The following is a 144,179-nucleotide window of genomic DNA, read 5'->3' on the forward strand; positions in this document are numbered from 1 at the left end:
ACCATGAGGTGTCGTCGGACTCGTGAGGTATCGGACTAGGGAGCAGTCCCCCAAAACACACGCTGCCCTGACTGTCCAAACAAGTCATAATCAGAGAAAAGCTTGTGGAGGCCTGTATTATTTAGAGATATATACATCTATCATGATATCCTGGAGTATCACTAATAGTCTAAAATGAACACTAGCTTGAAAGATCAAACATGCCCACACAAATTCACTTTTGCAGTCACCAATAAACATAACTTTACCTTTTACAGACAAGCTATAGATGCCCGATGTTGATGTGTTCCCAGTAACATCATTCATAGCTTGACAGGTGTAACTTCCACTGTCTGAAAACTCAGTCACTGGTTTAGTGAACACAGCAGAGTTTCCTTCTATCTCTGTCTCGTTCAACATCCAGGTGTAACTAGCAGTCGGTATGGAGTCAGCAGAGCAGGTTAACTCTAAGGTCTGTCCCACTTCTATTTGATTTTCATTTGGACGCGTGATTTTAACACTCTCTGGTCCATCTGAAACACACATATTTGTAATATTGTAATCAAAGCAATATAATTAATGAGAGACACTGTTAAATAACTAATAAGAAAAGTACAACATATACCGGTAGGTTATTTACCAATACAAAAATATAAAAATGTTGTGTTACATGATGTGTTAGATCATTTAAAAAACCCTGTGTCCACACAGAGGCATATACAAAGTATAGATAGGCTGGGATAAGGCCCGGTGTTCCTTAGCAACGGTCTAAAGGTAGACTGAGTAGTATCAGTACCTTCCAGGTCATTGTGCATGAGCTGATCAATGGGATCTGATCATACTGGATCAATATATGGCATGCAGCTTGGCTCAATAACTTGATATTCTAGTTTAGTTAAAACCCCCAAACTTAGGCTGACAGTGATCCATCAACGTTTTAACATGGACCGTGCAAAAATAGGTAATCTGTTAATTTGGGAAGTATTTTGGAATCATATTGATTTTCACTCAAATAGAATTACTTTGATGAATAGCATACTTGGAAGTTTTTTATTTGACAAGTCGTGCATTCCTTTATAACTGGGAACTGGTAATCTTACGGTTCAAAGATCATGAGCTGGGACGGTGACGTCACTAGAGCTGGTATTTCCCATTCCAAACTCGTAGGAGTCTCACGGCCCGGCCACATCTACGTGTCTTTTGACGCGGGCTGACGCTGCTGCCCATCCACTTTGTATTGGAACATGCTGCTCGCGTCGCTTGGTCTCCCAGCATGCTTTGCGAGGCGTCGAGCAGCATGTTCCAATACAAAGTGGATGGGCAGCAGCGTCAGCCCGCGTCAAATGACGCGTAGATGTGGCCGGGCCGTCAGCAGCCCTGACCTAAAAAATCCAAGATGGCTGCTCCGCGCAACAACAGTAGTTATAATGGTATAAATGCTATTTAGCATTTCTGTCTTGTTTGTGTCTCATTAAATCAGCTGTACACACAGCATGGCCTACTGTACTTCTATCTGTGTGGACATGAGGCTGCAGTGTTTGTATGCACAAAATGCCACGAAATGCCTTGTTATCAAATGTTATTGCTAACAATGGCTAGCCTGGCTAGCGAGTGGATCTGACCAGTGAACAGTGAACTTCCCACCTCAACTTTTCTGCAAATGGAATGCTAACAAAACGGATGTGACGTCATTTAGCCTCCACATCCCAGTTATTTTGCGATAAAGGAACGCACGAAAGTTACCTACAGTTCACGACCATGTTGTATTTCACTTCCTCAGAGCTGACAGGGTTGGTGACTTTACAGGAGTATTCTCCACTGTCTGTTCTCTTCAGAGTGATAATGGACAACACTCTGCCCTCTTCATGAACAGTGATGTCATTGTCCAGAGGAGAGCCATCCTTCCTCCACTCTCTGGTAGAGACAGAGCCAGCAGCCACGTCACAGGTTAGAGTCACTGAGTTCCCCTCAACTGGTAGGTTTGGTGATGCTGTGATTGAAGCACCTGATATTCCCTCTGTTGGTGAAAGATGAATAATGTGTGAATGATATGAAAAAGAGGAAAGTAAACAGTGAAGGTTCATGCTCACACTGCAAACCTGTTCTCAAGGGACACAAATGTTAGAGCTGCTTATCACGCCATTACTTCTTCCATGATTATCTATACAATTACAGTCTGATGAAGAGCATTAGCTCGAAACGTCACTGTCTGTTGGATGGCTAGTTAAAAGGTAAACCTTCTTTCTTTTTTGGGGCCGGTGTGCATGCACAGCAGGGCCCCTACATTCGACTCTGTCGCCCAGATTTGAGCACGGATTCAGGTTCTAAATGTCTTTCCACACTCCCAGCATGCATTTCGGCATTAGCAGAGGCAGAACGCAGCAGAGAAGACGCCATAAGCTCCGGAAAGTTTTTTACAATTTAAAGTTTTATTTCATCACTAAATTCATTTCTGATGACTTTTGATGCCTACAAGCAGGGTAGTAGGTTTCAATAAGTGCCACTTTACGAACATTTATGGCGAAAAATGGCAAAAAGTTCCAGAGCACAATTGGCTGCATCTACATCAGCTGAGCTTTTTATTTGTGTAGTACTGCAGGCGGCCTCTGCGCTGGTATTGCGCAATACCCTCAAGAACGCATCGTCTCAAACTGCCAACAGCGTCATGTGTGCTTGTGACCTAGCAAGTTAATTCTTCCAAGAACGACTAGCAAGAACGTTCTCCCCAAGAACACAAGAACAAGAATGCATTCTTGGCCAGGTATACTGTGGCTAGCTCGTTACACGGACACGGAGGACGCTGCAGCTCCACACTACTTTTTTGCTCGTTACACGGAGGACGCTGCAGCTTGACATGCCACAGTAAGGGTAATGAATATGCTACGTGAACGTTAGCAGGTACTTTAGCCTATGCAGTAGGCTAAGTAATAGGCTATCATCTCATTGTTGCTAGGTATGTCTCCACTATATGCACTCGCGGAGTGGAGACGAGGAGTCTTTGTTTAGAAAGAGCTGGGGGGAGGGGGGTGCTGGCGAGTGGAGTCCGTAGCAGTTGTATATCATAACACAATAGACAGGCAGTAATTAAAATTAAATCTCCATAACCTTACAGCCTATAATAGCGGATAATAACCAATTGCCCGAACGATTCATTAATATGCTACGTCAACGTTAGCGGTCCATAACGTTACAGCGTATAATAACCAATTGCCCGAACGATTAATTAATATGCTACGTGAACGTTAGCAGTCCATAACGTTACAGCGTATAATAAGCTATTCCCCGAACGATTAATTAATTAATATGCTACGTGAACGTTAGCGGGTATTTCAGCCTATGCAGTAGGATAAGTAATAGGCAATAGGCTACCATGCACCGGCCCTATGCCAGGTTTCCACCTGGCCTTGTTACTATACAATTACAGAAAATATGCACAGCCAAATTATTAGTCTTAATTTAACTCAGAGAGTGTAAAACAGTGTTTATTGTTGCAGTGCGATCCAACGGCAGATTAATGTCTCTTAAAATGTGTTTACCATGAATACGACATAAGTCCACTTGAACAGCCCCCTCGTGGTATTCACGACATGTTCAGTTTTTCTGAAAGCTTCAAAGCTCACGACTTGTGACGTGTCTTGTGACGTTTTCACAACATGGCGGACGCCATGGATGGACGTGGATGGAAAGTAAATATATTGACATAGCTGTCAATATATTTCTATATATTTCTATATACTGTATGTCTGAGGAACATGGTGATACTCTCAACAGTCTCACCTTTTTTCCTCTGTCATTATGCCTTTGCATTTCCTGCATCAACGTAGTTATGTTATATTGTTAGCTATATTGTTAGCTATATTGTTAGACTGGGTGGCTTCTGGTGAACTGCACATGTTCACGATGTGACCACTTGAATGCCAGGCATGTCGTGCACACGACTTCCGGTCTCATAAATACGAGTTCATGACTTCCATTTGAAGGCAGCATGAATGTCAGTTGATTGGTCATTTGATATGAACAGCTGATACATTATGTTATGATGACAGCTGCACTATTGGTCAGCTCAGTTGTCACTCAGAGCTAGTTTACCTGGTGAATGAAGAATATGGGGCCTTCAGGTGAGCTCGTGTTTACGCGTGAATACAACATTTAAGTCCACTTGAACGGCCCCCTCATGTGGTATTCATGACATGTTACATGACAGCTTCGAGCTCATGACTTGTGACGTGTCTTGTTTGTGACAATTTCACAAAATGGCAGATGAAATGGACGTGAATGTAGAGTAAATATATTGTCATTTTAGCCATATAGAGCTTCTCATAGTAATTGTATATGTCTGAGGAACATGTTGATATTCTCAACAGTGGCGTAGATAAACGATACAATGCTAAAATGATATTATTATTGATCAGTTAAACACATTTGAGGCCCCAACTGTAACAATAGTTACATCAGAGTGAATTTAATGGAATTTAGCACTTTCAATACTGCAGTTTTGAAGTCCTCCCCCCCGGTAGCCCCCAACCCCCCCCTCCCCCCGGCCCGTGGTGGGTAAACACTGGTCATATTTGTTTTTGTTTTTTGTTTTACTTATCGTTTGCTATTTTGATATTTAGGGAGCAAAAATAAGTGTACAGTAGTGATTTGGAATAATGAGCATTATACCATGATGAGTATTCATGAGTGGAATTTGAAGGTTTGTATCAGCTCTCCATTTAAATAAGGTAATGCAGCATTTAACCCATCTGTGTTTGCTTTAAGTGGCTACGCACTGTAGGCTACTTACTATGGACCAAAATGCAATTCATATTATCGGAAATATCTTTTATCATAGCTAATTTGACACAATGTTGACTTCAGGACTTATCACACTGGTAGGATGAAAGATATTACATGCCAGCACATGTGGTTAGGAAATACCATATTTAATCATTCTTAACACACACATGACTGGAGACTGCCAATTTGACTGACAGACAGAATGAATACTTCTTTAAAAGACAAGTGTATTGCTTGTCGTGTTTCCTAAGATTCTATGAACATTCAAATTACATTTTAGCTTGTATTTTTTTCTTGAATACTTTTATCAGGACACATTAACAAACACAATCAGAAACTCCTTGCTATTGGACTTAAATTCTGGTATGAAACTCATAAAATAATATTTTCTCTTCAACACTGACACAGTGATGCAACAACATATCTACTCACGGTGTATCTGGATACTGGAGTCTCCTGTCATTGCGGCTCCAACAGCTGGTATGATGGTAACTCTGTATACTCCACTGTCAGTAAGAGCCAGATTCCTGAGCTCCAGAGATACAGTAGATCTATCAAAGGTGACCCTGCCTTCATAGCCTGGTCCAATGGTGTCTGAACTAGTTGAGGTTATTATAGGAGCAGCATTTGTAGTGCCATGAGCAATAAACTGCCAGGCCACTGCCAGAAATGGAGTTTCTGGTGGAGGCACTGATGTGGTGAACTTCACACTCCCTCCTACTGCTGCATCCAGACGATCTGGTGTCACAGTGACTCCATGGCTTAAACCTGGAGGAGACAGGTACATGGGTAGTACTCTAGGGCAGAGGTTCTCAAATGTTTTTCAGCCAAGGACCCCTTACAAGATAGAACATATACCGGGGACCCCCTCATTCTGATTTGTGATTTTGGGCTAAGCTTAATTGTTTCCACGGTAACGTGCTTAACTTTTAAATTGATAGTAGATTAGAATGTAATCCATGAACAATTTTAGATAGCATAGAATATTTTCATTGAACTGTGAAGCTTTTGCAAAACAAAATAAGTTTTAATTTTTATTTTCCTGGAAACGCGGACCCCCTGGCAAAGTGCTGGCGGTCCCCGGACCCCCATTTGAGAAGCACTGCTCTAGGGTAGAGAACAATGTAATAGGGCTTTTCCATACACATGTGAAGCTACGGCTTCAGCCTACACCTTTTCGGTCCTTTTATGTATAACGTACATTATTACTGCAGTGCATATGTGAAACTGACAAATGGACCAAAATCAATTACTACTACGACATTATGTGATTATACACCATGGTCCCTATCGTTGCATCGGCGCTGTTTCTAGGCCGAACGCCTGGCGCAGCTCAAATCAGTGGGCGTGGACAAGCGCACTTGATATCGTCGTGCTGGCGCTAGACGCAGCCTCAACCATTACAACCACGCCTTTTAAGCGTAAAATTATGCACCGTCATGCTCATTGGATAACTGCAATAAACGAATTGCACGCTTGCCTTTTTAGCTCCAATTCCAGTGATCCCGCAAAACCAGACGAAAGCCAAACGCTCTGCCCCCCCCCCCTCCCTTCATCCAGTCTGTCTGTCTGCATTATAGGCTATTATTCCATATTATTATGCTTCTCAAACCAATCTAACTGCAGTTTCAATACTGCAAGCATGTAAATACGCTACACTATAGCAAGATCAAAGTGAAAATAATGTTCTAAAGGCATCAGCTACAAAAATATAGCCTATCCCTATATGATGAGATTAATTTTATATTGGTGAAAGTTTGTTCAGAACGATATCGTTTTCTCTCCCCTGCTGCAGGTAGAATGATGCACATAAATATACCCTACATTATGTAAAGTCATTGCATAAATGTGTTTTTATTGTAAAACTAAATGTGAAGTTGGGCCAAGTTATTGGAGCGGACATCACAGTATAGCACATGCGCGTTCTGACGTTAAATCGACAAAGGATATATATAGGCCCAGGACGACATATATGTTTCACTTAGGGTGGTGTTTTAATTTCGATGATTTATTTGGTCCAATATTGAAATGTTCTACAATTGCAGGCTGTGTTACCATTACACATTATTTTAGATCGACCTTTTATATCTATTTCGCCTCATTTGGTTGCTATTTAGTAGCGAAATTTAGTACCCAATTGCATGCTGGGGCATTCACAGGCAGTCAGAGAGAGACAGTCGTATTGTGCCTGTCAGACTGCCTGCAGCCTCAAAGCGGTACGGACGGAGTTGTTTTACCCAGGCTGGAAGCGTTGTCACACAGGCTTGTGACAGTAACTCAACGCGGAAGGATTTATTTCACAATAAACTGGTAAACGCACACCAATGCCTGCTCCTGTCAGTAGGAGAGAGGGAGAGAGTGACACAGAAAAGGGTGACAGAGGAGAGAGGGGAGGGACTGGCCCACTGAATAGGCCTGCTTTTCAAAGGCGCAAGGCACTAAATTAACGGCAGGTCGGAAGATAGGAGTACGCCGGTATTTAGCGCCGACACGCCCACTTTGGCCCATTCTGTGACTGCGCCACGCCCATTCGGCCTAAAGCGCATTTGGCAGCCTAAAGCCATATTGATATCGTCCCAAAACAGGCGCAAGGCACGTTTTTTTGCGTTTAAGGCCCGTTTTAGCGCCGAAGGCCTGTGGGAGAATAGGGCCCCATATGTTTTAGATATAATATATGCTAGATATAAAGTAGAAAAGAGCGAGTTTAAAAGTCAGCAAGTTGACTGTAAGCTGTAACTAAAGCTAAACCTTTAGATATCAAGTACAGATTATGTATAGCCCCACAGTGCATTTGTGCGTCTAATTAATTGTCAGTGTATTTGAATGGGATTTCAGCTCTCTGGCGATATATCTTCTATGTTACATACAAACACACTATTACTTATTCAAATGTGATGTATTATAAAATGCCAGAATGTGTGTTGTCTACCTATTTATGGCATGATGTCACAAACTTGCAACTGCACTTAATGAGAAAATATTTCCAAATAACTTGAGGACATCTAGAAAACCTGAGTCTGCCCATATCCTAAACAGACACTAATCCTAAAAACAAGACAGGGAAATCATAACTGGACAATAGGTCTAATAGCACTCACATGTTGTCAGATTGTCATGTCCTATCTGCTGTATGAAATGATAACCGCTCACCTGACATCACTCCGAGGATGATCAAGAGTACCACAGCTGTTTCCATTTCTCTCATGCAGTACTATGTTACAAAGAGTACAGCAAATTGTCCTCAATGTAGATGTTGGTCCTTACACCTTCCACTCCCAGTTCAGTATAAGGCAGGGAGGTCCAACCAACGGGAGGTCGGAACAGCGACATGGAACCCTACAAGGAAGTAGTGTATGATGTTTCCCCTTTATCTTCCTTGAGTCCACCTATGTACACAATAGTATTTTTTTAAACATCAGCCTAGGTTTTCAATAATTATATAAAAAAAACTGTTATAGAACAAAGAAATGTCACAAGAAACATTGCAACACTCAACACAATGTTTTAACATGACACAGTATTCAGTGATTTATTCATATTTGACTCAACTTACTGAAACTCTATGAATTGGGAGAGAAGTGATGATATAAAAGCAGACTGGTGGCAGGCAGGTATACCTGTATTATGTTGGTATTATTTACTCAAATAAACTCTCAAACTCCCACTTCCTCAAACTCTTACCACCTAAGACAATGTTTAACCCGGGTTAATGACCGGGTTAATTAATAACATGTTACACGCAATATAGCTCAAGTGATAAAGCACTGTACAGACAGGCTGTAGTTTGTTGAGATGGGTTATGGGTTTGAATATTTAGTTTAATTTCATATGATGTAGAAGCTTGAATTCATCAGTTACAATATTAAGGGTTTTACCCACAGTATGAATTAACAGTATGAATTCAGCCCTGTTAATTTGCTGAGGAAGCCTTTGTTTAGTTTTGTCTTCATTTTTGATGACTTGTGCCATTCAACTGAGAGCTATCCAACACCAAAGGATAAACTATTAGATCAGTTGGTGCAGTTTGAAATACTCAGTACCAAGTACATACAGGCAGACATAGAAGGCAGCCAAATATATGTGCACTTGAGCAGTAAACTGGAAGGCCTTCCCATGAAACCATGAAGTGTGAGATACAACAATCCCAAGCCATAGTTTACTATGCAGGTGTTCATGTAGGCCTCTTGAAGGAAATGATTTTTTAATAATAATGGTGATGATGATGATGATGATGATGATACACTTTATGAAAAAAAAAAAAAAAACTAAAAAGCAATTAAGAGTATCCAGGTAAGACAATGGAGGTTAACATCAGACTTATAAAATAAATAATGTGGGATAGGAACTAAAAGTTGAAGCGAACAAATCAATTAACGGATTTTTTTTAACAACCTGGGCCTTATTTTCAGCTTAGTTTATTTTCTGCCATGCACCGGCTCATATCCTTATTATATCATAGAGACAATAAGAAAATGAACGCTGTATTTACCTTGCTGCAGTGTGTTCACCCTGTCTCTGTCTGCTGTCTGTCACATTGGTGGAGATAGAAGCTTCCATTGCACCCACTCTTCAGTTTGTAATCCATATAACGTTAGTCCGGCTCAAATAAATACGGGCGGCCATTGAATTCAAATGCATCGTCCGTATTCTTGAAATCAGGTAAATATCCACCCATACGCTGTTACTGACAAGAGAAACATGGCGGCTTGATCCACTGCAGCTGAACTCTCAACTCTCGTGAGACTCAAGTCCCACACAGTCATCATCTGGCATCAGCAAGCAGATGGAGCTCAATAGAGGCACATGCAGTTCTGTCTCTATCATATAATAAGGATATGAGCCGGTGCATGGCAGAAAATCATCAATCAGAAAAGATCATGCAGTGATACAGCATCAGTTACTGTTAGGTCAGAGGTCAGAGGTCAGAGGTCAGGGTCAGCTACAGAACAGCATCTCTGGATCTGGTGATAATTTGGGTTCTTGCTCATGGACGGCTCCTTGTCGACCCGGGCGCTCGAACACAGCGGCTCCCGCGACTCGTCACCGGGCCGAACCGGGCCTTATCACATTCATGATAAGGGGAAAAAAGCCGTTATTGTGAAAACACACGCGGGCACACACACACACACACACACACACACACACACACACACACACACACACACACACACACAAAGACGGAGTTATATATTTTGTTTATTTCATATTTATTTTGAATTGTTTCATGAACACTTTCACAGGACACTATACAAGATTAAAGGATATGTATTTGTTGGGCTTTATTTTGCCAAAACAATATTTTTTAGTCATGTTCTGGCATCATGAAAAACTCCCACTCTGGGAAAAAGAAAAAAAAAATCAGTGACAACAAAACAATTGATCATAATTGCATTTTCTTAGTCTCCTGCTTGGCACAGAGCAGCAGAACAAATCAAGAAAGTGCAAATGCTGAAGTCCACTCATGTTAATCTAGCCCATTAGCCACATGTCCTGCTTTAATTTGCTTTTTACAAGACTTGAAGAAAGAAAATGACTAGAAAGCAAAGCTTCAACTCATAATGTAAAAATCTATTACTGTATATGAAAAGATACAATGATAATAATGTGATACTACAGTAATATCTGTCAAATACCATTTACTGCTATCACTTCTGATGGAAACTATACGTTGTTTGTGCTGAGCACATTGATTCAAAAATAATTACAGTAATTTGTTGCCAGTTGATAAGTATTTACGATATTTGTAAGCAGGATATAAAAGTTTAAAACTGAATGGGATCCGCTGAGCAGAGCAACTTTGCAAAAAATATCTATTAACACGCTGAATGGTCAACCATACTATAGAGAGAGCAGGAAAATGATATAAGTAGGCTACATAACAATTAAATCACTGAGTTTCTTTGATGTTGTTGATCTAGGAACTTGCTGCTGACATTTCTGAAGGATGTTTCCTCTTTTTATTTCTTCTAAACGAAACAAAGTAAATAATTGATTAGGAAAATAAGTCATTATTTTGATTAATTGATTTTTTTATCAAGGTAGCCAAAACACATTGCAATTTACATTACTTTATACGTATATTGCATTTCACAAACTTCAGTCATAATGTAACTCACCTTCAAGGGAAAAGATGGAAATGTCCTTTTCCCCGTTTTATCCTTCCTGTTCTCTGAATTCTCATACACATGCTCTTCGGTATCTAGGTGAATACAGAAGTTTGTTAGATTTGATTATCCTTTAGGCCTATTTTTTGTTTTGTTTGTTTCTTTGTTTTAAAGCTGAGGTATATTTCTTCCTGAAGTGTTCCCTCATCCTATTTATAGTTGAAGTTTAGAGATGATCAATTCGATCAGATGATTACTGACCTGTTGGAGGTGGTGGATCACTGCTTCTGAATGTTAGAAATAAACCATCATTAGAAATTTGGCCAGCCACATGCTTCTCAAAAATCAAAGCACTTGTTTACATCAACTTTATAAACTTAACACAATATATTGTGTAAACAACATGACATGCACAATGATCCTGTGTTTTGGTCAAATTGAGGATGTATGTTCACTCAATTCACTCAATTTTATGTTACAGTATGCGTTAACAATTTGCAGGATCTGTTACAACAATCATGGCATTATAACATAATGATGCTGACTGAGGAAGACTGCTGTAGTGAAATTAATATGTTGCAAATGGCAATGAGTATAGCTGCCCCACCAAGCTTAACTGTGTTTATTTATTTATTTATTTATTTATTTATTTATTTATTTATTTATTTATTTATTTATTTATTTATGTTTTGCTTTGAGATGCTTGCACAATTTCTCAGCACTTAGCTTTTTCTTTTTTACATTACTGGTAGGTCATACAAATTGTTCCATTGTTAAAAAGAGAGAGAGAAAAAAACATAAAACAAACACACACACACACACACACACACACAGAAAAAGAAAAAGAAAAAACAGTGTTTTTACAGTCTACAGAAACACATTTTGAGATGTACAGATTTAAAGGGGCTTTGGACAACTATACATCATACCTGTGTCCTCTTGTGCATCACATCTAAATTAATTTCAAATTCAGTGGTTTATTTCTACCTATAGTAATATAAATGTCACCCACTGAACTGTGGCTGTTGATGCCATTGACAATGTTACTCTCTAACAGAAAACAGTTGCTCTTGTACATGTAGGTCATGTTAAAACATAGCCTGGCTTATATTTACCTCGTCTTCCTCATCACAACATACACAGTGGCTTCAGTCAGGACTGCCACAACTACAAAACATGCAGCTGTTATCCCAGCAGCCCTTCCAACAGCAGCTGAGCAGTCACTAGCAGCCAGGCCTGGTTTTACAGGGGTGCAAAAGCACGCATTGCACCCTTATTTTAATTGTCTGCATGCTCAGTTGAAAAGTAAAAAATATATATATATATATTTTTTTTTAATAAATGCTGCACACTTTTGTTTAAACTTGAATTATAATTGTTGTTTTTCTTTGTTCTTTGATGTGAATTTATGGCTTTTTGGCACCTATATGTAACCTTTTAAGGTTGAGATAATTGTATTATCATTATATGGTCCAAATATTTCAGTAAAGCACTTGAAACACTTGAAATATTCTTGCTTGGCTGGTATCATTCTACCTGAAATTATGGTCAAATGCATTATTTTTAGTAAAATAACATGTAAAATTTTTCGGCCCGTGCATGTGCACCCCTTCCTATCTAGGATGCATCCCTAGTCATCTTGGTCTGGAACCGGTCCTGCTTCTTGCCTGTTCATATTAACACCTGGAAAACATGTCTTATATATGAATCTGTTTCATATGTCACAAAACCGTGTGCTGTGTGCTTTAACCCATTGATACCTGATGCAGCATTTGCGTGTATATCCCTCATTTGTGTGCGTATCCCTTTAACGCGGTTCGCGGTCTTATAGGGATACACACACAAATGCTGCATCAGGTATCAATGGGTTAAGTGAACCTGAAAAACATTGCTTTCAGGTGAAAATCCCTAAAATGTAAGCTTTCCATTTGAGGTTTTCAGTTTGAACCCTTATCCAACAATGTTTGCATGTGTTCATAGACGCCAAAGGTATCCAGTAATTGGCCCTCAAGCATAGAAGCAAGTAACCGTCAACTACTGTAAGTTAAATGATGAGGTCTTCACATAACCGCAAGATGTTGAAGTCACAATGACATGGCTTTCTTTGTGGGTATCTTGCTTCTTAGGTTCATGTGGTTCCTGTTGAAACAGGATCTTGGGGTGGGACATACTGCAGGACAGGACTCGAGGATCATTAATACAAGTCTAACCAATGGGATATCATAAATAGATGACTAACAAACGGCAAAATAAAAGGTGCTGTATCATAGGGAGCCTCGTAATATTTCTATACTGTCACACTTTGAATAGTCCATTCACTAGCAAGGACCACACAAACAACCAGGAACGTTTGACCATTTATTTGAATGGATAATGAGCTCCGTCTCGGCGGAGTATATGGGCTCCATCTCGGTGGAGCGTGGGATCCGTCTCGGCGGATCGTCAGCGGTTTGGGGAGGTTCGGCAGGGTCCGGCGTACTTCCGGTCTCCGGGGAGTCCAGCAGTCGAGCGGCTTCGACAGACCCCTTACTTCTAGTTACCTATACAGGAAGACAGAATGAGGAGGAGACAGAGAAACGGAGGAGAGAGAACACGAGAGGGTGGGGGGGGGGGGGAAGGGAGGGGCGCAGAAGCGAGAGCCAAGAGGAGACAACGGGCCAGGTGAGGTTATAAAGGAGGTTAGGTTCACCTGGGGAGGCGTGGCTTGTGAAGGCCTGATTGATTGCGTGGTCCTGCTCCTGAAACTCGCTTAATAAGCTTCCAATGCTGACACTCAAGTTACTATCAAGTGACTGTAATGTGGCAATAAAAAGTCTACTGTGTTATACAGTAATGTGAAAAATTATTCTGTAGATATTCAATGTCTGGGTAATGGTATAGGTTTAGAACTAGAGTCAGGATTAGAGTTATGCTGAAAGCAAATAGGCAAGTGACCAATTTTTTAACATATTTTTTTTGCAGTTGAAAAAAAAAAAAAAAAAAAAAAAAAAATATATATATATATATATATATATATATATATATATATATATATATATGGAGAGTGGACTATTTTACCACTTACCCATTTTTATGCATATAGTACACTCCGCCACCAACAAGGCCAATGACAACTATGAGAACTGCAATCGTTATCCCAGCGATGGCTCCAGGTGAAAGGATCTGGGAGCGTGGTGCAACGATGTCCTCTGGGGAGGTATGAAATAAAACACACGAGAAGAGGATAAAAGAACATGACAACATTTAGGAAAAAGGAATTAGAACTTGTCTTTTCACATACCATTTGCAACATAAATACAATAATAAATATAGCCGCAAGCGGCGATGGGCGGGGTTCAAGCCTTGCGCAGATGACAAAGCTTCTGATTCTGACTAGGACATCCTCCTTGATCTGACAAGTTTCGCGATCATTGGACAAACAGGTGTGGAGTTACAGCCTTTTTTATGTTAAGCCACGCCCATTTCTGGCGTTTATGGCGCCCCCTTTTGGTCGAATTGCACAAAATTTGACACACATGGTCTAGGATGGTCTCCGAAGACCTCCTGCAAGTTTTGTGAAGATTCCTTAATCGGTCATGAAGGTATGACAATTTAGCTGTGAGGCCACGCCCTCTCACAACTTTAACGATCAATATCTCCGAAACTAAAGTAGCTTTCAAAAATCCACCAATCACGATTGTAGAGCTTGCTCCATAGATGCTTCCTGTCGAGTCTGGTGCAAATCGGTTCAACGGTCTAGGAGGAGATGTCAAAAATGTGTTTTCCAAACTTTTCCAAATATCTCAAAAACTTTCCAGGCGGACATTGAGGGTCCTTATGGCAAATTTGTAGAGCAGGTCCACCTGAACATCTGGAAAAAAAAAGTTTGAAAATCGGACCAACGGCGTGGAAGTTAAGGCCTTTAACGTAAAACCGTCGATTATAGCGCCACCTTCAGGCTGATTCGAAAAATCTTTTTTGAGCAGCTACCTGCCACCAATATCTGTCATTGGGCAAAATGTCAGGTCTCTACCATTTACCAACTCACGGGAATTTGCGTTGAGGCAGATGAACAACGACAACAAGAAATATAGCCGCAAGCGGCGATGGGCGGGGTTCAAGCCTTGCGCAGATGACAAAGCGTCTGATTCTGACTAGGACATCCTCCTTGATATATCTGACAAGTTTCGCGATCATTGGACAAACAGGTGTGGAGTTACAGCCTTTTTTATGTTAAGCCACGCCCATTTCTGGCGTTTATGGCGCCCCCTTTTGGTCGAATTGCACAAAATTTGACACACATGGTCTAGGATGGTCTCCGAAGACCTCCTGCAAGTTTCGTGAAGATTCCTTAATCGGTCATGAAGTTATGACAATTTAGCTGTGAGGCCACGCCCCTCTCAACTTTAATGATCAATATCTCCGAAACTAAAGTAGCTTTCAAAAATCCACCAATCACGATTGTAGAGCTTGCTCCATAGATGCTTCCTGGCGAGTCTGGTGCAAATCGGTGCAACGGTCTAGGAGGAGATGTCAAAAATGTGTTTTCCAAACTTTTCCAAATATCTCAAAAACTTTCCAGGCGGACATTGAGGGTCCTTATGGCAAATTTGTAGAGCAGGTCCACCTGAACATCTGGAAAAAAAAAGTTCGAAAATCGGACCAACGGCGTGGAAGTTATGGCCTTTAACGTAAAACCGTCGATTATAGCGCCACCTTCAGGCTGATTCGAAAAATCTTTTTTGAGCAGCTACCTGCCACCAATATCTGTCATTGGGCAAAATGTCAGGTCTCTACCATTTACCAACTCACGGGAATTTGCGTTGAGGCAGATGAACAACGACAACAAGAAATATAGCCGCAAGCGGCGATGGGCGGGGTTCAAGCCTTGCGCAGATGACAAAGCTTCTGATTCTGACTAGGACATCCTCCTTGATATATCTGACAAGTTTCGCGATCATTGGACAAACAGGTGTGGAGTTACAGCCTTTTTTATGTTAAGCCACGCCCATTTCTGGCGTTTATGGCGCCCCCTTTTGGTCGAATTGCACAAAATTTGACACACATGGTCTAGGATGGTCTCCGAAGACCTCCTGCAAGTTTCGTGAAGATTCCTTAATCGGTCATGAAGTTATGACAATTTAGCTGTGAGGCCACGCCCCTCTCAACTTTAATGATCAATATCTCCGAAACTAAAGTAGCTTTCAAAAATCCACCAATCACGATTGTAGAGCTTGCTCCATAGATGCTTCCTGGCGAGTCTGGTGCAAATCGGTGCAACGGTCTAGGAGGAGATGTCAAAAATGTGTTTTCCAAACTTTTCCAAATATCTCAAAAACTTTCCAGGCGGACATTGAGGGTCCTTATGGCAAATTTGTAGAGCAGGTCCACCTGAACATCTGGAAAAAAAAAGTTCGAAAATCGGACCAACGGCGTGGAAGTTATGGCCTTTAACGTAAAACCTTCGATTATAGCGCCACCTTCAGGCCGATTCGAAAAATCTTTTTTGAGCACCTACCAGCCAACAATATCTGTCATTGGGCCAAATGTGAGGTCTCTACCATTTACCAACTCACGGGAATTTGCGTTGGGGCAGATGAACAAGAAGAAGAAGAAGAATAAATATAGCCGCAAGCGGCGATGCGGGGTCCAAGCTTCCGGTGACTTGGGGGGTATATGTCAGATAGTGCACATTTATTCAGACTTGGTATATGCACAAGTAAACAAAGTTTGGTTGAGATCCGGTGACCTGACGGTTTCCAAGCAGTACTAGTAGTAGTAGTAGTAGCAGTAGTAGTAATAGTGTTGGTAGTAGTGGGAGTGGTAGCAGTAGTAGCAGCAGAAGTACTAAGAATAGTAAATGGTAAATGGTAAATGGACTGCATTTATATAGCGCTTTTATCCAAAGCGCTTTACAATGTGCCTACATTCACCCATTCACACACCGAAGGCGGCCAGCTGCCACGCAGGGTGCTGGCACAGCCATCGGGAGCAATTTGGGGTTCAGTGTCTTGCCCAAGGACACTTCGACGTGCGGACTGGAAGAGCCGGGGAACGAACCACCAACCTTCTAATTAGTGGACAACCCACTCTACCTCCTGAGCCACAGCCGCCACTAGTAGCCAATAGTAGTAGTAGTAGCAGCAGCAGCAGTAGTAGTGGTGGTTGGCTGTTATAGCGCCACCATCTGGTAGATTGGTGTAATTTTTTCCTCTGAGTAGTGGGTGATGTCTTGAAACTTGAAGTAGTACTTGGATAGAAAGCAGTTTTTGTGTACAATATCCCTTTAAGTATCTGGACAGAAAGTGGTATTTGGGTAGAACATACTGTCAATACGACAAGTACTTCTCTGGCTCTGCAGATACATATAATATGGTCTACAAAGTTAAATACAACAGTCTGGATAGCTCACTTGGTAAAGCACATGACTTATGCTAACTAAAGACCATTGCCGCTCAAATTTCAAACCCCACGTGGGATGAAAAACTTTCAACTTCAGACAGGTAAGTCAGTAACAGTAACAGTAATTAACCCCACATGCTGCCTCCTTATTTTGCGGTGTTTTATGAACTTTTTCAATATCTTAGAAATGTTAGCTGGAGATTGCGTGGCTGTGTTCAAGAACGTGTTTTGCAACAGGAGAGGTTAGTTCTTGTCTCATGATGGAGCTTTTGTTTTCTGAAATCAGAATTTTCAGTTGTCATTGTGTCTTTCCCACACACACATCAAACCATAGGGCGTAGTGGCGTCCACTACAGAAGGTTGATGGGGTTTATCCCTGAAATTGCTTTTGGTGACTATAGCCAGCACCCTGCATGGCAGCTTGTCATGCAGTCCATTTACCATTAAGGACATTTTTGTATTACACACATAATGCACCACTTTACATTAAAAGTATGCCCTGAATGGAGGTGTTTGAACTAATTGGTGTGGGTTGTGCTGTTACAATGAGCACATGAGTGACAAGGATAATTCAGATTGAATTCTCTTTTTGGACCTTTCACATGTGAAGACACAATAATGTATTGGAATGTTTTTCCTCTCTCATCTGAAAGAAGGCTCCCAGCAAACACAATTACATCATGATGATGTTCTGATATCATCTTTCAGTGACGTCCAGGACTAGGCCAAATCACAGCCGATTTGAGGATCATTTAGACATCTACACAGGAATGTCAAGATGACGTCGAAATATGACATTACCATGAATAGGCATATTCAGTTATTCTGCTATGTACACAGTGTGTATTCAGCAGCGTTATACATAATTATATCCAGATTAACCTTTATTCTACATTTTCAAAAAATAAAACAGTTACCTGGCCGTGGTTTGAACCCAGGACCTCCAGCTTTGGGGTCTGCTACTTTACCCCTACACCATCCTTCCACAGCAATGACGAGGCACGGATGTAACCTTATTATGGCATAAACTTGTTTTTATTCAAACGTGGGTGTCAAGTCTTTGTGGATCGGGCATTACTGTGTGACATCTAAACCAACTGTGTATTATGTTACAGCAGATGCAGAACCCCAAAACACATTAACCCCACCCAAAATGCTACATTCCAACTTCCAGTAGTAGTAGTAGTAGTAGTAGTAGTAGTAATAGTAGCAGAAGTAGTAATAGTAGTAGTAGTAGTGTTGGTAGTAGTGGGAGTGGTAGCAGTAGTAGCAGCAGTAGTTGTAATTGACCGGTTAATGAGTTGTGGGCAATTTAGTGTTGGCATGTGTTTCATTAAAAGTTTCGAGATTTATCATTTCAAAACGGTTTCACGTATCCAAAACCCTTTAATAACCTTCGGTCGGGGTAGTCCATAGATGACCCAGAAAAAGTTTTGTGTGATTTGGCCAAACGGTCTAGGAGGAGCTCGCAAAAGTAGGTTTTTGATCAAATTCAAAATGGCGGAAAATCTACCACACAGAAATGGGCGTGGCCTAGTGGGTTAGATACATGATGCTCCAGGGAAACCAGTAGATGTGGAATTTTGATTCTACAGCTCGCAGTTCAGAAGTTATGGACCGACAAACGTGAAATTGGCTGTTATAGCGCCACCGTCTGGTGGATTGGTGCAATTTTTTTACTCTGAGTAGTGGGTGATGTCGTGAACCTGTGTGGAAAGTTTGGGTGATGGGGGGTGTATGGTTTCTGAGATCCACACACTTTTAGGGTAGGAAAAGAACAAAAGCAAATACACAAAAGTTTAGACATTTATCATTTCAAAACGGTTTCACGTATCCAAAATCCTTTAATAACTTTAGGTCGAGGTAGTCCATAGATGTCCCAGAAAAATTCCCGTGTGATTTGGCCAAACGGTCTAGGAGGAGTTCGCAAAAGTAGGTTTTTGATCAAATTCAAAATGGCGGAAAATCTAGGCACACGCAAATGGGCGGGGCCTATATGGATAGATGCGTATTGATCCAGGGAATCCAGCAGATGTGGAATTTTGATTCTACGCCTCACGGTTCAGCAGTTATGGGCCAATACGTGCACTCGGCTGTTATAGCGCCACCATCTGGCCAATATGGCTAATTTTTTGTCTCTGAGTAGTGGGGCACATTTCCAACCTATGTGCAAAGTCTGGCTACTGTACCCCTTACGGTTTTTGCCGTGCATACTGTTTTAGCGGAGAATAAAAAGAATAAATATAGCCGCAAGCGGCGATGACGGGGTCCAAGCAAGGTCAGTAAGGATGTAGTGGTCAGTAAAGGGTGATGGGGTCAGTCAGGGTGTTGTGGTCACATAAGTACTTGTGACTTGAAGTAGTACTTGGATAGAAAGCAGTTTTTGTGTACAATTTCCCTTTAAGTATCTGGACAGAAAGTGGTATTTGGGTAGAACATACTGTAAATACGACAAGTACTTCTCTGGCTCTGCAGATACATATAAGATGGTCTACAAAGTTAAACACAACAGTCTGGATAGCTCACTTGGTAAAACTCATGACTTATGCTAACTAAAGACCATTGCGGCTCAAAGTTCAAACCCCATGTGGGATGAACAACTTTCAACTTCAGACAGGTAAGTCAGTAACAGTAATTAAAATCCCACATGTTGCCTCCTTATTTTGCGGTGTTTCATGAACTTTTTCAATATCTTGGAAATGTTAGCTCGAGATGGCTGCGTTCAAGAACGTGTTTTGCAACAGGAGAGGTTAGTTCTTGTCTCATGATGGAGCTTTTGTGTTCTGAAATCAGAATTTTCAGTTGTCATTGTGTCTTTCCCACACACACATCAAACCATAGGGCGTAGTGGCGTCCACTAGAGAAGGTTGATGGGTTTTATCCCTGAAATTGCTTTTGGTGACTATAGCATGGCAGCTTGTTATGCAGTCCATTTACCATTAAGGACATTTTTGTATTACACACATAATGCACTACTTTCCATTAAAAGTCTGCCCTGAATGGAGGTGTTTGAACTAATTGGTGTGGGTTGTGCTGTTACAATGAGCATGAGTGACAAGGATAATTCAGATTGAATTCTCTTTTTGGACACAGTAATGTATTGGAATGTTTTTCCTCTCATATATCTGAAAGAAGGCTCCCAGCAAACACAATTACATCATGATGATGTTCTGATATCATCTTTCAGTGACGTCCAGGACTAGGTCAAATCACAGCCGATTTGGGGATCATTTAGACATCTACACAGGAATGTCAAGATGACGTCAAAATATGACGTTACCATGAATAGGCATATTCAGTTATTCTGCTATGTACACAGTGTGTATTCAGCAGCTTTATACATAATTATATCCAGATTAACCTTTATTCTACATTTTCAAAAAATAAAAAAGTTACCTGGCTGTGGTTTGAACCCAGGACCTCCAGCTTTGGTGTCTGCTACTTTACCCCTAGACCATCCTTCCACAGCAATGACAAGGCACGGATGTAACCTTATTATGGCATAAACTTGTTTTTATTAAAACGTGGGTGTCAAGTCTTTGTGGATCGGGCATTACTGTGTGACATCTAAACCAACTATGTATTATGCTACAGCAGATGCAGAACTCCAAAACACATTAACCCCACCCAAAATGCTACATTCCAACTTCCAGTAGTAGTAGTAGTAGTAGTAGTAGTAGTAGTAATAATAGTAGCAGAAATAGTAATAGTAGTAGTAGTAGTGTTGGTAGTAGTGGGAGTGGTAGCAGTAGTAGCAGCAGTAGTTGTAATTGACCGGTTAATGAGTTGTGGGCAATTTAGTGTTGGCGTGTGTTTCATTAAAAGTTTCGAGATTTATCATTTCAAAACGGTTTCACGTATCCAAAATCCTTTAATAACTTTAGGTCGGGGTAGTCTATAGATGACCCAGAAAAAGTTTTGTGTGATTTGGCCAAACGGTCTAAGAGGAGCTCGCAAAAGTAGGTTTTTGATCAAATTCAAAATGGCAGAAAATCTAACAGACAGAAATGGGCGTGGCCTAGTAGGTTAGATGCATGATGCTCCAGGGAAACCGGTAGATGTGGAATTTTGATTCTACGGCTCGTGGTTCAGAAGTTATTGACCGACAAACGTGAAATTGGCTGTTATAGCGCCACCGTCTGGTGGATTGGTGTAATTTTTTTACTCTGAGTAGTGGGTGATGTCGTGAACCTGTGTGGAAAGTTTGGGTGATGGGGGGTGTATGGTTTCTGACATCCACACACTTTTAGGGCAGGAAAAGAACAAAAGCAAATACACAAAAGTTTAGACATTTATAATTTCAAAACGGTTTCACGTATCCAAAATCCTTTAATAACTTTGGGTCGGGGTAGTCCATAGATGACCCAGAATAATTCCTATGTGATTTGGCCAAACGGTCTAGGAGGAGTTCGCAAAAGTAGGTTTTTGATAAAATTCAAAATGGCGGAAAATCTAGGCACACGCAAATGGGCGGGGCCTAGATGGATAGATGCGTATTGATCCAAGGAATCCCTGAGAAGTGAAATTTTTAGTATAGGACACACGGTTCAGAAGATATGGACCATAACGCGAAATGGTCTGTTATAGCGCCACCATCTGGCCGATATGGGTCATTTTTTGTTTCTGAGTAGTGAGGCACATTTACAATCTATGTGCCCAGTCTGGCTACGCTGAGCATTACAGTTTCTGCTGTACATACAGTTTTACCGGAGAAGAAGAAAAAAAAAAAAAATCGGAACAGATACAATAGGGATCCACGCACTTCGTGCTTGGACCCCTAATAATAAACCGGCACAAAAACAATAGGGTTTCAGCCCCTTCAGGGCTTGAACCCCTAATGATTCGCCCTGAGTCATGATTTGAGTATCACAGAAGCCCTGCTTAATAAACTAGACACCACAGACAGTTTAGTCCAGTCTGTTACATGAAGTGCTAAATACTGTATCAGGTGCTGTGGTGGCAGCGTAACCTAACCTTTGGGTCCAAGTCACCCTTGCCTGATCATATCTCAAAGATCAAACAAACAGCTATTGCGCAGTTTGTATGGCAGTGCAACATTTATTACAATAATGTTATGATTACATTTATACAAGAGGTCAGAGCCTCTGACACAGTTCAATGCTTTGCTCAATGGCACTTAAGCAGTGTAGTGCACCACGAAGGTTCTCCAGTACCAGCTATTCTCTTAATACAAATAAATAACATTCTGTTGGTATCAAATATCAAATTAACCTTTAAAACACACGGCTGCCCTGACTGTCCAAACAAGTCATAATCAGATAAAAGCTTGTGGAGGCCACACAGACTCAAAGAGACACCTAACTACATATTTTTTATCCATATCACTACTGTAAAAACCCATTTAATCCCACTTACCCAGCACAGTGACAAGTGAGGGCTGAGATCTTTGATATCTCAGGGTTTTACTGTTATGGGCCTGACAGCTGTAGGTACCACTCTGATTCATCTGAATGTTGTTCAGTCTGAGCTCTGATCCAGTAGGAGAGAGCTGGACTTCATTGTGATGATGAGGGTGATGTTTGACCCATCCTCATAGGATTCTTTTAGATAGTGTCAAATCTGTATTTTCTGGGCCAACTGCAATGTGGGGCAGCGGCGAAGAGAAAAGTCACCAATAAATAATGTTAGTTTGAGAAAAATGTATGCGTTTTAACAACAAAGCTCAGCACTGGCACATGGCATGCAGCTTGGCTCAATGTGAAGGTTCATAACCGGTCATAAATGATTATTCATAGTTCTTAACTGAGTAGCATATGATACCAGTCAAAGGCAGAACTGTATCATAGCATCATCTCCAGTTATCAGCTATTCAGCATCAACAAAAACAAAGCAAACTGAAGAGCAAAGAGCACATACTGTAGGAAAAGTCATTAAGACAATAAATTAAATTAAGCTGGGAATCTGAAGCTCTGTTGTGTTTGCATGCATATTATGCTGTAAGACAAGAGGGTAAGCGTGCAGGTTAGCAACTCACAGCTGATGGAGAAGGATACTGGCGCACTTGTGACATTACTGACAGGATTTGACACTTGACATTTGAACGGGCCCTCATCATAGCGGGTCACACTGACTATAGTGAGAGTGGAGCCTCCATCACCCAGTGTTGGGCAGTAGCTTGCTACAAGTAGCGAAGCTACATAGCTTAACTACATTTCTCAGTAGCTTGGTGGTAGCTTCACTACTTTTGAACCAAGTAGCTTTTTCAGTAGCTAAGCTATTTATAGACCAGTGTTGGGCACTCATTACTAAAAAAGTAATATATTACATATTACTCGTTACTATTTTCAAAAGTAATATTATTACTTTACTTATTACTCCATACCAAAAGTAATTCGTTAGATACTCGTTATATTACTTTTCCGTTACATTCCACACAAATGGCAAAAGGCCTTTTTCACTGCAGCGATTTTGTGTCTAAAAGGCAGGTTATCTCTGTATTTGAACAGTTTTCCGGTTTCTGTTGTGCTGTCCTCTCGTCTCGTAACGTTAACGTTAGGAAGTTTGAGCTCGTGTTTTTCACAGTGGAAAGAGTGTTAGTAGCCTACCTGTCCTGGACACCGTTTACATTTGACTTTGATGTTCAATCGTGTCACCTTTCTTCCCGACAAAAACAAAGTCATGGGAATATATCCGCAGCCACGGATTTTCCTCCTCGGCTCAGCAGGACAGAGAGGGAGGTGTCAGGTGTGCCTGCCTGCTTGTTGCTGCTCTGAATGGGCTCTGCGGTGACGTCACCTTGTTTTGGGAGCGTTAAAGCCATGCTGCTTGATCAGTGAATGCCGACTGCGTGTCGTTTTGCAGCGCAGCGGCATCACAGAATGGACTCAACAAAAGATGTAACGACTAACGTAACGAGCTCGTTTATCTTGAAGTAACTGTAATATTATTACTTATATTCTATAGTAATTCGTTACACTACTCGTTACTTGGAAAAAGTAATATTATTACAGTAACGAGTAACTAGTAACTCGTTACTTCCCAACACTGTTATAGACCCAAGTAGCTTGTAGCTTCCTGCAAAAGCTACAAGCTACTCGCCAGAGAAAATCCATGAGCAAAGCACGCAGTGGAGATTTCTGCTGTGGTTTGAATTAAACAGGAGGAGACATTGCATATGTCAAGTGTGCCTGTGTAGCCAATAAAGCACTTCCAGTTCCATTATGACGGACAAGTCTCATCCTTGCTTTCTAGCATCCTTGCCTCTCTTGCAGCAAGACCCGGCACTACTCTGCCTCTGATTGGGTTGGGGTTAGTCAATGAAGACTGACGATTGGTTAAGGGTAGGGCAAAATATGGCATGTGCTGGCGAAGTTACATCAGCAACGAACTTTGAAAGATGGCAGAGCCAGAGGGAGCCACTGGCAGTGATGAAGAAGATGTTCAGGTTTTAGTATCTGTTTTTGAATATTGTGCCAGTGAGAGTTTCAGTGTGTTTTATAATATAATAAACAATCAAAATGAGATTGTTTGAGAAAAAAAATGAGGAAAAAAAGTAGCTTTGATGTAGCAAGCTGCTTTTGCCATGTTGCTCGTAGCTTAGCTTGCTACATTTCTCTGGGGATAGCTTCAATGTAGTTTAGCTATATTTAATCAAGAGTAACTGATAGCTTAGCTTACTACATTTTCCAAGTAGCTTGCCCATCACTGCCATCACCTCCATCACCAATCAGAACTCCCTCACTGGCTGAAACCTCAGAGCTGTCATTCAACCAGAGGTAAGAGAGGGAGGAGCCAGAGGAGGAGGAGCAGGACAGACTGACAGAGCTATTGAACTCTATCAAGTCTGTGCTGTTGGGAGTTAGCACTACATTGGAGACTGGCACTGTGGGGGGAAAACACAATGGTTTGTACTTGGCACCACCTCACATGGTGATACAACAGATATGTACAGTAGTGATTTGGAATAATGATCATTATACCATGATGAGTATTCATGAGTGGAATTTGAAGGTTTGTATCAGCTCCCCATTTAAATAAGGTAATGCAGCATTTAACCCATCTGTGTTTGCTTTAAGTGGCTATGCACTGTAGGCTACTGTGGACCAAAATGCAATATCGGAATCGGAAATATCTTTTATCATAGCTAATTTGACACAATGTTGACTTCAGGACTTATCATACTGGTAGGATGAAAGATATTACATGCCAGCACATGTGGTTAGAAAATACCATATTTAATCATTCTTAACACACACATGACTGGAGACTGCCAATTTGACTGGCAATACTTGGTAAATGGTAAATGGCCTGCATTTATATAGCGCTTTTATCCAAAGCGCTTTACAGTCAGTAGGTACATTCACCCATTCACACACCGATGGCGGCAGGTTACCACGCAGGGTGCTGGCACACCAATGGGAGCAATTTGGGGTTCAGTGTCTTGCCCAAGGACACTTCGACATGCAGACTGGAGGAGCCGGGAATCGAACCACCGACCTCTTTTATCCAAAGCGATTAGTGACAACCCGCTCTACCTCCCAGCCGCCCCTAAATACTTAAAAGGAAAATCCAACCCAAAAAAGTGACAGAGTATAATCTTGGAGCATTCAGTCTAAATTTGTACATAATGAAGACTTCTTTAAAAGACAACTATTGCTTGTCGTGTCTCCTAAGATTGTATGAACATTCAAATTACATTTTAGCTTGTATTTGTTTCTTGAATACTTTCATCAGGACACATTAACAAACACAATCAGAAACTCCTTGCTATTGGACTTAAATTCTGGTATGAAACTCATAAAATAATATTTTCTCTTCAACACTGACACAGTGATGCAACAACATATCTACTCACCGTGTATCTGGATGTGACTGGAGTCTCCTGTCATCGAGTTTCCAACAGCTGGTACGATGGTAACTCTGTATACTCCACTGTCAGTAAGAGCCAGATTCCTGAGCTCCAGAGATGCAGTAGATCTATCAAGGGTGACCCTGCCTTCATAGCCTGGTCCAAAGGTGTCTGAATTACTTGAGCTTATTATAGTAGCACCAACTGCAGTGCCATCAGCAATAAACGACCAGGCCACTAGCAGAAATGGAGTTGATGGTGGAGGGACTGTTGTGGTGAACTTCACACTCCCTCCTACTGCTGCATCCAGAAGATCTGGTGTCACAGTGACTCCATGGCTTAAACCTGGAGGAGACAGGTTTGGGAAAGGCTGCATGAGAGCAATGTAAAATGGGCCATTGGAGACTATATTATTAATGACAAGCTATGAAAAAGACTTAGGGGCCCTTTACACAAGGACAGTTTCTGAAAGAAACGACACAATAGCGTTTCCTTCACACCTTTTCCTTCACACCTCTCCCTGTTTACATGAGCGCCGTTGAATTTTTAAAACGCCGTAATGTACATGCCAGGTCGCTAGGTGGCAGTGTGATCACCTTATTCTTTGCCCATACAAGAAGGCTGCTGCATGACGTAATTTCGTAATCGTCTTTCCGTTTTTTAAACACTGAAGTAGAGTCCGCCTTCCGCAGTCATTTAGACTTGCCAAAAAGCTTTTTTCAAGCTAAAAAAAAACCAAACTGTTTAAAAGTTTTAATATTTGTCGGGTGAGAATGTAACATATATGTGACCCGTTTATCAGAATAATGCCTATTGGAAATCTTTAACGAGCAGCGAGGACCGGGAGCGCTGGCTGTGCTGACACCGGTCGGACTAGCTATCTGTCAAACCCTACTGTAGTTAGGCTACTGGCAGTGAGAAAACCCTGTCGACGTGCTTTTGTAACTAACGTTAAATGCCGACCGGGTAACAGCCATCGGCTCCTCGCAGCAGTAACGTTATGAACATGTCACTGAAGTTGGCCGCAGTGTAGCTTAATTCTGAATGTTGCCAAACTTCATTCATATCTGGTTGCCAACTCGCGCACGACTATGGCGTAATCGCGTGTGTCGCGTGTGCAGGCACGTCAGAGTTTCTGAAATGTGCCGTTCCAAAGCGATTACATGGAGCCCTCAGCCCCACTCAGCGGGAAGCATCTCAAACAAGTTTCACTCTGGAGGGTGGTTCCAAAATGTGTCGTTTCCTAAGCGCAAATTCGCCGTCGCCGTCTTAACGGGAGGCACTAACGATAAAATAATTCCCCGTTTCCATAGGAAACCGTCCTCGTGTAAAGTGCCCCTTAATCTAAAAACTACTAAACACCAAAACAAGTAACCACTAGTCTCTCAAGACAGACTGTCTCTTCTACATTCTGTGAATGCATCATAGACAGTCTGTACTTCAAGCTGGTAAAACTTGGCCAAAGCGGAAAGGGAAACTCAGGGAAAATAATAAGCGATGATAGACGGATGTCCAGGATGTCCCGCCTAAGTGAGTCCATGGCTTAAACCTGGAGGAGACAGGTACATGGCTAGTACTGTAGGGTAGAGAACAATGTAATAGGGCTTTTCCATACACATGTGCTGGCCAGTGGCGGCTCCTGAGCCAGCAAGAAAACGATTTGGGCGTTTTTTTTTTCTTTTGCAGTTTGAAGACAGATTTAGAGGAATATCTCATTTTAATTTAGCATTAGGACTAGACTGTTGTGATGTCATTATTCAGTTTTAACCATCAATAATTGTTCCTTTTCTCATTATTTCATTTCTCAGAGTAAATACTGTATATTTATTTCGAGATTTTTGTGAATTATTTGTGCTGTTATGGTTATTATTAGCTTAGTTACTCACTTCTACACTAGCTTAGATTGTGTTACTTTGAAAACAACTGGCTTAGGCTACAACTGTTGTGAGAAGCTGGTGAATTTTTGCACATTTTCAATGCAGATTGATTAAACAATCTGCATTATTTAAACAAACAAATAAGATGGATTAAACAGCTGTCATCTGGTGCATTTTAGGCCCAGGAGAAACAGACTTGATCTGGGAATAATTTCTGGCTGAGCAATGCAATGCACCTCAAAATCCACTAAGGTATTTACAGTTAGTTTGTCGGTAAAATATTTGATGAATAAATAAATCAAAACCACTCCACTGGTGACAGTAGCTCTCGTAAAGACAGGGGGAGTGACTATCAGCTACTGTCATCAACTTAATACCAACTACGTTACATTCAATAGCAGGGAGGGGAAAGTTACGACAAATTCATCAACTTTGATGCGTTATTTACCCCCCCTTCCCAACATGCTAGGTTGACATGCTTGGTCCCAATCGATTCCTTATTTCTTCTACTTTCAAATGGTATAAAGATCATCACTCTAGCTTTAAAATGAGCTCGCTGTCAGCTGTGGATGTACCGGCCAAATTCAGTTAAAAAATGTGGGAGTTTAAGGTCGCGTTTTTATTTGCAAAATGACAGGCTATGCAGCATGAAACATATTACAGAAAAAAATAGTGCTGCTTGGTGGACCATTTGCACGCCGAATTTACTAGAAGGTCTGGATAACTTCATATATCTTCTATGGACAATACAGTAGTCTAGTAGTCCAGTTGGTTTGCTACTGTTTGTTATAGCTTATAACATGTTACATACAAACACACCATTGCTTATTCAAATGTGATTTATTATAAAATGCCAGAATGTGTGTTGTCTACCTATTTATGGCATGATGTCACAAACTTGCAACTGCACTTAATGAGAAAATATTTCCAAATAACATGAGGACATCTAGGAAACCTGAGTCTACCCATATCCTAAACAGACACTAATCCTAAAAACAATTCAATCATGAGAGGCCAGTTGGTAGGATTTAACAAACTTTATTTAGCAATCGGCATGCATGGCAAATACTTTGGCGCATGACTCCATTAGCCAGTGGCGCTGCTCTTGAGGCAAGAGGAGGGCATCTGCTTAGGCTAGGAGATCCCCCCCCCGTGGGGGATCAGGAGTCACGACTCGTTGGTGGCGGACTGGGGAGGTGGGTGGGGCAAAACAACGCTCCGGAGGACGGCTCAAGGGAGATGGACTGCCGCGAAGCTGCTGCTGTTATGATCGGCCAGAGAGAGAGAGGTGACGTAGAACCCTTGCTATATATATGAGAATTAACTGACGTCATATCTGACATCATTACGGACGTCATACTAAGACTTTGACTGACCACGTCATGCTAGAACTTGATTGACGTCAGGGGTGATCGGATTAGATTATGCACGAATGGCCTTCTGCTTGAACTATGGTCTAGAGACCTCACTTCAATCATGAGAGGCCAGTTGGTAGGATTTAACAAACTTTATTTAGCAATCGGCATGCATGGCAAATACTTTGGCGCATGACTCCATTAGCCAGTGGCGCTGCTCTTGAGGCAAGAGGAGGGCATCTGCTTAGGCTAGGAGATCCCCCAAAAGGAAGATCTGATTACCGGAGGTTAATTGAGATCTGCGGGCACCGGTAGTTGATTGTACTTTTCTGGCCTTCGACCTTTTTTAACGACTTATGGCTACTTGCGGCTGGCGCTCCCAACTCGGTCGGGCCTTCGATCTTGATACATTAATGTTTACTTGGTACGTGCTTTTCCTGCCTTCGACCTTTTTTGCGACTTACAGCTATTTGCGGCTGGCGCTCCCAACTCGGTCGGGCACCTCGCGATAGCGCTTCCCAGCTTGGCCTACCTGGCCGCCTTGGCGCTTCGCGATTGTACTTTTCCGGCCTTCAACCTTTTTAGCGACTTACAGCTATTTGCGGCTGGCGCTCCTAGCTCGGTCGGGCCTTCGATCTTGGTACATTAATGTTTAGCTTGGCGCTTCCCGGCTTGGCCTACTTGGCTGCCTTGGCGCGACTACCCTGACTTTCTCCGGCTCTCTCTTTCTCTATCCCCCACTTTTCCGGCCTTCGACCTTTTTAGCGACTTACAGCTATTTGCGGCTGGCGCTCCTAACTCGGTCGGGCCTTCGATCTTGGTACATTAATGTTTAGCTTGGCGCTTCCCGGCTTGGCCTACTTGGCTGCCTTGGCGCGACTACCCTGACTTTCTCCGGCTTTCTCTTTCTCTATCCCCCCCAAAAATTGTACTTTTCCGGCCTTCGACCTTTTTAGCGACTTACAGCTATTTGCGGCTGGCACTCCCAACTCGGTCGGGCACCTCGCGATAGCGCTTCCCAGCTTGGCCTACCTGGCCGCCTTGGCGCCTCGCGATTGTACTTTTCCAGCCTTCGACCTTTTTAGCGACTTACAGCTATTTACGGCTGGCGCTCCCAACTCGGTCGGGCTTACCTGACTTAAGGCGCTTCCCCGCTTGGCCTTCCTGGCTGCCATGGCACCTTACCTGACTTAAGGCGCTTCCCGGCTTGGCCTTCCTGGCCGCCATGGCGCCTTACCTGACTTAAGGTGCTTCCCGGCTTGGCCTTCCTGGCCGCCATGGCGCCTTACCTGACTTAAGGCGCTTCCCGGCTTGGCCTTCCTGGCCGCCATGGCGCCTTACCTGACTTAAGGTGCTTCCCGGCTTGGCCTTCCTGGCCGCCATGGCGCCTTACCTGACTTGGCGCTTCCCAGCTTGGCCTACTTGGCCGCCTTGGCGCCTCGCCGTTTTAACTTGGCCTTCTTGGCCCCCTGACTTGGCCTTCTGACTGACCCTGACTTTTTCTGGCTCTCTCTCTTTCCCCCCTTTCTCTGGCTCTCTCTCTTTCCCCCTCTCTTTCCCCCCAAAAATAACCGGGAGATTTACTGCGCCTTACTGGGCGCCGTGCTTTTCGGGGAGCCGCCACCAACGAGACATTATTTGGCACGGACGTCCGGGACACTGTTCGTTGCCATGCTTGCCGATGAAGGGAGGAGGGTCCTTTGGGCCGCCGGTATGGCCACCCGCTCCGGGCGGATGTAGCTGGAGAATGCTGATGAAGACCGGCGGCCCGTTTGCTGGAGGGAGGCGGAGGACACTCCTTGCACGGCGGCTGAGGTGGCCGCTCCGATCCTGAAGGAGTGGCTGGAGAGTTCTTCGTTGGGAGGTTGCACTTCTGGAGCGTCCGCTTGAGGTGCAGGACGAACCAGGATCTTGTCATGTGGTGACGAGGTGCGATGAGGAACAGGGGAGCCGGGGGCCGGTCTGGGGCCTGAGCGGTCTTTCCCCTGATTTTGGGCTTAGCTGCAATGCTGTATGGGTCAGCAGTCATCACGTGATGAGATTGATGAGCTGAAAATAAACGATATGACACATGGACAGGATCGCTAGCTGGAGAGGCAGACAGAATTCACCCGATGCAAGATTCTTATGATAATAGCTTCAACGCTCTCAGCCCTTTCAGGGACAATTATTTCAGAATTACGAGCCAATAATTCATGGGAATGCAAGCATTATTAGTAGCTATTTGAATGAAAAGATACGGTGCCGGCCGGTGATGATGTCCTCAGATGGCGACCATCTTTTCCCCCCGTGGGGAAGTCTGGGCAGATTCACGGTGATTGACGGGACCCGGCCTGGAGACGCACTGATGCTGAAGTGCCATAGCATCTCGGGCACTCTGGACAGACCGAAAGATCCATGGGGCAAACGGTTCATTCTGGCGGCAACCCTATAGAGCTGAAATGTAACGCTTAATGCATGGGATATAAAGAAACTGGTTAATAAACAAGTAAAAGAAAACAGTGGTTTCACCGCCTTGCAAGTGCACCATAGACTGCTAGTTGCAACCATGGACCCATCATAAGATGGACTGGGCATCACACTGGTTCAGTGAAGCCGCTGCATGTTAGATCGCCGCTCTGGCGGTTGAATCCAGTATTGGGTCACGAGGCCCGCCTCCTCATGTTAGTGGATGGGAAAATCAAAACCGAAATGATCACGGTATACGTCGGATGATTTTTTTTTTTTTTTTTAAAGGTGGTTTGTATCATTTTTTAGATAGTCATTATCATGCTAATGCCTGTGCAAGTGGTCATTTTTTCTGATTTTTTCTGATTTTTTTTTTTTTTTTTTTTAAGTAGTTATTTGATGTATAAAAAGGGATAAAAATGGGTGATTGGCAGCTGTGGCAGCCAGTCTCAAGCCGTCATTGGCTGGACAGGCTCTTCACATCATAGATCTATCGTGATAGACAAGACACGCGGCTTCATTGTTATGTAATGCTGCCTGGAGGTCGGGTGGCTCTGCTGGGTGTGTGGGGCCGGGAGATGGGCTCTTAGCCTGGGTAGTGCAGGCCTGGAGGTCGGGGTGGCTCATAGGATGAGGCCTAGTAGTACACACGCACCGTTAGCTCATCGCTAGCGGATTAGCATCACGTACGGACGGACGTTTTATTTTTGTAGGCTATTAAAGCAACAAACGTTTTTTATATGCATATCTGCGGGAAATGCTTTGACTGTGGGGAAGTTCGTTCTTCACCAGCTCCTCTCTTAGTAACGATATACCAGGCGATAGACCGGGCAGCCTGGCTCGCGCACTCACTGGGCTAACGTTAAACCCAGGTGGAGCAGTGCTAGTGACCTGTTCTGTAAGGCGGGGGTGGCCACTTTCCAGGCGCTCCTGAGAAATCTGAGGTACAGGTTCGTCTGTAGATTGAACGTGTCTCAGAATGTTATTATTAAGTTGCTCACTGACCTTGGGCTAAGCACTGTGAGATACCAGTCACATATGTGGAAATTCTGGTATGACTCTCTTTTATAATGTACTTTGTTCTTTTATTGTGCCCTTATGTGCTTTTTTGTAATTGTGTATGTGTCATCTATGGACCAAGCGTCTGCCAATAAAAGTTTGATTGATTGATTGATTGATTGATTGATTGATAACAATGGGATTCGCAGCCTCTTGTTACATGACTAGCGTGACACTGTATTAATTATTTTAGCTTTGGTATTATTTATGGTTATGTGGTGACCCACATCGAGACACTAGGAGAGACATTCACCAAAGGAGACTTGTGCCTTTAAGAGCGGGGGGTTAAGGTTACCGTACTTCCGGTTCCGGGTTAGGTTTGTTATTGCTGGTTGCTAGCCGCGGTGAATGTAAATATTTATATGGATAGAAGTAAACTACCTCGACCAACCTACGTCTACTGTCTCACTGTTTCCTAATTCCCACAGTTAAAAGAAACGCCAGGGCATTTTACTTTGAAATTTGTTAAGAACAGGAAGTGGTGTATTAAGACTGGGTAGCTTGACACGGAAAAAGACGTCGGCATTCCCTGGGCCGTCTGAAAGTTATACAGTAAACACTCATTCTAACTGATGCTCAGACATGCTCCATGGTGAAATATGCGATGTGCGGTGATAACGTCACCGTCAACAGGCAGCGACGTGACATCTTTTACTCACGCAACCTCCCGTTTATTTACGGTTAAGGTACCGACTTAACTGCCCGGTGATAGCAGAGGGGTCTGCGCCTGCCGTGCAACTGACCACGAGCGACGTGGAATGGAACGGCCTGTGATGCCTGCTTGGAGAAGAAGCCTGGGGCTGGACGCCTGAACACCCGGGACAACGGCTGCTGAGCTGTGGCGCGGCCCATCGCAGTGGCGCGCCCCGTGCCTTCTCATTGTGGCTACGTTGGCGGCCTGGGCACGGCCACTTCGCCGGTGTCGTCAGGCGTCTCGGAGGGTGAATACGCTCCGTGGCTGATCCGGAACGGGGTATCGTTGTTTAAGCTGTCGTCATTGTCCGTGGACTGCTCTGGCTCGGGATCCGACATGCCAGGAGTGGGGTGGGGAGCGTTCGGTGTTGTCGGACGTCTCGGACGGCAGACGCGCTCCGTGGCCGATGCGGAACAGGGTATCGTTGTCTAGGCTGTCGACGCTGTCCAGGGGCTGCTCTGGCTCGGGATCCGACCTACCCGGGGTGGAGCGGGGAACGTTGCGAGATCCGCGGGGATTATCCATGGTTAAAGAGGACTTGGGGGTGCTGGATCGGTCTGCAGATGTGGTGCAAAACAGCCGCAAAACAACGCTCCGGAGGACGGCTCAAGGGAGATGGACTGCCGCGAAGCTGCTGCTGTTATGATCGGCCAGAGAGAGAGAGGTGACGTAGAACCCTTGCTATATATATGAGAATTAACTGACGTCATATCTGACGTCATTACGGACGTCATACTAAGACTTTGACTGACCACGTCATGCTAGAACTTGATTGACGTCAGGGGTGATCGGATTAGATTATGCACGAATGGCCTTCTGCTTGAACTATGGTCTAGAGACCTCACCACAGGGAAATCATAACTGGACAATATGTCTAATAGCACTCACATGTTGTCAGATTGTCATGTCCTATCTGCTGTATGAAATGATAACATCTCACCTGACATCACTCCGAGGATGATCAAGAGTACCACAGCTGTTTCCATTTCTCTCATGCAGCACTATGTTACAAAGAGTACAGCAAATTGTCCTCAATGTAGATGTTGGTCCTTACACCTTCCACTCCCAGTTCAGTATAAAGGCAGTACAAGGAAGTAGTGTAAGATGTTTCCCCTTTATCTCCCTTGAGTCCACCTACATGTTTCATCACTATAACAATAGTATTTTTTTTCAATATTTACATAAAAGACTTTCATAGAACAAATAAATGTATTATAATGTCAAAAGAAACATTGTAACACTCAACACAATGTTTTAACATGACACAGTATTCAGTGATTTCATATTTGACTCAACTTACTACTCTATGAATTGGGAGAGAAGTGATGATATAAAAGCAGACAGGCAGGCAGGTATACCTGTATTATGTTGGTATTATTTACTCAAATAAACTCTCAAACTCCCACTTCCTCAAACTCTTACCACCTAGAAGACAATGTTTAACAGTGACCGGGTTAATAACACGTTACACGCTATATAACTCAAGTGATAAAGCACTGTACAGACAGGCTATAGTTTGTTGTGATGGGTAATGGGTTTAAATATTTAGTTTAATTGCATATGATGCAGAAGCTTGAATTCATCAGTTACAATATTAAGGGTTTTACCCACAGTATGAATTAACAGTATGAATTCAGCCCTGTTAATTTGCTGAGGAAGCCTATGTTTAGATTTGTCTTCATTTTTGATGACTTGTGCCATTCAACTGAGAGCCAACACCAAAGGATAAACTATTACATCAGTTGGTGCAGTTTGAAATACTTAGTACCAACTACATACAGGCAGACAGAAGGCAGCCAAATATATGTGCACTTGAGCACTAAACTGGAAGGCCTTCCCATGAAACCATGAAGTGTGAGATACAACAATCCCAAGCCATAGTTTACTATGCAGGTGTTCATGTAGGCCTCTTGAAGGAAATGATTTTTTAATAATAATGGTGATGATGATGATGATGATGATGATACACTTTATGACTTATGTCAAATGAGTACGGATCCGCGTCAGATGTGTCACATTACTGGCGTAATTAACGCATCCCCAGAGGGCTTCGGATCAACAAAGAACCGGCTCTCGGAAGGGAGAACAGTGAGTTTTGTCAGCAGTGGTGCGAGATCCTCAATAAGTGTTCGTTTGACCTCATGTTGCTCGTTATCAAACGACGAGGTCTCAAAAATCAAAACTGAGATCACTGATCTGAAGAAAGAGATGACTAACAAGCTTGACGCTGAGCAGTTTAAAGTGATCGAGACAGCTTGTTTAACTCTGAGAGACACTCACGAGAAGCAGATCCTTGATGTGAAACTCAACGAGTACCGCAGAGACACACTAGACTACAAGAACAACCGCGTCTATCCCTGGTTATCATCCGACGGCTCGAGTTTTCGCCATTACCGACGCAGACGGGAGGATGGGCTTGCGGCCTCGAGTGGGCTCTCCACGGAGGACTCCGGCAGCGGCGATTCGAGGAGGGGCTCCAGACAGCAGCCTTTTTTAGGCCAGAGCCTGCCGCGCAGGTACGAGCTGAGGGGCTCCGTCAACGCCGCCCGACCCGGAGGGGATGGAAGCGATGACAGAGCGAGAGGGAGCCGACAGCGGAGGAAAATATGATCAACCTGTCCAGCAGACCCCTGTCTCCACAAGAAACGTCGGTCCTCTCAAAAGGTTTATCTTCCGTTCCTTCCACTAAAGCTGATCCTTTTAAAACTAGGATAGAAATGTTAAAGTTTCTGAGAAATGTGAAACTGAAAATGTGCTTTTTTTGATAAGGGTGCTCCTCACTCATTACCACTTTTGAATCCCCCACAGACTGTTGCCGCACCCACTCCCACGCCTGATATAGGCCTAAGGGCCAAGAGTACTTTTGTCCCTCCTGCCCTGAACCCCTCGGTTGCTACTTTCTGCAGGCTGATTGAACAAGAAGTGACGGCGAAGGTTCTGATGAACAATCAAAATAAACTCTTTTCTAACATAGAACTGAACGAAAGAAACGCGTTGGCTACACTTTCTTCTGATCGTACTATTGTTATAAGAAATGCTGACAAGGGTGGTGCTATTGTGATTCAAGACAAAGAAGCGTATAGAACAGAAATCTTGAGACAGCTGGGTAACAGTGATTTTTACACTCCTTTAGCGAGTGACCCCACACTTCGGTTCTATCAAGAAATGGAGCTTTTTCTTAGCACAGCTTTGTCGGAGACATTGATTTCCCAGAATGAGTTCAAATTCTTGGTGCAGAAACACCCTGTGCGCCCTGTTTTCTACACTCTTCCTAAGATTCACAAGAGCTGTGTACAGACAGTCCCTGGCCGTCCTATTGTGGCAGCAGGGACACAGTCTCTGACTGAACCTGTGTCTCAGTACCTCGACCGACACATCAAACCGATGGTGTCCTCGCTTCCTTCTTTCTTAAAAGACACAACTGACTTTTTGAATAAATTGGATACAGTACAGCTTACTGACGATCAAATGTTTCTATGCACTATGGATGTCAATAGTTTATACACTAACGTTCCCCATTTTGAGGGCTTACAGGCCCTGTCACATTTTCTGGATAAGAGAGAAACGCTCACACCTCCCACCGACTTTCTGGTAGACCTGTCTAGACTTGTCCTTGACTGTAACTATTTCAAATTTGAAAACGCGTATTACCTTCAATGTCAGGGGGTCTCCATGGGTAGTCCTGGCCTGTTCCCCTAACTACACTAATTTATTTATGGGTAAATTTGAAGAGGATTTTGTGTACCAAAACAACCCTTTCAGTACATTGTTAAAATGCTGGTTCCGGTATATTGATGACATTTTTTTCATATTTTTAGGTACACCCTCACAATTAGAAGAATTTAAACTCTACATTGATTCTAGACTACCATCCATTCAATTTTCACTAAAACATAGCCGTGAGTCAGTCTCGTTTCTGGATGTTTTGGTCACCAAAACTGAACACCTAATGACACAAGTGTATAGAAAAAAAACTGACTGTCAGGACCCCGGTGTAACAGTTTAGGACTTTAAAGGCAGAGAGGCACGGTAGGCAGTTAGCAGGGAGAACAGGTGTTTTATTTATAGAGTGTGGCTGGTGGCAGGTCTGCAGGCTAGGAAGTAGTCGATCCTCTTAAGAGAGGTGGAGACAGGGATCGAGCTCTATTGCAAAGGGAAGCCTTTTGGATCCACACCCTTCCAACAGAACACCCTAGAGGTCTGAATGAAGAACTGCCACTAGGATGTTTTCTGTAATTTGTGATTTCATGCCCACGGTCTTTTTAATTTATTTACTATCGTCTTTTTGATAGCTTTGAATTGTTTTCTATTTATTCCTGGTGTGTTTTCTGACCTTGGTGTGTTTTGCACCTCGTTGTATCTCGAACACCATTGCTTTGTGAGTATTATTTACTATTTTCTAATTTTCTATATTTCTATATTTCTATTTTTCTATACTGCACCCCGTCTGTTTATGGTGTAGATTTACCCGAATTGACTGCTTGTGTCCTTTGACCTTGCATGAGTGTATTTCCGGTTTGATGCTACTTATACGTCATTTCCGCCTTGTATTGTACTACACTGATGAAGACCTAGCGCCGAAACTTGTTTGTGCTGTACCCCGGGTACACATATTGTGTACATATTTTCCACTTTTTTAAAAGAGGAAGTAGAACAGGTGCCTGCTTGAGTAATGCAGGGTGGTTGAGCAGAATATGTGGAAATGTTCCAATGGAAGGCCACAGATGTCGTAAGGTGACTATATTGAGGAAGTTCAAATAGCAAACTCGGCCTGACCACAGTGACAGCCAGCACTCCACTACCTCTACCCCACCTGACACAGCTGAGTAGCACACATTGCTGCAAATCATTGTCACTGATACAAAGTGAAAAAAAACATTATGGTTGTAATAATTGGATAAGAAGTTATCAATCACATGACATTGTGAACGGTCCGATTCAAAGCAATATTACCATAAAAGAGGAATAAATACACAGGTTGCACTGACACAATAGCAAAGCTGTAATTACTCCTGAAAGGCCAATTTTGCTTTAAGCTTGATTTAGTACAGTTAGATCTGTTATCAATGATAACAATACAGCTGTGCGTGCAAGTTGAATGTTGGTATTTTATGGCAGAGTAAACTATTAGTACTATTGAGGTTTACAATGATGGCAATGGTCATACTGAAGAACATGGAAAAATACTACCCACTTTGCTCCTCTACAAATTGTATTTGTTGTTCTGCCTTCTGTGTGAGGTCAGAGGTCAGGGTCAGCTACAGAACAGCATTTCTGGATCTGGTGATAATTCAGGGTCTTGCACATGGACGGCTCCTTGTCGTCCCGGGCGCTCGAACACAGCGGCTCCCGCGACTCGTTACCGGGCCGAACCGGGCCTTATCACATTCATGATAAGGGGAAAAAAGCCGGGAAAAAGCCATTATTGTGAAAACGCGTGCACGCGCTCGCGCGCGCACGCACGCACACACACACACACACACACACACACAAAGACGGAGTTATATATTTTGTTTATTTCATATTTATTTTGAATTGTTTCATGAACACTTTCACAGGACACTATACAAGATTAAAGGATATGTATTTGTTGCGCTTTATTTTGCCAAAACAATATTTTTTAGTCATGTTCTGGCATCATGAAAAACTCTCAACAACAAAACAATTGATCATAATTGCGTTTTCTTAGTCTCCTGCTTGGCACTGAAGTCCACTCATGTTTACAATAATCTAGCCCATTAGCCACATGTCCTGCTTTAATTTGCTTTTTACAAGACTTGAAAATGACTCCTAGAAAGCAAAGCTTCAACTCATAATGTAAAAATATATTATATGAAAAGATACAATGATAATAATGTGATACTACAGTCATATCTGTCAAATACTTTACTTTACTTTACTTTATTGTTTAGTTAGACAGGACAGTGCACATTAATAAAACAGTTTACACATACAGAATCATCCATACGTGCCGGGATTTGCCGAAGCTAGTTTTCACCCGCAGTCCTCGGGACATAGAGAACTAAAAACTACAAGATAACTACAGGATACGGGAATAAAAGCAATATAATAAAAATGCACAAGGGATAACAATACATACACAGGATAAAAACAATACACACAAACAAGATAAAAGCAATACAGTTAAAGTGCACGGGAGACAAGATCAGTATAATAAAGTGCGTGGAGAAAGGTGCACAAAAAAATACAGAATATAAACCGGCAGGAAGATCTGTGCAACAAGGGAATGCCCAAGAGAAGGCTACTGGTTATGGGTGCAGTGTTGGTTAGTTTTGAGCCATTCCTTAAGTTGAACTTTGAAGGTATGTGGGGTTCCAGACCTTCCCGCCCACGATGGACAAAACGTTTTTCCCGAATGCGGATACCATTTACTGCTATCACTTCTGATGGAAACTACGTTGTTTGTGCTGAGCACATTGATTCAAAAATAATTACAGTAATTTGTTTATTTACGATATTTGTAAGCAGGATAGAAAAGTTTTAAACTGAATGGGATCCGCTGAGCAGAGCAACTTTGCAAAAAATATCTATTAACACGCTGAATGGTCAACCATAATATAGAGAGAGCAGGAAAATGATATAAGTAGGCTACATAACAATTAAATCACTGAGTTTCTTTGATGTTGTTGATCTAGGAACTTCTAGGAGGTTTCCTCTTTTTATTTCTTCTAAACGAAACAAAGTAAATATTTGATTAGGAAAATAAGTCATTATTTTGATTAATTGATTTTTTTTATCAAGGTAGCCAAAACACATCTGCAATTTACTTTATACGTATATTGCATTTCACAAAATTCAGTCATAATGTAACTCACCTTCAAGGGAAGAGATGGAAATGTCCTTTTCCCCTTTTTATCCTTCCTGTTCTCTGAATTCTCATACACATGCTCTTCGGTATCTAGATGAATACAGAAGTTTGTTAGATTTGATTATCCTTTAGGCCTATTTTTTGTTTTGTTTGTTTGTTTGTTTGAAAGCTGAGGTATATTTCTTCCTGAAGTGTTCCCTCATCCTATTTATAGTTGACGTTTAGAGATGATCAATTTGATCAGATGATTACTGACCTGTTGGAGGTGGTGGATCACTGCTTCTGAATGTTAGAAATAAACCATCATTAGAAATGTGGCCAGCCACATACTTCTCAAAAATCAAACCACTTGTTTACATCAACTTTATAAACTTAACACAATATATTGTGTAAACAACATGTGTTTTGGTCAAATTGAGGATGTATGTTCACTCAAGTCACTCAATTTTATGTTACAGTATGCATTAACAATTTGCAGGATCTGTTACAACAATCATGTCATTCTAACATAATGATGCTGACTGAGGAAGACTGCTGTAGTGAAATTAACATGTTGCAAATGGCAATGAGTATAGCTGCCCCACCGAGCTTAACTGTGTTTATTTATGTATTTATGTATTTATTTATTTATTTATTTATTTATTTATTTATTTATTTATTTATTTATGTTTTGCTTTGAGGTGCTTGCACAATTTCTCAGCACTTAGCTTCTTCTTTTTTGCATTACTGGTAGGTCATACAAATTGTTCCATTGTTAAAAAGAGAGAGAGAAAAAAACATAAAACAAACACACACACACACACACACACACACACACACACACACACACACACACACACACACACACACAAAAACAGTGTTTTTACAGTGTACAGAAACACATTTTGAGATGGTACAGATTTAAAGGGGGTTTATTTCTACCTATAGTAATATAAATGTCACCCACTGAACAGGCTGTGGCTGTTGATGCCCTTGACAATGTTACTTTCTAACAGAAAACAGTTGCTCTTGTACATGTAGGTCATGTTAAAACATAGCCTGGCTTATATTTACCTCGTCTTCCTCATCACAACATACACAATGGTTCCAGTCAGGACTGCCACAACTACAAAACATGCAGCTGTTATCCCAGCAGCCCTTCCAACAGCAGCTGAGCAGTCACTAGCAGCACTGGGAGCTGAAACATACAAATCGTGCTGCATAAATACATTTGATCTTATACATTCCATATCTCCCAAACACTCTCTGGCCACACGCAAAAAATATAATTGTAGGCCTGGCCAAAGACATGCAGATTAAATACATTAAATTGACGTTGGCCATATTCTTATTTAAATAATGATTATCTGTTGGCTACTAAATAATAAACATTACCCACACAGATACCCACTCTGAGATGTCATATAGTTATATAATGTTATATAGTTGTATTGTCACAGGCCTGACAGCTGACAGTTGAATTGCTCAATGGCACAGATGTGTGGTGCACAATGAAGAATGAATGAAGATAACACCATGCAGCTACTATCAACTCACCAGCTTAAAACACATAATGTATCATACTTTTTAATATCAAAGCTCAAATTAACCTTTAAAACAAACAAGACTGTAGCTGTCCCTAGAAAATGTCCTGCTTTTTTTGTATTCTGGTAAAATAGCTTGTGTATTTTATCCTAACAGATTGTGTTGCAAATATTTTGAGTTGTTATGCTTTGAACGATAGCGCCACCTGTTGTTATAAGTGTGAAATTATTTTGATTGAATACCATGTGACCGGGCTGGCCAGTAGGAGAGAAGTGGGTAGTGTCTAGATCAATGCTGCTCAGTCAATGCTGAATACGAATAAGAATATATTTGTAAAGGAAGATACGCTTAATCGACAACACGGTGGCTCAGTGGTTAGTACTGTTGCCTCACAACAAAAAGGTCCCGGGTTCGAACCCCGGTCCATCCCAGGTCCTTTCTGTGTGGAGTTTGAATGTTCTCTCCGTGTGGGTTTCCTCCCACCACCAAAAGACATGTATTTTAGGGTTAATACTCCTGTCAGTGCCCCTGACCAAGGCACTGGCAAAAGAACTGGAGTTGGTCCCCGGGCACTGCACTGCGGCTGCCCACTGCTCCTAGTTCTAGGAAGGTTCCTAGTGGAGGATGGGTCAAATGCAGAGGATGAATTTCCCGATGGGGATACCTTAACTTAACTTAATAGTAAAAGAAGACTTAACGACTCCTTAGAATCCGGTCAAAAGCCACACCCGGTATGTTGTAATCTTTGTTGTTTTATTTGTCCAATCTTATATTGTTGTAAATTAATGTGATAACTAATACGTTTCCAGACGCCATTGATGTTACCAGATAAGATGCATGGCGAACAGAAAATGTATACATTGTATTGGAATTGTGTTGTAAGACATATTATTTATTTTTGTTGCAGTTTTTCACAGTGTTTGCTTGAAAAGCAAGAACTAAAGCACATGTCAAACATCAGTTGAAGCGTGGTTGATCTGAACCGGGAAGAAATCCTCTGGAGTAGTTCCCCAAGTCACCCCCTAAAGCGACTTCATAGGTCATTACAAGCAGCTTATCGTATGACCTATACACCTGCAATATATGATAACAGCCATACTGAGCCAACTAGGAGGTAGAGTAGAGCCATTACTACCTCAAAGGTCAAATCTATGATGCCGGCAGTGACATCTGATTTAATGGGCTGGTAACATCCAAAGCAGGTGCATAATCTCCTGCTGCCAGTAGGGGCACTAATTTAGGAAAAGCTGCTTTGTTTTGTAGAGGGTAGGAACACATGACCTATGTGGCTGTATGGGTTGGAGGACTTGTTGAAACAAACTGCTGCCCTGACTTACTGACCACACAGTCATCAGAGAACAGCTGTAGGAGGACTGCTCCTGATCACATGATCATCTGCTGTCTTATTAGAGATCATTTACATATCATATACATCTATCATGATATTCCAGAGTATCAATATAGTCTAAAATGAACACTAGCTTGAAACATCAAACATGCCCATAAAAATTCACTTTTGCAGTCCCCAAACAACTTAACTTTACCTTTTACAGACAAGCTGTATATGCCAGATGTTGATGTTTTCCCAGTAACATCATTCATGGCTTGACAGGTGTAACTTCCACTGTCTGAAAACTCAGTCACTGGTTTAGTGAACACAGCAGAGTTTCCTTCTATCTCTGTCTCGTTCAGCATCCAGGTGTAATTAGCAGTCGGTATGGAGTCAGCAGAGCAGGTTAACTCTAAGGTCTGTCCCACTTCTATTTGATTTTCACTTGGACCTGTGATTTTAACACTCTCTGGTCCATCTGAAACACACACATTTGTAATATTGTAATCAAAGCAATATAATTAATGAGATACACTGTTAAATAACTAATTGAAAAAAGTACAACATATAGGTTATTTACCAATACAAAAATATAAAAATGTTGTGTTACATGATGTGTTAGATAATTTAAAACCCCCTGTGTCCACACAGAGGCATATACAATGTATAGATAGGCTGGGATAAGGCCTGGTGTTCCTTAGCAACGGTCTAAAGGTAGAATGAGTAGTATCAGTACCTTCCAGGTCATTGTGCATGAGCTGATCAATGGGACCTGATCATACTGGATCAATATATGGCATGCAGCTTGGCTCAATAACTTGATATTCTAGTTTAGTTAAAACGCCCAAACTTAGGCTGACAGTGATCCATCAACGTTTTAACATGGACCGTGCAAAAATAGGTAATCTGTTAATTTGGGAAGTATTTTGGAATCATAATTGATTTTCACTCAAATATAATTCCTTTGATCATTTAGCATACTTTGAAATTTGACTTGTACTTTTCTTTGACAAGTTACCTACAGTTCACGACCATGTTGTATTTCACTTCCACAGAGCTGACAGGGTTGCTGACTTTACAGAAGTATTCTCCACTGTGTGTTCTCTTCAGAGTGATAATGGACAACACTCTGCCCTCTTCATTGTCCAGAGGAGAGCCATCCTTCCTCCACTGTCTGGTAGAGACAGAGCCAGCAGCCACGTCACAGGTTAGATTCACTGAGTTCCCCTCAACTGGTAGGTTTGGTGATGCTGTGATTGAAACACCTGATATTCCCTCTGTTGGTGAAAGAGGAATAATGTGTGAATGATATGAAAAACAGGAAAGTATTATAGCAAAGGTTCATGGTTACACTGCAAACAAGGGACAAAAATGTTAGAGCTGCTTATCACGCCATTAATTCTTTGATGATTATCTATACAATTACAGTCTGAGGAAGCAGGCCCGTATCTAGCTATGAGGACAGGGAGGTCCGGACCTCCCCTAATATTTCAGAGAAAAAAATAAAAAGCAGGTGGTGACATGAAAGAGAATATACTGAATAATGACATCACAACAGTATAATCCTAATGTTGATTTAGAATGATATATTCCTCTAAATATGGCTAAAAAAGGTTGTGTGTGATGCAACAACATATCTACTCACGGTATATCTGGATACTGGAGTCTCCTGTCATCGTGTTTCCAACATCTGGTGTGATGGTAACTCTGTATACTCCACTGTCAGTAAGAGCCAGATTCCTGAGCTCCAGAGATGCAGTAGATCTATCAAAGGTGATCCTGTCTTCATAGCCTGGTGCAATGGTGTCTGAAGTAGTTGAGGTTATTATAGGAGTAGCAATTATAGTGCCATCAGCAATAAACTGCCAGAGCACTGAGAAAAATGTAGTTTCTGGTGGAGTCACTGTTATGGTGAACTTCACACTCCCTCCTACTGCTGCATCTGGAAGATCTGGTGTCACAGTGACTCCATGGCTTAAACCTGGAGGAGACAGGTACATGGTACTGTAGGGTAGAGAACAATGTAATAGGGCTTTTCCATACACATGTGCTGGCCAGTGGTGGCTCCTGAGCTTGAAAGAAAGGGACGACTCTCCCTGGCTTTCAAGCAAGAAAGCAAGAAAACAATTTGGGCCTTTTTTTCTCTTTTGCAGTTTGAAGACAGATCTAGAGGAATATCTCATTTTAATTTAGCATTAGGACTAGACTGTGATGTCATTATTCAGTTTTATCATTATTATCATATTATTTTTTTCAAGTACAGATTATGTAGCCCCACAGTGCATTTGTGCGTCTAATTAATTGTCAGTGTATTTGAATGGGATTTCAGCTCTCTGGCGATATATCTTTTAGGGACAATACAGTAGTCTAGTAGTCCAGTTGGTTTGCTACTGACATGTTATAGCTTATAACATGTTACAGTACATACAAACACACCATTGCTTATTCAAAGAATTCCAGAATGTGTGTTGTCTACCTATTTATAGCATGATGTCACAAACTTGCAACTGCACTTAATGAGAAAATATTTCCAAATAACATGAGGACATCTAGAAAACCTGAGTCTACCTAAACAGACACTAATCCTAAAAACAAGACAGGGAAATCATAACTGGACAATTGGTCTAATTGCACTCATGTTGTCATATTGTCATGTCCTATCTGCTGTATGAAATGATAACCGCTCACCTGACATCACTCCGAGGATGATCAAGAGTACCACAGCTGTTTCCATTTCTCTCATGCAGTACTATGTTACAAAGAGTACAGCAAATTGTCCTCAATGTAGATGTCGGTCCTTCCACCTTCCACTTCCAGTTCAGTATAAAGGCAGTACAAGGAAGTACAAGGAAGTGTATGATGTTTATTGTTTCCCCTTTATCTCCCTTGAGTCCACCTACATGTACCATCGCTATAACAATAGTACTTTTTTTTCAATATTTACATAAAAGTCTTTCATAGAACAAATAAATGTATTATAATGTCAAAAGAAACATTGCAAGGACTCATTCTCTGGTCTTCAACAAATCTGTGGACAAACTGGACTTTGCACTACTCTATGGACTGATATGCATATGAGCACTTTTTTGATATGGCAGTTGTCTTGTTGTTGTTGTTTTTTTTGTTTTCCTTGTCTTGTCTTCTGTCTGATTTTGTTGTGTTAAACTCAAAAATGCTATAAATAAAATACATAAAAAAAATAAAAAAAATAAACATTGCAACACTGAAAGTTTTAACATGACACAGTATTCAGTGATTTATTCATATTTGACTCAACTTACGATGACTGAAACTCTATGAATTGGGAGAGAAGTGATGATATAAAAGCAGACTGGTGGCAGGCAGGTATACCTGTATTATGTTGGTATTATTTACTCAAATAAACTCTCAAACTCCCACTTCCTCAAACTCTTACCACCTAGACAATAATGTTTAACAGTGACCGGGTTAATTAATAACACGCTATATAGCTCAAGTGATAAAGCGCTGTACAGACAGGCTGTAGTTTGTTGTGATGGGTAATGGGTTTGAATATTTTGTTTAATTTCATATGATGCAGAAGCTTGAATTCATCAGTTACAATATTAAGGGTTTTACCCACAGTATGAATTAACAGTATGAATTCAGCCCTGTTAATTTGCTGAGGAATCATATGTTTAGTTTTGTCTTCATTTTTGATGACTTGTGCCATTCAACTGAGAGCTATCCAACACCAAAGGATAAACATTTAGATCAGTTGGTGCAGTTTGAAATACTCAGTACCAAGTACATACAGGCAGAAGTAGAAGGTAACCAAATATATGTGCACTTGAGCACTAAACTGGAAGGCCTTCCCATGAAACCATGAAGTGTGAGATACAACAATCCCAAGCCATAGTTTACTATGCAGGTGTTCATGTAGGCCTCTTGAAGGAAATTATTTTTAATAATAATGGTGATGATGATGATGATGATGATACACTTTATGACTTATCAAAACACAGTTACAATGTGCTTTACAAAAAGAGAGAGGAAAAATAGTCAAATAAATATATAAAAATAAGAATAAAAAGCAATTAAGAGTATCCAGGTAAGACAATGGAGGTTAACAACAGACTTATAAAATAAATAATGCGGGATAGGAACTAAAAGTTGAAGTGAACAAATCAATTAACAGATTTTTTTTAACAACCTGGGCCTTATTTTCAGCTTAGTTTATTTTCTGCCACGCACCGGCTCATATCCTTATTATATCATAGAGACAATAAGAAAATGAACGCTGTATTGACCTTGCTGCAGTGTGTTCACCCTGTCTCTGCTGTCCGTCACAATGGTGGAGATAGAAGCTTCCATTGCCCCCACTCTTCAGTTTGTAATCCATATAACGTTAGTCCGGCTCAAATAAATATGGGCGGCCATTGAATTCAAATGCATCGTATATATTCTTGAAATCAGGTAAATATCCAGCCATCCTACGCTGTTACTCACAAGCGAAACATGGCGGCTTGATCCACTGCAGCTGAACTTTCAACTCTCGTGAGACTCAAGTCCCACACAGTCATCATCTGGCATCAGCAAGCAGATGGAGCTCAATAGAGGCACATGCAGTTCTGTCTCTATCATATAATAAGGATATGAGCCGGTGCATGGCAGAAAATCATTAATCAGAAAAGATCATGCAGTGATACAGCATCAGTTACTGTTAGGTCAGAGGTCAGAGGTCAGGGTCAGCTACAGAACAGCATCTCTGGATCTGGTGATAATTCGGATTCTTGCTCATGGACGGCTCCTTGTCGACCCGGGCGCTCGAACACAGCGGCTCCCGCGACTCGTCACCGGGCCGAACCGGGCCTTATCACATTCATGATAAGGGGAAAAAAGCCGTTATTGTGAAAACACACGCGGGCACACACACACACACACACACACACACACACACACACAAAGACGGAGTTATATATTTTGTTTATTTCATATTTATTTTGAATTGTTTCATGAACACTTTCACAGGACACTATACAAGATTAAAGGATATGTATTTGTTGGGCTTTATTTTGCCAAAACAATATTTTTTAGTCATGTTCTGGCATCATGAAAAACTCCCACTCTGGGAAAAAGAAAAAAAAATCAGTGACAACAAAACAATTGATCATAATTGCATTTTCTTAGTCTCCTGCTTGGCACAGAGCAGCAGAACAAATCAAGAAAGTGCAGATGCTGAAGTCCACTCATGTTAATCTAGCCCATTAGCCACATGTCCTGCTTTAATTTGCTTTTTACAAGACTTGAAGAAAGAAAATGACTAGAAAGCAAAGCTTCAACTCATAATGTAAAAATCTATTATATGAAAAGATACAGGCCCCTATCGTTGCATCGGCGCAGTTTCTAGGCCGAGCGGCAGGCGCAGATCAAAGCAGTGGGCGTGGAAAGGCGCACTTGATATCGTCGTGCTGGCGCTAGATGCAGCCCAAAGCATTACAACCACGCCTTTTAGGCGTAAAATTATGCACCGTCATGCTCATTGGATAAGTGCAATAAACGAATCGCACGCTTGCCTTTTTAGCTCCAATTCCAGTGATCCCGCAAAACCAGACGAAAGCCAAACGCTCTGCCCCCCCCCCCCCTCCCTTCATCCAGCCTGTCTGTCTGCATTATAGGCTATTATTCCATATTATTATGCTTCTCAAACCAATCTAACTGCAGTTTCAATACTGCAAGCATGTAAATACGCTACACTATAGCAAGATCAAAGTGAAAATAATGTTCTATGCATCAGCTAGAAAAATATAGCCTATTAGATTGGTGAAAGTTTGTCCAGAAAGATATCATTTTCTCTCGCCTGCTGCAGGAAGGATGATGCACATAAATATACCCTACATTATGTCAAGTCATTGCATAAATGTGTTTTTATTGTAAAACTAAATGTGAAATAGGGCCAAGTTATTGGAGGAACATCACAGTATAGGAGATGCCATTAGAAGCGCGTTCCGAAGCGCGTTCCGCTGTTACTTCTCTAAATCACGTTAACTCGACAAGGGGTATATATAGCCTCAAGAGGACATATATGTTTCACATAGGGTGGTGTTTTCATTTCGAAGTTTTATTTGGTCCAATATTGAAATGTTGACAATGGCAGGCTGTGTTACCATTACACATTAATTTAGAACTACCTTTTATATCTATTTTGGCTCATTTGGTGGCTATTTAGTAGCGAAATGAAGAAACACAATGCATGCTGGGAACTCAGAGAGAGAGAGAGAGAAGGGTGACAGAGAAGAAGCAGTGAAGGCAGAGAATAGGCCTGCTTTTCAAAAGCGCAAAGCGCTAAATGTAGGCCAGCTCCCAAGATATTACTAGGCTGGTATTTAGCGCCGACACGCCCACTTTGGGACTGCGCCACGCCCATTCGGCCTAAAGCGCATTTGGCAGCCTAAAGCCTATTGCTATCTTGCCGAAACAGGCGCAAGGCACGTTTTTTTGCGGTTAAGGCCCGTAATAGCGCCGATGGCCTGTGGGAGAATAGAGCCCACAATGATAATAATGTGATGTGACAGTAATATCTGTCAAATACCATTTACTGCTATCACTTCTGATGGAAACTATACGTTGTTTGTGCTGAGCACATTGATTCAAAAATAATTACAGTAATTTGTTGCCAGTTGATAAGTATTTACGATATTTGTAAGCAGGATATAAAAGTTTAAAACTGAATGGGATCCGCTGAGCAGAGCAACTTTGCATAAAATATCTATTAACACGCTGAATGGTCAACCATAATATAGAGAGAGCAGGAAAATGATATAAGTAGGGTACATAACAATTAAATCACTGAGTTTCTTTGATGTTGTTGATCTAGGAACTTGCTGCTCACATTTCTGAAGGATGTTTCCTCTTTTTATTTCTTCTAAACGAAACAAAGTAAATAATTGATTAGGAAAATAAGTCATTATTTTGATTAATTGATTTTTTTTTATCAAGGTGGCCAAAACACATCTGCAATTTACTTTATACATATATTGCATTTCACAAAATTCAATCATAATGTAACTCACCTTCAAGGGAAAAGATGGAAATGTCCTTTTCCCCTTTTTATCCTTCCAGTTCTCTGAATTCTCATACACATGCTCTTCGGTATCTAGGTGAATACAGAAGTTTGTTAGATTTGATTATCCTTTAGGCCTATTTTATGTTTTGTTTGTTTTAAAGCTGAGGTATATTTCTTCCTGAAGTGTTCCCTCATCCTATTTATAGTTGACGTTTAGAGATGATCAATTTGATCAGATGATTACTGACCTGTTGGAGGTGGTGGATCACTGCTTCTGAATGTTAGAAATAAACCATCATTAGAAATGTGGCCAGCCACATGCTTCTCAAAAACCAAACCACTTGTTTACATCAACTTTATGAACTTAACACAATATATTGTGTAAACAACATGTGTTTTGGTCAAATTGAGGATGTATGTTCACTCAATTCACTCAATGTTATGTAACAGTATGCATTAACAATTTGCAGGATCTGTTACAACAATCATGTCATTATAACAAAATGATGCTGACTGAGGAAGACTGCTGTAGTGAAATTAAACATGTTGCAAATGGCAATGAGTATAGCTGCCCCACCAAGCTTAACTGTGTTTATTTATGTATTTATTTATTTATGTTTTGCTTTGAGGTGCTTGCACAATTTCTCAGCACTTATCTTCTTCTTTTTTGCATTAATGGTAGGTCATACAAATTGTTCCATTGTTAAAAAGAGAGAGAGAAAAAAACATAAAACAAACAAACACACACACATAAAAATAAAAACAAAAAAACAGTGTTTTTACAGTGTACATTTTGAGATGGTACAGATTTAAAGGGGCTTTGGACAACTATACATCATACCTGTGTCCTCTTGTGCATCACATCTAAATTCATTTCAAATTCAGTGGTTTATTTCTACCTATAGTAATATAAATGTCACCCACTGAACAGGCTGTGGCTGTTGATGCCATTGACAACAGAAAACAGTTCCTCTTGTACATGTAGGTCATGTTAAAACATAGCCTGGCTTATATTTACTGTACCTTGTCTTCCTCATCACAACATACACATTGGTTCCATGCAGGACTGCCACAACTACAAAACATGCAGCTGTTATCCCAGCAGCCCTTCCAGCAGCTGAGCAGTCACTAGCAGCCAGGCCTGGTTTTACAGGGATGCAAAAGCTCGCATTGCACCCTTATTTTAATTGTCTGCATGCTCAGTTGAAAAGTAAAAAAATAAATAAAATAATAATAATAATAAATGCTGCAGCTGCACACACTGTTTAAACTTGAATTATAATTGTTGTTTTTCTTTGTTCTTTGATGTGAATTTATGGCTTTTTGGCACCTATATGTAACCTTTTAAGGTTGAGATAATTGTATTATCATTATATGGTTATATTTCAGTAAAGCACTTGAAACACTTGAAATATTCTTGCTTGGCTGGTATCATTCTAGTGAGGTCTCTAGACCATAGTTCAAGCAGAAGGCCATTCGTGCATAATCTAATCCGATCACCCCTGACGTCAATCAAGTTCTAGTATGACGTGGTCAGTCAAAGTCTTAGTATGACGTCCGTAATGACGTCAGATATGACGTCAGTTAATTCTCATATATATAGCAAGGGTTCTACGTCACCTCTCTCTCTCTGGCCGATCATAACAGCAGCAGCTTCACAGCAGTCCATCTCCCTTGAGCCCTCCTCCGGAGCGTTGTTTTGCCCCACCCACCTCCCCAGTCCGCCACCAACGAGTCGTGACTCCTGATCCCCCACGGGGGGGGGGATCTCCTAGCCTAAGCAGATGCCCTCCTCTTGCCTCAAGAGCAGCGCCACTGGCTAATGGAGTCATGCGCCGGGGGATCTCCTAGCCTAAGCAGATGCCCTCCTCTTGCCTCAAGAGCAGCGCCACTGGCTAATGGAGTCATGCGCCAAAGTATTTGCCATGCATGCCGATTGCTAAATAAAGTTTGTTAAATCCTACCGACTGGCCTCTCATGATTGAACCTGAAATTATGCTAAAATGCATTATTTTTAGTAAAATAACATGTCAAATTTTTCGGCCCGTGCATGTGCACCCTTTCCTATCTAGGATGCATCCCTAGTCATCTTGTTCTGGAACCGGCCCTGCTTCTTGCCTGTTTAATATTAATACCTGGAAAACATGTCTTATATATGAATCTGTTTCATATGTCACAAAACCGTGTGCTGTGTGCTTTAACCCATTGATACCTGATGCAGCATTTGCGTGATAACCCTCATTTGTGTGTGTATCCCTTTAAGACCGCGAACCGCGTTTAACACGGTTAAAAAGTCTACCGTGTTATACAGTAATGTGAAAAATTATTCTTTAGATATTCAATGTCTGGGTAATGATGTGAGGTCTCCAGACCATAGTTCAAGCAGAAGGCCACTCACGCATAATCCGATCATCCCCTGACGACAGTCAAGTTCTAGCATAACGTGGTCAGTCAAAAGTCCTAGTATGGGAGTTCCGGTCGAGCGGCCATGCGGGTAGCAGCCTAACCACAAAGCTCCATGACCCTGGCTGTAAAAATGCCGTTTTTCATAGGTTTAGACTAATAAGAAACAAGATGTGAGATTAACAAGGCGTTAGTAATATGTCTGGGAGGAAAAGCAAGAAAAACAAGAATAAATTACGGACTCAACCAAGCAGAAACGCGAAGACTACAGACGATAAAAATAGCGTGTGTCATTCTGAACCGGAGGAGCCGCTAGTCGCTAACGAGGCTAACGAAATGGCTAACTTGGAAACTATTCTCAATGAATTGAGAGACTTTCGTCAAGAAAACGCAAGTACCCTCAAAGAAATTAAAGAAGATATAAAGACAACGAACAGCAGAGTGGATAAAGCCGAAAGTCGTATCTTAGAAGCAGAAGAAAGAGTGCAGGGGATGGAGGAAGCCATGCTGGAGTTGTTCAAGTTACAGGAGAATTTGGAGGGGAGGCTGACTGACCAGGAAGGCAGGTCAAGACGAGACAACATAAGACTTCACGGTGTAGCTGAAGGAGCGGAGGACAACTCCCTCACAATGGCAGTGTTTGTGGAAAACATGCTAAGAGAGAAACTGGTAATCCCCGAGTCAACCGAACTCAGGATTGAAAGAGCCCACCGTTCCCTGGGACCGAAGCCGACCGCAGCCGATGCCACCCCGAGGTCCATAATAGTCAAGTTTGCGAGCTTTAAAACTAAAGAAGAAGTCATAAAGCTGGCCTGGCAGAAGAAGGGGTTTGTACACCTGGAGAGGAGAGTGAATGTGGACCATGATTACGCCCCAGATGTCCTCCGAAAGCGTCAGGAATACAAGGAAGCAAAGCGTGTGCTGAGAGAAAACAAGATACGTTTTCAAACACCTTTCCCGGCTAAACTCAGAGCTTTCTATGATGGGGAGACGTGCCTGTACCACTCAGCAGCGGAGGCCACCAAAGACATGGCGAGGAGGGGTCTCCCGGTGACGGTCTACATCCCCCCAACAAGCCGGCTGGAGAAGATTAAAACGTCGATGTGGCACACAGTCCGAGGGCAGAGAGGAGGACAAAATCCCGCGGACACTCCTGAAACGCGACCGGAGTATCAGAAAAAGCTGGACGCTTATAGGAGAAAGTAACGTTATCGTGTATTAATGCTTGACTTCACAAAGTGCTGGACTTTCACGACACCAAGGTAATACCCCCTTTGACTTAGTCTGAGTAACGTTAGTTGGAGCCCTACTCCAGTGTGTAAATAAGGCTGTCTTGATATAGGATAACCTGGCGCTAGTTGGTCGTTAGCCACGTACATTACAGTAAGTGTGTGGCCAGGTTGAAAACGCTGCAGCTAATAACGGATGGCCAGTGTAGGTCTCGCTCCTTCCTCCTCCCCCCGTTTTTTTTTCATAGCACACCGGCTTTGATACTGTCTGGTTGTGGAGTTTTCAAAGGGTGTTACGACTTTTGTTTTGAATTAACATTTGCGGTGGAGAAGAGAGCTGCCATTTTGTTCCGGTCACGTTTGTCTGAAGGGAGACGAAGATCGTATTGTAGGAGCGAGCTAGACTCTCTTTCTTTTTCGATGGCAGCGCTGCAGTCGCCCACAATGTTGCGGTGGGTGTTTTTTTGTTTTTTTGATATAGACGATCTTTGGCACGGAGTGGCTGTATACGCCATCTAATCTAATGACTGGACCGCGGATGGATGCACGCAGGGGTATTGACTGGAGGGGGCTCTTAACTACATTTCTGTGACTGAGTGATAGCCTACAAGGGGGTAAAAGATTAAGAATAATAGTATTTGACAATAGATACTTTCAATACACTGAGTCATCACACTAATGGACAATGTGAGATAAAACACCAGTTACATACAGCTTGGTGCATTATGTGTGTATGTTGTATATATATATATATATATATATATTTTTTTTTTATATATATAAATGACTTGGTACTTATTGAGAAAAAAAAAAAAAAAAAAAAAAAAGTTAATTAACAACTGCAAAGTGGATGGTATGTTGTGAAACAACAAAATTGTAGTATGATGTTTTTCCCAGACTTAACAGGGACACGCTGTTAAGAGACACTTGCCAGGGCATATTTGAGCTACTGTAGGCATGGACCAAACCGGAACAACAAAAATGAAACGGGTCATGAGGGGGGGTGGGGGGGACTATACGGGTTTTGTTCTTACCTTACTTAGGTATGTTTTGTTTTGTGGGGGGGATTGTACGGGTTTTGTTCTTACCTCAGTCAGGTATGTTTTGTTTTGTTTTCTTGTATTTTCTGTGTTTGTTATGCTACCAGTCGCTTCAACTTACTGTATAAATCTGTGCTTATTTGTAGAAGTTTATTTTTTGTTTATGTATGCTTGGATTTCAGGATAGGACACAGCTGGGAGGCAGAGATATTAAAATGGTCTCGTGGAATGTGAAGGGGTTAGGTCATGTTGTAAAAAGGGAAAAAGTTTTTAGTCACCTAAGATCCTTATCAGCGGATATAATCTTTTTACAAGAAACTCATATTAAGGCGACTCAGCAGCGTAGTCTGCGGCGCGGTTGGATCTCACAAGTCTATCAATCCCCATTCTCTTCCCACGCCCGGGGTGTAGCTATACTTTTTAGGAAAAATATTCCATTTCAACTTGTTACAATGACAACAGACCCTCATGGTAGGTACATCTTAGTTTCTGGCACCATCGACTCATTTCCGATTACCCTACTCAATATTTATGGCCCAAACACAGACGACCCCAGTTTTTTTAAGAAAGTTTTCAATCTACTCCCCGACTCTAATAATTCAAATATAATAATTGGCGGTGACCTAAATTGTTACTTAGATCCATATTTAGATAGGCTGTCTTCACGACCACCCCCAACAATCTCATCAGTGACGGTATTGAACAATTTGATTAAATCTAGGAATGTAGTGGATATCTGGAGGGTTCAGCACCCCACAGACAAAGACTACTCATTCTATTCCCATGTCCACAAATCTTACAGTAGGATAGACTATTTTTTAATAGATTCTCAGCTAATTCCCCATGTCACCAACACCAAATACCACAACATATTGATCTCTGACCATGGCCCTCTGACTATGTCCCTGAATCTCTCTCTCCCTAAACAAACGTACTCTTGGCGTTTTAATCCAACCTTACTCGCGGAAGAGAGATTCATAGAGCATATTGACACCAAATTAAAACAGTTTATGGAATTTAACGATAATGGTGAAGTTTCAGACTCCACGCTATGGGAAACTTTAAAGGCAGTTATCCGTGGGGACATAATCGCATATGAATCTACTGCCAAAAAAGAAAGACGGAGGCGGCTATTGGAGATCGAAAATGCCCTTTCCGCCCTTGAGGTGGTATATCAGGCTTCAAAATGCTCTGACGATTATAATAAGATATTAAGATTAAAATATGAATATAACTGCATCTTAGGTGGCCAAATAAACACTCTTCTTTTAAAACTGAGACAAAAACAATTTGAATTGGGAGATAAGCCTGAGGGGCTCCTGGCGCGGCAGCTCAAGGGCGCTCAGGCTTCTAGATCAATCCTCTCCATTAAATCAAAAAGGGGCGCCCTGCTGACTAACCCTAAGGAGATAAATAACCGCTTTAGGGAGTTTTATAGTGAACTCTACTCATCTAAGTGTGATGCCGGCCAGTCGGATTTGAGTGACTTTTTCGACCCTCTGGAAATGCCCAAACTTAGTGATGATGCCAGAAAGGACTTAGACTCTGATTTTACATTGGAGGAAATAACTTCTGCCATTAAGTCATTCCCATCAGGCAAAGCAGCTGGCCCGGATGGATTTGGCGCTGAATTTTACAAGAAATTTTGCAACATTCTCGCTCCACTCCTCCTCAGAATGGCATCTAACTCAGTGAAGGACAAAATCTTGCCTAAAACATTGTATGAAGCTAACATCTCCCTCATTTTAAAAAAGGGGAAGGACGAAGCCGATCCGGCTAGCTACAGACCCATAGCGCTTCAAAATTTTGATAGAAAAGTAATCACTAAAATGCTGGCGACCCGGTTAAATAGACATTTGTCATCTATTATTCATCCTGACCAGACAGGGTTTATCCCGAGTAGGTTTGCTTTCTCCAATGTCAGACGTCTCCTTAACACCATGTACGCGGATCACAGTAAGACCAGTGGTGCTGCGATTTTATCACTTGATGCACAGAAGGCGTTTGATCAGGTTGAGTGGCCGTATATGTTTGAGTCACTGCACAGATTCGGGTTCGGCAGTTCATTCATATCCTGGGTAAAGCTTATATATGCGAGTCCGGCATGCTCAGTTATAAGTAATGGCGATAAGTCAACCAGGTTTCCATTATTTCGTTCGGTCCAGCAGGGTTGCCCTCTCTCGCCGGCCCTCTTCGCCGTCGCGCTTGAGCCCCTTGCCTTAAAAATACGTAGTCACGCAAGCCTTGCAGGCCTTGAGGTCGGAGGTGTCGAGACGCGTATCAGTTTGTATGCCGACGATGTGATAATATACCTGCATAATTCAGAAAAATCTATCCCCCCTCTCCTAGAACTAATCACTTCTTTCGGTAAGCTGTCTGGATACACAATTAATTGGACAAAAAGTGACTTTATGCCTCTCTCTGATCTCTTTACTCCTGGGTTCCTGGAGAGTCTCCCATTCAAATTAGCAAAGGGCCGCCTCACCTATCTTGGCTTGACCATACCCAGAGATCCTAAGCTAATATTTAAGTTGAATTTTAGGGATTTTGTTTCAAAACTTAAACAATGTATAGAAAGCTGGAAAATCCTCCCTTTATCCATGATTGGTCGTATAAACTCAATTAAGATGGTTTCACTTCCCAGGTTCCTTTATTTGTGTCAAAGCCTCCCCATTTTTCTTACATCGGCTTTCTTCAAAGAGCTGGACTCCATAATTCTGTCCTATATTTGGAATTATAAGAACCATAGAATTTCTAAAATTCATCTGCAAAAACCTAAGTCGGCAGGGGGGCTGGCCTTACCAGTGTTTAAGCACTATTACTGGGCTGCCAATGTTAGGGCTCTGATGTTTTGGCGACAAGGAACTGCTGGCAATTTAACTCCCGGGGCCCCTCTGTGGCTACAAATGGAGGCTGGCTCTATCGCCAGGTCCTCATTGCCAGCCATGTTGTTTTCTAAGCTAGAGGAGCCTGGGACTTTGAAAGGTTTGAGTTTTGTTGTGAAAAACTCTGTCAGAATTCTGAATCAGGTTAAGAAAGTTTTGAATGTACCAGATGTTTCTGTTCACACACCAATCTGTTTTAATCATTCTTTTTTGCCCTCATGGTCAGATAGAATTTGCCATGCCTGGAGTGAAAAGGGGCTGGTCTCCATCAGTGACCTGTATATTGATGGCCAATTTGCATCCTTTGATCTTCTGAAGAGAGCATTTGAGTTGCCCCAAACGCATCTTTATAGATATATACAAGTTAGACATTATGTCCAATCCAAGATTCGCAATTTTGACATTCTCCCAGACGAACATGTTTTTTTTGAGGTTTTGTTAAGCCCTCCCAACTCCAGGCATCTTATTTCTAAGTTTGTGTGTTTGTTCGACGATTGCATTAAGGCCCCCACTGAGAGGATCAAAGAGGCGTGGCAGGAGGAACTTGGTGTGGATCTGTCTGAAATCATATGGGACAGGAGTCTGTCTGTGGTCCAGCTCTGTTCAATTAATAGTAGACATCAACTTATCCAATTTAAAGTTGCTCACCGTCTTCATTACTCCAAGCATAGGTTACACAAGATATATCCTTCGGTCTCACCACTATGTGATAGGTGTCGGGTGTCGGAGGGCACACTGTCCCATGCTTTTTGGTTTTGCCCTTCACTATCAGGATTCTGGGCCAAAATATTTGACTGGTACTCTAAGGCCTACAAAATAACCCTCCAACTGGAGGCGGAACTCGCCATCTTTGGCTGCTCGGAGTCCTCTTTGCTCCTCCCAACGGCCGTGCAGCAATCTCTGACACAGGGAATGACAGTTGCCAAGAAACTAATTTTGAAGGAATGGAAGTCCTCCTCTCCACCTTCTTTTCAGCTGTGGCTGACAGACATGATCTCAGTTATACGTATGGAGAGACTCAGATTCCAGAGGTCAAATTCTCTAAGGAAATTTTCCGTTATTTGGGACCCGTTCCTGACCTATTTTGATCAGGCTAAAAGCGGTATTTGAGTTTCTTTGGGATCCTTTGCACAGTATATATATATATATATATATTTTTTTTTATCGATTTGTAAGCACATTTTGACATTTTGTAGCATTGTAATGTTGAATGTATGTATATATGTTTTTTCTTTTCTTTTTTCCTGTTCTTGTTTTGTTTTCTTTATGTTCTGAAAAAGTAAAATAAAATATATAAAAAAAAAAAAAAAAAGTCCTAGTATGACGTCTGCTATGACGTCAAATATGACGTCAGTTAATCCTCATATATATAGCAAGGGTTCTACGTCACCTCTCTCTCTCTGGCCGATCATAGCAGCAGCAGCTCACGGCAGTCCATCTCCCTTGAAGCCGGCCTCCGAAGCGTTGTTTTGCCCCACCCACCTCCCCATTTGCCCCACCCACCTCCCCAGTCCGCCACCAACGAGTCTTGACTCCTGATCCCCCACGGGGGGGGATCTTCTAGCCTATGCAGGTGCCCTCCTCTTGCCTCAAGAGCAGCGCCACTGGCCAATGGAGTAAAGCGCCAAAGTATTTGCCATGCATGCCGATTGCTAAATAAAGTTTGTCTAATCCTACCAACTGGCCTCTCCTGATTGAAATAGGTTTAGAACTAGAGTCAGGATTAGAGTTATATGCTGAAAGCAAATATGGAGCAAATAGGCAAGTGACCAATTGTTGAACATACATTTTTTGCAGTTGAATATATATATATATATATATATATATATATATATATATATATATATATATATATATATATATATATATATTTATTTATATATATATTTATATATATGAAATTGCTAGCTGTAGTAGCTGATACTATATGAAACAATTTTACGACTTACCCATTTTTATACATATAGTAGTACCCTCCGCCACCAACAAGCCCAAAGACAACTATGAGAACTGCAATCGTTATCCCAGCGATGGCTCCAGGTGAAAGACCCTTGGAGCGTACAATGATGGAGCCTTTCTCTGGGGAGGTATGAAATAAAACACACGAGAAGAGGATAAAAGAACATTACAACATTAGGAAAAAGGAATTAGAACTTGTCTTTTCACATACCATTTGCAACATAAATACAATAATAATGATTTGCCCTGAGTCACGATTTGAGTATCACAGAAGCCCTGCATAATAAACTAGACACCACAGACAGTTTAGTCCAGTCTGTTACATGACGTGCTAAATACTGTATCAGGTGCTGTGGTGGCAGCGTAACCTAACCTTTGGGTCCAAGTCACCCTTGCCTGACCATATCTCAAAGATCAATCAAACAGCTATTGAGCAGTTTGTATGGCAGTGCAACATTTATTACAAGAATGTTATGATTACATTTATACAAGAGGTCAGAGCCTCTGACACAGTTCAATGCTTTGCTCAAGGGCACTTAAGCAGTGTAGTGCACCACGAAGGTTCTCCAGTACCAGCTATTCAATACAAATAAATAATGTTCTGTTGGTATCAAATATCAAATTAACCTTTAAAACACACGGCTGCCCTGACTGTCCAAACAAGTCATAATCAGGGAAAAGCTTGTGGAGGCCTGTATTATTTAGAGATATATAGGTCTATCATGCTATCGATACCGGAGTATCAATATAGTCTAAAATTAACACTAGCTTGAAAGATCAAACATGCCCACACAAATTCACTTTTGCAGTCACCAAACAACTTAACTTTACCTTTTACAGACAAGCTATAGATGCCAGATGTTGATGTTTTCCCAGTAACACCATTCATGGCTTGACAGGTGTAACTTCCACTGTCTGAAAACTCAGTCACTGGTTTAGTGAACACAGCAGAATTTCCTTCTATCTCTGTCTCGTTCAGCATCCAGGTGTGTTTAGCAGTCGGTATGGAGTCAGCAGAGCAGGTTAACTCTAAGGTCTGTCCCACTTCTATTTGATTTGAAGGTGGACCCATGATTTTAACACTCTCTGGTCCATCTGAAACACACACATATTTGTAATATTGTAATCAAAGCAATATAATTAATGAGATACACTGTTAAATAAATAAGAAAAGTACAACATATAGGTTATTTACCAATACAAAAATATAAAAATGTTGTGTTACATGATGTGTTAGATCATTTAAAAACCCCTGTGTCCACACAGAGGCATATACAAAGTATAGATAGGCTGGGATAAGGCCTGGTGTTCCTTAGCAACGGTCTAAAGGTAGAATGAGTAGTATCAGTACCTTCCAGGTCATTGTGCATGAGCTGATCAATGGGATCTGATCATACTGGATCAATATATGGCATGCAGCTTGGCTCAATAACTTGATATTCTAGTTTAGTTAAAACCCCCAAACTTAGGCTGACAGTGATCCATCAACGTTTTAACATGGACCGTGCAAAAATAGGTAATCTGTTAATTTGGGAATTTGGAATCATATTGATTTTCACTCAAATATAATTACTTTGATGATTTAGCATACTTTGAAATTTGACTTGTATTTTTCTTTGACAAGTTACCTACAGTTCACGACCAATGTGTAATTCACTTCCTCAGAGCTGACAGGGTTGCTGACTTTACAGAAGTATTTTCCACTGTCTGTTCTCTTCAGAGTGATAATGGACAACACTCTGCCCTCTTGATTGTCCAGAAGAGAGCCATCCTTCCTCCACTCTCTGGTAGAGACAGAGCCAGCAGCCACGTCACAGGTTAGATTCACTGAGTTCCCCTCAACTGGTAGGTTTGTTGATGCTGTGATTGAAGCACCTGATATTCTCTCTGTTGGTGAAAGATGAATAATGTGTGAATGATATGAAAAAGAGGAAAGTAAACAGCGAAAGGTTCATGCTTACACTGCAAACCTGTTCTCAAGGGAAAAAAATGTTAGAGCTGCTTATCACGCCATTACTTCTTTGATGATTATCTATACAACTACAGAAAATGTGCACAGCCAAATTCTATAGTCTTAATTTAACTCGGAGAGTGTAAAACAGTGTTTAGTGTTGCAGTGCGATCCAACGGCAGATTAATGTCTCTTAAAATGTGTTTACCATGAATATGACATAAGTCCACTTGAACAGCCCCCTCATGATTCACAACATGTTACGTTTTTCTGAAAGCTTCGAAGCTCACGACTTGTGACGTGTCTTGTGACGTTTTCACAACATGGCGGACGCCATGGATGGACGTGGATGAAAACTGAATATATTGACATAACTGTCAATATATTTCTATATATTTCTATATATGTCTGAGGAACATGTTGATACTCTCAACAGTCTCACCTTTTTTCCTCTGTCATTATGCCTTTGCATTTCCTGCATCAACGTAGTTAGCCGCTTGCTATTGTTAGCTATATTGTTAGCTATATTGTTAGCTATATTGTTAGCTATATTGTTAGACTGGGTGGCTTCTGGTGAACTGTGCATGTTCACGATGTGACCACTTGAATGCCAAGCATGTCGTGCACACGACTTCCGGCCTCATAAATACGAGTTGATGACTTCTATTTGAAGGCAGCATACTTTACTTTACTTACTTTATTGGTTTATTGTGACGGGACAATGCACATTAATGGACATGTTCAGAAATACAGAAGCCTCTATATACGAAAACATGTAAATATGCCGGAGTTAGCTAATGCTAATTTACATCCGTAGTCCCCAATAAATATCAATGAATGCCAGTTGATTGGTCATTTGATATGAACAGCTGATACATTATGTTATGTGATGACAGCTGCACTATTGGTCAGCCCAGTTGTCACTCAGAGCTAGTTTGCCTGGTGAATGAAGAATATGGGCCCTTCAGGTGAACTCGTGTTTACCGTGAATACAACATTTAAGTCCACTTGAAAGGCCCCCTCATGTGGTATTCATGACATGTTACGTGGAATTTTTCTGACTGCTTCGAGCTCACGACTTGTGACGTGTCTTGTTTGTGACAATTTCACAAAATGGCAGATGCCATGGACGCGAATGTAAAGTAAATATATTGTCATTTTAGCCATTTAGAGCTTCTCATAGTAATTGTATATGTCTGAGGAACATGTTGATATTCTCAACAGTGGCCTAGATAGACGATACAATGCTAAATTGATATTATTATTGATCAGTTAAACACATTTGAGGCCCGAACTGTAACAATAGTCAATACCCATCAGAGTGAATTTAATGGAATTTAGCACTTTCAATACTGCAGTTTTGAAGTCATGGTCATATTTTGTTTTGTTTTTTGTTTTACTTATCATCGTTTGCTATTTTGATATTTAGGGAGCAAAAAGAAGTGAAAATAAGGAAGAGGCTTTTGTTTGTTTGTTCTTCCCCCTCAAAAATCTCCCAAATTAAAAAAGTTACTTAATTTACTTAAATTCTGGTATGAAACTCATAATATAATATTTTCTCTTCAACACTGACACAGTGATGCAACAACATATCTACTCACCGTGTATCTGGATGGGACTGGAGTCTGCTGTCATAAACGCTCCAACATCTGGTTGGATGTTAACTCTGTATACTCCACTGTCAGTAAGAGCCAGATTCTTGAGCTCCAGAGATGCAGTAGATCTATCAAAGGTGATCCTGCCTTCATAGCCTGGTCCAATGGTCTCTGAACTAGTTGAGCTTATTATAGGAGCAACAACTGTAGTGCCATCAGCAATAAACACCCAGGACACTAACAGAAATGGAGTTCCTGGTGGAGGCACTGTTGTGGTGAACTTCACACTCCCTCCTACTGCTGCATCCGGAAGATCTGGTGTCACAGTGATTCCATGGCTTAAACCTGGAGGAGACAGGTACAGTACATGGGTAGTACTCTAGGGTAGAGAACAATGTAATAGGGCTTTTCCATACACATGTGAAGCTACGGCTTCAGCCTACACCTTTTCAGTCCTTTTATGTATAACGTACATTATTACTGCAGTGCATATGTGAAACTGACAAATGGACCAAAATCAATTACTACTACGACATTATGTGATTATACACCATGGGCCCTATTCTCCCACAAGCCTTCGGCGCTAAAACGGGCCTTAAACGCAAAAAAAACGTGCCTTGCGCCTGTTTTGGGACGATATCAATATGGCTTTACGCTGCCAAATGCGCTTTAGGCCGAATGGGCGTGGCGCAGTCCCAGAATGGGCCAAAGTGGGTGTGTCGGCGCTAAATACCGGCGTACTGCTATCTTCCGACCTGGCGTTAATTTAGCACCTTGCGCCTTTGAAAAGCAGGCCTATTCAGTGGGCCAGTTGCGCGGAGCGCTCCCCTCTGGCACTCTCCCTCCTCTCTGGCTCTCTCCTCTTTCACCCTTCTCTGTGTCACCTCTCTCCCTCTCTCCTCAGTCTGACAGGCACAATACCGACTGTCTCTGACTCCCTCGCTCAGAGTCCCATAGAAAAAATAAGCTGTAACTTCACTGCAATGTGAATGTCCCAACATGCATTGTGCCTCTCCATTTCGCTACTAAATAGCAACTAAATGAGCCGAAAACCTATATTAAGGGAGGATCTAAATAATGTGTAATGGTAAGACAACCTCCAATTGTAGAACATTTCAATATTGGACCAAATAAAACATCGAAATGAAAACACCACCCTATGTGAAACATATATGTCCTACTGGGGCTATAAATATCCCTTGTCGATTTAACGTGATTTAGATAAGTGACAGCGGAACGGCTTCGGAAGCTTCTACTGTCATCTGCTATACTGTGATGTCCGCTCCAATAACTTGGCCCTACTCCACATTTAGTTTTACAATAAAAACACATTTATGCAATGACTTTACATAATGTAGGCTATTTATGTGCATCATCCTTCCTGCAGCAGGCGAGAGAAAATTATATCTTTCTGGACAAACTTTCACCAATCTAATAGGCTATATTTTTCTAGCTGATGCGTTTAGAACATTATTTTCACTTTGATCTTGCTATAGTGTAGCGTTTTTACATGCTTGCAGTATTTCAACTGCAGTTATATTGGTTTGAGAAGCATCATAATATGGAATAATAGCCGATATATGGAGACAGACGGGATGAAGGGAGGTGGGGGGGGGGGGGATCAGAGGCTTGGGTTTCGTCTGGTTTTGCTGGACCACTGGAATGGAGCTTAAAAGGCAAGCATTCGTTTATTGCACTTATCCAATGAACTGACGGTGCATAATTTTACGCTTAAAAGGCGTGGTTGTAATGGTTGAGGCTGCGTCTAGCGCCAAGACCAAGATATCAAGTGCGCTGGTCCACGCCCACTGATTTGCGCTGCGCCAGGCGCTCGGCCTAGAAACAGCGCCGATGCAACGATAGGGACCCATATGTTTTAGATATAAATATATGCTAGATATAAAGTAGAAAAGAGCAAGTTTAAAAGTCAGCAAGTTGTCTCTAAGCTGTAACTAAAGCTAAACCTTAAGATATCAAGTACAGATTATGTAGCCCCACAGTGCATTTGTGCGTCTAATTAATTGTCAGTGTATTTGAATGGGATTTCAGCTCTCTGGCGATATATCTTCTGTGTTACATACAAACACACCATTACTTATTCAAATGCGATTTATTATAAAATGCCAGAATGTGTGTTGTCTACCTATTTATGGCAGGATGTCACAAACTTGCAACTGCACTTAACTCATTGAATGCCAATGACGACAGCTGTCGTCAATTCAAATACTGACGTAGAGTGCCAATGACGACGGTTGTCGTCAATTGCGTTTTTTGACGGTGGGACGTGGATCAATCCCTGATACATCTCTGGTACAACTATTGTAGCTATTGGAGGTCTATAACCTATTTTACAGAACCCTTAGGTGGCGACAGTGCTCTCCACATAACAGAAAGGCAAGGAAAAAACAAAGAAGAAGTCGTTATGGAAACGGAAATCGCATCGCATCCGTATGCATCGATATGCTGAAGCACGTTACTGCAGCTGTGCCTGCAGCAGCCAATCTGCTCCCACAATTGAGCCGCTCCGTGTCGGTTGCGACAGCACATCTGCACATCCACACCGTGGAGTTGTTATTATTCTCAACTGGAAGCATCGTTGCCGGTGACAAACACACGCGGAACGCTGTAAAAAAGCCTGGCTGTTCCGCACCCTTCACTGTGCGCACAGCAAACTCAGCAGAGAGCCACCACAGACAGGAGGAGGAGTGTGCAGTTGAGGCGAGGCGAGGCGAGGCGGGGCGGGGCGGGGCACGCAGAGCAGCACGCAACACCCAGACAGACCCAGGCAGCAGGACAGGATTGACAAACGCAAGCCAGAATATCCGATACCCACCAGCAGCAAATCAAAACCAGCAAGAAGCTGCAACCAGCAGCGCACGCAGGGGCCAGCGCTGCTGGTTGTAGCTAAAAATATTATTCTGCCAAACAAAATTCCCTGGCCTAAACTGTTTTATTGAAGGAAATTATTTTTGAGGTGTGACTACATTAGAAAAGATTAGCTTCAGAGTCAGTGATGTGCTTGAAATGATTAATTTCACAAAAGGCCAATTATCTCAGCTTCTAGAAAAAAATTGCTTTTTTTGGATGAATCAAGCTATCTTCTCCGGCTCATAACTAAAGAACGGAAAATGGGATCAATAAACTTTTTTTTGCAGATGATAGAATAGAGTCTCATCGTTCTTTGTGCGTGTTCAGTGTTTACATAGTAATATCACACAATATTCTGTGGGCCTCGAGAAATCACTGAAAACGCTCTGAAACTCTGGCACTGGGAGCGTCCGTTCTCCAAAAGTGGCTGGCACTCAATGAGTTAATGAGAAAATATTTCCAAATAACATGAGGACATCTAGAAACCCTGAGTCTGCCCATATCCTAAACAGACACTAATCCTAAAAACAAGACAGGGAAATCATAACTGGACAATAAGTCTAATAGCACTCACATGTTGTCAGATTGTCATGTCCTATCTGCTGTATGAAATGATAACCGCTCACCTGACATCACTCCGAGGATGATCAAGAGTCCCACAGCTGTTTCCATTTCTCTCATGCAGCACTATGTTACAAAGAGTACAGCAAATTGTCCTCAATGTAGATGTCGGTCCTTACACCTTTCACTCCCAGTTCAGTATAAAGGCAGTACAAGGAAGTAGTGTATGATGTGTCCCCTTTATCTCCCTTGAGTCCACCTACATGTACCATCACTATAACAATAGTATTTTTTTTCAATATTTACATAAAAGACTTTCATAGAACAAAGTATTATAATGTATAATGTATTATAATGTCAAAAGAAACATTGCAACACTCAACACAATGTTTTAACATGACACAGTATTCAGTGATTTATTAATATTTGACTCAACTTACGATGACTGAAACTCTATGAATTGGGAGAGAAGTGATGATATAAAAGCAGACTGGTGGCAGGCAGGTATACCTGTATTATGTTGGTATTATTTACTCAAATAAACTCTCAAACTCGCACTTCCTCAAACTCTTACCACCTAGAAAACAATGTTTAACAGTGACCGGGTTAATTAATAACACGTTACACGCTATATAGCTCAAGTGATAAAGCGCTGTACAGACAGGCTGTAGTTTGTTGTGATGGGCAATGGGTTTGAATATTTAGTTTAATTTCATATGATGCAGAAGCTTGAATTCATCAGTTACAATATTAAGGGTTTTACTCACAGTATGAATTAACAGGAATAAAGGAATACGAAAATGTAGCCCCCTATCGTTGCATCGGCGCTGTTTCTAGGCCGAGCGCCTGGCGCAGCGCAAATCAGTGGCCGTGGACCAGCGCACTTGATATCTTGGTCTTGGCGCTAGACGCAGCCTCAACCATTACAACCACGCCTTTTAAGCGTAAAATTATGCACCGTCAGTTCATTGGATAAGTGCAATAAACGAATCGCATGCTTGCCTTTTAAGCTCCATTCCAGTGGTCCAGCAAAACCAGACGAAACCCAAGCCTCTGATCCCCCCCCCCCCCCCCCACCTCCCTTCATCCCGTCTGTCTCCATATATCGGCTATTATTCCATATTATGATGCTTCTCAAACCAATATAACTGCAGTTTAAATACTGCAAGCATGTAAAAACGCTACACTATAGCAAGATCAAAGTGAAAATAATGTTCTAGAGGCATCAGCTAGAAAAATATAGCCTATCCCTATATGATGAGATTAATTTTATATTGGTGAAAGTTTGTCCAGAAAGATATCGTTTTCTCTCCCCTGCTGCAGGTAGAATGATGCACATAAATATACCCTACATTATGTAAAGTCATTGCATAAATGTGTTTTTATTGTAAAACTAAATGTGAAGTAGGGCCAAGTTATTGGAGCGGACATCACAGTAGGCTATAGCAGATGACAGTAGGAAGCGCGTTCCGCTGTCACTTATCTAAATCACGTTAAATCGACAAGGGATATATATAGCCCCAGGAGGACATATATGTTTCACTTAGGGTGGTGTTTTAATTTCGATGTTTTATTTGGTCCAATATTGAAATGTTCTACAATTGCAGGCTGTGTTACCATTACACATTATTTTAGATCGACCTTTTATATCTATTTCGCCTCATTTGGTTGCTATTTAGTAGCGAAATGGAGAAGCACAATGCATGCTGGGACAGGCCAGACAACTTACAACTTATTTTTCCTATATGGGAAGTGTGTTGTGCCTGTCTAAGCGAGGGAGTCAGAGAGAGAGAGAGAAGGGTGACAGAGAAGAGGCAGAAGAGCACTGGCGCACTGAATAGGCCTGGTTTCAGAGAGAGACAGAGAAGGGTGACAGGGGAGAGGCAGAAGAGCACTGGCGCACTGAATAGGCCTGCTTTTCAAAAGCGCAAGGCGCTAAATTAACGCCATGTCGGAAGATAGCAGTACGCCGGTATTTAGCGCCGACACGCCCACTCTCGCCCATTCTGGGACTGCGCCACGCCCATTCGGCCTAAAGCGCATTTGGCAGCGTAAAGCCATATTGATATCGTCCCAAAACAGGCGCAAGGCACGTTTTTTTGCGTTTAAGGCCCGTTTTAGCGCCGAAGGCCTGTGGGAGAATAGGGCCTTATAGTCTTTAAATGATCCTAAGATCAGGGAAGAGAGTTGAAAATGTAAAAAGTAGAGTCCAAAAAGAAATAGAAAATATAGTCTTTAAGTGTTCGTATAGTCTTTAAAGGGGGACTTACCCCCCAGATATGTAACAAAACGGTGATTTGAAAAAACCTATGGGAAAAACCAAGAAATGACGTATACTCTTGTCTATACTATACTCTTTGGCTGTGCTCAGCTCAGGAATTTTTCTCCGGAAATCAACGCCATTACAGTTTGCCCACCGCCTCGAAAATAATTTATATGAGAGCTGCAATATCTTTATAAATATCAACAACTAGCAAACGCTGGTGGCCTGCAGGGCAGAACTGCTGCAGAGCTCCCTCCTCCTCCTCCTCGGCTCAATCCATTCAGTCTGTCGAAACTTAATACCGATTTAATCTCAGTATGAGATGCAGGGAAATATATTATAGTAGCCGATGTGTTTAGAGCAGCTTTGTCACGTTGTCACGTTGTAGTATAGCGTTATATTTTACATGTGCGCTAAACTGCGATGAGATTTGTTTGCGGAAATGACGGCGGGGATGAAAGTCGCTCAGGGGAGGCTCACTTTGGTGCTGGGGCTCGGAGCTGCAGCTGCAAACACACAATAACCCCTCCCTCCCTCCAATAGGCTTGAGTTGTGAGGAGCCGGGAAAGGGTACAGGGGGAGTAGGGGAGTAACTATCTTGAAATCCCATAGTCAGTCACAGACAGGCGGGCAGAGCGTCAGTGCAGCAGCAGCTCCGTGTCCCCAGCGAAAAGCGGCACAGAAGACCACCAGTGGTCCTTGAGAGGATTCCAGCATTCTATGTTGTCTCTCAACCTAATATATATGGAATTCTGGACAAAATAATATCTAGGCTACATAAAAAATAAAAAATAAATCAGATTTGCATCTGAGAGACCAAATCTCATCATAGGGCTCCTTAGTATGAAAAAGGTTGGGAATGATTTACAGGAACACAATGCCATTTCCTTCCTTTTATGATTATAGTGGCGTTTATTGATAGTATTGTGTTACATAGGAGTTGGTAGGAAAATACCACGCGATTGTAATCAATTAACAGGTGATTAACAGGTCAAGTGACATCATGGGAATAGGCTTGGAGTTGTGAGGAGCGGAAAGGGTACAGGGGGAGTAGGGGAGTAACTATCTTGAAATCCCATAGTCTTTGGTTCATCGTGACGTCACGACGTATCAAATCTCCCATTCATTTGAGGGCAAAAAAACAAGCAGTGTTCCACCCATAGAGGGCACTTATGCAAGTTATGCTGCTGAAAAATGATACAAATGGTAGAATGGCAACAGTTTGGTCTCAAATGTGGAAATTTTGACCAGAATTTTTTACACACCACCCCCAAAGTCATATATATTGTTTAAAAGCTGAAAAAAAGTGTTTTGGGGGTAAGTTACACTTTAAGTGTTTGTAGGTTCAGAGAATACTAGCTAATTAGCTACGTGAAAAAGGGGTAAAAAGATTGGGAGTTCCATGAGGATGATCTGAGGAATCCATGAGTCCGCATTGGTGACATCGATTAAGAGGAGAGGAGGGGAGGATAGGGGTCGGAGGTGATGATGAGGCCAGGGGAAGGGGGGGGGGGGGGACGTCCCCCCCCCCCCCCCTTCCCCTGGGCAGGCAGGTGAAGGAGTAGTGGGTAGGTGGGCCGGAGTGACGACAGGTGACCAGGATGATGAGGATAGGGGTCGGTGGTGATGATGAGCCTGCGGTGTCAGGGTGTCAGACAGGAGAAGTAGTAGTGGGTAGATGGCCTAGAGTGACGACAGGTAGCTGGGACGATGACGACCGGACCTAGGGCTGCAGCGGCGGGGGTGTACGTCAGGCCAATGAAGGACACCTGAGGAGGAGAAAGAGAAGAGGGGGGGGGGGGGGGCCGGTATGGAGGATGATGACCGGATCCAGGGCTGTGGCGGCGGGGGTGTACATCAGGCCAAATTGAAGGACACCTGAGGAGGAGAGAGAGAAGAGGAGAGGGGGGAGAGCCAATCAATTGGTATCTCTATTATAAACAGGTCTACAGCAACTGAATTGACAAATTACTGTATAAAGGCATAATTCTTTCTGTACATATTACTGTAAAACTGTCTAATTTTGAGCAAAAAAGCTTTTGAATATATGCGTGAAATTACTTTCCCCCTTCCCTGTTTGAATTTCTAGATAGCCTCAATAAGACAGCCATTACAATTTCCTAATTAGTAATAATTACCTTTAATTGTAATATAGCCTACAGTAAGTGATAATAACCCGGACTATACCTGCACAAACACTGTTGCACCGCAGGAGGGCGACAGAGTGCAGCTTTTGAGGCTGTATCATCTCAACATGCAGTCATCCTGCCACACGTGGGTAGTTCCTCTTTGCTTTGACATCAGTGAAACAGTTCACTAGAATCACATTCATTGCAGTCTGTCCTCAAGTGTGGTAGTTATCAGTAGTGCAAGTCTCGCGATGGATTCAATACATTTGCATTATGTTCTCTCCTTACTTCTGACTATTGCAGGTGAGAATCTTCAATTATAGTTGGAGACCTTTAATGTCTTCTATTTTCAGTTTAGGTTTTTCCCCCTCAACGATCTATTGGTTAAAGTTGCACTCTAGAGGTTTAGCTTAAGATTACCTGTCTGATCACCAGAAGGAAGGGGGACAAACATCGATATGCCATATGCCTGTACAGCCTATAAATAGCCAGCTCCTTTTTTTAAGGCATAATTGTATTATTATTGACTTACTGACTTTTACTGACTTATGTTTTAGCCTACTTACAGTACTTACTTACTTATTTACTTTCCTTTTACTGAATTGTATTTGGTGTTTGGCATTTTGGAAATGTGTAAAAACAATTATTATGCTATTATTCTATCAAGGGGACATACTGTAATAGGCTACAGCTTTGCAAAAATATCCCACCCATTACCAAGTCCAATGCTCAATGGACAAAACTGAAAAGCAGGAGAGGAGCCACGATCTTCCTTTGAAAGAGTTTCGATGAGATCTTTCATTGTTTTTCAGTATTCTAAATGTTGCTTGTTACCACACAATAGGCTACTGAATGTGCAGTTAAAACAGATGGAACTGACTATAGAGTTCTAGGACAGACTTGAAACGCATCTTGCATTTCAATACTTGTCCTAATCTTAATTTCATTGGGCTACATACATATACTGTTAATTCATTTGTTTGCCCATGAGTTCAGTTTAAATTTAATTTGAAAACACAAAGCATTGCAGGAAGTTTTTTTTTTTTTTTTTTGCACCTTTTTAGCATGGTGTTCATTTCTGGATGAAACCCCAGGGGAGCACAGGGAGAACATGCAAACTCCACACAGAAAGCCCCTTTTGACGAGCCCACCTGGGCAGTAGGCACTGAGGACATGGGGATGAGGACACACCCTCAGCGCCCACAGTGTCCCAGGCGGGAATCTAACCCAGGACCTTCTTGCTGTGAGGCGACAGCGCTGCCACAGCACCACCGTGCCTGTAGGAAGTGTCTTTGTTGTAATGAAATCTTTACCCAACCCAAAAACAAACTGTTGGCAAAATATTGCCGACTTCTTTATGATGTGGTGTCATTGTCAGACGCGGGGCATCTGCTCAAATTTCTCCAATCACCTACCTTTAGGCAGGACATCCTGGAGATCCATCTATCATTTATCATCTATTTTCCCTGAGTTTCTTTTTCGGCTTTGGCCAAGTTTTACCAGCTTGAAGTACAGACTGTCTATGATGCATTCGCAGAATTAGAAGAACCAGTCTGGCTTGAGAGAGTTTTGGGGTTTAGTAGTTTTTAGATTAAGGCTTTTTCATAGCTTGTCATTAATAATATAGTCTCCAATGGCCCATTTCACATTGCTCTCATGCAGCCTTTCCTAAACCTGTCTCCTCCAGGTTTAAGCCATGGAGACACTGTGACTGTGACACCAGATCTTCTGAACGCAGCAGTAGGAGGGAGTGTGAAGTTCACCACATCAGTGCCTACACCAGATACTCCATTTGTGTCAGTGTTCTGGTTGTTTACTGCTAATGGCACTACAACTGAAGCTACTATAATAACCTCAACTATAGGTAGTCCAGACAACATTCAACCAGGCTATGTAGGCAGGATCACCTTTGATAGATCTACTGCATCTCTGGAGCTCAGGAATCTGACTCTTAATGACAGTGGAGTATACAAAGTTACCATCATACCAGCTGGTGGAGGAACCGTGATGACAGGAGACTCCAGTCTCATCCAGATATACCGTGAGTAGATATGTTGTTGCATCACTGTGTCAGTGTTGAAGAGAAAATATTATTTTATGAGTTTCATAGCAGAATTTAAGTCCAATAGCAAGGAGATTCTGATTGTGTTTGATGAAAGTATTCAAGAAAAAAATGCAAGCTAAAATGTAATTTGAATGTTCATACAATCTTAGGAAACATGACAAGCAATACTTGTCTTTTAAAGAAGTCTTCATTCTGTCTGCCAGTCAAATTGGCAGTCTCCAGTCATGTGTGTGTTAAGAATGATTACATGGTATTTCCTAACCACATGTGCTGGCATGTAATATCTTTCATCCTACCAGTGTGATAAGTCCTGAAGTCAACATTGTGTCAAATTAGCTATGATAAAAGATATTTCCGATAATATGAATTGCATTTTGGTCCACAGTAGCCTACAGTGCATAGCCACTTAAAGCAAACACAGATGGGTTAAATGCTGCTTTACCTTATTTAAATGAGGAGCTGATACAAACCTTCAAATTCCACTCATGAATACTCATCATGGTATAATGATCATTATTCCAAATCACTACTGTACATATCTGTTGTATCACCATGTGAGGTGTTGCCAAGTACAAACCATTGTGTTTTCCCCCACAGTGCCAGTCTCCAATGTAGTGCTAACTCCCAACACCACAGACTTGATAGAGTTCAATAGCTCTGTCAGTCTGTCCTGCTCCTCCTCTGGCTCCTCCCTCTCTTACCTCTGGTTGAATGACAGCTCTGAGGTTTCAGCCAGTGAGGGAGTTCTGATTGGTGATGGAAACTCCACTCTCACTATAGTCAATGTGACCCGCTATGATGATGGCCCGTTCACATGTCAAGTGTCAAATCCTGTCAGTAATGCAGAAAGTGCCCCAGTATCCTTCTCCATCAGCTGTGAGTTGCTAACCTGCACGCTTACCCTCTTGTCTTACTGCATAATATGCATGCAAACACAATAGAGCTTCAGATTCCCAGCTTCATTTAATTTATTTAATTTATTAAATTTCCTACAGTATGTTCTCTTTGCTCTTCAGTTTGCTTTGTTTTTGTTGATGCTGAATAGCTGATAACTGGAGATGATACTATGATACAGTTCTGCCTTTGACTGGCATCTTATGCTACTCAGTTAAGAACTATGAATGATCATTTATGACCGGTTATGAACCTTCACATTGAGCCAAGCTGCATGCCATGTGCCAGTGCTGAGCTTTGTTGTTAAAGCACATACATTTTTCTCAAACTAACATTATTTATTGGTGACTTTTCTCTTCGCTGCTGTCTGCGACCCGCGTGCCCCACATTGCAGTTGGCCCAGAAAATACAGATTTGACACTATCTCCGTCAAAAGACTTCTATGAGGATGGGTCAAACATCACCCTGTCCTGCACAGCTGACTCCAGACCTGCTGCCCTGTTTTACTGGACTCACAATGAAGTCCAGCTCTCTCCTACTGGATCAGAGCTCACACTGAACAACATTCAGATGAATCAGAGTGGTAACTACAGCTGTCAGGCCCATAACAGTAAAACCCTGAGATATCAAAGATCTCAGCCCTCACTTGTCACTGTGCTGGGTAAGTGGGATTAAATGGATTTTTACAGTAGTGATATGGCTCAAAATGTACAGTAGGTGTACTGTAGGTGTCTCTTTGAGTCTGTGTGGCTTCCGTTCAGTTAAAAAAAGGAGAATAAGAAAATTACTTTTTTTTAATTTTCGAGATGTTTGAGGGGGAAGAACAAACAAACAAAAGCCTCTTCCTTATTTTTGCTTATTTTTGCTCCCTAAATATCAAAATAGCAAACAATGATAAGTTTAAAAATAAAAATAAATAAAAAATATGACCATGACTTCAAAACTGCAGTATTGAAAGTGCTAAATTCCATTAAATTCACTCTGATGGGTATTGACTATTGTTTAACTGATCAATAATAATATCAATTTAGCATTGTATCGTCTATCTAGGCCACTGTTGAGAATATCAACATGTTCCTCAGACATATACGAGAAGCTCTAAATGGCTAAAATGACAATATATTTACTTTACATTCACGTCCATGGCGTCTGCCATTTTGTGAAAATATCACAAACAAGACACGTCACGTCATGAGCTCGAAGCTGTCAGAAAAATGTCACGTAACATGTCATGAATACCACATGAGGGGGCCGTTCAAGTGGACTTAAATGTTGCATTCACGGTAAACACGAGTTCAGCTGAAGGGCCCATATTCTTCATTCACCAGGTAAACTAGCTCTGAGTGACAACTGGGCTGACCAATAGTGCAGCTGTCATCACATAACATAATGTATCAGCTGTTCATATCAAATGACCAATCAACTGACATTCATGCTGCCTTCAAATGGAAGTCATGAACTCGTATTTATGAGACCAGAAGTCGTGTAGGCTACACGACATGCTTTGTTCAAGTGGTCACATCTGAAAACAATATAACAATATAGCTAACAATAGCTAGCAAGCGGCTAACTACGTTGATGCAGGAAATGCAAAGGCATAATGACAGAGGAAAAAAGGTGAGACTGGTGAGAGTATCACAACATGTTCCTCAGACATAAAATTACTATAGAGACAGTCCGCATGTCTGGGAACGCCCACAAAATGTTAAACGGCTGGCGCGCGGGTGGGGTAAAACCATCCATATATCTCATGGGCTGACTCACCAAAAGACGGTGCTGCGGCTCTAAACTACAGGTTTGGGGGTTCTAGAGCAGAACACAAGACGTCTGCTCAGATGTGCGTTTACTGCGGTGGTTAAATCCCCGATCGTGTCTGCCTGGGCTGGGCTATCAGCTAAATTCTAACTTTGCTGAATGGATAGAACGGGGGTTTTTACCCCACCCTGACCACGCCCCCAGCCAGGCTGAGCCAGCTAAACCAGCGTCTATGACAAGACGTGGCCTCAACCTATGGAAAGCTCTATACAGCTATGTCAATATATTTACTTTCCATCCACGTCCATCCATGGCGTCCGCCATGTTGTGAAAACGTCACAAGACACGTCACAAGTCGTGAGCTTCGAAGCTTTCAGAAAAACGTAACATGCTGTGAATACCACATGAGGGCGCTGTTCAAGTGGACTTATATCGTATTCATGGTAAACACATTTTAATTAAGAGACATTAATCTGCCGTTGGATCGCACTGCAATAGGCTACTAAACACTGACACAGTGATTGTTTTACACTCTCTGAGTTAAATTAAGACTATAGAATTTGGCTGTGCACATTTTCTGTAGTTGTATAGATAATCATGGAAGAAGTAATGGCGTGATAAGCAGCTCTAACATTTTTGTCTCTTGAGAACAGGTTTGCAGTGTAAGCATGAACCTTTCGCTGTTTACTTTCCTCTTTTTCATATCATTCACACATTATTCATCTTTCACCAACAGAGGTTATATCAGGTGCTTCAATCACAGCATCACCAAACCTACCAGTTGAGGGGAACTCAGTGAATCTAACCTGTGACGTGGCTGCTGGCTCTGTCTCTACCAGAGAGTGGAGGAAGGATGGCTCTCCTCTGGACAATGAAGAGGGCAGAGTGTTGTCCATTATCACTCTGAAAAGAACACACAGTGGAGAATACTCCTGTAAAGTCAGCAACCCTGTCAGCTTTGAGGAAGTGAACTACAACATGGTCGTGAACTGTAGGTAACTTGTCAAAGAAAAGTACAAGTCAAACTTCAAAGTATGCTATTCATCAAAGTAATTCTATTTGAGGGAAAATCAATATGATTCCAAAATACTTCCCAAATTAACCGATTACCTATTTTTGCACGGCCCATGTTAAAACGTTGATGGATCACTGTCAGCCTAAGTTTGGGGGTTTTAACTAAACTAGAATATCAAGTTATTGAGCCAAGCTGCATGCCATATATTGATCCAGTATGATCAGGTCCCATTGATCAGCTCATGCACAATGACCTGGAAGGTACTGATACTACTCAGTCTACCTTTAGACCGTTGCTAAGGAACACCGGGCCTTATCCCAGCCTATCTAAACTTTGTATATGCCTCTGTGTGGACACAGGGGTTTTTAAATGATCTAACACATCATGTAACACAACATTTTTATATTTTTGTATTGGTAAATAACCTATAAGTTGTTATTTTTTTTAATAGTTATCTAACAGTGTATCTCATTAATTATATTGCTTTGATTACAATATTATAAATGTGTGTTTCAGATGGACCAGAGAGTGTTAAAATCACAGGTCCAAGTGAAAATCAAATAGAAGAGGGACAGACCTTAGAGTTAACCTGCTCTGCTGACTCCATACCAACTCCTAATTACACCTGGATGCTGAACGAGACAAAGATAGAAGGAAACTCTGCTGTGTTCACTAAACCAGTGACTGAGTTTTCAGACAGTGGACGTTACACCTGTCAAGCCATGAATGATGTTACTGAGAAAACATCAACATCTGGCACCTATATTTTGTCTGTAAAAGGTAAAGTTAAGTTGTTTGGTGACTGCAAAATTGAATTTGTATGGGCATGTTTGATCTTTCAAGCTAGTGTTCATTTTAGATTATTATTGATACTCCGGAATATCATGATAGATGTATATATCTCTAAATAATACAGGCCTCCACAAGCTTTTCCCTGATTATGACTTGTTTGGATAGTCAGGGCAGCCGTGTGTTTTAAAGAGAACCTTCGTGGTGCACTACACTGCTTAAGTGCCCTTGAGCAAAGCATTGAACTGTGTCAGAGGCTCTGACCTCTTGTATAAATGTAATCATAACATTCTTGTAATAAATGTTGCACTGCCATACAAACTGCTCAATAGCTGTTTGATTGATCTTTGAGATATGATCAGGCAAGGGTGACTTGGACCCAAAGGTTAGGTTACGCTGCCACCACAGCACCCTGATACAGTATTTAACACTTCATGTAACAGACTGGACTAAACTGTCTGTGGTGTCTAGTTTATTAAGAAAGCAACATGCAGGGCTTCTGTGATACTCAAATCGTGACTCAGGGCAAATCATTATTATTGTATTTATGTTGCAAATGGTTTGTGAAAACTAAGACAAGTTCTAATTCCTTTTTCCTAAATGTTGTAATGTTCTTTTATCCTCTTCTCGTGTGTTTTATTTCATACCTCCCCAGCGGTAGGCACCATCATTGTACGCTCCAAGGGTCTTTCACCTGGAGCCATCGCTGGGATAACCATTGCAGTTCTCATAGTTGTCTTTGGGCTTGTTGGTGGCGGAGTGTACTATATGCATAAAAATGGGTAAGTTGTAAAATAGTTTCATATAGTATCAGCTACTACAGCTAGCAATTTCATATATATATATATATATATATATATATGTATATATATATATATATATATATATATATATATATATATATATATATATATATATATATATATATATAAAACTGCAAAAAATGTATGTTCAACAATTGGTCACTTGCCTATTTGACCCATATTTGCTTTCAGCATAACTCTAATCCTGACACTAGTTCTAAACCTATATCATTATCATTACCCAGACATTGAATATCTAAAGAATAATTTTTCACATTACTGTATAACACAGTAGACTTTTGAATGCCACATTACAGTCACTTGATAGTAACTTGAGTGTCAGCATTGGACTATTCAAAGTGTGACAGTTATTTTAAGTATAGAAATATGACGAGGCCACCTATGATACAGCACCTTTTATTTTGCTGTTTCTTACTCATCTATTTATGATATCCCATTGGTTAGACTTGTATTAATGATCCTCGAGTCCTGTCCTGCAGTATGTCCCACCCCAAGATCCTGTTTCAACAGGAACCACATTATCCTGTCCTGCAGTATGTCCCACCCCAAGATCCTGTTTCAACAGGAACCACATTAACCTAAGAAGCAAGTTACCCACAAAGAAAGCCATGTCATTGTGACTTCAACATCTTGTTATGTGAAGACCTCACAATTTAACCCATTGATACCTGATGCAGCATTTGTGTGTGTATCCCGAACCGCGTTAATACGGTTCACGGTCTTAAAGGGATACGCACACAAATGAGGGATATACACGCAAATGCTGCATCAGGTATCAATGGGTTAACTTACAGTAGTTGACGGTTACTTGCTTCTATCCTTGAGGGCCAATTACTGGATACCCCTTGGTGTTTATGAACACATAACATTGTTGGATAAGGGGTCAAACTGAAAACCTCAAATGGAAAGCTTACATTTTGAGGATTTTCACCTGAAAGCAATGTTTTTCAGATTCACTTAACCCATTGATACCTGATGCAGCATTTGTGTGTGTATCCCTTTAAGACCGTGAACCGCGTTAACGTGGTTCGCGGTCTTAAAGGGATACACACACAAATGGGGGATATACACACAAATGCTGCATCAGGTATCAATGGGTTAAAGCACACAGCACACGGTTTTGTGACATATGAAACAGATTCATATATAAGACATGTTTTCCAGGTGTTAATATGAACAGGCAAGAAGACTAAATAGAGTTCAATCAGGAGAGGCCAGTTGGTAGGATTAGACAAACTTTATTTAGCAATCGGCGTGCATGGCAAATGCTTTGGCGCTTGACTCCATTGGCCAGTGGCGCTGGCGCTTGACTCCATTGGCCAGTGGCGCTGCTCTTGAGGCAGAGGAGGGCGCCTGCATGGGCTAGGAGATCCCCCCCCCCGTGGGGGATCAGGAGTCAAGACTCGTTGGTGGTGGACTGGGGAGGTGGGTGGGGCAAAACAACGCTTCGGGGCCGGCTTCAAGGGAGATGGACTGCCGTGGGCTGCTGCTGCTATGGTCGGCCAGAGAGAGAGAGGTGACGTAGGACCCTTGCTATATATATGAGGATTAACTGACGTCATGTTTGACGTCATAGCAGACGTCATACTAGGATTTTTTGACCACGTTGAGATCGGATTACGCGTGAGTGGCCTTCTGCTTGAACTATGGTCTGGAGACCTCACTTCAATCAGGAGAGGCCAGTTGGTAGGATTAGACAAACTTTATTTAGCAATCGGCGTGCATGGCAAATGCTTTGGCGCTTGACTCCATTGGCCAGTGGCGCTGCTCTTGAGGCAGAGGAGGGCGCCTGCATGGGCTAGGAGATCCCCCAAAAGGAAGATCTGATTACCGGAGGTTAATTGAGATCTGCAGGCGCCAGTAGTTGATTGCACTATTCCGGCCTTCGACCTTTTTAGCGGCTTACAGCTATTTGCGGCTGGCGCTCCCAACTCGGTCGGGCCTTCGATCTTGCTTTTCCTGCCTTCGACCTTTTTAGCGACTTACAGCTATTTGCGGCTGGCGCTCCCAACTCGGTCGGGCACCTCGTGATAGCGCTTCCCAGCTTAGCCTACCTGGCCGCCTTGGCGCTTCACGATTGTACTTTTCCTGCCTTCGACCTTTTTAGCGACTTACAGCTATTTGCGGCTGGCGCTCCCAACTCGGTCGGGCACGTGATAGCGCTTCCCAGCTTAGCCTACCTGGCCGCCTTGGCGCTTCACGATTGTACTTTTCCTGCCTTCGACCTTTTTAGCGACTTACAGCTATTTGCGGCTGGCGCTCCCAACTCGGTCGGGCACCTCGCGATAGCGCTTCCCAGCTTAGCCTACCTGGCCGCCTTGGCGCTTCGCGATTGTACTTTTCCGGCCTTCGACCTTTTAGCGGCTAACGGCTATTTGCGGCCGGCGCTCCTAACTCGGTCGGGCCTTCGATCTTGGTACATTAGAGTTTAGCTTGGCGCTTCCCGGCTTGGCCTACTTGGCTGCCTTGGCGCGACTACCCTGACTTTTTTGCTCTCTCTTTTGGGGGATCTCCTAGCCCATGCAGGCGCCCTCCTCTGCCTCAAGAGCAGCGCCACGGGCCAATGGAGTCAAGCGCCAAAGCATTTGCCATGCATGCCGATTGCTAAATAAAGTTTGTCTAATCCTACCAACTGGCCTCTCCTGATTGAAGTGAGGTCTCCAGACCATAGTTCAAGCAGAAGGCCACTCACGCGTAATCCGATCTCAACGTGGTCAAAAATCCTAGTATGACGTCTGCTATGACGTCAAACATGACGTCAGTTAATCCTCATATATATAGCAAGGGTTCTACGTCACCTCTCTCTCTCTGGCCGATCATAGCAGCAGCAGCCCACGGCAGTCCATCTCCCTTGAAGCCGGCCTCCGAAGCGTTGTTTTGCCCCACCCACCTCCCCAGTCCACCACCAACGAGTCTTGACTCCCGATCCCCCACGGGGGGGGGGATCTCCTAGCCCATGCAGGCGCCCTCCTCTGCCTCAAGAGCAGCGCCACGGGCCAATGGAGTCAAGGCGCTTGACTCCATCAGGAGTCAAGACTCGTTGGTGGTGGACTGGGGAGGTGGGTGGGGCAAAACAACGCTTCGGGGCCGGCTTCAAGGGAGATGGACTGCCGTGGGCTGCTGCTGCTATGGTCGGCCAGAGAGAGAGAGGTGACGTAGGACCCTTGCTATATATATGAGGATTAACTGACGTCATGTTTGACGTCATAGCAGACGTCATACTAGGATTTTTTGACCACGTTGAGATCGGATTACGCGTGAGTGGCCTTCTGCTTGAACTATGGTCTGGAGACCTCACTTCAATCAGGAGAGGCCAGTTGGTAGGATTAGACAAACTTTATTTAGCAATCGGCGTGCATGGCAAATGCTTTGGCGCTTGACTCCATTGGCCAGTGGCGCTGCTCTTGAGGCAGAGGAGGGCGCCTGCATGGGCTAGGTTTTACTGCCGAGTGCGACTTTCTGCTTGACTGCATGTAACGTTAAACTTTTATCGTCCATGAATTCCTGGGAGTGCTTATTCTTTTCGTGAATGGATTATTTTACGTCGCTGGATTTGGAAGGGAAGCAAATTGCACTACATTTCAGCTGTTGCCGCCAGAATGAACCGTTCGCCCCATGGACCTTTCGGTCTGCCCAGAGTGCCCGAGATGCCACGGCGCTCCGGCTTCAGCGCTTCTCCAAGCCGGTTCCCGTCAATCACCGTGAATCTGCCCGGCGGCCTGGGGGTCAGTGCGACCAGGAAGTACGTGGCGTCTCGCGGCGGCCCCGCGGCCTCCATTTCCCCAGCGGCTCCCGGCTCTGGGGGCGGCTGCCTCTACTGGTCTTCGCCCGCGGCCTCTCGCACGTCCGCGCCGATCGGCCTCTCCCTCCGGCACGCTCGCACGCGTTCTTGGGCGTCCGCGGAGCGGCGCTTCGTCTTCTGCTCTCCTACCGGGGCCGTCGTAGTGGCGCGCGGGGGGCTATGTTGGCAGCCTGTGGTCCGGTCGCTTCGCCAACGTCTTCGTCAGGCACCTCGGAAGGCAAGTACGCTCCGTGGCCGGTCCGGGACAGGGGACCGATGACTGAACTCGACATGCCAGGAATGGGAATATCCACGGGTAGAGAAGGCTTGTGGGTGCTGATTCGGTCTGCGGATCTGGTGCAAAACAACGCTTCGGGGCCGGCTTCAAGGGAGATGGACTGCCGTGGGCTGCTGCTGCTATGGTCGGCCAGAGAGAGAGAGGTGACGTAGGACCCTTGCTATATATATGAGGATTAACTGACGTCATGTTTGACGTCATAGCAGACGTCATACTAGGATTTTTTGACCACGTTGAGATCGGATTACGCGTGAGTGGCCTTCTGCTTGAACTATGGTCTGGAGACCTCACTTGTGTTTATTTCAAGCCCCATTGTTCTATTGTTGCATCAGACACACAAGGTGAGTTACAACTTTGCAGAATACGAGAGGACTGATATGGAACTTCATTTAGGTGATTGGCCAGCAGCTGAAAAGAGGGAAAGCGTGGGAGACATTGATTGGACAGGGATAAACGGGAACGTGCGTATTTATGAATGGCTGATGTAACCTGAACAGGGCGTTGCTGCAGGGAAGAGAGAGAGATGAATGGAAAGGAACAATGGATTAGTGAATGGGATGGTTAATCAGACTTTGACTAGAGAAGTATTGAAAACAGTCTAAGACATTATTTTCAATTAGCACATGGGAAAATGTCCCATACTGCCTGTGTAATATGACATTTACTGTACATAGCAATGACTCATTACTTCTCCAAACAGAAAACTGCCAAAGAAAACACCTATGGGCACCACTTCTGGTAAGTCTTCTGTGAGCATGTAGTGACAGAGCGTGTGCGTGTGTGTGTGTGTGTGTGTGTGTGTGTGTGTGTGTGTGTGTGTGTGTTTGTGTGTGTCTGTGTGTGTGTGTGTGTGTGTGTGTGTGTGTGTGTGTGTGTGTGTGTGTGTGTGTGCGTGTGTGTGGCTGTGTGTGTGTGTGTGTGTGTGTGAGAGAGAGAGAGAGAGAGAGAGTGAGCGAGCGAGAGAGCAAGAAATTAAAAGAGAGAGGGGGGAAGAGTGTGTGTGCATGCATGCCTGCATAGCGGTGTTGCCCATGCATTAATGCAGCACTGTGTGCGCTCAGAATTGGAGTACCTGTCTATGCATTCTTTAAGTTTGATGTATTTTGATGCAGGTAACAGCCATGCCCGTGACAACACAGCACATGGAGGAGACGAGGTAAAAACATATATTCTTAATGTCATAAAGCCATATCTACCGAAATTAAGTTCACTCTCTGTCCAAGTGTATGGGTAAACTATATTCAGAGGTGGAAAGTACTCAACTGCAAGTACTCAAGTACTAAGTAGTTTTTTGAGGATTTGTACTTTTAAAGTATTTTTCTAATGCTATACAGTACTTTTACTTTTACTCTTACTCGAGTAATTGAAACGATAGAAATTCTACTTGAGTCATTCACTGAGTAAATGAGTAAATTCCCAACTGCCATCGGCCCAATATCCCCCCCCCCCCCCCCCATCCCAGCCAGCTCAACAACAGGCCCGACCCCCCCCCCCCCTCCCATCATATGTCACTTTAAAGATGTTGGACTGTACTTTTTGATTTTTTGGTTTGATTTGTCTTATTTTTTTCTTTGACGCTGCATAGCCTACTTACTAGTCAAATTCCTCGTATGTAATCCGATCCACGAAATGATCCCCATTGTCACATTTCAATCATGAGAGACCATGATCGGCACATGGCATGGCAACTCATTCTTTGGCGTAATGACTCCGTGGTAAGATGCCCCTCTTCTTGTGGTGAGAGGGGACGGTATCTGCTCAGTCTAGGATAGAGAATCCCCCACGTATAGGGAATTCTTCAGGGGTCAAGACAGCTTCAGGGGATACGATCAGCCCAGGTACAGCAACCACTGAGGTTAATCAGGGAGGGAGGAGGATGACACGCATGGCTATAATGTATGTACTGCCACGTCATAGCCTCAGCAGCAATGTCATAACCGATGTCATATTGACAGGGGCTGATTGGCTATTGAGGATGGGGCTGATGAGTCAGGCACCCGTTCTACTGTGAATCACCTCATTCAATGGAAAGGAATTGCTTCAAAATGTCCCCATTCGATGGGGTGGAGTTGTACAATCTCTACAACCCAGTTTCTACAGATTACTTGCAAAACCTCATTTAACCCATTGATACCGGCGCGCCTTCTCTAGAGTAGCCCTCTAAACCTACTGCACGTTTGTAAACAGCCCCTGTAAACCGGCCTTTTTCGGAGAAGTTGCCAGAGCGGTCGGCGTTCACTAAAACCTTCATATCTCAGGCTCTATAGCACATATAAACATAAAATAAAAAGCATTTGAGAGCTTAACCCTTTGGCTTTTCGTATTATATTTGCCCTAATGTTAATTTTTTTTTTTTTTTTTTTTTAACCCCCAAAAATAAAAATAAAGATTCTAACGCATTTTAAGAAATGTTAATCAAGATTACGGCAAATGTAACCCTTCCAAATATAAAGCCACGGGTTTAAGCTGACAAATGCTTTTTATTTCATGTTGATAGCTACTATAGAAGCTGAGGAAATAGGTTTTGTTGAACCCTTGACAATTACTGCAGCCTAACGTTAACGTTAAAACATTAGCGACCTCCGTTTTGCAGTCGTCTTGAAATACGGCAAATTCGCCAAAAGTCACTCACCCAATGAGCCTTGGCTAGCGTGTCAACAGTCACATCATAATCTGGGTGTGGAATCTTCTTATTCATTGATGTCTTCGTCCTCAAAGTAAGTTATACTCCGTTCAGTTCATCACTTAGCGTTAGCATTCACTTAGCTTACTGTCTGAAACGCGGCCATGCAGAATTGCCACCGTGCAGAACGTGCAGTAAAACCTTGAGGCTATTGCAGATTGGAACATGAGATAAATAAATCTGAAATTAGGTCAGCAGCATTAATTTCATCATTAAAGTTTAATGGGAAGTATTGCTGGACCGGCGCTTCCTTGATTTGGTGTGTAGTTCGAGCTTTGAAAAACTGTCCACAAGGTCGAGGCAACAATAAAATAAAAAACTACAAAACCCACAATGCATTTCACCTCCGCCACGTCTATTTCAGCAAATCATGATGCATTTAATCGGTCACATGTCTTGAAACAACGATATACACGTACTACGCGTCTGCGTCGCAGCCGGCATGAAAGGTAAAATGACACGCCCGTTGCCGTCGGTGTTAAAGGGATATACACGCAAATGCTGCATCCGGTATCAATGGGTTAATGGGTAGGATTCGGGGGTTGTACAGATTACTTGCAAAACCTCATTTAATGGATAGGATTCTCCATTGGCTCTTCTCTCAACCACCCTGCCCACCTCTGCAGGCATGGGGAGGGTCTGCTTGGACCCCTGTGTCCTTAGGTTTAGGCATGGGGGATGGGAGAGGTTAGGTTTAGGGGTGGGAGAGGTTAGGTTTAGGCATGGGGGGTGGGAGAGGTTAGGTTTAGGGTTAGGGGTGGGAGAGGTTAGGTTTAGGCATGGGGGGTGGGAGAGGTTAGGGTTAGGGGTGGGATAGGTTAGGTTTAGGCATGGGGGATGGGAGAGGTTAGGTTTAGGGATGGGGGGTGGGAGAGGTTAGGGTTAGGGGTGGGAGAGGTTAGGTTTAGGCATGGGGGATGGGAGAGGTTAGGTTTAGGGTTAGTGGTGGGAGAGGTTAGGTTTAGGCATGGGGGTGGGAGAGGTTAGGGGGTGGGAGAGGTTAGGGTCTGGGTTAGGATTAGGCATGGGGCATGGGAGAGGCTTGCAGACCCCCCGAAGCGACCCCAGGACCTCCACAGGGTCCTGCGGCCCACCCAGGCCTCGGAGACCCCAGGTTTATCCATTGAATGGGGTTTTGCAAGTAATCTCTACAACCCAGAGAAACTGGCTTGTAGAGATTGTACAACTCCACCCCAGAGAATGGGGACATTTTGAAGCAATTCCTTTCCATTGAATGAGGTGATTCATAGTGAGTCAGGAGACACACGGCATAACGGACGTCACACTGCCAGGAGACACACGTCATAACGGACGTCACACTTGGCTTACACTTGACTTATGCTGAGAGCTGATGACTATTGTGCTATGAGGTAACATGACTGGTCCTCATCTTGAAACTAGGTCCAGAGACCAACATTAGTTCAGAAATTTCAGTTTCATTTTTGACACTGCCGATAGCTGTAGCAAAATGGATGTATGTGATACGGAGAGAATCGCCAAACTGAGCATCCCTGGCTGCATCTGAACGAGCTGCATATAGTGATATATAGTGTATGTATATATATATATATATATATATATATATATATATATATATAAACATATGATAGGATTTGTCAGTACTCTTTCCACCTCTGACTGATTATATTCCTAAGTGTGTTTACATGTGTGCCTGCATGTGCAACATGACATCATTCTCAACCATTTCGGGGGAATTTACCCCACCCTAACCCCGCCCCCAGGCTAAGCCAGCATCTATTGTGGGCGTTCCTAGAGCCTGTATGGGCGTTCCCAGACATGTGGACTGTCTCTATTTCCCACCTCATTTGCCTCACAGTGCACTGTCAAGCAAAAACAACAACAACAACAACAACAACAACAACAACAACAACAACAATAACAACAACAGTAGCAGACTTTGTTTATTATTGGCTGTATATTATCCAGGCATGTCAGCAAATCTCATGTAAACAAGTCAGCACTTGACACAAACTTCGACCAAATAATTTCAAGTCATTATTAAATAATATTTCAAATAATTGTTGAGGCTGGATAGACGCATCCAGTTGTTGAGCCATCCTGGGGTTTCTCTATAATACATTTCACTTTCTGAGCAGCACTTTGATAGAAATAAGATAAAAAGAAAGTAAATTCAATTGATGTTAAATGTGAGTTCTCTTATACTCCATGAGCAGGTTTACAGCCCTGTGTGAACACAGAGAGGATACTTCCTCCAGTCCACCGGGTTTATCACGGGGTTGTGTTTACTCTAATGGTCAACACATCAGACTTTGTACCAGGAAGTTTGAGCCACTGCACTGCTTAAAGCAACAACCTTCACTGACAATGTAAATGTGTCTCACGATCCAGGCAGCAACTTGATCCAGCTCCTCATGTTAATCATTACACTGCTTCTATTCAAGCCAGTTATTTCACTGGCAACACGTTTTTTTCCCCTCCAGAAAATCAGATATTGTCATATTAGAATAAATGTATTCATCATTTTGAAATTGAAATGAGATTTTCTCAAACTTTGCCAGAGGTCTTTATATAATAATAATAACTTTAAATTTCACACCAAATTTACACTCGAGACTATAAGGGGTGTCACGATACACTCAGTTCACGATACGATATGATACACGATATTGGGTTCACGATAACGATACGATACGATATTTTAACAATATTTTTTTGCAATCGATTTGTAAGTTGAGGGGGCATCCTCCACGCTAATTTGAGTCATTTCACCATTTTCATCCATCCGTGTCTGTAACGTCCCTCGTCTGTTCAAACAAAGCAATGAAAAGGAGAGCGAGCATGCAATCAGATGCAGATCAGTGCCACCGTGTTCAGCTTCTTTTTCTCGCGATATGAGATTTCATCTCAACGATACATATTGTCACGTTTTGATGTCGCGATATATTGTGGGACGATATATTGTGACATCCCTACTCGAGACAAATCTCCAATATCCCCTCCCTCCTCTTAATAATAATAATAATAATAATACATTTATTTTATATAGCGCTTCTCAAGAACTCAAAGTCGCTTTACAGAATACATGGGTCAAACATAAAACATAACAGAGACAGACATAAAACACGGACAAACAACAAAAACAAAGGAGGGGGGGGGGGGGTTGCGGGGGGGGGGGGGGGGGGGGGGGGGGGGGGTTGGCCACAGCAACCAGAGAGCAGCGGCAGCCAAACGCGCCAGCGTTCACTCAACCGGAGCAGGGCCAACCTCTGAACATAAAACATAACAGAGACAGACATATAACACAGACAAACAACAAAAAGAAAGGAAGGAGAGGGTAGGACTGTGCGTGCATGTCCATGTATGTGGGCCCAAGAGTCATTGGAGTTATAGTTATAGTCATAAAGAGTTATATAGAGCAGGGTGGATGGAGTGGGCCTCAGGCTGCAGAGCAGGATGGATGGAGTGGGCCCCAGCCCCAGGCCACAGCTAGCAGAGCAGGATGGTGAAAGCCCCAGACCACAGCTAGCAGCGCTGGATGGTGAAAGCCCCAGGCCACAGCTAGCAGAGCAGGATGGTGAAAGCCCCAGGCCACAGCTAGCAGAGCAGGATGGTGGAGGCCCCAAGCCACAGCTAGCAGAGCAGGGTTGGTGGATGGTGGAGGCCCCAGGCGACAGCTAGCAGAGCAGGGTTGGTGGATGGTGAAAAGCCCCAGGCCACAGCTAGCAGAGCAGGGTTGGTGGATGGTGAAAAGCCCCAGGCCACAGCTAGCAGAGCTGGATGGTGGATGGTGAAAAGCCCCAGGCCACAGCTAGCAGAGCAGGGTTGGTGGATGGTGAAAAGCCCCAGGCCACAGCTAGCAGAGCAGGGTTGGTGGATGGTGAAAAGACCCAAGCCACAGCTAGCAGAGCAGGGTTGGTGGATGGTGAAAAGCCCCAGGCCACAGCTAGCAGAGCTGGATGGTGGATGGTAAAAGCCCAGGCCCAGGCTGAAGCTAGCAGATGATGGTCTGCAGCCTACTACAGGCTTAGGCTGGATCCAGTGCAGCAGAAAGAGTAGGCCGGGGGAAGAGAGAATCTACCAAAATATCAAGGATTACAAACACCATCCATAGCTTTTGGTTGTTTGTCAGTTGCTGTTGCAATAAAAGTCAGGTAGTGCAACAAGTTAAAACTTGCACAAATTAAAAACATAGAATAATGGTTTCAAAAGGTTGGAGAGTCAGGAGCCCAGGACACATGCTGTCTCACTCTCACCTTCCCTCCCTCGTCTTGTCTTGTCTTGTCTCTTCTCATCCCAGGAGACGAACTATGCCGACGTCCATTTCCAGAGGAAGGATGGTGGGATAGTCCAGCTAGGGGCCACCCCTCCTTCCTATGATGCCCACATGCAGAAGAGGCCTGCCCCTCAGCCCGACGACAACGTCGCCAGCATCTACGCTCAGGTCCGCAAGAACTGACCACACTGGATATCATGGATCACCTGTTCAGGTCAGCGTTGAGCCACAATCTGCACTCCCCCCTCAGTTCCTTCAATTACGAATTGGAGGTTAGCCAGTCCAAGCACTTTAGCAGTTGTTAACAATCAACCAGCGCCGGCAGTAAATGTGATATCATAACTTTTTTTTGTATTTGATACTGCCATGATTGTGACTATGTGACTGTGACCATGCCAAATGGAACCAAAAAGTCCACGACATTGTCCTATTAATGTGCCTATACACTGTAGCCTACATAGGCTGCAGGGATACTCAACTTGCTTTGCCCGGGGGCCACTTTCGTGAAATGATAGAAGGCCAGGGGCCAGTTAATAAACAAACAATATACATTTTTCTGTAGCGGATTGTAGGTTTTTGGGGTGTCAGCCGGAGTTTAGGCTGACAATGTTGTGCACACCGGATAGTTAGTTAGGTTAAGTACATACATAAGTGCCTGGGTAGCGAGCAGACGGCGGTATTTGACAATTTAGCAGCTAAATCATAGATTATTGAAAGATATGCCATATTCCAGACTGAAATGCTATAACAGAAGTGGAGTATTGGTCAGAATGACATGAACATTTGGACACTTATTCAGCGGGTATCTTGCATGTTGCTTTCAGGAGAGGTGCACTGTGATTTTTTTTTCTTTCAATTCCATTGCGGGCCACACGGGGCGAACGCGGGCCGCATGTGGCCCGCGGGCCCCAAGTTGAGTATCACTGGGCTACAGTATATAGCTTTCTGGCTGTACTGTATAATATCATGAAAATGAAATGTGCAAATATGTGAGTGTCATTTTCCTCATTATGTGATTAATTTGTTTGCTGGAGCATAATGTCTGACTGCGGTCTGTTGTCGTGCTTTAATTTTACGCACGTTTTTTTTCCATTTATACAGTATTGTTTTAGCATTGATATTCTATTACTATAGATGATTCACCGCAGGCTCTGCCAATTCTAACAAATGGCCGCTGCGACTTTCCCAAAGGGTCACGTGGTCACCTCTCCCCTGAAGTGTTGTGAGAGGACTGTGCCTGGTGACGCGGGGTTAGTGCTGATGACCTAGCAAGCTAACTTGAAATAGAGATCGTGGGTTCCCAAACTCCACACAAACCAAACAAATATGCAAATTAGCAGAAAAATTGGTTGAGATATAGAATACCTGGCTGGCAACATTGGGCTGTGAAAAAGAGGGAGATTCTCTGGGGTATCAGTGAATGGCTTATCCTCAATGTATTACCTTTTTCAACTGAAAATAATGTCCCCAAAGGAAAAACGTTTCCAGTCCGTTCATCTCACTCCAATCATTTTTATTGCAGTAAAATGGGATTGTCAAGCAAGACAGACTAACCCAACACGATCATAAAAATGTTGCATGCATTTCATAATTTGTATGACAAATATATTGCCACACAAAATATTGCGATACTATGCGGTATCGATTTCCCCACCATGCGTCACTCGTCACTGCCTCTGGCTTGGCTTTACCACGACACATATCCTGCAAATCGGGAGATTAGCGAGATAAATTACCAATCGGGAGCACAGCGGGAGAAAGGGTTAAAAATTGGGACACTCCTACATAAATTGAGAGTGTTGGCAGGGTATGCATATAGCCATTTTAAGCTCCATCTCGGACACCATCTTGAAAATGACCCCTTTCCTGAATGTTCCTTGCGGTAGACTTTTAGTATGTTATTGAACATGCCCAATGGTGACAGAATCCATTGAAAAACCTTTTGTATCAATTTGTTCTCAGGTGTTGTTGTGTCTTCACTCCCCTCCTCACACATATTTACTAGTCTTAAAGGAACACTCTGCCCATTTTCAACCAGCTTTGTATCATTAGAACATCAGTAGTATATCAGAAAACTGTAAACTGTTTTGAAGTCTGTCATTTAATTTGACAGTTATTGAGTGTTAAAGTCCACACTAACTCAAATGAATAACTCATTAACTCAATCAACTCTCAATAACTGTCAAACTAGATGAATGACTTCAAAACCGTTTACAGTTTGAGAGTTGATTTGAGTTAATGAGTTATTCATTTGAGTTAGTGTGGACCAGTGATGTCACTGGTCCACACTTTAACACTCAATAACTGTCAAATGAAATGACAGACTTCAAAACCGTTTACAGTTTTCTGATATACTACTGATGTTCTAATGATACAAAGATGGTTGAAAATGGGCGGAGTGTTCCTTTAAAGGATGTATTATAAATTATTTTAGGCAGCAAACTTCAGGTCGCAACTATCTAATGTGAGCTATATGACAATCCACTGTATGTAAATTGAGATGTTGATGTAAATGTAAGAAATATGTTTCTTAATATAATGTGTATTAGTGTTTTATTGAATCAGACTGTAAACCCACGAGTTGGGACTTGTATAAGCTGATGTGTTCCCATTTTGAGAGAATGTATTATTACTTAACCAGTAAGCGTGTGAAGGAAAATAATGAGAAGGCATGTCTGTCTCCCTGTGAGAACTCCTCAGTATGTGTGAGTGTTTGTCCTATAGTGAATTATAACCCATATATTTAAACTAGTTCTCTTCCCCCAGTTAGTTATTACTAAAGGTCAAACCACCTGCGAGCTATTCATACACTTGCATCCAAAGAAATTGTAAGGAAATATTGATCCTAACCACAGGCCTGGTTGTCCCTATAGTTCTGATCCTCATCTCCTAATTGTATTTTGCATTATAAGTTTAGCAGTATCGCACTATCTCCATGCTGTATTTTGTGACTGCAATTTACTGTAATCTTCCTTTAATCTCTGGTCTGTCATCCGCCCGACATAATGAATTTGTGATCGATGTTTATCAGGAGGCCTTTTGAACCCAGGAATGTCTGCAATATAATGATTCATTTTGGACGTGTTGCTTTTGCCAAAGAGATTGATAAAAGCTTTCAGAGACGAATAAATATATTTTACTGTAAATAAAGTTTTTGGGCTGTAATGCATGTCCCACCTTTGTGAAATACATACACACATTATGACCTATGGCATTAACCCATTGATACCTGATGCAGCATTTGGGTGTATATCCCTCATTTGTGTGCGTATGCCTTTAAGACCGTGAACCGCGCTAACGTGGTTCGCGGTCTTAAAGGGATACACACACAAATGCTGCATCAGGTATCAATGGGTTAAGAAGGTTACAGAATGGTTTCTGTTTATCTGATATAATACAAAGTGCTTTTTATATTATATTTACAATGCTTACAGTAAATACCGTAAAGGGAGTGGAAATTTTATAGAGGAAGTGATCATCAAGATAGGACGGGCATATACGGTAAATATGTGACAATAAAATAGACCTGTTGGGTTCACACAGGGCATCCGTGATATCATGTTATCATCTTGCTGATATCTGCCATCTCTTTGATAGAGAGATGGAGAATTCATGACCTCCCTGTTGGTAGTTGAAAGAGTTAAAAGTTGTGTAACAGCTGTGTAAGTAACATGTCATTACAGCATATGTTTTAGACTAGCAGAAGAGGATACAGGGGAATTACGTGGTTGCCTCACCCCTGTAGGAACGGATATTGCAGTGCTACTGTACATTTCAACACTATGTGTTCACCAGGTTAGGTTAGCTTCCTCTTCTTATTTGCCCATAGGCTAAGTCCATGCAAACTGATGAAGGCTAACTTCGATTTGATTTGATCTATTCATGAAGAATTTTAACATTATTTCTATAGTGATCCACCTTGTGTATAGATCGTAAGATGGGTTGGCAAAATCCATTCGGCTTTAGCAATAGGGTTAGGGTTAGTAATTGTTAGTTATGTATCTAATAAAACCCTAAAAACCTAGGAACAACAAGTTGAAGGGGAAGTGTATTTGAAGGCAATATATATGCTTAATATAATTTCAATGAAAAAGTTGAACTAAACTCATTACAGTATTTCCCTTTTCAGTAACTGCCACGACTGACAGTAAATAGTGCACAGTTATTGCCGTTTTCTTTATTCACAGAGCAAACATAACAAAAAAAAACACATTGAATGAAACAATTGAGAGCTAACAGGACTAGGAGGCAAATTGTATGCTAAATCCAATTCCAGGAATAGCACCGTACGCTTGCATTACAGCCATAAATTCAAAGTATGGGCATGGCTGTATAAGATTAACAATATGGCAATATGGGGCATTGGAAGAACTGGGAGTATTATGGTCTGGAGAGCTCATATCTAGTGTGAATTAATCCTGTCCTCTGTTGCCGTTTGTTTGTTTCTTCCTCTGCCTTCTGAATGTTGAATTCATGAATTCATGTCGTGACAGTGACACTACATTTTGGATTTGGGTTTGGTCCCCTTTGCACTATTTCTTGTGTTATTTAGAGATGATTAACACATCAAAACTGTAGCTTTTTGTCTTGGTAACAGTGATAAGAGGTGAGTCACCCTTTACTGCCTGTGTGAGCCTTGCTCATAACCCCCCCCACGCACACACACACACACACACACACACACACACACACACACACACACACTGCATTGACCTGCCCTATGAGAAGTGAATGACTCAAATCTTAACGCAGCAATGACGAAATAAACTAATGTAGAAAAATATCCCTTGTGACATGTCATAGAGGAAAGAAATGGTGGAATATTAAATAATATCAAAACAATGAATAAACCATTTTATAAACCAATGATTGTTAGACTCAAAATGATTGATGTCCAGTCAGTTTTTAAAGTTTCAAAAATTAACTTAATTAATTAACCAAATCAGACTGACCATACTTCTGCAAAACCTCTACAACTGCACCATCAAATAATGTTATGGAAATGCCTTTTTGGAACGATCTTTGGCATCCTGCCCAAAATAATGCGGTCTGATGTGAAGATTATTCAAAATTGCACTAAAATGTCCTATAATCGGAGGATTTTTCACACCACTGTTGGATCACATTATTATTATGAGATGTGCTGGTTTGGTGTTGAAGGTGTGATCTCGTAGACAAACCGTTGGGAGTGATTTGACTGATCCCCCGAAGGGTTCATACCATGTTCATACAGAGCAGTGCTGCATTCCTTACACAGCTGTCAGTATTACTAATTTCTAGAGAATGTTGCTCAGTAATGATGAACGCATCATAGGTTGAGGCCACGTCTCGTCATAGACGCTGGTTTAGCTGGCTCAGCCTGGCTGGGGGCGTGGTCAGGGTGGGGTAAAAACCCCCGTTCTATCCATTCAGCAAAGTTCGAATTTAGCTGATAGCCCAGCCCAGGCTGACACGATCGGGGATTTAACCACCGCAGTAAACGCACATCTGAGCAGACATCTTGTGTTCTGCTCTAGAACCCCCAAACCTGTAGTTTAGAGCCGCAGCACCGTCTTTTGGTGAGTCAGCCCATGAGATATATGGGCGGGTTTTTTTCCCCCCAGACATGCGGACTGTCTCTATACAGCCTCCCTAAAATAGGCTGTGCTTATCTGGAAGAGGAGGGAACCGGGTGTTGATTAACTACTGCAGGATAGAGTTGTGTGGGAATAAGGTGAGGGACACAGTGCCACCTAGTGTTTCATGCAATGTTCTTACAAAATGTAAAGAAGAAAATGGTGTGAATTCAACAACTCTGTTTTCTCTTCAATTGATTTGAGAAGGTGGTCCTCAGAAATGTTTTAACAATCAGGAGTGGGCCTTGACTTACAGAAGGTTGAGCTCCCCTGCTGTAGAGGATGAAACGCTTATTGTTGCTGACCCCATGACCTTAGCGCCACCCGCAGGCCAAATTTTCACTCTCATAACCGAAGAACCATAGTTTGGAAAAGCACACAAAAGAAGAAATTTTACTCAAAAACATTACATTATTGTGGCACTGGCACTTGAGTAAAGTATTAAATAGAAATATGAAAAGGGGGCCTTAGAAATAAATAAATAAATTGTTTTATTTAAAATCAGTATGTATGTATCTATCTATCTATCTATCTATCTATCTGTGTGTGTGTGTGTGTGTGTGTGTGTGTGTGTGTGTGTGTGTGTGTGTGTGTGTGTGTGTGTGTGTGTGTGTGTGTGTGTGTGTGTGTGTGTGTGTGTGTGTGTGTGTGTGTTTGTTCTATTTGGACAGTCACAATAGAGACAGGAAACATGAAGAAAGACGTGTAGCAACCTGCAACTCTACAGATTGAATCATAACCGAAGAACCTGGCTTTCATCAGTACATTCTGATGTGGTGTGTGAGATTCCTATAACGTAGTTACCAACAGCTAGGACAACATTCCCCTCTGGGCTCAGGTGCTTATAAAGGGCATAGTTCCTATTGAAACTCACAGTACATTGAAATCAGACATGGGGAACACTTCTATTTCCTACTGGAGGCAGCTCTACTCTGTTTTAGTGCTGGCACTGATAGGTAAGAAGACCAAATATGTTTCCAGTACATAGTTGGGATATGTAAATGCCATATCCCATAGGCATACAAAAGCCAGGATAAACACTTTATAATAACGTTCAGTCATAAGTCTTACGACTGAACGTTATTATAAAGTGTTAGCCCTGTTAATTCATACAGGGATTTTATAGTAATTGTCACAAAAATGCATATGAACAGCTTAGCTATAATAAGCTATAATAAGTGTTTACATGTGTCCATGTAAACACTTTCACTGATACTACAACTGTAGTCAAATCATTTTGATTAGATACATTGCATTGTGGTGCTGAATGGGAATTTCATGGTGTTGTAAGTTTTAATGAAGTCTCTCTCAACAGGATACAGTCAATCCACTGTTTTAGCAGCAAGTGAGTATACATCACTGGCCAAATAAATACTAGGCCTACTTATCCCAAACCAAACAAAGCCCTAAATAGGATCAATAAATAAATATGATAAAACAGAGGTCATTGCGAAATGCTAAACACATTGACATCACACATATACATACAGTATATATATATATTGTCTGTTACAGCCACACTGACTCATCCTCTTTCTCAGGTGGACCAGATGGTTCTACCATCATGCATGAAAGGAACCTGAAGACTGGTCTCAGCACCACTTTCCAATGTTCTTCTAAATGCATCCCACAATGCACCTACACGTGGTCTGGGAGGGGCATCAACGTCAGTGGGAGCAGGCTCACCTGGACACCAGATGGACTGAACAGGATTGAGGAACTACAGTGCACTGCCGTTAACCCAGAAAATGGGGCATCCTTCAGTAACAATATAAGTGTGGAGATTGAGTGTATGTACTGCCAATGAACGTCCCATTTGTTTGCTGGTTGTCTCTGTCAGAAATGAATTGAATGACTCCATTAGGATTCAAGTTAACGGGGTACGGTGGTGCAGTGGTAAGCGCTGTCGCCTCACAGCTCGAAGGTCCTGGGTTCGATTCCCACCTGGGACGCTGTGAACGCTGAAGGAATGCGTGCCCGTCCGCATGTCCTCGAGTGCCCACCGCCCGGGTGGGGTCGGCAAAAGGGCCTTTCTGTGTGGAGTGGAGTTTGCATGTTCTTCCCGTGCCTCCCGGGGGTTTCCTTCATATAGGAACCCCTTCACCAAAACATGCAATATCTTGCTGATGTGGTGCCTCCTCTGGTCGTGAAGGGCGCCTGTTCGGAGGGAGGGGAACTGGTTGGAATAGCGTGATCCTCCCACGTGCTATGTCCTACCGGTGAAGCTTCCCCTGTCAGGTGAAAAGAAGTGGCTGGCTAACTGCCCATGTCTCGGAGGAAGCATGGAGCCAGTTTTCGGCTCTCCCCAGATCGGCAGAGGGTGGAGCAGCAAGGAGGATAAATATAAATTAGCACTAATGGGTAGGGGTGTCACGATGCACTAATTTCATGATACGATACGATACACGATATTGGGTTCACGATAACGATACGAAACGATATTTTAACAATATTTTTTTTAACAAAAGTAAATCATTTTTATGTATTTATTTATCATTTATTTAACCATGTGAGTCCCGTTGAAATCGAAACCTCTTTTCAAGGGAGCCCTGGGAAAATACTGGAAAAATAGTCTTTCATTTGAAATACACAAAATATAAAACAAATGCTGTTTTTGGAAATTGTTATTATAATAACTAGAAAACAACATGGAAGATAATGCTTCTCTTGCAATAGAATGTGTCACACTGTCACAAACTAAATGTTTGTTGCATGGTGAAAGAAAAAGAAAGTATACAATCTATTTCTTAAATAACTCATGCTCAATGGTCCCTAAACTTATGTAATCTTATGTACCCCTTGAGCTGTTTTGCCATGCCAGTAGTAGTCTACCCCCTCACTCATGCGTGTTGATTCTGCTAAATTTGTTCTATTATTATTCAGGAGCAAATTCTTTTTTTTTTTTCTTTTTTTTTACGATATATTTTTCTGACGATATCGATATCGTGACGTTTCGATATCGCGATATATCGTGCGACGAAATATCGTGACACCCCTACTAATGGGGGATAAAAATGGGATAAAAAAATCGGGGGGGGGGGGGGGGGGAATAAAGAATGATTCAAGTTCAACATAATTAAGGTGGTCTCGTGGTCTTAGCAGCTTCACATCAACTTATCCTCTCTATCGCGGGTCTTGTGTGTTTGCAGATCTAATGTCAGTGGAAGCCAGTCTGCCGCTCACTACTCTCCCATCGCTCAACCAGTCACAGAGTCTGGTCTGCAAGGGTGCCAGACCTGGTCAGCCGGTGGTCTGGTACAAAGACGGGCAGAAGATGGGCCCACAGGAGATGATAAGCCTGCTGCATTTCAACACTACGCTTCACTTTGCCTCGCTGCTGCCCTCTGATGCTGGATTCTACCAGTGTAAAGCATGGGACGGAAGCTACTATCAACAGAATACCACCTTCAGCAGGGGCTATCTGCTGACCTGTAAGTAGCTAGAGATGGATGGATGGATGGATGGGTGGATGGGTGGAGAAAGAAAGAAAGAAAGAAAGAAAGAAAGAAAGAAAGAAAGAAAGAAAGAAAGAAAGAAAGAAAGAAAGAAAGAAAGAAAAGAAAGATGCTTGCAGTTCATTTTGACATACGTGTAGATAACTTGTGCATCTTTTCTAGTTTTTCCATGGACTGTCAGCATCAGTGGGCCTGACACTGTGTATCCAGGAAGCTGGCTGAACGCGTTCACCTGCTGGACGAACTGTACTAAAAACATGGGCTGTACCATTAAGTGGGAGTTCAGAGGGGATACCGATCCTGGATTCTCTGAATCTAGGGGAGATGACGACGTGCTCAGATGGTACCCTTCCACGCCTGGCACCTACCAGAACCTCACCTGCGTTGTAGGAAATGCAGCCACTAAACGCTCCGCTGAGGCCATCAAGATGGTGACAGTAGGTAGGGACAGCTGCCCTCCTCGAAGGACTGTAAAGTACAAATTGTTTGATCCGATCACATCTATTGTATCCAAAATCCAGGCTAATGATCTGTTCTGTTCTCCTCTTTATCTTTGACGTCACACAGAATCTGGATCGGAGACGGTGCAGCTCAGTGGAATATTAATAATGAGCCTGAGCCTGGGACTGCTCTTTCATTCGTAGTGCTGTTGTTTTTGTTTGTATGTTTGTCTTTGTCTTTTTTTATCCTGTGAGAATTTGTTCTGTATCTTATTATCTCTGTCTGATCTATTAAAAAAAAATACCTGTGAAATCAAATTGTGTTGTCTGAAAATTTGCTTCAACAAGAGGAGGGTTTCTTGTTCTATCCTCATCAATGGGATTATTTGTTGCATATAAAATACATACAAATACAATTAATAAATATGTGCAGTACAAACGAGATGAGTCTGATTTGACCATGCGGGCTAGCTAATGCATGAAGGTGTGTGTGTGTGTGTGTGTGTGTGTGCGTGTGCGTGTGCGTGCGCGTGCGTGTATGAACACACACACACACACACACACCGCATAATCACTCTTCTACTGAGATGATGTCAAAATTGTCAATCCCTGTATACAGTAGTTGCTCTTTCCTCCTCACAACTGTGGATTCATAATTTTGTTTGATTTGATGCGTTGTTGAAAAGAGGTCACAATGAAGTGAATTTCCTTCTGGAAAATGAAAAGAGCGCACCACTAAAATTAATTCATGTTTCTTTATCTTTGAAATGACCGTGGGGAATAATGTGCTCCAATCTCTCTACCGAAATTGAACCGGGAAGAAAGATAACATATCATAGAGAGCAAAAGAACAAGGAAGACATGGCAGAAGTGTATTATGCTTTTACAATTACTTTGTGTAACACAGCAATAAAAACATATCTTCTTTATCAGTTCAGTTTCTCTTTTCTGTACTCTCACCTGCAGTATCATTTCATTATTATACCTTTGGTTTAATCATTAAGTTGAAGCGGAGAACCAAATATTAAATACTGGCAATGATTAAAATTAGTTCCCATTCCATATCAGACGAAAACCAATGACTTCCTAACAGTATCCAAAAGTTGTTTCAAATGAGAGAAAGTCACCATGACTTAAAAGGAAGCTGCTTGTTCAAAAAACAACTAGTCAGGAGGACAAATAGAAAAAATCACTGTATCAGCGTTAAAGGAGTTCATCTGTGGAACAACTGTAGTGAGGAATTGATGTTATGTAGATCACTTAATCAATTCAAACGGAGGTTTAAATACTTGATATTAAATAGATACAGAATGGATTCTATAACCTAACTATGTACGATTCAATTGTGAATGTTTGTAAATGTGTATGTGGGAGTGCGTGTGAGGGTGGGGGGGTGGGTATCTGTCTGCGTGTGAGGGTGGGGGGGTGGGTATCTGTGTGTGTGTGTGTGTGTGTGTGTGTACGGATGTGTGCTATACTCTTTCCTCAGGTCTAATGACAAGCTCAAATGCAATACTGTGCTTGACCTGCAGCAACCTGTATGAAGAAAGGATGTGCAATATGCTTTGACTAAAGACATTGAATTCAATTGAGTTATCCAGAGAAAAGTCTATTCCAAAATGCGCGCAGTCAGCCGCCACGCTGCGACTATTATGAAGTAGGGGGTGCCAAAATGCGTCAGCCACGCTGCAACTATTATCAAAGCAGCTACGAGCAAGATTTTCCAGTGAATGGGCCAGTGTGACTACGGCGTACCACGACTGCAGGTGGTGTTCTTTTATTTCTGCCATCCAATCAACAGAGCAAACGTCTTGGCTCAGCAGCGACACACACACACACACACACACACACACACACACTGGTTTGCTCACTCCCAACAGGCCAAGAATGAGAAAACACGTTCACCAACAAGGACATCAAATGCACACCTCTCAATGCTCAACTCAAGTCAAACTCTGCTTTCAAAAATCAAACAATGACATACAATCAACATGCAGCATCAACAAACATTGGAGACTTGGACCAACCTTACTTTCTAAACAATGACGCTGCCCAAACAAACCCCACTCACCTCTCTTCAGGCCACATGTGCAGAATGAGGAAGTGGTGTAAAACCCTAAGACGCCACAGGGCGGCGCCAGAGCCACAGCACAACAGCGTCAGATCAAAGCAACTCATTGATTGTAATTCTGGCCAGCCTTGTTGTGTCTGGTACTGACACTGCCACTGCCACTGCCACCCTTGTTGTGTCTGGTACTGACACTGCCACTGCCACCCTTGTTGTGTCTGGTACTGACACTGCCACTGCCACTGACACCTGACACTGACACTGCCGCACGCACGCTATTCTACAGGGCTCAGGGGCACCTACCACTTGTATCACAGGTGGTGTATCACTCATGGTGCCACTCTCATTTGCATACTGGATGTGTTTGGAGCAGCAGCTCCAGCTCTTGTCTGTTCAAAACCCAGCGCAAAATGTCTACTGGAAGCAGGAATCCCAGGAGATATGACCACATCAATGGAGCGAGAGAGCAACTCTGAGCACGAGTGTTGCATTCTGGGTAGACAACTGTGTGTGTGTGTGTGTGTGTGTGTGTGTGTGTGTGTGTGTGTGTGTGTGTGTGTGTGTGTGTTTGTTCTATTTGGACAGTCACAATAGAGACAGGAAACATGAAGAAAGACGTGTAGCAACCTGCAACTCTACAGATTGAATCATAACCGAAGAACCTGGCTTTCATCAGTACATTCTGATGTTAAGCAAGATGATATTGATGGGGGTGTGTGAGATTCCTATAACGTAGTTACCAACAGGACAACATTCCCCTGCTTATAAAGGGCATAGTTCCTATTGAAACTCACAGTACATTGAAATCAGACATGGGGAACACTTCTATTTCCTACTGGAGGCAGCTCTACTCTGTTTTGGTGCTGGCACTGATAGGTAAGAAGACCAAATATGTTTCCAGTACACAGTTGGGATATGTAAATGCCATATCCCATAAGCATACAAAAGCCAGGATAAACACTTTATAATAACGTTCAGTCATAAGTCTTACGACTGAACGTTATTATAAAGTGTTAGCCCTGTTAATTCATACAGGGATTTGATAGTAATTTTTACAAAAATGCATATGAACAGCTTAGCTATAATAAGACTTTATAGGGGGATAAACTATTAGCTGGAATATTGTGTCCATGTAAACACTTTCACTGATACTACAACTGTAGTCAAATCATTTTGATTAGATACATTGCATTGTGGTGCTGAATGGGAATTTCATGGTGTTGTAAGTTTTAATGAAGTCTCTCTCAACAGGATACAGTCAATCCACTGTTTTAGCAGCAAGTGAGTATACATCACTGGCCAAATAAATACTAGGCCTACTTATCCCAAACCAAAGCCCTAAATAGGATCAATAAATAAATATGATAAAACAGAGGTCATTGTGAAATGCTAAACACATTGACATCACACATATACATACAGTATATATATATATTGTCTGTTACAGCCACACTGACTCATCCTCTTTCTCAGGTGGACCAGATGGTTCTACCATGATGGATGAAAGGAACCTGAAGACTGGTCTCAGCACCACTTTCCAATGTTCTTCTAAATGCATCCCACAATGCACCTACACGTGGTCTGGGAGGGGCATCAACGTCAGTGGGAGCAGGCTCACCTGGACCCCAGATGGACTGAACAGGATTGAGGAACTACAGTGCACTGCCGTTAACCCAGAAAATGGGGCATCCTTCAGTAACAATATAAGTGTGGAGATTGAGTGTATGTACTGCCAATGAACGTCCCATTTGTTTGCTGGTTGTCTCTGTCAGAAATGAATTGAATGACTCCATTAGGATTCAAGTTAACGCGGGTACGGTGGTGCAGTGGTAAGCACTGTCGCCTCACAGCTCGAAGGTCCTGGGTTCGATTCCCACCTGGGACGCTGTGAACGCTGAAGGAATGCGTGCCCGTCCGCATGTCCTCGAGTGCCCACCGCCCGGGTGGGGTCGTCAAAAGGTCCTTTCTGTGTGGAGTTTGCATGTTCTCCCCGTGCCTCCCGGGGGTTTCCTTCATATAGGAACCCCTTCACCAAAACATGCGATATCTTGCTGATGTGGTGCCTCCTCTGGTCGTGAAGGGCGCCTGTTCGGAGGGAGGGGAACTGGTTGGAATAGCGTGATCCTCCCACGTGCTATGTCCTACCAGTGAAGCTTCCCCTGTCAGGTGAAAAGAAGTGGCTGGCTAACTGCCCATGTCTCGGAGGAAGCATGGAGCCAGTTTTCGGCTCTCCCCAGATCGGCAGAGGGTGGAGCAGCAACCAGGATAAATATAAATTAGCACTAATGGGGGATAAAAATGGGATAAAAAAATCGGGGGGGGGGGGGGGGGGGATAAAAAATGATTCAAGTTCAACATAATTAAGGTGGTCTCGTGGTCTTAGCAGCTTCACATCAACTTATCCTCTCTATCGCGGGTCTTGTGTGTTTTGCAGATCTAATGTCAGTGGAAGCCAGTCTGCCGCTCACTACTCTCCCATCGCTCAACCAGTCACAGAGTCTGGTCTGCAAGGGTGCCAGACCTGGTCGGCCGGTGGTCTGGTACAAAGACGGGCAGAAGATGGGCCCACAGGAGATGATAAGCCTGCTGCATTTCAACACTACGCTTCACTTTGCCTCGCTGCTGCCCTCTGATGCTGGATTCTACCAGTGTAAAGCATGGGCCGGAAGCTACTATCAGTATCAACAGAATACCACCTTCAGCAGGGGCTATCTGCTGACCTGTAAGTAGCTAGAGATGGATGGATGGATGGATGGATGGATGGATGGAGAAAGAAAGAAAGAAAGAAAGAAAGAAAGAAAGAAAGAAAGAAAGAAAGAAAAGAAAGATGCTTGCAGTTAATTTTGACATACGTGTAGATAACTTGTGCATCTTTTCTAGTTTTTCCATGGACTGTCAGCATCAGTGGGCCTGACACTGTGTATCCAGGAAGCTGGCTGAACGCGTTCACCTGCTGGACGAACTGTACTAAAAACATGGGCTGTACCATTAAGTGGGAGTTCAGAGGGGATACCGATCCTGGATTCTCTGAATCTAGGGGAGATGACGACGTGCTCAGATGGTACCCTTCCACGCCTGGCACCTACCAGAACCTCACCTGCGTTGTAGGAAATGCAGCTACTAAACGCTCTGCTGAGGCCATCAAGATGGTGACAGTAGGTAGGGACAGCTGCCCTCCTCGAAGGGCTGTAAAGTACAAATTGTTTGATCCGATCACATCTATTGGATCCAGAATCCAGGCTAATGATCTGTTCTGTTCTCCTCTTTATCTTTGACGTCACACAGAATCTGGATCGGAGACGGTGCAGCTCAGTGGAATAGTAATAACTAGTCTGGGCCTGGGACTGCTCTTTCATTCGTAGTGCTGTTGTTTTTGTTTGTATGTTTGTCTTTGTCTTTTTTCATTCTGTGAGCATTTGCTCTGTATCTTATTATCTCTGTCTGATCTATTAAAAAAAAACACCCGTGAAATCAAATTGTGTTGTCTGAAAATTTGCTTCAACAAGAGGGGGTTTTCTTGTTCTATCCTCATCAATGGGATTATTTGTTGCATATAAAATACATACAAATACAATTAATAAATATGTGCAGTACAAACGAGATGAGTCTGATTTGACCATGCGGGCTAGCTAATGCATGAAGGTGTGTGTGTGTGTGTGTGTGTGTGTGCGTGTGCGTGTGCGTGTGCGTGCGCGTGCGTGTATGAACACACACACACACACACACACCGCATAATCACTCTTCTACTGAGATGATGTCAAAATTGTCAATCCCTGTATACAGTAGTTGCTCTTTCCTCCTCACAACTGTGGATTCATAATTTTGTTTGATTTGATGCGTTGTTGAAAAGAGGTCACAATGAAGTGAATTTCCTTCTGGAAAATGAAAAGAGCGCACCACTAAAATTAATTCATGTTTCTTTATCTTTGAAATGACCGTGGGGAATAATGTGCTCCAATCTCTCTACCGAAATTGAACCGGGAAGAAAGATAACATATCATAGAGAGCAAAAGAACAAGGAAGACATGGCAGAAGTGTATTATGCTTTTACAATTACTTTGTGTAACACAGCAATAAAAACATATCTTCTTTATCAGTTCAGTTTCTCTTTTCTGTACTCTCACCTGCAGTATCATTTCATTATTATACCTTTGGTTTAATCATTAAGTTGAAGCGGAGAACCAAATATTAAATACTGGCAATGATTAAAATTAGTTCCCATTCCATATCAGACGAAAACCAATGACTTCCTAACAGTATCCAAAAGTTGTTTCAAATGAGAGAAAGTCACCATGACTTAAAAGGAAGCTGCTTGTTCAAAAAACAACTAGTCAGGAGGACAAATAGAAAAAATCACTGTATCAGCGTTAAAGGAGTTCATCTGTGGAACAACTGTAGTGAGGAATTGATGTTATGTAGATCACTTAATCAATTCAAACGGAGGTTTAAATACTTGATATTAAATAGATACAGAATGGATTCTATAACCTAACTATGTACGATTCAATTGTGAATGTTTGTAAATGTGTATGTGGGAGTGCGTGTGAGGGTGGGGGGGTGGGTATCTGTCTGCGTGTGAGGGTGGGGGGGTGGGTATCTGTGTGTGTGTGTGTGTGTGTGTGTGTACGGATGTGTGCTATACTCTTTCCTCAGGTCTAATGACAAGCTCAAATGCAATACTGTGCTTGACCTGCAGCAACCTGTATGAAGAAAGGATGTGCAATATGCTTTGACTAAAGACATTGAATTCAATTGAGTTATCCAGAGAAAAGTCTATTCCAAAATGCGCGCAGTCAGCCGCCACGCTGCGACTATTATGAAGTAGGGGGTGCCAAAATGCGTCAGCCACGCTGCAACTATTATCAAAGCAGCTACGAGCAAGATTTTCCAGTGAATGGGCCAGTGTGACTACGGCGTACCACGACTGCAGGTGGTGTTCTTTTATTTCTGCCATCCAATCAACAGAGCAAACGTCTTGGCTCAGCAGCGACACACACACACACACACACACACACACACACACTGGTTTGCTCACTCCCAACAGGCCAAGAATGAGAAAACACGTTCACCAACAAGGACATCAAATGCACACCTCTCAATGCTCAACTCAAGTCAAACTCTGCTTTCAAAAATCAAACAATGACATACAATCAACATGCAGCATCAACAAACATTGGAGACTTGGACCAACCTTACTTTCTAAACAATGACGCTGCCCAAACAAACCCCACTCACCTCTCTTCAGGCCACATGTGCAGAATGAGGAAGTGGTGTAAAACCCTAAGACGCCACAGGGCGGCGCCAGAGCCACAGCACAACAGCGTCAGATCAAAGCAACTCATTGATTGTAATTCTGGCCAGCCTTGTTGTGTCTGGTACTGACACTGCCACTGCCACTGCCACCCTTGTTGTGTCTGGTACTGACACTGCCACTGCCACCCTTGTTGTGTCTGGTACTGACACTGCCACTGCCACTGACACCTGACACTGACACTGCCGCACGCACGCTATTCTACAGGGCTCAGGGGCACCTACCACTTGTATCACAGGTGGTGTATCACTCATGGTGCCACTCTCATTTGCATACTGGATGTGTTTGGAGCAGCAGCTCCAGCTCTTGTCTGTTCAAAACCCAGCGCAAAATGTCTACTGGAAGCAGGAATCCCAGGAGATATGACCACATCAATGGAGCGAGAGAGCAACTCTGAGCACGAGTGTTGCATTCTGGGTAGACAACTGTGTGTGTGTGTGTGTGTGTGTGTGTGTGTGTGTGTGTGTGTGTGTGTGTGTGTGTGTGTGTGTGTTTGTTCTATTTGGACAGTCACAATAGAGACAGGAAACATGAAGAAAGACGTGTAGCAACCTGCAACTCTACAGATTGAATCATAACCGAAGAACCTGGCTTTCATCAGTACATTCTGATGTTAAGCAAGATGATATTGATGGGGGTGTGTGAGATTCCTATAACGTAGTTACCAACAGGACAACATTCCCCTGCTTATAAAGGGCATAGTTCCTATTGAAACTCACAGTACATTGAAATCAGACATGGGGAACACTTCTATTTCCTACTGGAGGCAGCTCTACTCTGTTTTGGTGCTGGCACTGATAGGTAAGAAGACCAAATATGTTTCCAGTACACAGTTGGGATATGTAAATGCCATATCCCATAAGCATACAAAAGCCAGGATAAACACTTTATAATAACGTTCAGTCATAAGTCTTACGACTGAACGTTATTATAAAGTGTTAGCCCTGTTAATTCATACAGGGATTTGATAGTAATTTTTACAAAAATGCATATGAACAGCTTAGCTATAATAAGACTTTATAGGGGGATAAACTATTAGCTGGAATATTGTGTCCATGTAAACACTTTCACTGATACTACAACTGTAGTCAAATCATTTTGATTAGATACATTGCATTGTGGTGCTGAATGGGAATTTCATGGTGTTGTAAGTTTTAATGAAGTCTCTCTCAACAGGATACAGTCAATCCACTGTTTTAGCAGCAAGTGAGTATACATCACTGGCCAAATAAATACTAGGCCTACTTATCCCAAACCAAAGCCCTAAATAGGATCAATAAATAAATATGATAAAACAGAGGTCATTGTGAAATGCTAAACACATTGACATCACACATATACATACAGTATATATATATATTGTCTGTTACAGCCACACTGACTCATCCTCTTTCTCAGGTGGACCAGATGGTTCTACCATGATGCATGAAAGGAACCTGAAGACTGGTCTCAGCACCACTTTCCAATGTTCTTCTAAATGCATCCCACAATGCACCTACACGTGGTCTGGGAGGGGCATCAACGTCAGTGGGAGCAGGCTCACCTGGACCCCAGATGGACTGAACAGGATTGAGGAACTACAGTGCACTGCCGTTAACCCAGAAAATGGGGCATCCTTCAGTAACAATATAAGTGTGGAGATTGAGTGTATGTACTGCCAATGAACGTCCCATTTGTTTGCTGGTTGTCTCTGTCAGAAATGAATTGAATGACTCCATTAGGATTCAAGTTAACGCGGGTACGGTGGTGCAGTGGTAAGCACTGTCGCCTCACAGCTCGAAGGTCCTGGGTTCGATTCCCACCTGGGACGCTGTGAACGCTGAAGGAATGCGTGCCCGTCCGCATGTCCTCGAGTGCCCACCGCCCGGGTGGGGTCGTCAAAAGGTCCTTTCTGTGTGGAGTTTGCATGTTCTCCCCGTGCCTCCCGGGGGTTTCCTTCATATAGGAACCCCTTCACCAAAACATGCGATATCTTGCTGATGTGGTGCCTCCTCTGGTCGTGAAGGGCGCCTGTTCGGAGGGAGGGGAACTGGTTGGAATAGCGTGATCCTCCCACGTGCTATGTCCTACCAGTGAAGCTTCCCCTGTCAGGTGAAAAGAAGTGGCTGGCTAACTGCCCATGTCTCGGAGGAAGCATGGAGCCAGTTTTCGGCTCTCCCCAGATCGGCAGAGGGTGGAGCAGCAACCAGGATAAATATAAATTAGCACTAATGGGGGATAAAAATGGGATAAAAAAATCGGGGGGGGGGGGGGGGGGGGATAAAAAATGATTCAAGTTCAACATAATTAAGGTGGTCTCGTGGTCTTAGCAGCTTCACATCAACTTATCCTCTCTATCGCGGGTCTTGTGTGTTTTGCAGATCTAATGTCAGTGGAAGCCAGTCTGCCGCTCACTACTCTCCCATCGCTCAACCAGTCACAGAGTCTGGTCTGCAAGGGTGCCAGACCTGGTCGGCCGGTGGTCTGGTACAAAGACGGGCAGAAGATGGGCCCACAGGAGATGATAAGCCTGCTGCATTTCAACACTACGCTTCACTTTGCCTCGCTGCTGCCCTCTGATGCTGGATTCTACCAGTGTAAAGCATGGGCCGGAAGCTACTATCAGTATCAACAGAATACCACCTTCAGCAGGGGCTATCTGCTGACCTGTAAGTAGCTAGAGATGGATGGATGGATGGATGGATGGATGGAGAAAGAAAGAAAGAAAGAAAGAAAGAAAGAAAGAAAGAAAAGAAAGATGCTTGCAGTTAATTTTGACATACGTGTAGATAACTTGTGCATCTTTTCTAGTTTTTCCATGGACTGTCAGCATCAGTGGGCCTGACACTGTGTATCCAGGAAGCTGGCTGAACGCGTTCACCTGCTGGACGAACTGTACTAAAAACATGGGCTGTACCATTAAGTGGGAGTTCAGAGGGGATACCGATCCTGGATTCTCTGAATCTAGGGGAGATGACGACGTGCTCAGATGGTACCCTTCCACGCCTGGCACCTACCAGAACCTCACCTGCGTTGTAGGAAATGCAGCTACTAAACGCTCCGTTGAGGCCATCAAGATGGTGACAGTAGGTAGGGACAGCTGCCCTCCTCGAAGGGCTGTAAAGTACAAATTGTTTGATCCGATCACATCTATTGGATCCAGAATCCAGGCTAATGATCTGTTCTGTTCTCCTCTTTATCTTTGACGTCACACAGAATCTGGATCGGAGACGGTGCAGCTCAGTGGAATAGTAATAACTAGTCTGGGCCTGGGACTGCTCTTTCATTCGTAGTGCTGTTGTTTTTGTTTGTATGTTTGTCTTTGTCTTTTTTCATTCTGTGAGCATTTGCTCTGTATCTTATTATCTCTGTCTGATCTATTAAAAAAAAACACCCGTGAAATCAAATTGTGTTGTCTGAAAATTTGCTTCAACAAGAGGGGGTTTTCTTGTTCTATCCTCATCAATGGGATTATTTGTTGCATATAAAATACATACAAATACAATTAATAAATATGTGCAGTACAAACGAGATGAGTCTGATTTGACCATGCGGGCTAGCTAATGCATGAAGGTGTGTGTGTGTGTGTGTGTGCGTGTGCGTGTGCGTGTGCGTGCGCGTGCGTGTATGAACACACACACACACACACACACCGCATAATCACTCTTCTACTGAGATGATGTCAAAATTGTCAATCCCTGTATACAGTAGTTGCTCTTTCCTCCTCACAACTGTGGATTCATAATTTTGTTTGATTTGATGCGTTGTTGAAAAGAGGTCACAATGAAGTGAATTTCCTTCTGGAAAATGAAAAGAGCGCACCACTAAAATTAATTCATGTTTCTTTATCTTTGAAATGACCGTGGGGAATAATGTGCTCCAATCTCTCTACCGAAATTGAACCGGGAAGAAAGATAACATATCATAGAGAGCAAAAGAACAAGGAAGACATGGCAGAAGTGTATTATGCTTTTACAATTACTTTGTGTAACACAGCAATAAAAACATATCTTCTTTATCAGTTCAGTTTCTCTTTTCTGTACTCTCACCTGCAGTATCATTTCATTATTATACCTTTGGTTTAATCATTAAGTTGAAGCGGAGAACCAAATATTAAATACTGGCAATGATTAAAATTAGTTCCCATTCCATATCAGACGAAAACCAATGACTTCCTAACAGTATCCAAAAGTTGTTTCAAATGAGAGAAAGTCACCATGACTTAAAAGGAAGCTGCTTGTTCAAAAAACAACTAGTCAGGAGGACAAATAGAAAAAATCACTGTATCAGCGTTAAAGGAGTTCATCTGTGGAACAACTGTAGTGAGGAATTGATGTTATGTAGATCACTTAATCAATTCAAACGGAGGTTTAAATACTTGATATTAAATAGATACAGAATGGATTCTATAACCTAACTATGTACGATTCAATTGTGAATGTTTGTAAATGTGTATGTGGGAGTGCGTGTGAGGGTGGGGGGGTGGGTATCTGTCTGCGTGTGAGGGTGGGGGGGTGGGTATCTGTGTGTGTGTGTGTGTGTGTGTGTGTACGGATGTGTGCTATACTCTTTCCTCAGGTCTAATGACAAGCTCAAATGCAATACTGTGCTTGACCTGCAGCAACCTGTATGAAGAAAGGATGTGCAATATGCTTTGACTAAAGACATTGAATTCAATTGAGTTATCCAGAGAAAAGTCTATTCCAAAATGCGCGCAGTCAGCCGCCACGCTGCGACTATTATGAAGTAGGGGGTGCCAAAATGCGTCAGCCACGCTGCAACTATTATCAAAGCAGCTACGAGCAAGATTTTCCAGTGAATGGGCCAGTGTGACTACGGCGTACCACGACTGCAGGTGGTGTTCTTTTATTTCTGCCATCCAATCAACAGAGCAAACGTCTTGGCTCAGCAGCGACACACACACACACACACACACACACACACACACTGGTTTGCTCACTCCCAACAGGCCAAGAATGAGAAAACACGTTCACCAACAAGGACATCAAATGCACACCTCTCAATGCTCAACTCAAGTCAAACTCTGCTTTCAAAAATCAAACAATGACATACAATCAACATGCAGCATCAACAAACATTGGAGACTTGGACCAACCTTACTTTCTAAACAATGACGCTGCCCAAACAAACCCCACTCACCTCTCTTCAGGCCACATGTGCAGAATGAGGAAGTGGTGTAAAACCCTAAGACGCCACAGGGCGGCGCCAGAGCCACAGCACAACAGCGTCAGATCAAAGCAACTCATTGATTGTAATTCTGGCCAGCCTTGTTGTGTCTGGTACTGACACTGCCACTGCCACTGCCACCCTTGTTGTGTCTGGTACTGACACTGCCACTGCCACCCTTGTTGTGTCTGGTACTGACACTGCCACTGCCACTGACACCTGACACTGACACTGCCGCACGCACGCTATTCTACAGGGCTCAGGGGCACCTACCACTTGTATCACAGGTGGTGTATCACTCATGGTGCCACTCTCATTTGCATACTGGATGTGTTTGGAGCAGCAGCTCCAGCTCTTGTCTGTTCAAAACCCAGCGCAAAATGTCTACTGGAAGCAGGAATCCCAGGAGATATGACCACATCAATGGAGCGAGAGAGCAACTCTGAGCACGAGTGTTGCATTCTGGGTAGACAACTGTGTGTGTGTGTGTGTGTGTGTGTGTGTGTGTGTGTGTGTGTGTGTGTGTGTGTGTGTGTGTGTGTGTGTGTTGTTCTATTTGGACAGTCACAATAGAGACAGGAAACATGAAGAAAGACGTGTAGCAACCTGCAACTCTACAGATTGAATCATAACCGAAGAACCTGGCTTTCATCAGTACATTCTGATGTTAAGCAAGATGATATTGATGGGGGTGTGTGAGATTCCTATAACGTAGTTACCAACAGGACAACATTCCCCTGCTTATAAAGGGCATAGTTCCTATTGAAACTCACAGTACATTGAAATCAGACATGGGGAACACTTCTATTTCCTACTGGAGGCAGCTCTACTCTGTTTTGGTGCTGGCACTGATAGGTAAGAAGACCAAATATGTTTCCAGTACACAGTTGGGATATGTAAATGCCATATCCCATAAGCATACAAAAGCCAGGATAAACACTTTATAATAACGTTCAGTCATAAGTCTTACGACTGAACGTTATTATAAAGTGTTAGCCCTGTTAATTCATACAGGGATTTGATAGTAATTTTTACAAAAATGCATATGAACAGCTTAGCTATAATAAGACTTTATAGGGGGATAAACTATTAGCTGGAATATTGTGTCCATGTAAACACTTTCACTGATACTACAACTGTAGTCAAATCATTTTGATTAGATACATTGCATTGTGGTGCTGAATGGGAATTTCATGGTGTTGTAAGTTTTAATGAAGTCTCTCTCAACAGGATACAGTCAATCCACTGTTTTAGCAGCAAGTGAGTATACATCACTGGCCAAATAAATACTAGGCCTACTTATCCCAAACCAAAGCCCTAAATAGGATCAATAAATAAATATGATAAAACAGAGGTCATTGTGAAATGCTAAACACATTGACATCACACATATACATACAGTATATATATATATTGTCTGTTACAGCCACACTGACTCATCCTCTTTCTCAGGTGGACCAGATGGTTCTACCATGATGGATGAAAGGAACCTGAAGACTGGTCTCAGCACCACTTTCCAATGTTCTTCTAAATGCATCCCACAATGCACCTACACGTGGTCTGGGAGGGGCATCAACGTCAGTGGGAGCAGGCTCACCTGGACCCCAGATGGACTGAACAGGATTGAGGAACTACAGTGCACTGCCGTTAACCCAGAAAATGGGGCATCCTTCAGTAACAATATAAGTGTGGAGATTGAGTGTATGTACTGCCAATGAACGTCCCATTTGTTTGCTGGTTGTCTCTGTCAGAAATGAATTGAATGACTCCATTAGGATTCAAGTTAACGCGGGTACGGTGGTGCAGTGGTAAGCACTGTCGCCTCACAGCTCGAAGGTCCTGGGTTCGATTCCCACCTGGGACGCTGTGAACGCTGAAGGAATGCGTGCCCGTCCGCATGTCCTCGAGTGCCCACCGCCCGGGTGGGGTCGTCAAAAGGTCCTTTCTGTGTGGAGTTTGCATGTTCTCCCCGTGCCCCCTGGGGGTTTCCTTCATATAGGAACTCCTTCACCAAAACATGCAATATCTTGCTGATGTGGTGCCTCCTCTGGTCGTGAAGGGCACCTGTTCGGAGGGAGGGGAACTCGTTAGAATAGCGTGATCCTCCCATGTGCTATGTCCTACCGGTGAAGCTTCCCCTGTCAGGTGAAAAGAAGTGGCTGGCTAACTGCCCATGTCTCGGAGGAAGCATGGAGCCAGTTTTCGGCTCTCCCCAGATCGGCAGAGGGTGGAGCAGCAACCAGGATAAATATAAATTAGCACTAATGGGGGATAAAAATGGGATAAAAAAACCGGGGGGGGGGGGGGGGGGGGGGGGATAAAAAATGATTCAAGTTCAACATAATTAAGGTGGTCTCGTGGTCTTAGCAGCTTAACATCAACTTATCCTCTCTATCGCGGGTCTTGTGTGTTTGCAGATCTGATGTCAGTGGAAGCCAGTCTGCCGCTCACTACTCTCCCATCGCTCAACCAGTCACAGAGTCTGGTCTGCAAGGGTGCCAGACCTGGTCGGCCGGTGGTCTGGTACAAAGACGGGCAGAAGATGGGCCCACAGGAGATGATAAGCCTGCTGCAAGTCAACACTACGCTTCACTTTGCCTCGCTGCTGCCCTCTGATGCTGGATTCTACCAGTGTAAAGCATGGGACGGAAGCTACTATCAACAGAATACCACCTTCAGCAGGGGCTATCTGCTGACCTGTAAGTAGCTAGAGATGGATGGATGGATGGATGGGTGGATGGGTGGAGAAAGAAAGAAAGAAAGAAAGAAAGAAAGAAAGAAAGAAAGAAAGAAAGAAAGAAAGAAAGAAAAGAAAAATGCTTGCGGTTAATTTTGACATACGTGTAGATAACTTGTGCATCTTTTCTAGTTTTTCCATGGACTGTCAGCATCAGTGGGCCTGACACTGTGTATCCAGGAAGCTGGCTGAACGCGTTCACCTGCTGGACGAACTGTACTAAAAACATGGGCTGTACCATTAAGTGGGAGTTCAGAGGGGATACCGATCCTGGATTCTCTGAATCTAGGGGAGATGACGACGTGCTCAGATGGTACCCTTCCACGCCTGGCACCTACCAGAACCTCACCTGCGTTGTAGGAAATGCAGCCACTAAACGCTCCGCTGAGGCCATCAAGATGGTGACAGTAGGTAGGGACAGCTGCCCTCCTTGAAGGGCTGTAAAGTACAAATTGTTTGATCCGATCACATCTATTGGATCCAAAATCCAGGCTAATGATCTGTTCTGTTCTCCTCTTTATCTTTGACGTCACACAGAATCTGGATCGGAGACGGTGCAGCTCAGTGGAATAGTAATAACTAGTCTGGGCCTGGGACTGCTCTTTCATTCGTAGTGCTGGTGTTTTTGTTTGTATGTTTGTCTTTGTCTTTTTTTATCCTGTGAGAATTTGCTCTGTATCTTATTATCTCTGTCTAATCTATTAAAAAAAAATACCTGTGAAATCAAATTGTGTTGTCTGAAAATTTGCTTCAACAAGAGGGGGTTTTCTTGTTCTATCCTCATCAATGGGATTATTTGTTGCATATAAAATACATACAAATACAATTAATAAATATGTGCAGTACAAACGAGATGAGTCTGATTTGACCATGCGGGCTAGCTAATGCATGAAGGTGTGTGTGTGTGTGTGTGTGTGTGTGCGTGTGCGTGCGCGTGCGCGTGCGTGTATGAACACACACACACACACACACACACACACACACACACCGCATAATCACTCTTCTACTGAGATGATGTCAAAATTGTCAATCCCTGTATACAGTAGTTGCTCTTTCCTCCTCACAACTGTGGATTCATAATTTTGTTTGATTTGATGCGTTGTTGAAAAGAGGTCACAATGAAGTGAATTTCCTTCTGGAAAATGAAAAGAGCGCACCACTAAAATTAATTCATGTTTCTTTATCTTTGAAATGACCGTGGGGAATAATGTGCTCCAATCTCTCTACCGAAATTGAACCGGGAAGAAAGATAACATATCATAGAGAGCAAAAGAACAAGGAAGACATGGCAGAAGTGTATTATGCTTTTACAATTACTTTGTGTAACACAGCAATAAAAACATATCTTCTTTATCAGTTCAGTTTCTCTTTTCTGTACTCTCACCTGCAGTATCATTTCATTATTATACCTTTGGTTTAATCATTAAGTTGAAGCGGAGAACCAAATATGAAATACTGGCAATGATTAAAATTAGTTCCCATTCCATATCAGACGAAAACCAATGACTTCCTAACAGTATCCAAAAGTTGTTTCAAATGAGAGAAAGTCACCATGACTTAAAAGGAAGCTGCTTGTTCAAAAAACAACTAGTCAGGAGGACAAATAGAAAAAATCACTGTATCAGCGTTAAAGGAGTTCATCTGTGGAACAACTGTAGTGAGGAATTGATGTTATGTAGATCACTTAATCAATTCAAACGGAGGTTTAAAGACTTGATATTAAATAGATACAGAATGGATTCTATAACCTAACTATGTACGATTCAATTGTGAATGTTTGTAAATGTGTATGTGGGAGTGCGTGTGAGGGTGGGGGGGTGGGTATCTGTCTGCGTGTGAGGGTGGGGGGGTGGGTATCTGTGTGTGTGTGTGTGTGTGTGTGTGTGTGTGTACGGATGTGTGCTATACTCTTTCCTCAGGTCTAATGACAAGCTCAAATGCAATACTGTGCTTGACCTGCAGCAACCTGTATGAAGAAAGGATGTGCAATATGCTTTGACTAAAGACATTGAATTCAATTGAGTTATCCAGAGAAAAGTCTATTCCAAAATGCGCGCAGTCAGCCGCCACGCTGCGACTATTATGAAGTAGGGGGTGCCAAAATGCGTCAGCCACGCTGCAACTATTATCAAAGCAGCTACGAGCAAGATTTTCCAGTGAATGGGCCAGTGTGACTACGGCGTACCACGACTGCAGGTGGTGTTCTTTTATTTCTGCCATCCAATCAACAGAGCAAACGTCTTGGCTCAGCAGCGACACACACACACACACACACACACACACTGGTTTGCTCACTCCCAACAGGCCAAGAATGAGAAAACACGTTCACCAACAAGGACATCAAATGCACACCTCTCAATGCTCAACTCAAGTCAAACTCTGCTTTCAAAAATCAAACAATGACATACAATCAACATGCAGCATCAACAAACATTGGAGACTTGGACCAACCTTACTTTCTAAACAATGACGCTGCCCAAACAAACCCCACTCACCTCTCTTCAGGCCACATGTGCAGAATGAGGAAGTGGTGTAAAACCCTAAGACGCCACAGGGCGGCGCCAGAGCCACAGCACAACAGCGTCAGATCAAAGCAACTCATTGATTGTAATTCTGGCCAGCCTTGTTGTGTCTGGTACTGACACTGCCACTGCCACTGCCACCCTTGTTGTGTCTGGTACTGACACTGCCACTGCCACCCTTGTTGTGTCTGGTACTGACACTGCCACTGCCACTGACACCTGACACTGACACTGGCACACGCACGCTATTCTACAGGGCTCAGGGGCACCTACCACTTGTATCACAGGTGGTGTATCACTCATGGTGCCACTCTCATTTGCATACTGGGTGTGTTTGGAGCAGCAGCTCCAGCTCTTGTCTGTTCAAAACCCAGCGCAAAATGTCTACTGGAAGCAGGAATCCCAGGAGATATGACCACATCAATGGAGCGAGAGAGCAACTCTGAGCACGAGTGTTGCATTCTGGGTAGACAACTGTGTGTGTGTGTGTGTGTGTGTGTGTGTGTGTGTGTGTGTGTGTGTGTGTGTGTGTGTGTGTGTGTGTGTGTGTGTGTGTGTGTTTGTTCTATTTGGACAGTCACAATAGAGACAGGAAACATGAAGAAAGACGTGTAGCAACCTGCAACTCTACAGATTGAATCATAACCGAAGAACCTGGCTTTCATCAGTACATTCTGATGTTAAGCAAGATGATATTGATGGGGGTGTGTGAGATTCCTATAACGTAGTTACCAACAGGACAACATTCCCCTGCTTATAAAGGGCATAGTTCCTATTGAAACTCACAGTACATTGAAATCAGACATGGGGAACACTTCTATTTCCTACTGGAAGCAGCTCTACTCTGTTTTGGTGCTGGCACTGATAGGTAAGAAGACCAAATATGTTTCCAGTACATAGTTGGGATATGTAAATGCCATATCCCATAGGCATACAAAAGCCAGGATAAACACTTTATAATAACGTTCAGTCATAAGTCTTACGACTGAACGTTATTATAAAGTGTTAGCCCTGTTCATTCATACAGGGATTTTATAGTAATTGTCACAAAAATGCATATGAACAGCTTAGCTATAATAAGCTATAATAAGTGTTTACATGTGTCCATGTAAACACTTTCACTGATACTACAACTGTAGTCAAATCATTTTGATTAGAGACATTGCATTGTGGTGCTGAATGGGAATTTCATGGTGTTGTAAGTTTTAATGAAGTCTCTCTCAACAGGATACAGTCAATCCACTGTTTTAGCAGCAAGTGAGTATACATCACTGGCCAAATAAATACTAGGCCTACTTATCCCAAACCAAAGCCCTAAATAGGATCAATAAATAAATATGATAAAACAGAGGTCATTGTGAAATGCTAAACACATTGACATCACACATATACATACAGTATATATATATATTGTCTGTTACAGCCACACTGACTCATCCTCTTTCTCAGGTGGACCAGATGGTTCTACCATCATGCATGAAAGGAACCTGAAGACTGGTCTCAGCACCACTTTCCAATGTTCTTCTAAATGCATCCCACAATGCACCTACACGTGGTCTGGGAGGGGCATCAACGTCAGTGGGAGCAGGCTCACCTGGACCCCAGATGGACTGAAGAGGATTGAGGAACTACAGTGCACTGCCGTTAACCCAGAAAATGGGGCATCCTTCAGTAACAATATAAGTGTGGAGATTGAGTGTATGTACTGCCAATGAACGTCCCATTTGTTTGCTGGTTGTCTCTGTCAGAAATGAATTGAATGACTCCATTAGGATTCAAGTTAACGGGGGTACGGTAGTGCAGTGGTAAGCACTGTCGCCTCACAGCTCGAAGGTCCTGGGTTCGATTCCCACCTGGGACGCTGTGAACGCTGAAGGAGTGCGTGCCCGTCCGCATGTCCTCGAGTGCCCACCGCCCGGGTGGGGTCGTCAAAAGGTCCTTTCTGTGTGGAGTTTGCATGTTCTCCCCGTGCCTCCCAGGGGTTTCCTTCATATAGGAACCCCTTCACCAAAACATGCGATATCTTGCTGATGTGGTGCCTTCTCTGGTCGTGAAGAGCTCCTGTTCGGAGGGAGGGGAACTGGTTGGATCCTCCCACGTGCTATGTCCTACCGGTGAAGCTTCCCCTGTCAGGTGAAAAGAAGTGGCTGGCTAACTGCCCATGTCTCGGAGGAAGCATGGAGCCAGTTTTCGGCTCTCCCCAGATCGGCAGAGGGTGGAGCAGCAACCAGGATAAATATAAATTAGCACTAATGGGGGATAAAAATGGGATAAAAAAATCGGGGGGGGGGGGGGGAATAAAAAAAATGATTCAAGTTCAACATAATTAAGGTGGTCTCGTGGTCTTAGCAGCTTCACATCAACTTATCCTCTCTATCGCGGGTCTTGTGTGTTTTGCAGATCTAATGTCAGTGGAAGCCAGTCTGCCGCTCACTACTCTCCCATCGCTCAACCAGTCACATAGTCTGGTCTGCAAGGGTGCCAGACCTGGTCGGCCGGTGGTCTGGTACAAAGACGGGCAGAAGATGGGCCCACAGGAGATGATAAGCCTGCTGCATGTCAACACGACGCTTCACTTTGCCTCGCTGCTCCCCTCTGATGCTGGATTCTACCAGTGTAAAGCATGGGCCGGAAGCTACTATCAGTATCAACAGAATACCACCTTCAGCAGGGGCTATCTGCTGACCTGTAAGTAGCTAGAGATGGATGGATGGATGGATGGATGGGTGGAGAAAGAAAGAAAGAAAGAAAGAAAGAAAGAAAGAAAGAAAGAAAGAAAGAAAGAAAGGAAAGATGCTTGCAGTTAATTTTGACAAACGTGTAGATAACTTGTGCATCTTTTCTAGTTTTTCCATGGACTGTCAGCATCAGTGGGCCTGACACTGTGTATCCAGGAAGCTGGCTGAACGCGTTCACCTGCTGGACGAACTGTACTAAAAACATGGGCTGTACCATTAAGTGGGAGTTCAGAGGGGATACCGATCCTGGATTCTCTGAATCTAGGGGAGATGACGACGTGCTCAGATGGTACCCTTCCACGCCTGGCACCTACCAGAACCTCACCTGTGTTGTAGGAAATGCAGCCACTAAACGCTCCGTTGAGGCCATCAAGATGGTGACAGTAGGTAGGGACAGCTGCCCTCCTTGAAGGGCTGTAAAGTACAAATTGTTTGATCCGATCACATCTATTGGATCCAGAATCCAGGCTAATGATCTGTTCTGTTCTCCTCTTTATCTTTGACGTCACACAGAATCTGGATCGGAGACGGTGCAGCTCAGTGGAATAGTAATAATGAGCCTGAGCCTGGGACTGCTCTTTCATTCGTAGTGCTGGTGTTTTTGTTTGTATGTTTGTCTTTGTCTTTTTTCATTCTGTGAGCATTTGCTCTGTATCTTATTATCTCTGTCTAATCTATTAAAAAAAAATACCTGTGAAATCAAATTGTGTCGTCTGAAAATTTGCTTCTTGTTCTATCCTCATCAATGGGATTATTTGTTGTATATAAAATACATACAAATACAATTAATAAATATGTGCAGTACAAACGAGATGAGTCTGATTTGACCATGCGGGCTAGCTAATGCATGAAGGTGTGTGTGTGTGTGTGTGTGTGTGTGTGTGTGTGTGTGTGTGTGTGTGTGTGTGTGTGTGTGTGTGTGACTCTACAGATTGAATCATAACCGAAGAACCTGGCTTTCATCACTAAGTAAATTCTGATGTTAAGCAAGATGATATTGTGAGATCGGGGTGTGTGAGATTGCTATAACGTAGTTACCAACAGGACAACATTTCCCTGCTTATAAAGGGCATAGTTCCTATTGAAACTCACAGTACATTGAAATCAGACATGGGGAACACTTCTATTTCCTACTGGAGGCAGCTCTACTCTGTTTTGGTGCTGGCACTGATAGGTAAGAAGACCAAATATGTTGCCAGTACACAGTTGGGATATGTAAATGCCATATCCCATAGGCATACAAAAGCCAGGATAAACACTTTATAATAACGTTCAGTCGTAAGTCTTACGACTGAACGTTATTATAAAGTGTTAGCCCTGTTAATTCATACAGGGATTTGATAGTAATTATCACAAAAATGCATATGAACAGCTGAGCTATAATAAGACTTTATAGGGGGATAAACTATTAGCTGGAATATTGTGTCCATGTAAACACTTTCACTGATACTACAACTGTAGTCAAATCATTTTGATTAGATACATTGCATTGTGGTGCTGAATGGGAATTTCATGGTGTTGTAAGTTTTAATGAAGTCTCTCTCAACAGGATACAGTCAATCCACTGTTTTAGCAGCAAGTGAGTATACATTACTGGTCAAATAAATACTAGGCCTACTTATCCCAAACCAAAGCCCTAAATAGGATAAATAAATATGATAAAACAGAGGTCATTGTGAAATGCTAAACACATTGACATCACACATATACATACAGTATATATATTGTCTGTTACAGCCACACTGACTCATCCTCTTTCTCAGGTGGACCAGATGGTTCTACCATCATGCATGAAGCAAACCTGAAGACTGGTCTCAGCACCACTTTCCAATGTTCTTCTAAATGCATCCCACAATGCACCTACACGTGGTCTAGGAGGGGCATCAACGTCAGTGGGAGCAGGCTCACCTGGACCCCAGATGGACTGAACAGGATTGAGGAACTACAGTGCACTGCCGTTAACCCAGAGAATGGGGCATCCTTCAGTAACAATATAAGTGTGGAGATTGAGTGTATGTACTGCCAATGAACGTTCCATTTGTTTGCTGGTTGTCTCTGTCAGAAATGAATTGAATGACTCCATTAGGATTCAAGTTAACGGGGGTACGGTGGTGCAGTGGTAAGCGCTGTCGCCTCACAACTCGAAGGTCCTGGGTCGATTCCCACCTGCGACGCTGTGAACGCTGAAGGAATGCGTGCCCGTCCGCATGTCCTCGAGTGCCCACCGCCCGGGTGGGGTCGGCAAAAGGGCCTTTCTGTGTGGAGTTTGCATGTTCTTCCCGTGCCTCCCGGGGGTTTCCTTCATATAGGAACCCCTTCACCAAAACATGCAATATCTTGCTGATGTGGTGCCTCCTCTGGTCGTGAAGGGCGCCTGTTCGGAGGGAGGGGAACTGGTTGGAATAGCGTGATCCTCCCACGTGCTATGTCCTACCGGTGAAGCTTCCCCTGTCAGGTGAAAAGAAGTGGCTGGCTAACTGCCCATGTCTCGGAGGAAGCATGGAGCCAGTTTTCGGCTCTCCCCAGATTTGCAGAGGGTGGAGCAGCAAGGAGGATAAATATAAATTAGCACTAATGGGTAGGGGTGTCACGATACACTAATTTCATGATACGATATGATACACGATATTGGGTTCACGATAACGATACGAAACGATATTTTAACGATATTTTTTTTAACAAAAGTAAATCATTTTTATGTATTTATTTATCATTTATTTAACCATGTGAGTCCCGTTGAAATCAAAACCTCTTTTCAAGGGAGCCCTGGGAAAATACTGGAAAAATAGTCTTTCATTTGAAATACACAAAATACAAAACAAATGCTGTTTTGGGAAATTGTTATTATAATAACTAGAAAACAACATGGAAGATAATGCTTCTCTTGCAATAGAATGTGTCACACTGTCACAAACTAAATGTTTGTTGCATGGTGAAAGAAAAAGAAAGTATACAATCTATTTCTTAAATAACTCATGCTCAATGGTCCCTAAACTTATGTAATCTTATGTACCCCTTGAGCTGTTTTGCCATGCCAGTAGTAGTCTACCCCCTCACTCATGCGTGTTGATTCTGCTAAATTTGTTCTATTATTATTCAGGAGCAAATTCGTTTTTTTTTTTTTTTTACGATATATTTTTCTGACGATATCGATATCGTGACGTTTCGATATCACGATATATCGTGCGACGAAATATTGTGACACCCCTACTAATGGGGGATAAAAATGGGATAAAAAAATCGGGGGGGGGGGGGGGGAATAAAAAATTATTCAAGTTCAACATAATTAAGGTGGTCTCGTGGTCTTAGCAGCTTCACATCAACTTATCCTCTCTATCGCGGGTCTTGTGTGTTTGCAGATCTGATGTCAGTGGAAGCCAGTCTGCCGCTCACTACTCTCCCATCGCTCAACCAGTCACAGAGTCTGGTCTGCAAGGGTGCCAGACCTGGTCGGCCGGTGGTCTGGTACAAAGACGGGCAGAAGATGGGCCCACAGGAAATGATAAGCCTGCTGCATTTCAACACTACGCTTCACTTTGCCTCGCTGCTCCCCTCTGATGCTGGATTCTACCAGTGTAAAGCATGGGCCGAAAGCTACTATCAACAGAATACCACCTTCAGCAGGGGCTATCTGCTGACCTGTAAGTAGCTAGAGATGGATGGATGGATGGATGGGTGGAGAAAGAAAGAAAGAAAGAAAGAAAGAAAGAAAGAAAGAAAGAAAGAAAGAAAGAAAGAAAGAAAGGAACAACAAAAGAAAGGAACAACGAAAGAAAGAAAGAAAGAAAGAAAAGAAAAGAAAAATGCTTGCAGTTCATTTTGACATACGTGTAGATAACTTGTGCATCTTTTCTAGTTTTTCCATCAATTCCATGGACTGTCAGCATCAGTGGGCCTGACACTGCGTATCCAGGAAGGATGAACGCGTTCACCTGCGGGACGAACTGTACTAAAAACATGGGCTGTACCATTAAGTGGAAGTTCAGAGGGGATACCGATCCTGGATTCTCTTACTCTAGGGGAGATGACAACGTGCTCAGATGGTACCCTTCCACGCCTGGCACCTACCAGAACCTCACCTGCGTTGTAGGAAATGCAGCCACTAAACGCTCCGCTGAGGCCATCAAGATGGTGACAGTAGGTAGGGACAGCTGCCCTCCTTGAAGGGCTGTAAAGTACAAATTGTTTGATCCGATCACATCTATTGGATCCAAAATCCAGGCTAATGATCTGTTCTGTTCTCCTCTTTATCTTTGACGTCACACAGAATCTGGATCGGAGACGGTGCAGCTCAGTGGAATATTAATAATGAGCCTGAGCCTGGGACTGCTCTTTCATTCGTAGTGCTGGTGTTTTTGTTTGTATGTTTGTCTTTGTCTTTTTTTATTCTGTGAGCATTTGCTCTGTATCTTATTATCTCTGTCTGATCTATTAAAAAAAAATACCTGTGAAATCAAATTGTGTTGTCTGAAAATTTGCTTCAACAAGAGGGGGTTTTCTTGTTCTATCCTCATCAATGGGATTATTTGTTGCATATAAAATACATACAAATACAATTAATAAATATGTGCAGTACAAACGAGATGAGTCTGATTTGACCATGCGGGCTAGCTAATGCATGAAGGTGTGTGTGTGTGTGTGTGCGTGTGCGTGTGCGTGTGCGTGCGCGTGCGCGTGCGTGTATGAACACACACACACACACACACACCGCATAATCACTCTTCTACTGAGATGATGTCAAAATTGTCAATCCCTGTATACAGTAGTTGCTCTTTCCTCCTCACAACTGTGGATTCATAATTTTGTTTGATTTGATGCGTTGTTGAAAAGTGGTCACAATGAAGTGAATTTCCTTCTGGAAAATGAAAAGAGCGCACCACTAAAATTAATTTATGTTTCTTTATCTTTGAAATGACCGTGGGGAATAATGTGCTCCAATCTCTCTACCGAAATTGAACCGGGAAGAAAGATAACATATCATACAGAGCAAAAGAACAAGGAAGACATGGCAGAAGTGTATTATGCTTTTACAATTACTTTGTGTAACACAGCAATAAAAACATATCTTCTTTATCAGTTCAGTTTCTCTTTTCTGTACTCTCACCTGCAGTATAATTTCATTATTATACCTTTGGTTTAATCATTAAGTTGAAGTGGAGAACCAAATATTAAATACTGGCAATGATTAAAATTAGTTCCCATTCCATATCAGACGAGAGTGATGTGATGTATCACATATCACATACATATTGATGACGATGAACAGACTCACTCCACTTTACAGGTCCGGTACCATGTAACTACATATGAACTACAGTTGAATAGACTCACTCCACTTTACAGGTCCGGTACCATGTAACTACATATGAACTACAGTTGAACAGACTCACTCCACTTTACAGGTCCGGTACCATGTAACTACATATGAACTACAGTTGAACAGACTCACTCCACTTTACAGGTCCGGTACCATGTAACTACATATGAACTACAGTTGAACAGACTCACTCCACTTTACAGGTCCGGTACCATGTAACTACATATTAACTACAGTTGAACAGACTCACTCCACTTTACAGGTCCGGTACCATGTAACTACATATGAACTACAGTTGAACAGACTCACTCCACTTTACAGGTCCGGTACCATGTAACTATATATGAACTACAGTTGAATAGACTCACTCCACTTTACAGGTCCGGTACCATGTAACTACATATGAACTACAGTTGAACAGACTCACTCCACTTTACAGGTCCGGTACCATGTAACTACATATGAACTACAGTTGAACAGACTCACTCCACTTTACAGGTCCGGTACCATGTAACTACATATGAACTACAGTTGAACAGACTCACTCCACTTTACAGTTCCGGTACCATGTAACTACATATGAACTACAGTTGAACAGACTCACTCCACTTTACAGGTCCGGTACCATGTAACTACATATGAACTACAGTTGAACAGACTCACTCCACTTTACAGGTCCGGTACCATGTAACTACATATGAACTAAAGTTGAACAGACTCACTCCACTTTACAGGTCCGGTACCATGTAACTACATATGAACTACAGTTGAACAGACTCACTCCACTTTACAGGTCCGGTACCATGTAACTACATATGAACTACAGTTGAACAGACTCACTCCACTTTACAGTTCCGGTACCATGTAACTACATATGAACTACAGTTGAACAGACTCACTCCACTTTACAGGTCCGGTACCATGTAACTACATATGAACTACAGTTGAATAGACTCACTCCACTTTACAGGTCCGGTACCATGTAACTACATATGAACTACAGTTGAACAGACTCACTCCACTTTACAGGTCCGGTACCATGTAACTACATATGAACTAAAGTTGAACAGACTCACTCCACTTTACAGGTCCGGTACCATGTAACTACATATGAACTACAGTTGAACAGACTCACTCCACTTTACAGGTCCGGTACCATGTAACTACATATGAACTACAGTTGAACAGACTCACTCCACTTTACAGGTCCGGTACCATGTAACTACATATGAACTACAGTTGAACAGACTCACTCCACTTTACAGTTCCGGTACCATGTAACTACATATGAACTACAGTTGAACAGACTCACTCCACTTTACAGGTCCGGTACCATGTAACTACATATGAACTACAGTTGAATAGACTCACTCCACTTTACAGGTCCGGTACCATGTAACTACATATGAACTACAGTTGAACAGACTCACTCCACTTTACAGATCCGGTACCATGTAACTACATATGAACTACAGTTGAATAGACTCACTCCACTTTACAGGTCCGGTACCATGTAACTACATATGAACTACAGTTGAATAGACTCACTCCACTTTACAGGTCCGGTACCATGTAACTACATATGAACTACCGTTGAACAGACTCACTCCACTTTACAGGTCCGGTACCATGTAACTACATACGAACTACAGATGAATAGACTCACTCCACTTTACAGGTCCGGTACCATGTAACTACATATGAACTACAGTTGAATAGACTCACTCCACTTTACAGGTCCGGTACCATGTAACTACATAATTATGAACTACAGTTGAACAGACTCACTCCACTTTACAGGTCCGGTACTATGTAACTACATATGAACTACAGTTGAACAGACTCACTCCACTTTACAGGTCCGGTACCATGTAACTACATATGAACTACAGTTGAATAGACTCACTCCACTTTACAGGTCCGTTACCATGTAACTACATATGAACTACAGTTGAATAGACTCACTCCACTTTACAGGTATGGTACCATGTAACTACATATGAACTACAGTTGAACAGACTCACTCCACTTTACAGGTCCGGTACCATGTAACTACAGTATATGAACTACAGTTGAACAGACTCACTCCACTTTACAGGTCCGGTAACATGTAACTGAACTACAGTTGAACATACTCACTCCACTTTACAGGTCCGGTAACATGTAACTACATATAAAGTACAGTTGAACAGACTTACTCCATTTTACAGGTCCGTTACAATGTAACTACATATGAACTACAGTTGAACAGACTCACTCCACTTTACAGGTCCGGTACCATGTAACTACAGTATATGAACTACAGTTGAACAGACTCACTCCACTTTACAGGTCCGGTAACATGTAACTGAACTACAGTTGAACAGACTCACTCCACTTTACAGGTCCGGTAACATGTAACTACATATAAACTACAGTTGAACAGACTTACTCCATTTTACAGGTCCGTTACAATGTAACTACATATGAACGTCATTTATAACTATTGGTAATTAGTATGTAATTACATTTGGTGTTCATGTGTAATTACAAATAGTTCATATGTAACTAGGGTAGCTGTAAAATAAAGGGTTACCGAAATGGTTTATTCAGACCATAAACTCATTCGGAAAATGTTTATTTAAGACACAGACCGAGAGAGAAGTCGGCTCATTTTTCCATCGAGGCCAATGTACATGACGTCACTTCGGGACCGTGACGTGCCCCCCCCCCCTTCCCCGGCCTTTCGAGAGAATGACATTTCAGGACTGGCTTCATAAATTTCCCCAGTCTATTGGCCACTGATTACTGCACAGTAATATTAAGCAATGCCTTCATGCATTACAAATAATCAAAAACGTGCAACAAAATTGTAACTATAGGGCTAAAAACCCAATAAAATAGAAATGCAGGCTTATCTCGAATTACAGGCCTATATGTTTTTTAAACAAGTTAAACTGGTGATGCTCATCAAGCTTCAAGAATCTGAACTCTTTCACTAAAACGAGTCGAGACAACATGGGGATATTTGGATTTTGTTTTTCCCCACGGGCGTCTGCGACCCACTCAAAAGGGCCCCGCGACTCACGTTTGTCGTCCCCGACACAGGTTTGGAGTGCAATATGACTGCATGATTTTATGATTGTAATATTTGACTAAGTGATGCATAAAAATATACACTGTACTACTACCTTTTGCATCTTTCATTGTCATTGTAGCACCTTGCACTGACATTTGCTACCGTTTCTTTCTCCCTTCTGACTCTTCATACAGTTTATTATTGCTCTTGTGACATTTCTCTTTTTTTCTCATGCTATGTTGTTTCATATTTATTACGTGTGGCTTTTCTCACTCTCCATATCAGATAGGCTAACAACCTGCCAAGCTGTTTTAAGAACTATATGCGGCTCTGATGGGGATTCTCAGAAAAATACAGTGCAATAAGTTTGATGCTTGCAGTAGGAAGACTATGTGGCATGGCACTGACAGGTGAGAAGAGCATGGGATTGCTACTAACTGTTAAAGATGTGCGTAGCTTGACTGGGAATTGAACCCCAGTCCTCAGATTGAAAGACAAGCACCTTACCCATTAAGCCAAAAGCCCAAGCACACCCTGAGCTGAACATTTCCAGCCCCTAACCCTAACCTTAAAATATACACACACAAAATACTTGTCTAACCATAACAACCAACATCCTTAAAACAAAAATAAAAATGCAATGAAACATTTGAATAGTTGTATTGTGAGACTCTTCTCACAGGGGCCATTTTGTGTCGAAAAGGCAGGGTAAACACAGGTGCAAGCAAAACACTAACGAGGGTTTCAAACTTCCATGATTGGAATTTGGAAACCCTCATATTAGGGTTTTGCTTGCACCTGTGTTTATTCTGCCTTTCCGACACAAAATGTTCCCCTGTGAAAATGGTCTATATTGTCACACAATAGCAGCTCATAACCACTGGGCTACAGCAGAGACCACACAGGACTCACCAAGGGAGAAGCCACCCTAGAATCTGCAATGATTGGTTGTATTGCAGGGGCAGGGCGAGGTCCACGCCAAACATCGTTAGTGGCAGTTGTTGGAGAATGTTTGATTGGTGTGCAGTGTTGGGGGTAACTCATTACAAAAGTAATGTATTACATGTAATATATTACTTTTAGCAGTAACTCAGTAATATAACTTATTACTTATAGGATTTCAGTAATATTATACCAGTTACTTTGTCAAGTAACTCAAGTTACAAATTGCATTTATTTTTATTTTTATCAAAGCACATATTTAAATCATTTCCTAATCAAACTGTGCTTTTATGCAAATAACCATAGATGACAATAACAAAGGAAAAGGATAACATTTAGAATTTTGGATTGTTTACACTGACTTCAAGATGGTTGAATTGCTTTTTCGGGATGGTTCCGGGCCGGCGATGTCATTCTGCTACTGCAGTTATTTTGGTGAAAGTAGTGCAAAAGTAGTGTAATAAGTAACAAGTGACTCTACACAGACAGTAATATTGTAAAGTAACTTATTACTTTCAAATGAAAGTAACTAGTAATCTGTAGTATATTACACTTTGAAAGTAACTTGCCCAACACTGTTGGTGTGCCATGGGCTAAACATACAAGGATTGAACATGTCAAATCTGACCAAACTTCTCCAAACAAGGACAGAGAGCCATGGCACAGCAAACAAACATCTGTGTTTGTTGTAGAACGTTTGATTGGTGTGCCATGATTGATCGGTTGGAGTCGTTGGAGAATGTTGAACCAATGATGGATGGTCCAGGTCCAGGCAGGTCAGTGATAGGTCACCTTATCCTTTTATCTCACACAAAGCATGAGGCTTTGTGCAGGACCCAGTGCCATTGTCTGTGTGGTCCTATGTAAACCAATTCCTGCTTAAGGGCTTATTGCTTTTCATAATGGTTGAATACTGTCGCTGTATGCATTGTAAACCATGTTTGCCCATTAATACGGAAATCAAATACAAAATAAGAGTTTCTCTCAGATCTTGCCAGGACAAACTAAAGGGACACATCAAACAGGTGCATTTCAACCTCAGGCTCAATGCCAAACACACCAGCATGCTGATTCTGCTCTCTATCGGGACACTGTGGTGCCACTCCTTCCTCTGGTCAGGGTGTTGTGTTTCAGTCTGACATGTGGCGATGAGCAGGAGAAGAGCTGCGCACTTGACATCGGTCCAAAAACTTCTTAATTCTGGTGCGGTAATCAGAGATGAAAGTCAAAAAGCGGAAAAGGACTCGCACACAGAAAAACAAATGTAGACTAGAAGTCTTAATAAGAGATAATTTTACTAGGGATATTCACAAACAACAAGCAGCAAACGTTTCAGTCCTCAAGGGACTATCATCAGTGCATATAATGAGAGGTGCTGGTGGCGTGGTTCTCATAATGTAGTCTTCTCAATCAAGCTTGATTGGGCACACCTGGAACCTCTCACACAGGGCAGGTAATCAATTAGGGGTACCAGCACTATGTCACACATCACACCCTTACAATTAAGCAATATCACACGAGAGGGAGTGCTGTTGTTGGCTAATATCGGCACTGCTGTGATTCGGTCGTAGGCACGAGGCCGCAGGCCGAGTGCCGAAGATAATCACAGCAGTGCCGATATTAGACAACAACAGCACGACCTCGAGTGTGATATTGCTTTTATACAACAGTTCTATTAAACAAAGCTGATTAAAAAAATGACAAAAAGCTGAGAAAATATGTGATTTCTCTATTTATTCCTCCGCCAACAAAAATAGTCCCCTCAGCTTTCTGCTTTGCCGGAAATGTAGCCTAATCAGCCTAATTAACTGCAGGCTGTCTACTTTACTACTGTCTACTCTACAGCTGTGAAGCGTTTTGTTGATTAGAGCAGCTTTGAAGCGGAGTGATCTACACACAATGAAGCGCCAGTGCGTTATCGTGAAATATCGGCACTGGTATAGGATCCCTCTTGTCCAATCAAATTGCTCGGCCGGAACTACCTGTTGTATAATATACATATATACAAACAGCCTTGGACAAAGAGCCCAAAGGTAAGTAAGTACATCAACATATATACATCTGTACTATAGCTTGGGGACTATTAGGGTCAGACTAGTGCACACAGACAAACCTACAAAAAGCAAGACATTTCTAATTCTTCATAGCCCATTGGGTTGTGGGGTTTTTAAATAGTAAATGTATTTGCATTCACATTGTAGAAGCATTTGGTCCACATTGCCACCACGACGTTTGGGAATTATCATGTCAATGCCACAAAATGTAAGATCAGAGAGAGAATGATTGCCATCAGCAAAATGCCTGCATGGCCACAGCTGATTCAGGATCAGTGCGGTGAATGGAGCTTTTGTGCTGTGACATGTGGTGCCACTCCTTCCTCTGGTCAGGGTGTTGTGTTTCAGTCTGACGGAGAAATGCCTTCTGTCATGATGAGTCAGCATAATGAGCTGGAGGCAGCCTGAGGCTCTCAGGCAGGGCTCAGCCTGATGGCTGGTCTGGACCAGACGAGACTGGGAGCTTTGCTTGACAAATCTGTGTGATCTTTTATTGTATTTTATATATCTTATGTAGCCACGCCCATTTGACCCGGTTGTGTGGTCGTGTGACGACTTCCGGCAAAAAAAAAAAAGAAAAAGAAAATGGCCGGCTGCTCCAATATCATCTAACTCTGAATTAACTAATAATTTAGCCAATTGTATGTAATATACCAAATAAAAGCAAACGGCAATGTCTAAGAATGCAACGCCATGTAACTGGCTCGTTAATTCTCGCATTCCAGGGAATTACGCTAACGTCTGCGGGTCTTGTTGACGTAAGTGGCTCGAGTGCTCGGAGGAGAGAAAACTATCTGAAGCTTTCTTTGTTGGAGTCCAGGTATGTTTTACAAGAAAGTGCTCGTCATTGTCGACGATAACGTTATCTGACCTGGCTAACAGTGGATGCTCCGCTTACTTGCTGTGTACCGAGCTCAAAGTAGTAGGCTACGTGCTTTGTTTTACCCCCTGCGCTGTCCACTACAAAAACAACTCTTCATCTGACGTTCTTTTGTATTTCGCGCCGTGACCGCCGGAAGTGTTAACACGACCCGGAAGAATTTGGCCCACCCCCACGTCTGAACATAAGGTGAATAGGTCGCCCAACTTCATGTCTGACATTTTAATCTGATATTTACCTCATTCTCTTGTATTTATTTTTAATACACTCTTTGAATCACTGACTTGAAAGTGAACGTTAAACTAAAATGAATGTAGTATTATTATTATTATTATTATTATTATTATTATTATTATTATTATTATTATTATTACCTTTATTGTTGTTGGTGTTGTTGTTGTTCTTGTTCTTGTTACAGTAGACTACTTGCACAACTCCACTACTTCCTGAAATGAGTAGGGCATCTTTGGTTTCCTGTCCTACACTATTGGATGAACTGATTAATGTCAGGTGTGCCTGACTGCTGCAGTCACAACAACAGTGATCAGGCACACCTGACATTAATCAGTTCATCCAATAGTGTAGGACAGAAAACCATGCCCTACTCATTCCAGGAAGTAGTGGAGTTGTGCAAGTAGTCTATTGTAAACACTCGGCTGCCCAGAACACCTTGGATCAATTCCAAATGTGCTGAGGTTTCATCTGCGGCTGCCACGCCTCCATTTGGCCTGTTTGTTTACATGCAGAATGAGAGTGAGTTGCATAAGTGACACCTGCATTCAAAACAGAACACGATACACTTGTGACAGGCTTCCATTAGGTCACATAATACAGCAATGGAAAATCAGACTACTTGAAGTTTTGACCTTCGACCTCTGCACTGGCACACTGTAGTCCAATATATATATGTATGTATATACATGTATGACCAAACAGCTGCCATTGACACTGGTTTTACAGTACGTGCAAACATGATTGATTGATTGATTGATTTTATTTAGTACAAGCACATAAACATTTCATGTAGAAGTAAAATGCAAAGAATTGGCGTACAGGGATAAAAAAACACATGAAAGTCCCAGGGCTTTGAAGTCCTGGAGCTTATTTCCAATGTGGTCCCTAGTAGAGAAGAGAAAGAAGAGTGAGAGAAGAGAAGTGGGAGTAGTAGAGAAGAGAAGTAAGAGTGAGAGAAGGCGAGAGAGAGAGAGAGAGCACATACTGTATAAAACACACACGAGAATTCAGATTTCAGCATTCTGAACTCTGAGTTTTTAAAATACATGAGACATTTTGAATTAAAAACATTAAATCTACTTGGTGCATGCTGCAACCTATGCCTGTAGCTGCTTTTTTACAGCCCTCTTAAAGCTGGCTAAAGTGGGGATGTTTTGGATGGCCCTGGGCAGGGAGTTCCACAGCCGGCTTGCTGTATATAAAAAACCTTTGGAGCCTGTTTTAGGCTCATGAACGGCTAGTGTCCCTGACCGTAACTGCCGTCCATGGACTTGGCCACGCAGAACGATGCAGGAGCTAAGATACCTAGGGGCAGTTCCATTAACCATTCTATACATGTATCCTAGTTTCAGAAACGAGACTCTCTGCTCCACAGGGAGCCAGCCCACCTTTTTGAAGTGAGCTGGTCCTATGTGGGCTCGTGAATGCATGTTTAACACTAACCTTAGGGTTTTATTTTGGCTAGTTTGCAGCATGTTTTTGTTTTTTGCTGTGACACTGCTGTACCAGTATGTACATGCATAGTCATATTGGCTCATAATCATACAGTTTGCAAGTAGTTTTCTAGTGTCTAATGATAAAAACATTTTTTTACGTTGCAGAAATTTTACCCTTGTGTTGACATTTTTAATAACCTTCAAGGCCATGGTTTCTCCAGACAAAGTCTGGTCGAGGTCTGCACCTAGATACTTGACACAGTCTTTGGAGATGACACTAGTTCCATTACAGCTGATCTCCAGTTCAGAGCATTTCTTCAGATTATATTTTGAACTAAAAAGAATGGATTCAGTCTTTCCTAAATGGATCGAGAGCTTGTTGTCCACCAACCATTTATGAAGATTTCCCAGCTCCCTACTGAGACCAGCTTGGATTTCTTTCGGGTCATCTCCAGATATCAGAAGTGCAGAGTCATCGGCGTACAGTAATAATTTACAAGACACTGCAGAGACCATGTCATTTATGTACAACGAGAAAAGCATTGGAGCCAAAATGCTCCCTTGCGGTACTCCACATGTTATAGGATTATAAGAGGATGATACGCTGTTTATGCTAACGACCTGGGTCCTTCCAGTTAGATACGACCTGAACCATCTCACCGAGCCACTGTCCATTCCGCAGGATTTGAGCTTCTCCAGAAGGATCTGATGGTCAACGGTATCAAACGCTTTCTGGAGGTCAATCAGGACCATACCAGTGCGTTTGCCGCTCTCCATCTGGGTCCGGACGTGGTCGGTGAGATGGATGAGGCAGGACTCCGTGGAGTACCCAGGACGAAAGCCGGATTGAAACTTGTACAGAAGATCGGTCTTGTTTAGGAAATCTGATACTTGATTGAAGATAACCTTTTCAAGGACTTTTGAGATGATGCTGAGTATAGAGACTGGGCGATAGTTTCCCTCATTAGTCCTATCTCCTTTTTTATAAAGTGGGACCACACGGGCACATTTTAAGTCATTGGGAACGCTGCCTTGCTGTATAGACAGGTTAATGACATGAGCTAGGGATGCACTAATCTGTTGCGCTCCATCTTTAATAAACCTCACTGGGAGCCCATCTATACCCGTGGCTTTATTACTGCCCAGGGATTGTATTATTTCTAACACCAGTTCCTAATATTGGAATGTATTATTAGGAATAAGTATTGATAGGGATATGTGGGTGGATTTATGAGTATGTGTGTATGGGTAAGTTTTTATACGTATGTGTATATATATGCATATGTATGTATGTATGTATGTGTATACATGTATACATGAGCGTGTGTGGAGGAGCGTGGGAGTTGGGATATGCATTATATAGGGATGTATGAATTTGTTTATGAATGATTTGGGGGCAGGACTCGATAAGCCTAGGCTTCTTCCTGCCCCTTTTCAACATAACATGGCATTTGTTACCGACGATGGCATAATATGGACACCTTCATAAAATGTGCCTTAAATGCTAATGTTATCTATAATAATAATAAATAATGTCTTGGGACTATTTTCAATAATGAAGAGTACTTAACAGCTAACGCCCAGTTCTCGTCATATCACAGTGCACGCCCCCTTTCTTTGAGGTTGTATAACCCATTCATTGTTAGGCTCGCCCCCTTTCTCTGATGCTGTCTCCTCACCCATTCACAGCATAGTATATCAGGGTCCATGTTTTACTCTGTTTGCTATGTGCTGTGTACGTGCCATGTGTCATTCTCAGTTGCTGATCGTCATCGCTACAGCAGTTGTTTTCGCCCCACCTCCTCCCCTCACCACCACCATATCGTCATGACTCCTGATTGAAGAACTCCCTATGGGGGATTTCCTATCCTATTCTTCACTGACGACGCCCTCTCATCATCTCAGGAGATCATCATCATATCACGGAGTCATACGCCAAAATTAATTTGTTGTATCATTAAAGCTTGTTTCTACTAGTCTCTCATGATTGAATAATCGATTGGATTTATATAGCGCCTTTTCTAGACCCTCAAAGCGCTTCGCATATCAGAGGAGGGAGGTCAACATGAAAGCATTATTCAAAGTATATCTGTGCGAAGTTTTCAAAGAGGCAGGCACTCAGGTGCAGGTGTGTATGGGATCCATATGACCACCTTATCAGGTGCTGAGTTAGACTGCATCTGATAGTGTAAACACTGCAAAACAAACTGAATACCCCCAGTGTAAATGCAGGGGTACCGTTTTCTGAAAAAGTAATACCTGAGTGTGTGTGTGTGTGTGTGTGTGTGTGTGTGTGTGTGTGTACATCTAGGTTTCAGCTCAAACCAGTCTGAATTCAAAAGTCAAGAACATCTGGCCTGTAATGCTATGAGTAATCTGTGTGTTTTACTGCATACAGATACTCAATACTTCAGGGGTGAGGTGGTACAAGCCCTCTTACTCATAACACACACGACGCTCTACAAATGACCCAGCCTGGTCATCAATCTCAGCCATGTGTCAGGGGACATACATAGGGCCACTGATAAGAACATTGCTTCCTCAGACACAGACAATACGCCTCAGGTGTTGGGAGGATTGTGTTTGGCCTACGCACATGTAATGCCAGGAAAGACGGCACATGCACCAATAGGCTACTTTAAACAGTACATTATGTATAGAATTGTTGTGTACATTGTATACATTCTTATATTGGTTCAACACAAGTTAATATCAAAGCATTGGGTTATTGGGGTAATATTGGAATGTATTATTAGGAATAAGTATTGATAGGGATATGTGGGTGGATTTATGAGTATGTGTGTATGGGTAAGTTTTTATACGTATGTGTATATATATGCATATGTATGTATGTATGTATGTGTATACATGTATACATGAGCGTGTGTGGAGGAGCGTGGGAGTTGGGATATGCATTATATAGGGATGTATGAATTTGTTTATGAATGATTTGGGGGCAGGACTCGATAAGCCTAGGCTTCTTCCTGCCCCTTTTCAAACAGTTCACCTTTTTTTATGTTTGAGTTTACGCATTTTCCTTTTGCTGAAGTCTATTAGACTGTTATGTTTTACTGTTTTTTTTTCACTTTATGTATTGTTTTAACTGTTTGAAATAAATTGTTTCAATCAATCAATCAAACATTATACTGTAGGCTATAGGAGGTGTAAAGTGCATTGGATGAATATCATTTTAATCATGTAATTTTACTTGCAATGTATTTATGTGTTATCTTGTTTTGTATTGAACTGCATCGTTGTATTGTGTCGTGCTCCCTGTGTGTCTGTAGTGTTTTGTGTTGTCTTGTCATTGTTGTATTTGTAACTGTGTCCTACTGCAGTGCTTGTTGTGTTTAGTGTGGATGACACTTGACCACTAGTTTTTTTTACCAACCTGCTAAGGGACTACAGATGAAAATTAGCTCTCTCGCTAACTCTGGCACATTTGCTATGACATGGATGTGGAAACTGACATGTTGATTCATGTGCATTGTCCCTGGTAAATAAATAAATAAATAAATAAATAAATAAATAAATAAATAAATAAATAAATAAACGAATAAATGAATAAATACATAAATACATAAATAAATAAATAAATAAATAAATAAATAAACAGCATATCTAGTCTTCTCTGTCTCATGAATAACAGTGTGCAGTACAAGAGGGTTGTCAATGCGGTCACAACGTTGCCATTTTCAGGATAAAGTCCATATTTGCCCCTCAGACATGCCACGCATACCTCATGTCATAATTTGTCATTTTGCAAGACTTCACCCAGGGCAGTAAACGATAAACGTAATACCCCCATTGTACCTCAAATAATAACCAGGGACACCCACAGATAAGAAACGATGCTGTTGTCTGACATTTATGGGTAGGTGGGCTGGACCTTCAAAATAGGTATAATAGAGGAAAAAGAACAGGAACATTGTCAGACCACCAATACGACATGGACAGGACAAGTGAAGGAAGCTCAATGAATCTACTGTTGACTTTGATTCTGTTGGCTTTGACACAAGGTAGGCTCTCCTGCTTGTAAATTTGGTATAATTGTAGCAGAAAAATATGCAAACTTAAAAATCAGCGAAACATCAACATTTCAGGGGTTGGTTTTAGCCTGCTATATTAGGGTGGCCTGGCAGGTAGGTAGCATACAGCAGGGGTTGACAATGAGTTAATAGTAGGGATGTCACAATATATCGTCCCACAATATATGGCGATATCAAAACGTGACAATATGTATCGTTGAGATGAAATCTCATATCGCGAGAAAAAGAAGCTGAACATGGTGGCACTGATCTGCATCTGATTGCATGCTCGCTCTCCTTTTCATTGCTTTGTTAGAACAGACGAGGGACGTTACAGACACGGAGGATGAAAATGGTGAAATGACTAAAATTAGCGTGGAGGATGCCCCCTCAACTTACAAATCTATCGCAAAAAAATATTGTTACAATATCGTATCATATCCTTATCGTGAACCCAATATCGTGTATCGTATCGTATCGTGAACTGAGTGTATCGTGACACCCCTAGTTAATAGTCATGTGCCTCACCAAGTAAAGTCACAACATAATGATGTATGCACTTATGATGAATTAATAATTAGTTAAAATGGCCTGACATAAATAATAGGTAGGTATCCTACAGCAGGGGTTCTCAACATTTTTCTAACTTAAGGCCCAATTCTGATTGTTAAAACATTGGTCCGCCTTCCCAATAAATGGGGAAGGATGCATGTTAAGTGGGCTTAGCCCGGGGGGTACGGTGGTGCAGTGGTAAGCGCTGTCGCCTCAGAGCTAGAAGGTCCTGGGTTCGATTCCCACCTGGGACACTGTGAGCGCTGAAGGAGTGCATGCCCATCCGCATGTCCTCGAGTGTCCGCCGCCCGGGTGGGGTCGTCAAAAGGGCCTTTCTGTGTGGAGTTTGCATGTTCTCCCCGTGCCTCCCGGGGGTTTCCTTCATATAGGAACCCCTTCACCAAAACATGCAATATCCTGGTTGCTGATGTGGTGCCTCCTCTGGTCGTGAAGGGCACCTGTTCGGAGGAAGGGGAACTCATTGGAATAGCGTGATCCTCCCACGTGCTATGTCCTACCGATGAAGCTTCCTCTGTCAGGTGAAAAGAAGTGGCTGGCTAACTGCCCATGTCTCGGAGGAAGCATGGAGCCAGTTTCAGCTCTCCCCAGATCGGCAGAGGGTGGAGTAGCAACCAGGATAAATAAATTAAAAATAGCACTAACGGGGGATAAAATTGGGATAAAAAATCGGATGGAAGGGGGGGGGGGGAGTGGAAGGGTGAGTGATCATGAGTTCCTGATCGTTTCCTTTGCTCTTTGTTGTCAGAACAAACAGATGAACATGTGTAAATGCTCTGTCTGACAGACAGACAGACAGACAGACAGACAGACAGACAGACAGACAGACAACAGACAGAGACAGACAGACAACAGACAGACATATAAACACCTGGCAAAGTCCTCAAAACGGCTTCTGTGCTAGTTCCTGCTTGGACCACACTGCCATGCTGACACACACACACACACACACACACACACACACACACACACACACACACACACACACACACACCCGGCGAAAACAACTCAAGATTCAAGATTCAAGATTTTTATTGTCACTCCGTAGTATCACGTGTGAAATTCTTGTGCTGCAACATGTCGCTGCTGGTGATTATGCTTAAATCCTGCACAGGTAGCCTCCTCAGCCTGTGTGCCTGTTCTCCCCCTCAGGTGTCCTGGCCTCCAGTGCAGTGGTGGAGGTCCGTCCTTCCATCAACCCAGCCAAGGTGGGTGCCACGGTGACCCTGGGCCTGTCTCCTGCGTCGGCCCTGAAGAGCGGGAGCTGGTCGGTAGGCGACTCCCTCATCGTCACCTGGGTGGGGGGCCAGCAGGCCGTCTTCCCCAGCCACAGCGGCAGGGCCTCGGTCAACCTCAACACGGGCGCCCTCACTCTGAGCTCAGTCACCGTGGCCGACTCCGGGCGTTACGTCGTGCAGAGCAGTGACCCTCTGCTCAAGGCCAGTGCCACCATCTCTGTGCAGGGTGAGACCAGACGCCTGCGTTCAAGTGACTCATTGCATGTTGTTTCTGTAATTGAGTAGAGTTTTAGTTTGTGTGTGTGTGTGCGTGTGCGTGTGCGTGTGCGTGTGCGTGTGTGTGTGCGCGTCAGGGCCGGTTCCAGAACAAGATGACTAGGGATGCATCCTAGATAGGAAGGGGTGCACATGCACGGGCCGGCCGCCCGAAAAATTTGACATGATATTTTACTAAAAATAATGCATTTTACCATCATTTCAAGTAGAATGATACAAATGTTTCAAGTGCTTTACTGAAATATTTGGACCATATAATGATAATACAATTATCTCAACCTTAAAAGGTTACATGTAGGTGCCAAAAAGCCATAGATCAAAGAACAAAGAAAAACAACAATTATAATTCAAGTTTAAACAGTAAGTGTGCAGCTGCAGCATTTATAAAAAACAAAAAACAAAAAAAACACTCTTTTCAACTGAGCATGCAAACAATTAAAATAAAGGAGCAATGCGTGATTTTGCACCCCTGTAAAACGGGGCCTGGTGTGCGTGCATGCGTGCGTGCGTGCGACTGAGTGAGTGTGATTTCACATCTCCTTTCTTCTTCTTTTTTTTAATCAGGTAGTTTTTAGTTCAGGTAAACTTTGACACACCCCTGCCCATTAGTATGATTATCATTAGCGGCTGGCAGGGATTCAGTGTCTTGCACAATAACACTTCAGCCGGACTGATGCTTTGTGTCACGGAGGCTTATTGACTCACAGCCTTCCAGGACGGCCTCTCCTCTCCAGCCCTTTTGTTTTTAGTCCTGAAGGCGTTGAATAAACTGGGCAGTGTTGAGTAAATATCACATGATGCGATTATGCTGCATGTGGGTTTCTCTGCGCTTTGTGGGGATGTTAGGAAATGAAAATGAAATGAAAAAATCAAGGAAATTAGATCAATGTTGAGCAAACTTAAAAGAGTAACGTAAGACTAAATGAAGAATGGTCTCATGTGCACATTTATGATGTCCCACAGAATTTATTTATTTATTTATTTATACATTCATTCATTTCATTTAACCAGACAGGTCAATTAAGGACAAATTCTCATTTACAATGAGGGGGGGGGGGGGGGGGGGATACTGACTGTATTGATATGTGGTTCCACGCCCTACCTATGGAGGGCGCTCTAGGTTGTCTATGTCTAGGAAGTGTTTACCAATAAAGGTTGCTTTTGAATGAATAGCTTGTTGAGTACAGTCGCTTCAAAACATGGTACCAGGAGTGGTTGAAATTAAATATAAAAACCCGAAAGAAAATGGATGCGATACGCCAGCCAGCGGAGCTGGTATTAACAGGCAACGTTGCGGAGAACTGGAAAATCTTCAAACAAAGTTTCGAGCTGTACCTGTTCGCTACGGGCGCAAGCGGCTATGGTGAAACAAGGAAGATAGCATTGTTGCTAACCGTGGCTGGACGGGCAGCTTTGGATGTTTATAATACATTCACGTTTGAAGATGACGAAGAAGGCGAATATTCAGCAGTGATCGCCAAGTTTGAAGCATATGCAACGCCACGGAGGAATGAGACTTATGAGAGGTACGTTTTCCGTAATAGGCTACAAGGAGAAAATGAGCCTATCGATAAGTACGTTACGGACCTCCGACTCAAAAGCCAGTCGTGCAATTTCGGGACATTGTGTGACTCAATGATACGTGACCAAATTGTAATTGGTGTACGGGATAAGAGAGTGAGGATGAGTCTCCTCAAGGAAATGGACTTGAGCCTAGAGAAGGCGGTCAACCTTTGCCAGATCTCGGAGAATGCGGGGATCCAGCTAAAGATATTCGAGGGAGAGGGCGACGGTGCTTCGTACGATGGAGCGGTCGACGCGATTAACAGCAGAGGGCGAGGGAGATGGCCAACAAGAGGAGGAGGCGGCGCGCGTGCGGCGCGTCAGGACGTCACGGTGGCGGCAGAGACTCTTGACTGTGATCGATGTGGATATACCCATGCGCCAAGGAAATGCCCTGCATTTGGAAAACAATGCAGAAATTGCGGTGGTGTTAACCACTTTGCCAGATGCTGCAAGGCCAAACGAAAAGTGCAAGCGGTGGGGGAGCAAGGAGCCTGTGGGGATGGGGACCCTACAGATGGAGAGGGCTATCGAGTCTATGTGGGAGAGGTGAAGGATCAAGCTAGTGACAATGAATGGATTACACATTTGGACGTCAATGGCACAGATGTGGCAATGAAGCTGGACACAGGGGCCCAGACGAACATATTGCCTTGGAAAGAGTTCACCAGGCTCCGAAAGAAGCCAACACTCTCAAATAAGAAGCAGAACTTGTATAACTATAATAACGAGCCAATCCCTACCATGGGCACATGCATACTGACTGTAACATGTAGAGAGAGAAAGGCCCACACACTGTTTTCTATAATCAAGGAGGATAGACAGCCCATTCTGGGATTAAGAGCATGTGAGAAGCTGGGGCTGATAAAGAGGGTGCATGTTATTGACAGAGAGAGAGTGTGTGTTATGGACGGGGAAAAGGGGCATGCCGCTGATAGAGAGGCAGGGCAGTTAGACACTGAGCCAAGAGGTCAGACCCCTCTGCATAACGACATCATGGCAGAGTTCTCACAGGTGTTTGGAGGCATAGGGAAGCTTCCAGGTAAGCATAAAATACAGCTCAGAGATAATGCAGAACCTGTTATCCACCCAGCCAGGAAAGTGCCTTTTGCACTGAGAGACAGATTAAAAGATGAACTGGACCGGCTAACAGAGCTGGAGATAGTGAGGCGGATCGAGGAGCCTACAGAGTGGGTTAACTCACTAGTGATAAACGAAAAGAAAAATGGAAAACTGAGGTTGTGTCTGGCACCGAATGACTTAAATAAATGGATAAAGAGGGAACACTTCAGGTTGCCTATTAAGGCTGATATCCTAGGGTGCATGGCAGGAGCAAGCTATTTTTCCAAGTTAGATGCTTCATCTGCATTTTACCACATAGAACTGGAGGAGGAAAGCACCAAACTATGCACATTTAACACCCCTTTCGGGAGGTACTGTTTCCGAAGGCTGCCTTTTGGTATCTGTTCAGCCCCAGAGGTATTTCATAGGATTGCTTCTCAGATATTTGAGGGTATGGACGGAGTAGGCGTGTTCATGGATGATGTCATAGTGTGGGGCGGCTCACAGACAGAACACAACACTCGGCTGAGGGAGGTACTAAGAAAGGCACATGAAGCAGGGCTCAGACTGAACAGGGAGAAGTGTGAGTTTGGTGTGAGGGAGCTGACATACCTGGGGGATAAGCTGTCAGGGAAGGGGGTCGAGCCGGACCCCGAGAAGACCAGGGCAGTGGATGAGATGCCACAGCCGACTAATAAGACTGAACTGCAGAGGGCCCTGGGTTTAGTCAATTACATGAGCAGGTTTATCCCCAATCTGTCAGCAAACACTGAGGCACTCAGAAGCCTGCTGGAAAACAAAACTGACTGGCAGTGGTCACATGAGCATGAGCGTGAGTGGAAATGGCTGAAAAGTAGCCTAGTAAGGGGTCCAGTGCTTAGATTTTACGACCCGAGCAGGCCGGTGAAAGTGTCTACGGACGCGTCAAAAGATGGGTTGGGGGCGGTACTGCTACAGCAACATAGAGATGACTGGCTCCCGGTGGCGTATGCTTCCCGCACGATGACATCTGCAGAGACTAATTATGCACAAATAGAAAAGGAGACTCTGGGTGCGGTATTTGGGTGCGAGAAATTCCACCAGTACATCTATGGGAGGCCGACAGCACTAGAGACAGACCATAAGCCGCTTCTAGCGATAGTGAAGAAGAGCCTTAGTGACGCTCCACCAAGGATCCAGAGATTACTCCTAAGACTCCAGAAGTATGACCTGACTTTTGAGTTTAAACCGGGTAAATACCTAATTGTGGCAGATGCGCTCTCAAGGGCAAGTTTGAGGGACACAGGGCCGAGTTCCACTGAGCATGAGGTACAGGTACATGTGAATGCAGTGAGGGCTGGGCTGCCTGTTTCAGAAGACAAATGGGCACAAATGGCCAGGGAGACAGAGAGGGATGTCATATTGAAGGAGATAAAGGTAAAAATATGCAGGCCGGGGCAAGTGATTCTGAGCAAACCATATGATCACTTTAAGCATGAGCTGTGTATAGTAGATGGGGTTCTATTGAAGGGGACTAAAATAGTCATCCCGTCCTCTATGAGAGGGGACATGGTAAAGCTGGTGCATGAAGGGCATCTAGGCAGAGAGAAATGTAAGAGACGCGCCAGGGAAGTCATGTACTGGCCAGGCATGAACAGGGACATCGAGAACGAAGTACAGAGATGTGAGACCTGTCAGCGACACAGATATCAACAGAGGAAAGAAACACTGGTGCCACATGATAGGGTAGATGGTCCATGGACCAAGGTGGGGACGGACATATTCCACCTAGACGGCAGAGAATACCTAGTGGTGGTAGATTATCACTCTAATTACCCAGAGTTTGCTCTGCTATCAGACCTCACGGCAAAGCAGGTAGTCAAACACACTAAATCAATATTCTCTAGGCACGGGATCCCTAAGATAGTGGTGTCTGATAACGGTAGACAGTTCGACAGTGAGGAGTACCGCTTGTTTGCTAGAAAATATGGGTTTACACACGTGACGTCAAGCCCTTACTACCCGCAGTCAAACGGTCAGGCGGAGAAAGCGGTCC

The 144,179-nt window shown here is 42.7% G+C and overlaps 3 protein-coding genes across 3 annotated transcripts; 2 read left to right on the plus strand and 1 right to left on the minus strand.

Annotated features, from left to right (window-relative positions):
• Window positions 1-13,247: 13,247 nt before the first annotated feature.
• On the minus strand, window positions 13,248-34,560 carry LOC310798735 (uncharacterized protein). Its single transcript, XM_083661288.1, has 4 exons — window positions 34,426-34,560; window positions 26,059-26,397; window positions 13,927-14,050; window positions 13,248-13,402 (listed from the first exon to the last, which is right to left on the minus strand). Exons 1-4 carry the CDS (start codon window positions 34,478-34,480, stop codon window positions 13,399-13,401), a joined length of 522 nt encoding a protein of 173 aa, XP_083517414.1. The 5' UTR covers window positions 34,481-34,560; the 3' UTR covers window positions 13,248-13,398.
• Window positions 34,561-59,779: 25,219 nt separating this feature from the next.
• LOC310798885 (cell adhesion molecule CEACAM2-like) lies at window positions 59,780-76,788 on the plus strand (the record flags this gene model as incomplete). Its single annotated transcript, XM_083661447.1, has 6 exons — window positions 59,780-59,836; window positions 61,429-61,525; window positions 72,763-73,116; window positions 73,738-74,016; window positions 74,429-74,617; window positions 76,526-76,788. The coding sequence occupies 6 exons, from the start codon at window positions 59,780-59,782 to the stop codon at window positions 76,786-76,788; spliced, it is 1,239 nt and encodes a 412-aa protein (XP_083517573.1).
• A 692-nt stretch (window positions 76,789-77,480) lies between these two features.
• Window positions 77,481-89,698, plus strand: LOC310798633 (uncharacterized protein). The gene is made up of 5 exons (XM_083661175.1): window positions 77,481-77,584; window positions 78,249-78,375; window positions 83,197-83,234; window positions 83,609-83,652; window positions 89,459-89,698. Exons 1-5 carry the CDS (start codon window positions 77,527-77,529, stop codon window positions 89,615-89,617), a joined length of 426 nt encoding a protein of 141 aa, XP_083517301.1. The 5' UTR covers window positions 77,481-77,526; the 3' UTR covers window positions 89,618-89,698.
• Window positions 89,699-144,179: the final 54,481 nt, after the last annotated feature.

This window comes from Poromitra crassiceps (genome assembly GCF_964638095.1).
Source record: "Poromitra crassiceps genome assembly, chromosome: 26".
NCBI lineage: Eukaryota > Metazoa > Chordata > Actinopteri > Beryciformes > Melamphaidae > Poromitra > Poromitra crassiceps.

Coding starts and splice junctions, on each gene's coding strand:
- LOC310798735 (XM_083661288.1), bottom strand. CDS start 34,480: ATGAGAGAAATGGAAACAGCTGTGGTACTCTTGATCATCCTCGGAGTG. Junction 26,398..34,425: donor CATCCTCGGAGTGATGTCAG/GTGAGATGTTAT, acceptor TGTCTCCTCCAG/GTTTAAGCCATGGAGTCACT. Junction 14,051..26,058: donor CAGTCACATCCAGATACACG/GTGAGTAGATAT, acceptor ATACCTCCCCAG/AGGACATCGTTGCACCACGC.
- LOC310798633 (XM_083661175.1), top strand. CDS start 77,527: ATGAATGATGTTACTGAGAAAACATCAACATCTGGCACCTATATTTTG. Junction 77,585..78,248: donor CTATATTTTGTCTGTAAAAG/GTAAAGTTAAGT, acceptor ATACCTCCCCAG/CGGTAGGCACCATCATTGTA. Junction 78,376..83,196: donor TACTATATGCATAAAAATGG/GTAAGTTGTAAA, acceptor TTCTCCAAACAG/AAAACTGCCAAAGAAAACAC.